At 43.3% G+C, this 103,328-nt stretch overlaps 7 protein-coding genes across 9 annotated transcripts; 3 read left to right on the forward strand and 4 right to left on the reverse strand.

Annotated features, from left to right (window-relative positions):
* Positions 1-34,520: 34,520 nt before the first annotated feature.
* LOC128301255 (CD109 antigen) lies at positions 34,521-41,858 on the forward strand. The gene is made up of 8 exons (XM_053037637.1): positions 34,521-36,287; positions 36,367-38,775; positions 38,859-39,045; positions 39,120-39,511; positions 39,588-39,781; positions 39,934-40,108; positions 40,187-40,292; positions 40,368-41,858. The coding sequence occupies exons 1-8, from the start codon at positions 34,521-34,523 to the stop codon at positions 40,580-40,582; spliced, it is 5,445 nt and encodes a 1,814-aa protein (XP_052893597.1). The 3' UTR covers positions 40,583-41,858.
* Positions 41,859-45,245: 3,387 nt separating this feature from the next.
* Positions 45,246-47,676, reverse strand: LOC128302076 (geranylgeranyl transferase type-1 subunit beta). Its single transcript, XM_053038800.1, has 3 exons — positions 47,199-47,676; positions 46,656-47,124; positions 45,246-46,588 (listed from the first exon to the last, which is right to left on the reverse strand). Exons 1-3 carry the CDS (start codon positions 47,306-47,308, stop codon positions 46,061-46,063), a joined length of 1,107 nt encoding a protein of 368 aa, XP_052894760.1. The 5' UTR covers positions 47,309-47,676; the 3' UTR covers positions 45,246-46,060.
* A 1,159-nt stretch (positions 47,677-48,835) lies between these two features.
* On the forward strand, positions 48,836-55,562 carry LOC128303686 (DNA topoisomerase 2). Of its 2 annotated transcripts, none has more exons than XM_053040728.1 (5): positions 48,836-49,080; positions 49,758-53,798; positions 53,880-54,008; positions 54,156-54,479; positions 54,559-55,562. In XM_053040728.1, exons 1-5 carry the CDS (start codon positions 49,066-49,068, stop codon positions 54,634-54,636), a joined length of 4,587 nt encoding a protein of 1,528 aa, XP_052896688.1. In that variant the 5' UTR covers positions 48,836-49,065; the 3' UTR covers positions 54,637-55,562. The 2 variants fall into 2 exon arrangements, with proteins under 2 accessions (XP_052896688.1, XP_052896689.1); XM_053040729.1 differs by having other exon boundaries at positions 54,159-54,479.
* Positions 55,563-58,764: 3,202 nt separating this feature from the next.
* LOC128305795 (60S ribosomal protein L7) lies at positions 58,765-60,033 on the reverse strand. Its single transcript, XM_053043405.1, has 4 exons — positions 59,995-60,033; positions 59,524-59,906; positions 59,230-59,422; positions 58,765-59,130 (listed from the first exon to the last, which is right to left on the reverse strand). Exons 2-4 carry the CDS (start codon positions 59,904-59,906, stop codon positions 58,867-58,869), a joined length of 840 nt encoding a protein of 279 aa, XP_052899365.1. The 5' UTR covers positions 59,995-60,033; the 3' UTR covers positions 58,765-58,866.
* Positions 60,034-60,543: 510 nt separating this feature from the next.
* Positions 60,544-69,072, reverse strand: LOC128302659 (glutathione hydrolase 1 proenzyme). The gene is made up of 6 exons (XM_053039526.1): positions 69,068-69,072; positions 64,474-65,268; positions 63,850-64,275; positions 61,723-62,532; positions 61,226-61,654; positions 60,544-61,151 (listed from the first exon to the last, which is right to left on the reverse strand). Exons 1-6 carry the CDS (start codon positions 69,070-69,072, stop codon positions 60,632-60,634), a joined length of 2,985 nt encoding a protein of 994 aa, XP_052895486.1. The 3' UTR covers positions 60,544-60,631.
* A 1,947-nt stretch (positions 69,073-71,019) lies between these two features.
* LOC128301464 (probable basic-leucine zipper transcription factor M) lies at positions 71,020-87,308 on the forward strand. Of its 2 annotated transcripts, XM_053037964.1 has the most exons (4): positions 71,020-71,161; positions 72,344-72,646; positions 72,721-72,822; positions 84,991-87,308. In XM_053037964.1, exons 2-4 carry the CDS (start codon positions 72,493-72,495, stop codon positions 86,109-86,111), a joined length of 1,377 nt encoding a protein of 458 aa, XP_052893924.1. In that variant the 5' UTR covers positions 71,020-71,161; positions 72,344-72,492; the 3' UTR covers positions 86,112-87,308. The 2 variants fall into 2 exon arrangements, with proteins under 2 accessions (XP_052893924.1, XP_052893925.1); XM_053037965.1 differs by lacking the exons at positions 71,020-71,161; positions 72,344-72,646; positions 72,721-72,822 and adding an exon at positions 79,091-79,425.
* Positions 87,309-87,481: 173 nt separating this feature from the next.
* On the reverse strand, positions 87,482-88,447 carry LOC128301465 (uncharacterized). Its single transcript, XM_053037966.1, has one exon. The coding sequence runs from the start codon at positions 88,445-88,447 to the stop codon at positions 87,701-87,703; it is 747 nt and encodes a 248-aa protein (XP_052893926.1). The 3' UTR covers positions 87,482-87,700.
* Positions 88,448-103,328: the final 14,881 nt, after the last annotated feature.

Below are 103,328 nucleotides of genomic sequence, written 5' to 3' on the forward strand. Positions count from 1 at the left end.
TGGGGGTTTCTTCACGCGCGAACAACAAAAAAAAACACAGGAGAAGGCGAAAAACTTCCCGAAACTACAACTAATAATAAGTCTAGCTCTGTAAGACGATCGAGCTGATCGGAAAATCATAAAAATAATGATTTGTTGACCAGTATATAGAGGGGGGGGTTAAGTGTTGAAAGAGATTGAAAGTGACACAACCGATTGAGCTGGTTGAGGAAGAAGCACAGTGGCATACTGGAAAATGTGTGCTCTATCGTGTTATGGCTGCATCTAACAGCATCTACAGCTTAACAACAACAAAGAAACAACACAAATCACACGTACTTACTTTTCAAACACTCTCAATTCACAACAAAACAACTCTGCGGATAGATACCGGTACTTTTGAGAATAGAGTAAAATTAATTCCGTTGCGATGGAACGGAAAGTGGCAAAACAAAATGGAAAAAAAATCACACACTGACGCTGCTATATAGAAACGAATTAAACGTTAGAAAACAGAAGGAAGGAAGAAAGCACACATCACAATCAGGTGAGGTGAACCAAAAAAAAAACAAACAAACAAAACAAGGCAACACAAAATAAAAATAAATCGATGCTAATGCAAATGAACGGCAGCAAATCGAAACAGTCCGCAGGAGGGGACACGATTCGAACTAGACATTTAATTACGATGCGTAGTGTTTGTAGTGTATAATTTACAATGAGAGTCTTTAAACCCACGGCTAGCGCCATCAACAACCACTGGTTCCTGCGCGCATATCCGGCAGGAATTTCGGAGGACAATCGCGATGATTGCACCGCTACCGTACAGCGTTGCTGTCCTCCAACACCAAACACTCTTCACGCATCCGAATGGGATGTTTGACCATGCTGCCAAGCGTATGTGAGTTGCGATGATCCGATGAATGTAATGGATTTCGAAGCTAGTACATTTGATGAACAATTGAAATTTATATTGAATCCCACCACAGAGAGAGAGAGCGAGACATGGAGTTGTAGCGTTACTTATCCTTACCACATCCCAAACCTGGAAACAAACATGCAAACCTATTAACAACTGACAGGAAATAAAGAGAACCATAAGGCTTATTGTGTAATTTACTGTAAACAGGTTGAATGGAAATAAAAAACACGATCAACACGATCAACACGAATGCGAATAATGTTTAACGAACGAACCACACGAAGGTTTACGCATTATGTTTGTTGCCTGATGCAAATTTCCCTTTTACTTGCGGGGAGCAATCGTTTTGCACCTCGAGAGTATAAAATGCAAATAATACATAGAACCCCGAACAAGCTGAACTGTGCTTTACAAACGAGGATGAAAATTGTTCACATGTAGGCTCTAGAACAGTAGATTTATACAGGGTTTAATAAGCAGCTTAGAACGGAATGTCAATATATCGCTGTGGAAGGTTTAAAATTCAATGCTACTTTTAAATGTGTCATTCTAACGTTTCATCAGCATCATCATGTACATTAACCGTAAGACCCGCATGTGCTACCCGATGAAAAGGTTACAAGCAAACTCTGTCGGAAGTGATCGAAAGTGATCTGAGTATGCACTTTAAAATTAGGAGTGAATCTTACCCTCCCTATCTTACGAATCTTTTGTTAGGTGATATATTGACAAGCAATTCTAGCGTATTAAAAACCGGTAAATGCCACCACTTTCTACACCTGAACAAACCGATAGTTAGCGAGCCACGAAATTGCCCGCTGCTACTAAAAACGTTAGCGGTATTGTTCGAACGATTATGGAACACCGTTTTACAACAAGAAAGCGTTTACCAAAAAAGAAAAAAAACGATTCACACACGTCATTATCACTTACATTTTCCCATTCTCGATCGGTGTATGTGTAACTGGAATGCTCCACACATCGCAAGCATTTTTTCGCGCACCTTAGTCAAGTTAAACATCCAAACCCGATAGAAAAATGGAACGAAAAGCTGAAAGGAAGTGTCTCGAGAATTCGTGGCGAAGACCCCTAAGGAGGCCTAGATATGGTTCCCACACGGATCATTGTTTTCCTCCCCACCCTCTCTGTACCTATTGGCCAATCCTTCTACGTCTACTTTCCCGCTCCCGTTTAAAACTTTCCTACTTCCTGGTCGAAACAAGAAAAAAAACCGATGAAATCGATAGCTTTACATCACTTGTCCTTCATAGCAGTGGCGCCAATGGAGCTACTGCTGCTGCTGCTATCAATATTCTACAAAAAAAACACACAAACTACTACTCTAACTACTATTACTACTATTTCAACTATATTTAGATAACTGAAGTGATTGAAAAGATAAGAATAATGAAAGGTCATGCTTTAAACACAACTAGTAATGAGAGAAGACTACGCTTTTTTCCATCCGTCGGTGAACAGGGAAATGAATTTCATTCCGTTTTCTTCTGTTTTTGATTTGTTTCTCATTTTTTGAATTCATTAAATTGTTCGTGTTGACGCGTGTTTAAATTTTAAGTATTGTTGGTTTTGTGAAACAATATTAAATCACTTTCGATAATTGTTATTATCTAAACATCATGACGTTATCACTGTCTATTCTACTTATAAAATTATTTTTCTCAAACCTTCATCTCCCCTTCCCCATTTGTAATATAGTTATACAATACAAAAACAAAGCAAAATCACGTAGAACGATTGCTGTAGTGAAAAGCATTTTAAAAAGAATATATTAAATAACAAAAATCGAGTATGCGCGCGCGATCACACCAAGGCTCCAGTATTTCCCGTACAAACGGAACACATGCAACTAACGCTACGATTGAACAAAATAAAAACAGTAAACGAATAAAAGGATAACAAGAGCAATCTTTCCTTGCGTGATGGAGAAAACTAGCAAGTCAAAATACAAAACACGCAAACATAAATCAATCGGTAATGCAAATATTTTGTACTTATTGTTTCTGTTTATGCGAATACGTCAAAAGGAATAAGTGAAGAAAAGCATGGCGCAAGGCAAAGCTGCAAAAGGATCGTTCAAGTCACAAACAATACGTGTAACCATTTGACACGATAATCTCGATACAGCAAACACAGTCCCCTTGTCATGGACGGGGACAAATGTTATAGCGAATTAAGGTTATTAGTTGACTTCGGTATTTAGCAACAACAAAACAAAAAAAGGTCAACCAGCAGCGGTACGTCTACATGCTTTTGCACTGTTGTACATATTGTAAAAATAAAATCAGCAAATAAGTGGAAGTAAGAAGGGGGAAGGAGATAGAATAAAAGCGCAGAATAATTTAGACAATTATTATTAACGATACAAATAGAGAAAGCAGCAGAAGGGCGCGAGAAAATGAAACAACTATTGGAATAAAAGCTACAGCCGAAGAAGACTCAGTAGAGATATAGTAGAGATAATTGGAACACGCGATACGGCACGGGAAAATGGAAATCTTACCCAAATGGGCAAGCGCTGGTGAGATTAAATGTGTGAAGAAGTCATAAGCATAAGGAATACATTCAAGACACACGTGTGCGAGCTAGTAGAAAGCGCAAATTGCAAAATGTACTAACTCTCCGCCAATGGTTCAAACGGCTGGGTCGTGTATTGGGTGTGTGTGTGCTCCTAAAGGTATGCAATACATTTTTTAAACCAACCACCATTCTACGAGGCTCCACGCGGGGACTCATAACGGGCCAGTATCATCGACTAGACACAGGCCAAATAGTGTTCAAACCGTCACTTGTAAAAACATGATTGCATACTTCCGGGCGGAACGAACCCAAAACATAGCCTACTGACGGTTGTTTCTGCGAGGAGTGTCACGTTTGCCGAAAATGCATACAATAATTTAATTCTTAGCATTGTGTGGTGGTTCGTTTTCGTTCAAACTCTTGTTTACCCTCTCAGTGTCGTTTATCGGTTCGCTATCGTATAAAAGAGGGGGTTTTTGAATCATTCTTCGTCGTAGCTGGGAAGAAAGCGGGTAGGCAAACCGGGTTATAGAACGTAGTTTAGTGCAAAACTGGTAGAACCTACTAAGGATATAAAGTGCAAATATGCATCAGCATGAACCTAACAAGTGAATTACATGCCTGGGAAACTAAAATCACATCTTTGCTCGAAGTAACACGGACAGTTCAACCAACCATATTCAGCAGCTTAATTGTAAACTTCGAAGCACATTTGTATGAGCGCAGTAGTAATAGTAGTAGTGAGGTAGGAAAGAGGAATTCAACTACTACTTGGAAGTGGATTTATTTTTCTAAACAAATCTAAATACTCGAAATTTTAGGCAAAGCAAGCTAAACACACACAGAAATACTAAAACAATCTAGTTATGAATAACCGTGCGTACACTAATTATGCAAACTAATATCATTCGGAAACTAGTGGTTGAGTTGAAGAGTTTGAAGTCCTACGATTGGTTTGGCGTTCCATTTTGTTGTTGTGTTGTAGTAAAGCCCTGATGGTTTGTTTTGTGTTAGTTGCTTTTTAATTCAACTGATGTGAAAATTGTGCAACCAAAAAAATAATTCGAAACGGCAATCCACAAGTTCTACCAAACCTCCTGCCCCGTTTTCCTCCACCCTCCCTCGAACAAAGTGCGGTGCGTGGGGGTGGGGTAAAAAACAGCAAGAATTTGTTTACTAGTCGCCTTATCAAAATGAGTATAAGATACGAATGAAAATAAACTTGTAATGTACACAACGTAAATGCTAAGACAAGAGATATCTTCTAGATTTAAATTACATTTCGAAAAATGCATCGCCAATCGCTGCATTCGCTGCTGTAAGTAGAAAAAAGAGCAAACAAAAACATGAGCGGAGAATACATTGCAAAAACAAACAAACAAAAAAAACACAAAACCAAACAAAAAAAAAGAAAGATATATAAACATAAGAGCGCAAGCCCACATTTCTTTTTACTTGATAGGATGATCGAATGGAGATGAAAGATAAATTAGAAAACAACAAAGACACTAAAACGGAAAGTTATTAACACGGCAGCAGGCGGCGTAATCCATTAGCGAAGATCGATAATGGAACAGTGCAACGGAACAGCAGTGCGTACGACTAATGGCGGATGTCCGTTACGGTTTAGCGCAATTATCAAAAGAAGCGAATGAAGACTTCGTGTTCATAGCCTTTCGTATTGCAATAATAGTAGTTGAAGAGATAAGCAAAGGATGTATTCAAACTTTTACTCGTCGAGATATCTGTGCGTTTCGTGGTGCGGTGTAAGGGCACTTTAGGTCCACTGGTTGTTTTGTTTTGTTACCACTGTCCGAGTATAGTGTGCTGTTCTACCAGAAAGGGTATTCATTTTGTTTTCCGGCGGCCATAGTTGTGCGCCAGTGAAGAAGCGAACGTTGTGTGCGTTAGTTCCTTAGAATGCGTGAACGATGAATTAATTTGCTGCACCTTCCTTGCGTTTACCTCTATGTTTGAGCAGGCGAGAATGAGAGCAGAAAAAAAAACAAAAAACAAAATATCACCAAATTGTGTGAGATATGCAACGTACGATCACAGAACTGTAGATATCTTAAGTAAAATATTTGCAAAAATACGCATTATTATGCATTAAAAAGATGGCGCATCGGCCAGAAGGAATACGGTTATTGTACTTAATAAAGCAGCCCGCGCGAAAGGAGCATGAAATAAACCTACAGACGAACAAACACACATAACTACATACGCAACGTTCACGAACAAACATTTACATAATTAAAAAAAAAAGATCAGGATTACCCGATAGTTAAACTAGCACATACACGTTTTAAAAGCAAACAAAGCTCTCATACGAAATTTAACAACGTCAACCAAATTCCAGATACCAAACACCATACATTCAGTTCAGCTCTCTTTCGTCCATCGTCCCACAACGCGAACGTTCGATGTGTAAGTGTGTTCAATGAAAAAGCAAATAGCAGTACTTTTAATTCGTTAATGATGTTGTTGCGTTCGATTTTCTTTAGCATTGCACACACCACCCTTTACAATCATCGATCTTCATACGATCGATACTCTTCAAACCAAATCAACTTTATCACATTTCACGCACCGTTTACTGCAAATTTAATGCAACCAAAAAAAAACACACACACTCACACACATTTTCATCACATTTTGCACAATCGTGAAGTAAAAAAGGAAATTTTTCACTCTCTTTCTCACACACACACACACACATTTTCACACGGCATACGTAAGACACCAAGCAGACGAAGGTGCGCCTGTCCTTTTTAAGAAGAACAAAATGGCACCGGTTTGTAATGAATGAGTGAACGAAACGGTGAAGCCCAAGTAAAAGAATAATATAAAATGAAGTATGTGTGTATAAAATTCTAATTCATACAGCCGGAGTACAGCAACCACCAAGAAAAAAAAATATAGATGAACTAAAATCGAACGTCTCCCCAAAGCTCCAAATTTCCTTTTGAAAGACAGAAATGCACGATTAAAGAAAATTGAGGCCGGAGAAGCTGTTTTGCAGTGCGATGTTATGCATCAGTGCAAGTGGGCAGATGAACCAAAACATACTAAAAATGTTCCTCTTTGAATGATGGCTAGGAAAGTTTAAAAACCAAAACGCCGTACAGGAGAAATTGCAGTAAAGTAAGGTATTGATTATTGCAATACTAGCGATCGGCTCCTCGCGTAAACTGATAATTCAAACAAACGAAAGGAACAGATGTAAATTTGACATTACACGCTCATAGCCCACTGAGACTGAGGGTTGGGTTCGCCCCCGTTTCGCATATTCGCATTCTGGTGGGTTGATGGGCAAAGATTTTTTTTTCTCAATCTTACAATCATTCGTCTACGGTGGTTCTCGCTCTCGTACATGTTCAACACACTGCACGACACACATTCAAGTTCAGCTGCACCCATTTAACTTCTTTAACGTATCATGGTAGGCTAAACCGACAAGATATCGCAAACAATGAAAGGGGAAATGTTTCCGAAGCACTGGAGCTCCTTCATTACTAGTTATCCTGCAACACTCCTGTAATTTGTATAAAGGACAAGCTAGTTTCACCAAAAGCCAGCCAATAATAATGTCCCTCTCCAATGGTGGGCCAATCACCTGAGGTCAGCATTAATCGACTCACACCCCTCACGGTAGTGTGTGTGTGTGTGTGCATATGCCGCGCTATGATTTGGAATAGTTCACGATAGGAATAAAAAGGAAAATAGCTCTGTAGTTATGTTAAACGGGAAAAAAAACACATAATGATCCTGCTGCTAGCGCTGCTTGGTAAGCCTCTTTGTAAAGTGTTTACCGATACTGAATTACGCTAAACATAAGGGACGAAATCATCCAGCCAGTTTTGTTGTGTTGTGCCGGATAAACAAAACAAAACAACAAATGAATCCGTTCGTTACCACAAGAGATATTCGTTTCGCGTAGTATGTTGAATTATTGAAGTATGTTTCATTGTTACACTGAATCGACTTTGTGTCGTTTCGGTTTATTGCCAATCTAAGCGTTATTAATGGCTATACTTTACCCCCTTGATAACGGTTCACAATACGACGATTCATTGCACTGTTTATTTATATCACTAACCCATTGTTGATTATCACTTAAGCTATTACATTAAAACCGGTTATGTAGAACGATGAGATGTAAGAATAGCGATTAAACAGCAGCGCTCTGCGGAGTTTTTATGCATGTATTGATTGCGTTGCGTATGATGCCATAGACACTCGGTCATTTAAAAACCATTCTCAAAACGGACGAAGTTGTGTTTTAATTTGCACACAGGCGAGCCATAAGACGAAAGGTAAAGGTTGATTTGATTTGCCAACCAAAAAAAACACACACACAACATAAGCGCCATTTTGCAATGAGCAAGCGATACAAACAATAACATCTCTATCCGATTCTATCAGGCAAATTTAAAACATACAATTTGTAAATCACAAATCTCACTCATAAAAGGAAATCCTCCTATGTAACACTACCCATCCCACCCATCCCCCCAAAACCTCACACAAAACTGCTCTCTTCAGCACATAGGCACACACCAACATTAGTCATTAAAAGTAAAAAGAAAAAAAACATTATACAGCAAGCAAACCGATACAAAGAAAAGTAAAAAAAGCAAGGTAAAATCATCCCCCGTAGAGTGGAACACGATTTAACGATGCAATATGGATGCATACAGAAGCGAAGAAGAACAAAGAAAACCAAAACGAAGAAAATAGTGTTTGCAAGCGTGCGTGTGTGTGTGCGTGGAAGTGTGTAAATGTGAAACAGAAATGCAAAACAAAACAACAAACATACAAAAGAAACAGAACAAGGAATAAAACTAAAATTATAGAAAACAACACACGCGCACACACACACACAGTCGCTCACCGGTAAAGCACGATTTGCTGCACGTACCCCCCGCAGGAGAACGGTACGAATAGCTAAAGAATAAAATTTAAAGAAAATACACACAGGAGATTAACACAAAAATAAAAACAAAACAAAACTGTAGGAAAACATTAACAATTAACAAAATGGAATACAAGCATCAAAACACGCAAAACATAACACAAACACACTGACACAAACAAATGGAAGAAAAAATGAAATAATAAATTTAAAGATAAAAAGAAAGTGAAACAAACAAACAAACAAACAAACAAGAAAGAACAACAAGAGATGCAAAATAGAGAACCGTGAGAGCGTGTGTGGAATATTTGGATGTATTGTGGGTGAATCCGCTAAGAAGGATCGGAAAGAAAGCAGCGAAAGGGTGAAACCCAACGGGAAGAAGGGAAGCAGAGGCAGACAATGAAGAGGAAGAAGAAACTACCAGATATTGTTATTATGTATAATGTTTGACCAATAAAACAAAAACCAGTTGATTTAAAATAAATTGCGTGCAGCTGTGTGTTGACTGTACTGATGTTGGTATGCGTGTGTGTATGTATGTATGTATGTATGTATGTATGTATGTATGTATGTGTGGTTGTGTTTGTCTGAGTGAAACTAATGTTAGCTGCTTTGAATGTTGTCAACTCAAGTTTGCTGATTTTAAAATGTTTTTTGTTTTCTTCTCATGTTCTACGATTTCACTGTCTCCTTTGGTTTTATTGTCTTTCTTTTTGTTTTGTTTCTTTTTTGCATTTACCCACTCGGTTGGTGTTTTATGTTTTACACTTATTTTAATTATGTTTTTAATACAAAACGTTTTGTTTTCTTTTTTTCCTTTTTCTGTTCCTTTTCGTATCTTTGTTCTTCGCAGGGAAAAACTTAAGAAGTGATACCCATTGCCTGCACCACCAACAAACTGTACATAAGCTGAAACCACCCAAGTAAAAAAGAAGCAAAATTTCATACGCATGTCACGCGTGACCTGCAACGACCAACTTCAACCTTCCTTCGCTTATTCGGATTTCCTGCAAAGGAAAAAATGACGACAGCATATCGGTTATTTGTTCGTTTGGGGAAAAAGTACTTAATTTTTAAATATTTTTTTCAATTAACGATTACCGCTAACTGTCATTTCTATCGGAGAATTTGTTTTGTATTTCGTGTATATTTTTGAGACTTTCATATTCATTACAAATTGCTGGTGTGAACTCTCTAATTTTTATTGAAAAATAGTGTGCTATAATAATGATAAAACGTTTTAAAAGGCAATAGCTGAAACAAACATGCTATACTGTTGGAACAATAAAAGCATTGTAGCGTTGTTTAGTAGACTGCTGATAGTTGATCGAACAAAATTTATAGAACGGAATACACATCTCTTTTTGTTTCGAGTGGGTCATCTCTACTCCACCTTTAACTTCAACTGCATTCGTTTTCTAGCAAATTATCTACATAAAGACCTCGATTTCTTAATAAGTAGATAGTGTAGCAAAGCAAATAAAAGAAAAGAAAACCCAGACGATAGCGTAACCAACCAGTGAGACAATTTAATTCACACAAGAAGTTCATGTTGAACACTTCCATCCGGATGGTTTGAGCTTTTGTTATTAGTTTAAAATTAAATTTTTCATATCTGTTTCTAAAGGTTTCGATAACACCGTGCCAGAAGGATTATTTTATTGTTTTGAGTTTGGTTCAATTAGTGCTTACCATTTACTTACAAACATTATCGTTAATGCCGCGGCACAACAGAAAGTAAATAGGTATTAAACTCATACACCTCAACCGGGAACACATATTTTTCGCGTGTGTGTAATTTTTTTAAACGTGAAAACCTTGGAATTCATTCGAAATTAATTCACAGTTTTGTGGCTATTCAGTGAAAAAGCAGAACTTAGTAAGCAAATAACCGGATTAGAGATTAAAACAATGTTTCTTAAATCTTTCATAAAGGATCTTTATTAAAACTGCAATGTGACACACACCGCACGCCCTTTTCTGGGGCATCCTTTTTGAATAACATCGTAAACACGGTAATGTTAAACTATTTCTAAGCAAAAGTACTAAAATTAGCGAACAAATAAATCAAACGATGCGTTTGTTTCCTTAGTTTTTTCCCTTTAAAAATAAATGAACAGTGTGATGTAACAAACATAATTAAGAAACATGATGACATTAATATAAAAAACTAAGCTAATGGAAAAGCTCAACCATATCTTAGTTTTTTTCTCGATTATATATCTTGAAGTGATTGCTAATAATGCCACAAGTTTCTATCGTTTGTTAATAGATCTTCGAACAATTATTAGTTTTAGGTGTATTCCTTGCGTGCCTAAGTTTTAGTATTAAGACAAAATATCACTGTTTACATATCTTCAGGTCAGCTCTGAAATGAATCATGCGTCGGAAACGGAAAAAAATTACAATCCATGTTGCTTCATGCTTAGCTCGTTTACGTACTCCTATCCGCTCTCAGAACTCCTAATGAGCAGTAGAATCGCAGCTGACCAAACGGTCTTATGTATTTACGCTGCTTATATGTTCTTAATCTTGTTCATGTAGATAAAAGCAATCATTATATATTGCAAATCAACAATCAGTTTAGCAATTAGTTTGCATTTCTTTGTGTTTTACAATAATAAAGTACGATAACAACAGTAGTGTAAATTAACCTTAACCCCAACCGTCGCGCCCGAGAGAGAATTTAAATTTTTCGTTCAGTTAGTTGCAACTTAACGAAACACTCTGCATCAAAAGGCCTCGTGTATCAGGGGTGAGTAACCAAAAGGCTTTCCTAAGAAGTAATTATGAAATGTTTATTTGTTTCATTATCTTACAGAAAACTTGCTTCACAGGCATTACATTGTATGAAGCTGCCTTTAGTAATTACATTTCTTGGAATATTCAAAGCTTTTTGACTTCTTTCTTTGATAAAAACCATCTAGCTTTAGTTGGGTTGTCCACCCCTGACCAAATTGTTTCTCTCTTTTTTCCATCGATACGAACTCTCTCCGAACAATCCAAGCTGTGTCATTCGTGATCCACCCCTTGAGCAGTGTGGATGTGCGTCAGTTGCTGTCGTGATTAGTGTGCGCTACCGTGAAGCCAGAACGTGTGATAATCCTTGCTCCTGAGTCCTATTTCATATCGAACCTGTTTTTGCTGTCGTGTGACCGTGTTCTTCCTTTACACTGCCAGTTCCGCAATGTTAAAGATGCCTCGGTATCCAACGTCATGACGGAACGTGAGTGAGCAGTGTGTACGTATGTGTAGGGGATGGTAAAGTGGTTGCACCTACGAATGCCTTATGCGAATGTCAGAGGTATTATCATTCGCACCTGTTGTGTTTGGCTGTGAAGAATCCTTGCTTTTCACGTGGAATCGAGCCCTTCTCAAAGGCGGGTGCCCAATGTTGTGTATGGTAGTGTAAGTGTGTCCGCCAGTGTACGCGACGACGCCCCAAAAGCAGAAACGAGTGACCATCCATGACGCGTTCCGTGATCTTTTGACCGTTTGGATAATTGTATTAAGAGGCAACATTCGTGTGTTGTGTTCTTCCGTCCACCAGGGTAGTTAATTGTGTGTGCCCGCCTCCCTTTGGAATAAGCTCTAGTGTTCCGTGTCGTCCACAAAGTGTGTTTGTTCCATTTTATCTAATCCAAGTTGTTGTGCGATAGCCCCCCACACGATATGAAGCGTTTTTGCACGATCTTTACGTGAAATCACGCCGCTTCTATCCGTTATCCCGTCGTAGTGAGACGAAAGTTACCCAATTGTCGGAACAAAAATTGGGTGTTGCCGCTTGTGTGTGCCTCCATCTCACGGTCTCGTGGCGATCGCGTCGCGTGTTTCGGTGTGTTGGTGTAAGTTCGCGGAACGGTGTACCTTTTGCAGCCTGCACAGGGCGGACGCGAACGCTGAGAGCCACATCGAGAAACAGGTAAGAGAAGAATGCAATAGTGTATATAAGTGTGTGTGTGTACAGTGGCATGTTTGATGTTGATCGGGATGCTTAAAAATGATCAATAGAGAAAATTAAGCATAGGTAATAAATGTAATTACAGGTACTAAAAATCATCAGACAATAAGATTTATGTTTCAATTGTTTCTACATAACGAAATAGAGTTATGTTGATGGTTTACACGAACCTCTCCCAACCAACACAAGCACAACCCGCTACACCAACCCTTGTCCGGCGTTGTGCAAAAGAAGAGGTGGCTTATCGAAGAACTACACCTGTAATTTCTGGCGAGAAGCAACGAACCCCTTGTCGTTAAGTTTCGTCGTTAACATTTTAAAATTTTTAAGTCGCACAAACTTGCGACTAAATGGTTCTTCGCTTTATTGTTCATCCTGTCATCTTTCTCCGTAACGCATATTCCTTCTACGCACCAATACACCTGTTGCTGATGGACGACAGATCATCACCAAAGCAAGCTTTGAAAAAATCAGGCCGCGCGCCGTTGAAACCACCAAAAGGGCGTGGATCGCCGCTTGCTTTGATGCGCTGGTGTGCGTTACACTTGCCAAGCAGCGATGTTTTTGATCGTTGTCTCTATTGTTGGTTGTGTCATTTTAGAAGAGATCGTTTAAAAATTGTAAGAATTTTGGTTTATCTTGCTTCATTTATTTGTTGATCGTTTGTATGATGTTAAACAATCGTAAAGAACACAGAACCCGATTATGATTCATCGCTTTCACATCAAGGGTTTAGTATGATCGCGATCTTCTCCTCCACATCACGCATACACGCAAGCGCGAAAGGTGTTCGCAATGCGATGCGTTTAACCGTGTTTTACGCATACAGCCACACACGCTCACTTGCTGTGCGTAAAAACAAGTACACCTCGCGTGCAAACAAGGTGTGCGTATAGACCGGGTTTTTATGCTAACCGTCAATGAGTGTTGGTATCACATTCTGTCATTTCAAACAATAATAATCCGACGCACCCCGTTTTTGATTTTATTCCACGTTGTATGGAATTGTGTTATGTTTCTTCTTCTAATGCTATCGTCAATTGTCTTTGGAATGGAATCAATAGATTTTGTACACTGGCATGGTCAATTTGTTTAAAGAATAATTTTAATCGTTTTATTTCCAATTTTGTATCAATGTTATCGACCCCGACATTCTTCATTATATTAAAATATTCAAACCAACTCCAACCTCCCCCCTATCTGCTGATAGAAAGTGACTGCTGCACATGATATGGCAGGTAACAGCACTGGGGAAATGTTTGTTTTTCCCCTCGATTAGGAATTTAATTGTACCGTAGCGAAACTGTTTACAATCCACAACCACAACCACCCCCCAAACATCACCATTCTCATACCGTGAAGTTTCAATTACGAAGGAAAATGTTACAAAAGTAAAGACAAATATTTTTTAAATTAAATATCTTCCAAACTGTTTCTGACAATTCATTTTTTTTCTTTTGGGGTGCGAAACACCAGCAAGAGAAGCTTTTTATTCACAGTTTAAGAAATTCCCCTAGAATAAAATTGCTTTCCTCAATGCGGATGTTTAAACTGGTGTGCAATACTGGTTGTGTACATCGTTAAACATTTCTCGTACTGACAAAAACAAGAGACACATAACCTGAAATAGTTTGTCAAGAACTCTAAAACAGCAACCACCACGTGTGCAATATGAGGTCCCATTTCTTCTTTCCATAATCGTTTGCGGTATGTTGCTGCTTTGCCGGTTCACTTGTTTACAGTCACACCGATGCCATGGTAACCGGCGTTTTTGACAGCTTTGTCTTCGATTTTTAGGGTGTCTTTAGTTTTCGGTAAAATTGTTAGCTTTGAAGGAAAAATGAACATGATGAATGTTAATTTTAGTTCAACAATGTATTTAATAAAAATATGTTTTATCCTGGGCACGCAACTCTTAAAGCACATGTCTGACGTGCCAACAGCAGGTGCTTCCTTGTTTATACACTAGGATGACATTAAAGGGGTTTAGACATAATTAATAAAATAATAGTAATGTAAGGCACTAAAATGAATGATTGATTTACAAATCATTGCAATTCATCGCCTAATATTCGTTATTAAATTCCTGTTTTTCAACTTAAAGTTGAAGTTGTATGACTTTTCCATCTTTCGGGTGCTATTAATTGTGGTCCCAATAAAAACTGAGCCATGAAAATAGAATCATGAATACAAATTAGCACCTTCCGAGGGGACACGCACGCTTTCATTTCGGTTTGTTACGTAAAGGTAAAATCGATTCTTTTTGTGTGCCAGTGAGTATTATTCGATTCGATTTATGTATGCAATATAATTTGGTGGACGTAAGACTTTGGAAAAAAAAACCCCGTAAGCATGATTGTGTAGTTATAAATCAACGTAATTTAATAAATTATTTTCAAAATACACAAGAAACGAATTTTTTCCTATATTTCTCCTAATAATGCCTAACACAAAATCAATTAGTCTAGTCAAAAGGTATGATGATGATGCATCCGTTATGGATATCTCTTTTACCAACGAACCAAACATCGATTCTACCCTCGTGTCCAGTACCCTTGACCACGATTGTCTGCCCAACGTTTAGAACCCTTACCCCATCCACTAACACTTAGCCAATTCGTCCTGCCAAGCATGTCTGTTGCCTTCTGATTAGATCCTTACAGCGAGGTTTCCGTTAACACACCACGTGGAGAATAAAGGAAATTTTGTAGGGAATTTTTTTTTCGTTTTGTTATCCTGGTATTCGGACAATTTATGCGTTACCAGTTCTGCCGGAAATAGGATGACAATTATGTTTTTCCTCTCGCCTTCCTGTTTTCCCCCTTTATATATGAGAAATCATTAGAGACGAATGGAATTGAAGAAAAATGCAAACGCAATGGTTTTTAATGCGGAAACAAAAGTGCCGCCACGCTTTATTTGTGCAGCGTTCTCTCCTATTCTCATAACTCACCTTCGAGAGGAGGGTCCTTTTGATGTTCGTGTGATCATCGCCGAATGTCCCTTTCTGAAGGGGGACGACGACGAGATTCGTGCATTATAATTATGATAGAACCACCACCAGTCGTCCCAAAAACGAATACTGCACCGCTTCTTCCCACCATTATCGTTGTATGCAATACGGTTTCTGGACAGGATTGTTCAGATTACATCCGATTTATGGTTGATGTGTCGTCTACCATCGATATAGACTCATTAGCATTTTAGCATTCGGATGACCGAGAAATGACCGTTAAGGCATAACACACATTAAAAGAAATCGCAATGTTGTGAACATTACAACTTCCAAAACAGGTTTCATTTTAAATGCATATTGAACGTCTTGGTTGTAAGGACCAAGACAAGAGCTATGTTTTTATTATAAATGTGTTCATGGAAAAGTTCTTTTGAAAACCAGGATATGCAGCGAAGGAAGTGGTATGATTAAGGGCCATTATTTATCGTGCACAAACACAGAATTAAAAAGCACACTTACTCCTCACCGGTCCGTCATTTTTCACTTCATAAAGCCCACGCTCGTCGCTTGTTTTTTTTTTGGAGGAGGGTGGGTATGAATTACTTATCACGGTTTGATCTCATTAGTGTTTGAATTCAGTTTTAATCAAATAAGCTGTGTATGCATAATGCTGGAGAGCAATATCATGCTGGTTCGTCGTTTTTCGTGTCGGCGGACACACACAGGATATGAATGAACCGATAAGAGTCTTGAACCACCTCATAGACTGATTTTTTTTTTGCTTCGTAGAGTTTCCTTTTTGACCGCCGAGGGTTAAGTCAAATGTGCTTCTTACACGCAAATAAATGTTTTCCCTTTTTTCCGGCGGAAGTGAAAGTTTTGGGGAATGATGTGTGTGTGGTAGTGGTTAAATTATGGATCATAGAGGGGTTTTTTTTGTACAATAATCTATTTAACCAGAAAAACCTTTTGCAGTCTACGTTAGTTGTCAATTAAGCTGTTTAAGAGTCATGTATCCCGACGTGTTTAATATCCTGAGGGGAGGAGGTCGTAGATCAAATCAAATGATGTGTGACAAATGCAATGTAATGCATCTAATTCAAAATGAGGTATTTAGTACCAACCATCGAATAACATTTCTTTTGTTCTTTAAAAATCAACAAATATTTAAAAGCAGAATAAGCAAACGCAATGTTTCCAGGAAAACGTTTAATCCCAAACAATTATACCTTACACAAATTAATCCACACGCCGCCGCCGTATATAGACACTCATTAGTCTCAAGTTTGTGTGCTTCAAGGAGGGCTTCTTCTTAGGCAGAAGGTACATTTTTTAAAAGCCCAAAAATGAAACAAAAATATCCTTTCCTTCTGCTACCTTCGTCTTTTGTTACCTTTTTGGTGTGGTGTACAATTACAACAGACTAATTACTATAACCATTAGAGACGGACGAGCTTCTTCCAATAAAGCGCCTTTGCCGTCGTCGTCGTGTCTCTAACGCGTTCAAGTGTGCTCTATTCGAAGAAAGATGAATCCCTTTACAGGTTAGAGAAATACGATGCAACCGGAACCAGAAAGCTGCAGTTGCTCTTCCGCTTCATTGCCATTTTGGGGATTGGAGTGTGCGCGTGAGTGTTTGTCGAATATCCTTTGAGATAAGTATAATGGAAACCAGAAAAGAGGTGGTGGTTCCATTAGAAGGTTTAAAGGTGTCAAATTATTCCCAACATTTTTTTGTGATCAAGCTTGTTTCCCCTTCTGCATTTTACTTGGGATAAAGGTTGCAGATATGCATTAGGTTTTTTTTTCATTTTGGGGCAATGGAAACTGGAGCGTATCGTATCCAATAAAACAAAAGCTCTATTGCTCTATTGCACTCCTACGGAACGGGGTCTGATGAAACGCAGTGGTTCCCTTTTATATGAGCATTATTGTTGCTAAAAGGGGTGGATTTCTGTGTTTTTTTTTAAACCACATGGCGAGAATCATATTCAATTGACTGTAAAGTGGGTGATCTATCATGCGTGTTATTGATCTCATCGATTCTCTTTTCTGCTCGCAGGAACGCATTTTCTAACGCATTGTTTTAGCCGGTGTGTGTGCAATGCCACTGCATAACGGTGGAAGAATGTACCGGCGGCAACTAACAAAAATGGATTAGTCTCACAACGGCCCCCGGTTGTAGTTAATCCCACCGTTTCCACTGTCTGAGACAGCAGCTCAACGTTCCCCGACATAGGAGGGAGGTCAGCGGGTTCACGGATTGAGACATTCACGAGGAGACGATGACGACATGGCTCATACTTTGGCTAAGGAAGGTTGGGTAATTGGCCGATTGTGAGAGTGAAGGGAGAGGTTATAACTTCCGGAACCGATCGGGAAAAGACGGCTACTCGTCGTCATACAGCAGTTGTCGTCGCCCACCGCCACCCGGGAGAACGATAGTCCGAAGCCAAAGAATTATAAGGGGATTAGCCTGCAAGGCATGGCATAGCGCACCACCAAAACGTACAGTAAAAAATCGATTGGCAATGGCCAACGGCCTCGTCGACCATCAAGGGAAAGGGATGAGTGGAAAGCACTGTTTCAAATGTCTGAAGACTAGTCTAGGTCTAGCCCGTAGTCGATTACGGAATGCAAACATAAATGATCGTTCCCAGCTGCGGTAAACCTGCCAGACAAGTGGATTTAAGGAAGTATATTGGGAATGATTTTTAGGCTAATAATGATATATTTTTTCCGCCAACACCACTTACAGTTTCTGTCGATTTTATTGTGCAGCGACAGTAGCCTGCACACAAGAGTGACCTGTCATTCATTTCCAGATAGCGAAAGGTAAAGGACCTGCAGTTGACGGTTATCTTTCCGCTGTTTTTCTTCGTCTGGTGCGCGCTCCCCAGGACCCCAGGGTTTTTTTTTTCGTCAAAGGGTGACGTACATTCAACCTCCCCCTTAATTCCCTTAGAATATTGCCGTTGTTTCCTCTTTTAGTTTGCATGCGCGCGATGTAAGAGAGAGAGGTGGTTGGATTTTAGTTTAATGACGAAGCGAAAACTATACCAAAAAAACTATGCGAAGCGTTATAAAAAGACACCAGGGAAAAGTGTATTATTTGTACCAAATTGGCCAGCTAAAATATGCAGAAAACTCACAATGCATATGTGTGTGAAAGACCACCACTAATTATTCCTTTCATACGTTGCGAATTGTTGTGCAAAGGGCGCGTGAACTTTGGGGCTTTTCAACTATATGTTCTTCTCGTGCTTCTCCATTCGCTGTTGTGTTCTCATTGAAGCAACGGAATCAACTGTTAACATCGTTAAACCATCATTTTTATTGGTTGGGAAATGTTCAAATACATAATTATATCATTTATCGTACAAAACGCCTGAAGCTATGCAAATGGCTTGGCAAAGTTTCCTTAATAAAGCGTGTAGTTTCCCTTTCTTGATAAGAAAAACTACATACTGCTGCTGTCTTACCTGCTGAACCGTGTGACACGAACTCTCCTCTTACCCACAACACTCGGGGGTGACACAACCACTCTTGTTTTTCGCCGTGTTCGTGTTTTCCTAAAGGGTGAATTGGTGAATTTCTATGTGAAACTGCCCAAAACTCTACACCGGTGGTCATTCGATATTTAAATTATTATTTACCTTTTAGTCTGGTCTGGTGTCTGGTGTCTGGTAAGAAGCAGCCACGGAAAATGCCTTACTCATTCCCTCTCTTGGGTCAACAACAGTAGAGGTGATAATGTAACTTTTATTGCTCCACAACCTATTGAAGAAGGGGAATTTTGTAATTGAATCGACTACGGCACAATTGTTTTTTTCCGTGTCCAGGATCAAAGCAGTATGTTGGGTACGATGAGGGATTAGTCATAAAACACTATCATTAGCAAACCGATTGCATGAAAAGCCTTTTAGTTTAAAAGAGTTTATTATTGTTACACACACACACTGCGTCGTTAATTAAATTTTTGGGGGTTGTAGCATTTATGAGCGTCTTATTGTTGCACTTTGAAGCGCGATCGTACGATCATGATCATGTAAAGAAGGAAATACACACATGCAACGTTTCCACTTCAAAAGGATTCAATTACCATATATTACCAAACCTCCCTACCGTACGCTGTTTACCTTGCTCTGTTTAGCACTCGCGGGAAATTATTCTGTTTGCTTATACCTTTTTCGCGTTCGTGTTTGAGTTACGAGGGCACTTTTGTTTACCTTCAGTTTCGGTTGTACTTTCCGTGTGTTGGTTTGCTTTTGACTGTTTTACTATGATTGCACTTAGCCACTTCAAAGCGAAAAAGGATTGAATTTTTTCCGTATATTTATGTGGTTCCTTTAAAATTTAGCTATGTAAAATTATTTAATTTGTCGATATTGTCTATGCTCTACTGTGTGTGCAGTAAAACCTTCAACGGTCAAAACGAATATCTGATGTGGTACTTTTGACATCTATCAAAACATTTTGTCTGTATGAATGAAAAGTCATCATTTTTGATGAAAAATTGTTTCGTAAGCTAGAAATCTGTCAAGCACACACCACAGCAGTTAGTCGGATTTGATTGTTGGATGCATCTCGACAATGTGTGCTACCATTAATCACTTAGACAAATAAATAAATAAATGCACTCTAATACTATATAAATCTGGCAATAAAGAGAATCACGTACACATTCACCCGTGCGCTTATGTTGACACAATTCTGCATCCCATCGCGATCAAAACATACGAACCAGAGAACGTTCGGGAATAACAAAAAAACAAATCTAAAGAATGCATGACGCACACAACACTGGTGCTGCTACAACTTCTGCATGCCTGATTGCACAGAACGGAGATTATCGGAATCGCATTATGGTGCATTTTAATGACCGGTCCTACCTAGGGGAAACCAAAGCAGGAAGCAGCGATTATTGGGCACAACACAACACACAGTCATCGTCGTAGAAGAGGATATGACGGTTTATCGATGGTTGACTTTTTCTTCCGTTAATCCCTCGGTAAAGAAGTGCCCCGGAAACAAACGGGCGACGGCGGGAGTATTTGGGTCAGAAAGGCCCATAACGATCCTCTCTCTTAGTATAGTGCTTTTCTGTAGGTGCTTCTTCTACACTGATTTCGGAAATCAGAAATCAGAACACGTGTGTGCAAGAGAATGATTTTTGCGCCTTTAGGAGAAGCTGCACGCGTGGCAAACTGAAACAAATTCCAGAATTCCTAGGAGGGGAGGGAGCGTGAGCTTGGTTTAGCCCCGAAAGCAGCTGATACGAATGATTATTCATTCCACTTTTATTATCATCATTGTCCTCATGATGATGAGAATAAAGCTAATGTGTGCAGGAGGATTTGATTTTCACACAAGCACCACCACCACCACCAGAACACAAAATCGCACGTGTCCGGCACATGCCTCTGAATTCCCTGTGCCTGGGGGTGGAAAGAAGAAAAAAAGAATAAATATTCGCTTGCCTCTCGCTGTTGATCCGCTTGACGATGTTTTTTTTTCTTCCTGTACAGCAGCACCACTAGGATCCTGGTTGGCGCAGATGTGTCGGACCGGGTTCGTTCCAGATGGCTTGGCTTTGGCTTTTCTTTAAATTTTATGTATTCTATCTCATCCTTCCCCATTCCTCATTCTCTGGTGTAAGTTGATGCGTATCCCGCTTGATGTGTTTGATTGATAACTGAATTATAACGACCTGAAGTGAAATTGGATATGTTGCCGGCTGGCCGTACACAACACGTGCCCAATGAAATGAGGTGTCACCGGAAAGAACATATGTATTTTTTCTACTCATAAAACCAAGTACATCAAACGAGTCCTCTCACCAAATAAAGCAATAGGTTAATAATTTAAGTAATTTTTTTTTAGTTTTGAATAGCTCACAATACACGATATCGCAATGATCCCACCAAATTTAAAAGAATGATAAAAAAAATATGTATTTTGGTCAGTTTCATCCCAATGTGTACGACAAGTATCCTAATTATCCGTTTTCAGCGTCAAAATGTCAAGATGTGTGTTAAGTAGTGTGTAACTCTCTCATATTTGTTTTCTTTCACCTAATTACTTTATTCGCATTGCCGTGTTGTTTCGTTCTTCTTTGTGTTTATTTTGCAAAAATAATACTTTTCGCCATACTGTCCTGTCGCGTTCCCAGCGTTCGTCCTTTCTGTCGTTGCAACCGACATTTTTTCCTCTGCTGGAAGTGCAGCTGGTGTGATGTATGCTGTTCTCTCCCTCCCCTTTGGGCAATGTCATGTTTCACCTTTATCAATTCCCTTCCGATCTCTGACTGCACCAACTGCAGCAACGGCACCACCCTATTCCGGGGACTGCATTTACAACTACTTATCCCTTTAGCTGCTTCTATTTGAAAATTTGTGTGAAGGACATATGCGTGTGTGTCTGTATTTGTACAAAGTCTAGTTTGTTTTTCACTCTTTGTTCCAGTGGGTCGTATTCTGTGCATTTTCCATTTTTTTTCCTCCACAGTTAGATCGGATCCGGTACACTGATCACCGCCACCCCGAGTTTGTAGCAGTTTTTATTTCCCCCTAAATGAAGGAATCATTTGCGGAAAGAGACACACACACGCACACTGGCCAAGGTGCGTGCACATACACTGCTAAGGTGAGGGTTCTTTGCACATGGCGCGCGCCCGGGCACCACAGCACAGAACGGAACCGATCGCAAAGCGCAAAGCGAGTTTAAACTCAAGTTCTATTTCCGATAAATCAGTATCCTCCCCGGGTGTGTGGTGAAGTGCATGGAAAAAATCTCCCGGAGGGTGTGATCCTTATGTGGGTTCGATTTCTGCTCCGTACCCGGTTTGGCAACCTCTCTTCCTCTGACTGCCTAATCGTAAAATCCTTCCGGCATTCTTCCATTTTCATCTCATCACATGTGTCTCACACACCGGCGGGGCGATGGACTCGGTCGGATGGAATGGAATGTTGTGTGTGGGGTGCTGGAAAACGATTGAAATGTATGTTTTTATCCAATTGTTTTCAAGTGATTTATGGTAGCGTGGAATAACAGGAATGTGCTGTGTGCATGTCCCCGTTAATAGAAAAAATGGTTTAACCGTTGCTCTTCACCCTATCTATCTTGCTCTACCCAACACAATGAGTGCTCTCAGAATTGGTGCATTTATGTTGTCCTCGTCAGTGTAACAGGAATTGAATTTGTACCTTTAAACACTCACTCCTAAGAAGCACTCATTTTTATAACTCTTCCTTTTGTATTAGTGGGTCAGTTTTTAAACATCTGCATCCTTTTCGTAACAAGTGATTGACATTTAACGGTTTTTAGTGATGATTTTTATCTTTTATTTTTTTAAATCTTTTCTATCTGGAAAATGGAAAAAATAGCTAATCCAAACTAAAACAAAATATATTTTATTTACAAAAATATGTTGCACCAAGTACAAGACTCTACTAATAAAACGCCCTTAGTTATGCAATTTGTAATACAATGAGTTCTATTAGTGATTTGTTGTGTTTTTTTTTTGTTTTAATAAGGTGTAATGTTAAGATTGTTTAGTTTTTGGCTTACTTTATCTCCTCTACCAGTGATCAACGTTTGATGACCGACATATCCTCCCTAACCAATACGCTTTACGGCTTTACACAACTCAAATCCCTCAAGTGTGTCAACGAGCACAGCGAAGCAAGCGGAGCTATAAAACGGCACTTTATTTGCTTTATCCATTTGCTAGCCGATTTTAACGGAAGGACACACACGTGCGACACACAGGAGCAACCACTGACGATCATACAAACATACAAGCTGAGTAGAGAGGAGCCACGCCGCATCTCGTGTGATGGTTGAATCTGGTACTCCTTCTGTGTTTGCATTTCGGATTGATCCTGCCGCGGCACCAGAAGAGCGGCGATGTCCCTGTGACAAAGTGTGCGACAGCGAAACGGAGAGAACGCGCCAGCACAACAAAACGTGTCCGTCCCCGGAAATGATTGGTAAAGAAAAAGGGGTTAAAGGGATGCCTTTTTTTATCGTTCCCTGGTTTTTTTTTCTCTCATTCACCGGGAAAGGGAAGCATAAACCGGTTGAGCTGTTTGTGATTGGCAAACACAGACACAACTACCCGTGGGGAGGGATGTGGCTGTGCCGAATTGCGATAAGAGATGAATTTTCCGTAGCAGGAAGGATGAGGGAAAAAACGGTTAGTGGTGGTGTGTGATGCTCCTATTTCATTTTCGGTTGTTTGTTCTATGCTAGCGACAAGGAAGAAACTGTCAAGAGCAAATAGGAACACGAGTTTACCTTACCGATCGAACGAAGCTTCTTTCTTCGGTGGTACGCCGGAAGTAATTGGGACAGGTAATGAATACAATTTATTAGCCGCGCCGGGACAAATATGACGCAATCGAATTGCCTTGCTCTGATGATCGTTATGGTGTTGGGATTGTCTTCGAAGAGAGGGCAGCTATCATAACGCACAAGTACCAATCGATGGCACGTGCTCAATGGTGACCCCTCTTCTAAGTTACTAGCAGCAGACACAGGAGGAACTCTTGGAAAAACGATTGATCTCAAGTGTTGTTTGTTTGGAGACTTTTAAAACATTCAATTAAGGCAACTGTCATTTGTACTCTCCATTTCCATTTCTTGGATTAGCTTTATTATCGTTCCTGTGAAGTCATATTTCCCATTAGGGAACAAAACAGTATGCTCGAATGTGTTGGAAGCTGCCGCCGTCACAAAGTGTGTTGTTGTAGCACCATTTTGACAAATTACCTAACAAATTTGAATTTAATGACCGAAGCTTCAGCGGGGTAGACGGACGACGTTTCCAAAAACCCTCGTACGCTACCTCTCGCTGTGTGGACATTTGATTTTATGCTCATTACTTCTGAGAACCCCACAGATCTGTCAACCGCGCGCGGGTTTGCGTTTTTGTTTCTCCATCGCGATCGCCATCCAAGTCGAACCACTTACTATTCGATTTATATTCGAATTTCGTTTCGTTTACCGATATTCCGTTCGACACAGATCGTACATCTTTCTGCGCTGGGTTTGAAAGCCCCCTACTACCGCCCAACAAAAGGTGCGTGTTTTGGGTGTCTTAAACAGAGAGAGAGGCGGCGGCGGCACAAGCAGACGACCACAAGGGAAAGACCATTGTATATGTTCTCCCGGCGGTCACAAAGTAAACCTCTTTCTTTGACCTTACTAAAGATGCATTTTTCCTAATGGTAATTTAATATGTTCTTCTGGCGGTGGTAGCGTCGTGTGGGGCCTATCTGTTGACGAGTGGTAGAAGTGTGTGCTGTCGACATGTGTATGTACCCTGGAATAATCCCGGGGCAGTTCACGATGGCGGTAGGGCAACGTCTGTACATGTTGTCAACAAATTCCTTCGCGATCGGAAACCCCGGGAATAGGGGCCACGTGCACGGAGAGAGAGAGAGAGAGGCAGAGATGGTCCATTTTTGAAGGAGAAGAAAACGTTTCCCCGATGTACATTGTCATCGTCGTGTTGCAGCTTTGGTGCATTGAATGCATTTGTGCAGCCAGCTCCCCGAGATAGGACATGGGTAAAGTAATTTTAGGAACACCGAAAAAACGTCAAAACAAACAAACCGCACCACCATCACCACCCGGGACAGTATTGTGGTTGGAAGCTGATGAATGGATAGAAGATGTGTCTTCCGGGTGGCGGAGGTATTGTCGTGCTGCACTGAGAGTAGCTTGTGCGTATATATTTATCTCAATGAGGAAAACACTAATGAACACGACGACAAACGAATGGATGAGGTGGAAAATAGAGAGACACAAAAAAGCGTATTGGAAAAGAACGCGTGCGGCAAATCGTTCGGTCTCTTTGTGTACTCTAAATTTATTTCGTATTGGATCTCCAATTTTTCTACGCACTATTACTACACTTCTATAACTTTTCTTTATACACTTATTGTATTTATGTTTTAGTTTGATTATTTTTATTAATATTTAACACAAATTTTCTAATTTCATTTTTCGTTTCCTTTTCTTTCGTTTTAGGTAAATTGACTTAAGTGAAATGAAGACTTCAAACGTCAAAGAGACCTGCATCCAGTAGAAGCGTTCTCCCGTTGCGGAGTAATAAAAGAGGGTTTTCGATGTGTCTTGTAATTAAATTTTGACCCGCGGTTTCCAAGGGATATGTTCGAAAGCGGCACTCTTTTGCGTTTTTTTTGTGCGTTTCCACTATTGGTGTTACATGATCACCCGTTGCAAGCCCAACTGTTTCATCTAATGTAAAGGAACAATACGGAACAGTTGGTGTGTGTGTGGTGCACCCCGAGAAAGGAAAACGATTCGATCGTAAAATATTTTATTTCCTCTTCGGGTGCAACAAAACATGTGGTTTTTCGAGAGGATCACTTTTCACATGGAAAGAAGCATGTATCGGATTCATCACTGTGTAATAAGCGTGTTTTTGATAGTGCGATAGGGTCTGTTCTCAATTCTTAACTTTCCCACTGTCCAGGAGTACTTACTTGTTCGGGTCGCAATGAACAGGTTTTTCGTAGTCTCTAACTAGGGTGTGCGTATAAAATTAACGATCATATTTTTCCAACGGTCCAATAAAACAATAACCCGCCACATGTTTTTGGGCTATAGAAAGCGATATGAGTTATGGTACGTCGTGTGTGTGTTGTGTTGTGGTGGATGAGAGGAAGAGTCGCACGCCGCCACCCGTAAGGCGGGCACGGCACGGTTCATTTAGCATCCATTATTTAAACACATCACGATCGTTGCGTATCGGGTATTTAATGATAAGGGAAAAGAGGAGGATCTCTCTAATAATTATCATGTCTATTCCCTCTCTCTTTCTGGACCTCTCTGTAGACTCTGTGTCTGACTGATGTGTACCCATTGTGTGAGGAATACACTTTCCAACATGTGAACGCGCGATATTGTCGCATTACTGGCACATATTACAAGCAATTTAAAAGATGGGAGCGGTATTGCACATGTTTGGTTCTATCGAACGCTAGAATAATTACGAAAATTGTGCTAGTACCGCCCAGTATACGTGGGTCGGTTTGTTGGTTTTGTGTTCATGGATGGATGCATCAGATTGCGTTTAGAAATAGACGAACGCACAGTGCATGAAGAATGTGTTAAAAAAAAACATTGATGATCGAACATAATTTGAGATTTTTGACATCAATCATGTGTAAATTTATAATGTTTCATTTCCTTGCATTCTTCTTCTAAACAGGAAATTTACTGTTTTTTTTGTGTGGTTTTGTGTAAGAACATGTGTATTTCTCTACATTTACACAAGCCATTCACTGTCCGGGGAAAACACCTAGTCCCACTGTAGATTGTGTCAGAAGGTTGATGTGTTCTGCTTGTGCAACTGAACAACTTCAAGTACTCCTCACGATTCCGTCCTGGCGTGTGTTTTCTACATGGCTTTAGGGCACAATTTTCTCCTATAATCGGAAAGTGTGTCAAAAACCATCCAGCTCTGTGGTGTGTGGCAATCGCCTTTTTCCCGTTGAAGTGAGAACGATCGGAACCGCAATTTTGCAGGCCACACACAACGATGAAACATCTTCCCTAAGGGAAAACACTTCCAGCGAACCCTGAACTGCAGGGGGAGAGGCCTCCTCATCACCCTCTGTTTTTGCCAAAATTTCCCTTCGACGCATTCTGGGCTTATAATCTAATTTCCACGATTTGTGTGAGTGATGATTAGATTTGTTGCAAAGCAAGCTAAGCGAGGGAAGGGCGTGATATAGAGGGAGGGAGTCGTTCTACACACTACTACTGCTACTGTTACTGTAACAACTTTCGGGCGAGGTGTCCACCCTCTGTACTAAAGGTGGAATTGTGTGATGAAAATTCCTTACGTCAGAAAATGCCGGTCAAATAAAAAGGGATGCGTCTCCTGCTATTTAATCACAGGAAGACACACGCTTCGCAGCTCTGTAGTATTAGGGTGGAGAAAAGTCAGTCAAAACGCATGCGATCTTCAAGCTCTCTCTCACTCTAAACGCCGGTGGTACACCCAAAAGCCGGGCCCCGGTGAATGTAAAGCGTAGATTTAGCGGAGAAAGTTTCCCTCCCTTAATTTTAATTTGTTGCTGGAAAAATGGTAATTCACATTTTCTCTCTCGTTTTAGGCCGATTTAAAGCACCCAATCCTCCACCCTTGCGATGGCTCGCGCTATATGCCTTCAAGGAGATCTGTCGCCCAATGTGGCCTTTGAATTTGAAAATAGGGAGAGAAGATTGCTCATACTTCCACACAACACATACTGCAGGGGTGTGTGGTAGGTGGTAGAATAAATTCGCAACAGCAGGCCGCCATTAATTATGGAGGCGAAAGGCCCGAAAGGCGTCAAGGAAATATTACTAACTAGTAATGACGGTCGATCCAGAGTGTTTTTCCATCGTACGCACATTTTGCCGGTCGGTCGATATTTTGATGATTTTTAGAGGCTGTGTGTTGAAGTAGCTTCTTCTAAAATTGGCGGAAAATTGACTCGAGGCGTTCAAGAGTCTCAAGTTCTCAACATTTTTTTTTGTTTAGTTCGCATCGCGACTGCCGGCTTTTTTGCGGACCAATCATTTTAAAATGCCGGCTCGATGATGGGGATGTAAAATATTTCTCACTTAACTTCATAATCCCTTAGGAAAATTCTGGAAAATGATGAGTTTTTACTCGTTGTTGTTACACATTTTATCGCATCGTTACTTCGCATCGTGAGGAAATTGTCTCGATTGATTAAACTCACCACTCACATAGGTCCGTGTCTTAAAGAGTGTCCGGTGTGTTGCTTTATTTATTAAACAAGAATTACATTAAAATCTCCCCTTAACATGCTCGGTCCCATATTGCTACACTAGTGATTATTCGGTATGGAAATCTGGGCCACAAAAGCCACAAAACTAATTGAGTGTGTCTCTTTCTCCAATCGATTTTTACGACACCGACGTCAAACAGAAGCTTAACTGCTTCTTTCCGGTTAGAGTTGTCCATTCTCAGTCCCTGTAGGGTTTTAATTAAATTTTACGGTAGCATTACTAACTGCGAAGCAGCAGGGCAGAAGCGCAGAATTGTGAATGAAAACAAGCGGAGGAAATTTTCATTTAAACACCACCGGTTTTATGTGCTAAGGAAAAACAATCCACTATCTGTGTTTTTCTCTTCATCTACACAAGACCGGCCGTTTCCATCTTCGAAAAGAAGTCACGTTCCTCACGGTGATAAAGATAACAGAAACTTCAAACAAGGAGTGTTGTTGAGGGTGGTTTTCACCGGCAGAAGAAAGGAGTTAGTGAAGGAAAACGATTTTCATTGCCTTTTTTTTTTGTTTATTAAGGAATTTTTCCCAACCCCCAGTACCAAAAGGACATTGAACTAACTTCGCTCTCTTCGCTCTTTTCGCTTCTTCACGCTTTCTGTGGAGGAGAAAAACTAGGAAAGATTTATTTGAGCGTACTGAGCAACCGACCAAGAAACAATCCAAGCAATCGTTAAAAATCCCAAGATGACTTTTCTTCACGTACTTCTCCTAGACGCGACCACGCATTCTACCCCAATTTGGTGAGCCTCTGTTCTCGATATTGGTAGAGGGGGATCGAAGGGAAAACTCTGTTCGTTTTCATATGCAGGTCACAGGCAGCAGTAGTTCAAGTGTTCTCCTGCGCTTGCCTTTTCTTTGAGGCACTTTGTGGGTCATGAACGATATTTTTATGGAACGAAAAGTATTTGTTTTTTTTTGGTGGTGGTATGATTTATTATTGTCGCTCAGGAAAACAAGTAGTTCAGCCGGCCAAGAGTAGGCCAACAATAGAAGCTGTGGATGGATGTGATTTTATAGGAAAGTGGAAAACGTTCTTGATAACAAGGAGTTTTGTTTGTGGAAAATTAGGAAAATTAGTTTAAAATTAATTTAAAATTAATTAAATTAAAATCATTGACACAGTGTCCTATTCAACGTGATTTGGTGACATAAACATGTCTTTAATCGATCATATACCTTACTTAATGGACGATCAATTTCCCAATCGGATTACTTTAATAAGCTGCTTTTAAAGGCTGAATAGTGTTTCGTATTCCCAAATGGCAGATATTTTTCACACCTAAAGCAGCAGTGTATGAATATCTCTTTCCTTTCGGCTTTGAAGAACCAAAAGAAGGATAAAAAACATCATCTCCAGTTGATAAATATCGATCCAAATCATGTCAAAAGATGTAAGCAATGAAAACTGTTAAAGAAAAGCCTGTAGTAGCTTGATGTGGAAAAGTGCATCGTTGATGGACATGGACAGAGAAACGAAGGAAACACAACCGATCGTGTGAGTGTATAAAGAAGAAAAGTGTGATCTTCACCCTGAAGCGAGCAGGAGGAGGAGTGTGTAGAGTAGGAAATAAGAGTGGAACTAAAAAGGGTTCAGCAGAGATCAATCTTGCTTGCTTGGAAGGAGGCTGTTCTACCGAGTTTTAGTTCGTTTTTGGTGGGTCCGGTTGTGTTTATGTTATCGTTGTAAATTATTTTCCTTTAAAACCACTCCCGCGGTTGCACCCGGCCCAACGGTGGTTGGATGGAAATGACGCGGGATTGACTGCTCGGTCTTCCTCCAGGCGGGTTGAGGTGGTGGTATATGCAGTTCTTATTTTTAGAAGAACATTAGAGCTATCTTTTCCGCTTGCTTTTGCGTTCCAGTGCGATACCACCGCTTGTCGGTCTCTTCAAACTGCTTGTGGTCATCGGCACGTGCCTTTCTGCCCGTCTGGGTGATAAATTTGTCTTGTTCATTTTTCACTCGAAATCATCAGACGAGGAGGATATATGTGGATAAGTGCAAGATTGTTGCCACCGTTTTTTTTTTTCTCATGGATGATGCTGGTGGTGCAGCTGTTGGCATGCCGGTAGGTCCTACTGACGATTGTGAACGATCATGTTCCTCGCTTTGGAATGTATACAACAGATACAGTGGGCATTCGTTCGTACCCCTAAACTACAACGTACAATATGCTCCTGATGTTGCAAGGAGTTATGCACGCAGAAAGGAAAGCCAATATTTATTGCAACAGTATGACCCCAGCGAGCGACCGTGTGTGTGTGTGAGGTGGGTATCGACATCATCAACCAATCCATCTCTCCCAGATGCACGTTGTGTGGCGCGCGAAGTACATATTTTCTTGTCCAGATTCCTTCGCGCGATCGCCTTATGTTGTTTTGCCTAATTTCATACCACCCTTGAGAAGCGACTGATGAGAAGGGTATTGGGTTCAAAAAATGGCTTAATACAAACACATCTGGTCGGAAACATTACTTAATTCCTTCTTTGTTGCAACCGGGAAGAAGTGTTTACATAGATGCGATGAGTTTCCCTGTATGTTGCACTATTCTTAATGGAGTATGAAGTATTCAAAAATTAATAAATACACACTTCTACATACATAATGCAAACTGTTATAACATATTATTCTAGTTGGTTGCGAATAATTATCGTTTTGAAACAAGAGCTCTCTTCAAACTCTGATTTTCAAAACACTACCGATCTTCGTTCAAAATAAGCAAAACGAGCACGTGTTGTTGTATGTTTACTCCTTCCCATCAAAGTGTTGAATGTGGAACAAAGTTGAGGGCAGTAGCGTCGTCGTGAGAGGAGGTTCTGGACATCGTCAAGATATTGTAGGCTTGAATGCCAAGTGTTTCTACCACTTTCATTTCAAACCGCACCGAGAAGATTCAATAGAGAAATGAGAAACCGAAAATTCATTCCTTCTGTGTCTGTGAACGATCGACGGAAAGAAAGATGCTGCTTTGGTTGGAACTCTTCGTGCATTGGCGATCGGTTTCTCAAGTAGAAGTAGTTTTCCAATTACGATCCTCACATTTTTCTTACAATCTATCTTCTTCGTTCTTCGTTTTTTCGCTCTTCACTTTTTTTTCTGCTTCGAACTCCGCTGCGGGCCAAAATAAAAGGGAAAATCAAACATTTCTTTGACACACGCGCACCGAAGTACTTGAGTTCTTCCTGACAGGCAGATTATGTTACACAACCAGAACCGCAATAATACCGATGGTCATATTGCAATTGGATAAGAAGAGTGAAAACCATCGGGAAGAGACCACCCCGTGAACGATCCGGCGGCGTGTGATGGATAATATTTCGTGGTGCTGTGTGGTTATTGTACACTCCCGGAAGAAATAGTTTGTAAGTAGAAATAGCGCACCATATCAATGATCGCGCGAGACACGACGTGCGTGTGTGATGTGGAAATTGGAGCACCAAACCCTTCAATGTCAAGAGCTTGTTTTCCATACAGAACACGCGAGCTCTTCTCCATTCAATCATTGATACTCATTTCCTATCCTTTTTCTGTGGTTCTACTACTGCCGCGATTAGCTTTTGCGGTCATACATCCCATCGCACTCACCCTCCGAAATGTATGATAGAAATGAATGGCAGCGTGCTCTGCTGCTACTGGTGATCGCCGAGTGGGACCGCTACGGCGGCTGCTCCATTTAATTGTTTGTGAACCCGCCGATTCAAACGCTGACTGACGTGTGGGGTCGAGCATGAGCGAAACATGCAGAAAGGAGGACAACATTGACATGTGATCACGAAAAACTGTGGTCTATATGATTCATTGTACGGCACGCTCAAAGTGCATGTAGTTCACGGTCATGGACTTTTTGGTATTGTTGCCGAACAAAAGCTATTCTGAATGAGGGAAAAGTGTCTTAAAAAAAGGGAAGTTTCAACATGACGACACACAGCTGCTAACCATTTTATGAAACCCCTTTTCGGTCATGTTTAGTGAGTTATTAATTTGATATTAAAAAGAAAATTAGTTACTAAGCACTGCAAGCTTTCAAAGGGACTTTATTCTAAATCACTCGAGTGATTCTCTCGGCTAAAATTCTCGAAGGATAAGGTCGAATAAGGTTTGTTTTATTATTTTTCAAGAAGTCATTGATATTCAATCATTCGCACAGAATAATCAAAGTAGACCACTTTCAAAGTTTAATCATGAACCCTGCTAGAATCACCATATGTATGTGACATTACTCTTCCAAAGATCCGACAAGTGTCATAGGGAAAGGAAGCTAATATAAGTTAGGCTTCACATCCCTTAAGCTTACCCTTTTATTCCCCTAACAAATTGAGACTCAGCGTGAAATAATGTGTCAAACGTGCAACAAGCAGCGCGAGAGCTCCAATCACTTTTCCCCGGCAGAATCGACCCACCATCATCTGTCACCGCTGGCACGAAACCATCTCAACCTTTATAATCCCCTTATAACCTATTCGTTTCAATCTGCGTGTGTGACCTTCAATGATGCCATTGTATAAGAAATGGTATCGATTCTTTCGCCCGGCTGCTGCCAGTTAACTTTGGGCCCCAGGCTTTCATTTTTAATGGAGCAAATTCACATAACGTGTTGTGGAGATGGCGATCAAGGCGAGGATGAAAGAGAAATTCTATTAGATTAACAATTAGATCGTTCTTTTCGATACGATTAAAATCACTTCAAATGGTTGGTGCCCTCTCGCACGCGCTCTGGAATGTGTGCCGGCTAAATTGTGGACATTCTTTGGCAATTCTCGACCCATGGATGATATGGGGTATGCCACCACCGACTAATGGTCGATTTAAATCACTTCACTTGCGTTCACTTGTGCTGTTTCTGTGCGGTGTTTGAAAGCAAGAAAAAGAGTGAATTTCGGATACGCTTTTCCTTTCACACAATATATGCACAGTTTTACGCTTTAATCCTATCTTTAAAGGGCACCGGAGAAACTAGCGGTCGTTTATGTTTGGCGCCATGATAAACGATCTATATCAATGTTGCTTCCGAGATGAAGATGATATTATTATGCGATGTTGCTGCCTGTTTCGCGATGGATCATCATCTTTTTTTTTCTCATCCCAATTTGTGCGCGCCTCATTCTCGGACGCGCCCAAAGATTAATGATCCGCACCAAGAGCGTGTGTAACAGCGGCCGCCAAGATAAGCACAAAATCGAATGACTTTTAACGGAGAGAAAGGGTTCATTTGTTTTTTTTTTTCTGTTGAACATTAAAAAGAATTTATTTAGAATATTGCTGTGAGTGATTGAGTCATGTCATTAAAGTGAATGTTATAATTTTTATAACCTCATGTCATGTCCACTATCGATGCTCATCATTGCCTTTGTTAGTGTACGTTTTCGTTGGAGTTTATTGGGAGTTTTTAGAAGTAAATACTTCTTGATGTCTAAAATGTGGAACACAAGCATGGGGACGTCTCAGACAAGACATGATTAATTAATTGTTGTTGGTGTGTCGTTCACGATGAAAACACATAAGGAGTTTATTAAAAATGACAAATGATGTTACTTTTACAGTAATACCCTTGCTGATCCCATATATTGAATCTCATCTATGTTCTACTACTCAACAATCTTGATCTTGCTCTTTGAATTCTTCTGTTAGGCAACTAATCAATACGATAAAAGCGCTCCAGCCATTCCAGCAATGTTTTCTCAAGGATTGTTTAATTTTCAAAGAGCTACACCTCAAGAGCTAAAACATGCCACATGATTGCAAAACTGCCTTGTCTGACCTCCTCAATGAGTTGCGTGAGTTTACTTGTCACACGGCTACTACCCTATTTATAATTTGCTGCAACCCACTGCGTCTTGACCCAAGCGGCATTTAGAACACACTGGACAGTGCGCAGTGAATCACCCCTTGTTTCGCTTGGTCATTTATTTGCTGTCTGTTCGAAATGGTTGCTCAAACAGTTAGGCGAGAATGCAACATGTGTGACTGTCATTATCGATCTTAAATGATATTAATTTTATGGCATAATCTCTTTGCGCGCCTCCCAACAGTCGCACCTTCCGCTATGGTTGGTTCAAACAGGGGCACTTTACTCTCTCTCTAGGACACATCGTCCGGTGGTGGATCTCTGCGGTGCTTTGATGTGTGCGCTATGGTTTCCGCAGGGGAGAAAGAAGGCTAGTCTACTACAGGAGGCATTGTGACAATGTTTCGATTCATCACATTATAGTAGGCTTTGAAACAAATGTCTATCGTCTACCGTGGATGGCTTTAAAGACCGTTTTAATGGACAATTGTGCATCTGTTACACATTATCGGACCACACACACACTACCCTCCAATTGTGTCAATCTTTTTTAACGCTTTTGTGTCATTTTTTCATTTCCTTTCAGGATACAAAACGATCCTTTCAACATATAACGCGCCATGATGGCTAGTAAGCATCCGGCCGGCTACTGGTCGGATGCAAGGACACTCTTCCACTGTCTGTTGCTCGTCCAAGCCATATTTCTCACCCGAGCGCAACAACCACAGCCACAATCGAACGATGTCAATCGCTACAGTCCATCGGATCCGTTCGGCCGACAGCAGTACAATCCACAGTATCCAAACTCCCAGTACGATCCGAATTCGCGCACCAACCAGGGCCTACCAGCGCCCACGTCCGGTACGAATTATCAGCGAGACTACTACGGCAACAGCAACAACAACGCGAACAATCAAGACTCGAACAGTATCGACAACAATCGGTTCGGTCAGGACAATCGGAACGTGATCTTCCAGTCCACGACGCCGCGCGATTACTTTAATCGTCAAACGACTCCTCCGTCGTCCCGTTCCAGCTTCAATCGGAACCCGTTCGCAAACGATTATGCGGCGGGTAATTCCTTCTCGCAAGGTATTACCTATTTCATCGTTGCGTCCAAAATGGTACGACCCGGACAGGTGTACAAGGTGGCGGTATCGGTGTTGGAATCCCGCCTGCCGCTCAATGTCCGGTGCAGTATTTCGCGCGATGGTGTGGAGATGAGCAGCGAGACCAAACCGATTACGGTGGGCGTACCGGAGTCGATGCTGATGCGGGTCCCACCGACGAGCGTGATGGGCGAATACAAGCTGCGTGTGGAGGGTTCGTACGACAGGAACTTTGGCGGGTACGTGTTCGCGAACGAGACGAAGCTGATCTTCTCCCAGCGTTCGATGACGATTTTCGTGCAGACGGACAAACCGGTGTACATGCAGGGTGAAACGGTACGCTTCCGGGCGATCCCGATTACGACCGAGCTGAAAGGGTTCGATCAGGAGATGAACGTGTACATGCTGGATCCGGCGGGACATATTATGCGCCGTTGGTTGTCGCGACAGTCGAACCTGGGTTCGGTAAGCTTGCAGTACCAGCTGTCCGACCAACCGGTGTTTGGCGAGTGGAAAATCCGCATCGAAGCACAGGGCCAGATTGAGGAGGCACGGTTCAACGTGGAGGAGTACTATCAAACCCGGTTCGAGGTGAACGTGACGATGCCGGCGTTTTTCTTCAACACGGATCGCTACGTCTATGGGCGCATCATGGCCAACTTCACGAACGGTACACCGGTGAAGGGTAATCTAACGCTAAAGGCAACGATCCGACCGATCGGTTTCTTCAACCCGGAAGCGATCAATCAGATGAATCGTGTTGGTAACTTGGGACGATTGACCAACACGAACCAGAACGTACCGTACTATTTGCAAAAATCGAACCCAGAGTTGCTGTACAACAATCCACAAAACAGCTTTACCAGTCAGATCGGTCGCGATCAGAGCGGTTACGACGGTGCGGGACAGACCTACGATGGGCGTTACTCGTCCTCGTCCAATAACTTCCAGGATTCGTACGTGATCGAGCGGCACCTCAACTTCGACGAGGAGTGGCCATTCTGGATCAAGAAACCGGTAGAGACCGACGCACAGTGGGACTCGTGGTCAAACACGTACCGGGAAAGCTTACCCTTTTTACGGTTCTTCAATGGCACGTATGATTTCCGGTTCCCGATGAGCGAACTGGCACAGCTGATACCGAATCTGTCCGGTATGGAGATCCTGTTTACGGCACGCGTTGGCGAACGGTTCTACAATGAGATCGTGGAGGGTTACTCCTTGACACGCGTTTACAACTCGTCTATTCGCATCGCTTTCCTGGGAGATTCACCTCAGGTAAGTTGCGTGAATACGCTACAATAGTGGATCCTCTACCAAACAGGACCAGTAGTAACGATTTGTTCTTCGTTTTTAGGTATTTAAACCATCGATGCCGTTTACCGTGTACTTGATCGCGGAGTACCATGATGGATCGCCATTGCCACTGGATGAATTTAACGCCGGTCGCATGGAGGTGTCCGGTACGATCGATAGCCGCGCCTCAGGTGGTCGTAACACCTTCGATACCCGTGTGCTTCACATGTCGCAGAAGGCAGGCGTGTGGGAGCTAAAGCTGGACATCCGTCACGATCTGAATCTGGAAAACACGAAGCAAACGACCGAATTCCTCAACGAAATTCAATCGATGCGACTGACGGCCAATTACATCGATCCGTTTGGTGAGCGGGCGTCAACGGAGCTGCTACTGTTAGCACACTTCTCGCCGAACAACCACAACATTAAGGTGTACACTAGCACAGCCGATGCGAAGGTGGGCGAATACATCACGCTGCACGTGCAGAGCAACTTCTACATCAAGGACTTTGACTACCTGGTCATGTCGAAGGGCATCATTCTGGTTACCGGGCACGAGAACATGAAGGGCGGCGTTAAGACGATGGCGATTACGCTCAGCGCGGAGATGGCACCGGCGGCTACGATCGTCGTGTGGCACATCGGACGGTACGGAAAGCTGCTGGCGGACAGTCTTACCTTCCCGGTGAATGGAATCTCGCGCAACAACTTCACCGTATTCATTAACAACCGTAAGGCACGTACCGGGGAGAAGGTGGAGGTGGCCATTTACGGAGAGCCCGGCTCGTACGTTGGTCTGTCCGGTATCGACAATGCGTTCTACACGATGCAGGCCGGCAATGAGCTCACGTACGCGAATGTGATCACGAAGATGCTCTCGTTCGATGAGCACACGAATGGAACGCACAAGAAGACGTGGATGTCGCACGACGGTGATCCGGATGAGCTCGTTTACTATCCCGCGTCCTCGTTCGGTATCGATGCGAACCGGACATTCGATTACGCTGGGTTGGTTGTGTTCACGGACGGTGTTATACCGATGCGACCCTCCATCTGTGATCAGGCACTCAACTATAGCGAATGCTTGAATGGACGTTGCTACCGTACGGACAAACGGTGCGATGGTTACATGGACTGTGAGGATGGTACCGACGAGGCTGGCTGTAGCATACGGAACGAAACCTTGCTGGCCGAGTTCCGCAAGTTCCGCTTCAACCGTATCCTGCGCCATTATCAGAATGTGTGGCTGTGGAAGGACGTGAACATTGGACCGCACGGTCGATACATCTTCAATCTGGAAGTGCCCCAAGTGCCGGCACTATGGACCGTTTCGGCGTTCGGTATAAGCGGGGTACGTGGGTACGGAATGGTGCGCAAGCCCATCGAATATGTTGGCATACAACCGTTCTTCATTAACGTGGAAATGCCAACCGCGTGTCATCAGGGCGAACAAGTGGGTATCCGTGTGGCGGTGTTTAACTACCAGACGGTGGATATTGAGGCGACAGTCGTGCTGCATAGCTCACCGGATTATCAGTTCGTGCACGTGGAAGAGGACGGTATCGTACGATCGTACAATCCGCGTACCTCCTACGGAGAGCATCAGTTCTACATCTATCTAAACGCGCAGGACTCAACGAACGTGTACCTTCCGATTGTACCGACTCGCCTCGGTGAAATCCAAGTAACGATCCATGCTTCAACACTGCTCGGCGCTCATCAGATCAGTCGCAAGATAAAGGTGGAAGCAGATGGTTTGCCACAGTACCGGCATCAGTCCATCCTGTTGGATCTGCGGAACCGCGCTTACCTGGTACAGTTCATGCACGTCAATGTCACCGAAACTCCGATCATTCCATACGAAATCGATCGTTACTATGTGTTCGGTTCGAACCGGGCCCGCATCTCCGTGGTGGGCGATGTGGTCGGTGCCATTTTTCCCACGATGCCCATCAACACCACCTCCCTGCTGGAGCTGCCGATGGATGCGGCCGAACAGAACATGTTCAGCTTCGCAGCCAACTTCTACACCATCAAATACATGCGTGCCAGTACACTGCGTGACAAAAAGACCGAACGGCAAGCGTTCCACTTTATGAACACGCTGTACCAACGGCAGCTGAGCTACCTGATGGAGGATGGCGGTTTCTCGTTGTTCCGTGCCGATTGGAACCAATCTGCACCGTCCGTTTGGTTGACGGCATACTGTGCGCAGGTGTTTGGCGAGATGGCCGGTCTGTACGAGTACGAAAATTTCATCTTCGTCGATCCGTACATGATACAGAAGAACATGCATTGGCTGTTGCGCCACCAAAAGGAGGACGGTTCGTTCTGGGAGGAGACGTGGCTGCCCGACCGTAAGGCGAACCATTCTGGCTTCTTTTCGCGCAACGATGTCGTACGCGAGAAGAACATTACGCTAACGGCGCACGTGCTCATTACGCTAACGACGGTTAATTTACCTGCTGGTGTAAGTGTCCATAAAAGAGCTTTTTTTGTGTTGGAGAGAGGTAATTTCATTTTAAAAAAAATGTATCTTATTATCTTCTGCAGAGATTGGCGGCACGGGTTGCTTTAGCACAGCAAAGAGCGTTACAATACCTACAGCGCAATTTGGCCACTATAAAAGATTCCGGATCGACGTATGAAGTGGCAATCGTGGCGTATGCGCTTATGGTAGCAAAGGCACCGAAAGCGGAGGCCGCATTCACGATGCTCTCTACCAAGATGCGATCAATCGGTAAGTATCAATCGGTCAATCTTTTTTCGCTCGTGCGCAATCTTATGCTATTGATTTCTATCTATTTCAAACAGGCGAATTTAATTATTGGGGTAATGAGGAGGTACCGCTACCACCTACCAAATTGGAAAACCAGCGTTACTTCTCTTTGCCACGTTTGCCGTACAAGTACGACTCGCTTAACATCCAGACGACCGCCTATGCTTTGCTGACGTACGTATCGCGCCAAGAGCTGCATGTCGATCCAATCGTGGCTTGGCTTAACGCGCAGCGTTTGACGGACGGTGGATGGGCTTCGAGCCAAGACACTGGGCTCGCCATGAAAGCCTTGACGGAGTACAGTACACGTAACCGTGTATCGAACGTAACGCAACTAGCGATCAAGGTGGAAGCAACATCGCTGCCTGGTGAAACGAAGCAACTCTACATCACACGGAAGAGTTTGGCTCAGCAACAGTTTTTGGATGTAAGTTCCGGTTCGAACTGTAGTGGGGGAGATCCATTACTTGATCCTTACAACTGAGATAACTTGTTCTTTCTAGGTACCAAACGCTTGGGGTACGGTACGGGTGGAAGCAACCGGTGTCGGTTATGCCATCCTACAGATGCACGTCCAGTACTCGGTGGATACGTACAAGTTCCAAACGCAACCACCCGTCCCGGCATTCGATCTGACCACACGTACGATCTTCCACGGCAGGAATCAGTCCCACATTAGCTACGTTATCTGTCAACGGTAGGTGATACGCTGAATCTTATTATTTGTAAAGAAATTTTTTAAAAATCTGACACCACCCAGGTTCATTCGGTTCAATAAAAAAAAACTTTGGCTGCTTTGATAGCAGATATTTATAAGCGGAGTTTAATTATGCTTTCATTCCTCAACAGATGGACCTACACGGAAGAATCGATCCGTTCGGGTATGGCGGTACTGGATGTGGCCGTCCCGACCGGATACATGATTCAGCAGCAGAAGCTTGATTCGTACATTCTTAGTCAGCGTGTTCGTAATCTACAGCGCGCTCGCTTCCAGGAACGCAAGGTGCTCTTCTATTTCGACTATGTAAGTGTGTTCCTCCTGTGCAACATTTTCGAAAGTTGAAATTCAGAAATTAATATGCATGTGTGTTACCCTTTCCAGCTGGACAACGATTACGTTTGTGTGAACTTTACGCTGGAAAGATGGATGCCGGTAGCTAACATGTCGCGCTACTTACCGATCCGAATTTACGACTACTACGCTCCAGGTATGTTTTAACTCCGGTTTAAAATGTGTGTATGTTTGAATTAATATGTGTCCCCATTCATTCTAACCTTTCCAGAACGGTTCAATGAGACAATCTTTGATTCGCTGCAAACATATCTGCTCAACATATGCGAGGTCTGTGGTAGTTCCCAATGTCCGTACTGTTCGATCTACAATCTTGCCGTCCGTTTTCCGGGTTCGATCATTCTGATGCTACTGACCGGAATGGTGCTCGTTGCTCGCCACTACCGAATAGTGAATCCAAACGGGTGGATTTTTCTAAACGATTAATCCACTTGCACATCCAATCCATTATTTCCTTCTTTTTTGTCTTAGTGTAGCGGTATTTGATTACCCAACCGGAACAACTACTTTTATAAAGCAAAAAGGCGCACCACATTCGAATCGTTTTCACCCGTTTTTCTTTCTTAAAAGAGGGGAGGCAATATAATTTATAAGAAGCGGAAGAAATGGAGTTGAAATGGTATGTTCTAAATCATACAGAAAAAGAATAGACGCCATCGAATAGGTGCGAAAATGAGTGTAAATATAAAAAAAGGAACTTGCTTCAGCGTTTTAAAGTATTCCATCAGAAGAAGATTCACCAATAACAGTAGTAATAATGAAAGGGAACTGCGCAAAAGGGAGAGGTTTAGAACAACTTCTCTTGCATCCGTTTTCATCCTTATATCAACATTGTTGCGTCCGTTTTTTTTTATAGTTGTAGCAATCTTTTCTAAGATATCGATAAGGCTTAACTCTTAAATCACCACCATCACATGTGCGCCATCCAACAAATGTGAAGCTGATGAGTGAGAAAACTCTAGAAGACGAAGGAGGTTTTTATCGGCTGCCTCCATGAAGGACAACGTTTTAAAGAATGAAGTGTGTAGAATGCAGTTTTTTGTTTTCTTTTCTTTATATCCCTTCTGGAATGCTAAACAAAACAAGCAATTTGCAACAAAGACTAGAATGTAAGCGTCATGTGTGTAAAGAAGTAAAATCGAAGAAGCTAAGGAAAGGAATATAAAAACACATACAATTGAAGCTTCCTTTTTACGCTATAGAACCATTCTTATTTGCCTTTGAATCTCGTTTCGTTTTACATAAATTTAAGAACACAACTTAAGAAACACGGGGACACAGGATATCCGTCCTCCGTCCGTTTCTTCAAAGCAAGGCCGTCCATTTTGAATCTGGTCAATTTTTATATCATTTCGCGGTGTTCTCTTTTTTTAATTTACTTATTTTAGTATTTTTTTTCTTCGTATGAGCTTTTATATTTACATGAAATGCGTTTAATATAGCGAGAAACATAGGAAAGTGAGAGAGAAATGGTTTGTTCGTGCTATAGTAAAAGAATTTTGTTACTAAAAGAATGAATTTTGTATTATGTATGGCTTGATGCAGGAGGGAACTGAGAAGAGGTAAAATAGTGCAAGGTTTTCTTTTCGAAGGTGAACTAAATGATGATACAAATTGTTAAGGTGCCTTAGCTAGCGTCGCGTCGTATTTACTTACACAACCAACGGACCTCCTCTCGGTAGTAATACAATACAAACAGAATACACCTGTTGGCGATTATCAACAGTTGTACAACAGCAGTAATTACAGAGTGTGATACAATAGAATGTGAGCCATTTTCTTACCCCAGCCAGCCGATGGAGTGAATAGGTGAATTGATCTACGGAGGATCTTTTTTTTGTCAAGAATTTTGATGGAAAAGCCACTAAACCGACGGAAATGTAATGTATTACGACTCCCGAACTACTAAGCTAGAGAGAATGAGAGCAAAGAAATCTTGGTGAATCTAGACGAAAAACATGTTGAGTCCGCCATCGATGGCAAACGATGAGCAATGAAGCAGATAATAACAAAAAAAATGATAACTTGAAGAACTTAGATGCAAACGAATTTCTCTTTAAACAGAGTAAGATCCGAAATCTCTTCCAGAATGTTGATAAACCGTGTCTATTATAAGCGTGAGTGGTTATAGGATCCTTGCAGGAAGTCAAAACTCAACGTCCTGAATGGGGTCATATAATCCTTCAAGGATTTTGGGTTGGAACACAAAAATAAATGACTGTCGTCAGGAGTTTCTTGTAGATTAGTCATGTCTAGTGAAGAATACCAAGCTGCCGATTAGCTCGTAAAATATTAGCGAGAAAGGTGATAACGCTTTTTCAGAAACTGCAACAAACCAAGACCGGTTCAAAATCCACCGTAAAGCTCTAATTACAGCAGGTTCAGTCTGTTGATCAACATGTTTTACGGCACAAAATGCTTTTAACCTGTACGTGACTTATAAATGTGGCACATTTTACGCCCGTATGGTATGCCTTATCTACGTCATATAATGGAGAGCCACTGTTAAGTAGTGAGGTCATATTCATTTTACTGGCGTGTTAACAGACCCAACGATCATCGTACTGTACTGCGGTACAGATTCGGTTTCTACCGGAAGGGATAATTAAACGCTTACGTGAGCTTTCGCTGCTGCTGCTCACACATTGTGATTGTTTATTCAAGCAGTGGAAAAAACATGGCGTGTACGTGTTTATTGCAGTTCTGTCCTATCGATTCAAACAGCGGCGGATCAAACGGTAGGCGGTCGCCTAGGGTCTCACCGTGTTGGGGGCCCCAAAAAATGTGTGTAGTAGTTGTATTCATAGGCCCAGTCTCCTATGGTAGAGGGGGCCCCGAAGGGTACCACAAGAGGCCCCTGGCGAATTTTGAAGTTGGGACAAAATGCCTCGGAATCGGCCAATTTTGTAACTTGTGATACCAAGCGGATTGATAAAGCGGATAGTTTTGTCATATATAGCCAACATTTTCGACCCTCACGGCTTGCTGGGTCCAACGATAATCGTCGCTAAACTATTCATGCAGCAACTATGGTCGCTTAAGAAGGATGGAAAGGCATGGGACTGGGATAGCGAACTCGGCTACAAATCTGCAGATACACATTTTCGCAGATGCATCACAAGTGGCGCATGGTGCTTGCTGCTACATTCGGGCTGAAAGCATGAAAGGAGCAAGCGCGAGCCAAGCACTGCAATGGTCGATCAGTATCCCTAAAAGAAAACCAACTGGTGATCGTCAAACAAGGCAACATGCATCCTACCTTGTGGGCAATAGGGCGTATTATTTCGGTTATTCCTGGCAAGGACGGAACAGTTCGCGTAGTGACGCTGAGCACAGCATCCGGTAAACATATCGTACCGGTTTGGCAATGTTACCCAATCCCCAAATGTGCTCAGCAATTTGGATAGGAAGATTGGCACTGGCACTGAATAGCATGCCGCAACAAACCATGTTTTCGTTTATTTACTTTAATAGTTGTCAGTGATAACAAGGCAAGGCACATACCCATATATACCCATACATTAAATTTCTTTGGTGGCCGGAATGTGAGAATTAAGGTTTATGAAAGAACATTCCTCTCACATTCCTATCAAACGCATTAGAGTGAAGGGGGAAAAGGCAAAACGGATCCTGCATCTCTTTCGTATTTTGCGCCGTTCCGTCCGTCGAAAATGCTTCAGAAACGATGGAATTTTTGGTTTCTGACACCAAGAGAGCATGATAAGCGAAGAGGTAGCACAAGTTTCCGTACCACGTGGTAGCATTTCATTTTGCTGTACCCTTCCCTCTAGTGATCATAGCGCTTGATCCGTCGACTGATCTTTCCTCTCTTTCCGTTCGTCTAAACAGCACAGCGCGTACCATAACTATATATAAGTTTATTTTTATGGAAATAACAATGTGGAATATTGATGGAAAATATTTATGTATGGCATCCTTCTAAACCCCCGGACTTTCCATGACCACAAGAGATATGAATATTGCAAAATAACAATACATAATGTCTTCGGAAACAGTGGCACTCCATGTTTCCTACTGCTAATAATTAAAAAACTTACCTGTTGTACAGTTATGACACGCACTGTAAGAACTGGATGGATGAAAAGAGACGGAGGATTCTCCCCACAGTAGCTGAGCTATTTACTCTATAGATCGCTCTCCCGAGAGGGCCCTTGTTTGATAGTATGTGTAGCTAATAGCCAATAGGAGAAGATCTATAATTGATCAATAGCATCACAGTGACTGAATACGTGAGTAAACATGGCGGATCCTTGTGCGAATCAGATTGATGTTATCTCCTTTCGTGGATGCTCTCTTGGTGTCAGAAATCACAAAACTGCTCGCTTTCTGGTGGCTCCGATCGCATATGCGCGGAGACTTCGACGAAAGGAAAAGCGCTTACAAATAATATGCAATGGCGACTGAGATCACACATGGTGAACACTAATGATGATTAATTCTTTCCATTTTGCTCTCTGTTGTCCCCCAACAAAGATTGTCATCAAAAAGAAGAATAACCATGTGGGAATGTGGGAGGCAAACAGTACCGCGAGTCAATCTGCTGAGATATGTGATATGTGATATTAACATCTATTTTACTGCTCGTTATCCGTATCTTCGTATGCTGAGCGGTGTCCACATACTCAGTACATAACCGCATGCAATTATGAGGCGCGATCAGCATCTGCTGATGGCGACGCTTTCATCTAAACGCTTTCACGTACGTACGTGTTTATATAAAGAATCGTGTGGACAGTGTTTTTGTGTGTTTATTAAAAGTTTATTTAATAGATCGATCTTCGGATTCGTGGTTGAGTTGAGAAAAGGGATCAACGGCGGATCAAACGGTAGACGGAGTAGATGGTCGCCTAGGGCCTCGCCTTGTTGGAGGCCTCAAAAAATGTTTGTAATGCCCCTTCTTACTGCGCCTTTAGCTTTGCCGCATTTCAAGGGACTCAATGCCCCCCAAATTCATCATTTTTTAAATTAGAGGCCACATTTATAATTCCGCCCTGGGCCTCCAAGCAGATTGATCCTCCACTGCATTCAAAAGTCTCCAACACCCAGAAGGTACGGTTTTTGTCACTAAAATATTTTTGCTTTATTTTCCCACCTGGTCGAGTCTCGCTAATTTACACTTCTCTTAAGCGCTACGATTTGATTCGATTTACCGTTTCTAATGCTACTACACACATTCGACACATTTCGAATGCTCGGACGAATATTTAACCTAGTTGTGCCGTTTGTTGTTTTACCCTTGGCGCCTCCCAAGGCACAAGGACCCTCCCGAACAATTATGTACAGAAAAATGGATCAAACCACCGGTCCCTTTTCATCCTCGCTAACGACGATACCGAGTTTGCATTCCAAACACATCATGCCGCACCGTACTTTATCGTCGTCGTTGTACGCCCTTTTACAACGCGAGATAACGAAAGTGCATGATAAGCAAACGACTAAGGAAGCTATCATGATGCCATCACGCGAGATATATTTGTAATCAGCTTGTACGGGAAAGGGGTTTGCATAAGCGTTTTGGCGCGTTTAACATGGAGTAAAGAGCAGCGACAAATTGTACTGCAAGGAATTTTGAAATGGTGTGCTGTAAACGGCCTAACTAAAGCGATATAAAAGCAAATCCCGCGCGCGGCTTTTAACACGTGGCAATCTCTAAAAGCAGTAAAAATTTTAATTAAATAGCGTGGATTCCATCTGATAACGAAAATAAATATTTCTTCCCATGGTTTCCCACCTTTATAAAAATGCATCTAAATAAACATTCTAATCAAGAACTCATCCTCCCACTTCTTAAGTGGGCAGTGGTGGAGGTGTGTGTGCGCACGCTAAGTTTTCTTTTTTAGTGGGTAGGTGTCCATGTTTCCCACCCGAGGAAGCCTTCCATTTCTACTCTATATGTACGGTCACCTCCCCATTGCCGGACGCAAACCCTTCCTCTAGCAGACTCCAGTCACGCTGCAGTCCCTGCAACCGTCGGTAGGCACGCATCGATATGTTGAGGCTGGGCATCACCTCCTGAAGACCGGGTTCGTTCAGAAAGCTAAGCCCACACAAACCGAAGTAGGAATGGAACGGATCCGTATATGCTTGGGGCCACTTGGAAAATCCACCCACCGTCGCGTCCTGCGTCGAGAGTACGTATTCGCGATTATCCTTGAAGCTGGTCAGCTCAAACGCGTTCAGTATCTTGAGCGTGGCCGCGATCCAGAACGAATAACACGTATCGACCGGTTTGTTTGGACGGCCCTGGAAACCATCCTGCTGACGGAAGATAAGCCAACGGACGATCTTTTCCCGTGTGTCCTGTGAGAGCAGGTTTAGCTGTCCGCTAAGTTCGAGGGCCGCAATCGCACAGAACGTCGTGCCACCATGCGATTCCATCTCATAGTGCTGACTAATACCGTAATCGTACCGCTGGAAATGATTACAATGTGACATTAAGCTCTCTGACCCACCATTATCGCTTCCATCATCAACTTACGATACTCTTAAGGATATAGTCAGCCATCTTCTTACGATCCACACGACCCCAATCGTTCAGCATGGCGCAGATTGCGGCCGCACAGTACACAAACCGCATATCCTGCTCGCTTCCCTCGATCGTGGCACTGAAGCTGCCATCGTCCCGCTGTACCGCTGCCACACCCTCGATAATGGCTCTCCGGTTTAACCGGGACAGATCATCCCCGAGCGCGACCAGCACGGCAATTCCCGTGTACGTGATCGCCAGATGACCCCATCGGTACAGCTGCAGGCCACAGTTTTCCGGCGTGTCGATCACATCGAACGTGCTGGACCCCTGTATGCCGCCGTACGCACGTTCGCCCGGTTTCGGCACGACCTGCAGCTTGTAGATCCAGTTGATAATGTCCTGCTGGAAGGTGTCGGTTAGCATGTCCAGCGAATTTAACACATCCAACCCGCTGACGGCGAAAAAAGCGATGGTGACTCTGTGAACGGAATGCGGGTCGTTTGAAGTATAAGCATTCTGCATGGCCGTGGGATGCTCGAGCCCGATACGTACCTGGTAGAATCGTGCGAAGCTAGACGCTCGGGCAGTGTGTGCAGAAATCGTATAAAATACTTGGCATGCTTGCGAAACTCCACATCATCTCCTTCAAGGTTACTGTCCATGCCGAGGCTAAGATATGCACCCAGCTTCACGCTGTGCTGGTTTTTAAAATGTGGAAATATTTCCAAAGCTCCCTTCCAGACAGTAGAAAGGGATACTCCGGATGGGTGTTGAGGGGGATATTAAACTCAGTACACTTGGAATTCCGACACTCGGAGGATGGATGGTGAGGAGGAAGTTTCTTAAGCGGAGGAATGAAAACAATAACCCGAACTCACTCGCACTCTCTTCTCTTCTGGATCAGCACACACCCGTTCGCTTCATGTCGTCAGAGGCCGCTCCGGTGAAAGGGTCGAAATGTGCTAGGTCCGGACGCTGGAACGGATTAAATAAAAATAACGAAAGAATGCTGATCGCCCTGAACAATCATCTCACTTTGCGTATGTTTTGTTGTTTTTTTTCTGTTCGTAATGTTTGACAGTTTTGGTCTCCCTTTAGGAACGTCTATATTAAAATTTAAGTCCTGGCCGTTCTCGCGGAAATAAAAAGTCACCGTTCTCACTTGAAAAAAATATTTTGCGTCGTTGCGTACGTCGAAAGCCTGTATCGTATGCGATAACCGTATCGGAAAAGATCATAAAAATTCCATCTTTACCATCTACAATGCATAAAGCGTGTTGAAGCATTGCAATTGCTATTGCCGAGCTTTTGCTGACACTCGAATATTTTTTACAACTTTTTGTAATCAACCCACTTGAGCGAACTATAAATCTTTCATTGTTTTTATCTAAGAACTTTGGGTAGATATTTTGATTATTGGGATTAGAGTGATTAAAAGAAAAATCTTGTTAAGTCGAGTGATTTTTTTAAATTTGATCGATTCAACGATTTCGCGAAAAGCCTTTTGCAACCAAAGTCACATTTGACATCAGTTTGCCGTTGTTTGGGTTATCGCATTTTGACTTTTCTACATTCAAATTAATTTCAATGCAACGCCTCTTTTGAGACCGGTTTCCATTCGCCAAACTCGAGAGCTCATTAGCTTTGTGTAAAAATCCCTCAGCGTAGTACCGAAGAGCTAACATAAAACAAGAATTTGCTAAATGTAGGACAAAATCCGGTTTTATTAAGATTCAAAATAAACAAAAACGGCACAAATTGATGATCACCGGAGCTTTGACAGCTCGAAACAAAGTGTGTGCTTCGCGCGCGCTCTTTCGCACCGTCGGCGTCATCGCAAACGAAAGTGCAGCTGTTGTGTTTGTCCATTCTGCCCAGCAAATTTTTCTCATTCGCACACTAGATCTCGCAGGTAGGTGAACGCGCAAGTGTCTAGCATAGGAAAAGTTTCTCGGTAGAGGGTGTAAAAGCCGGAAAAGGTTACATTTCAGTGCTGGTTCAATCTGCCGGATGACGCTTCAATAAGAGGGATAATTGTGTGCAGCTGTTCCTTGCTGAAAGTAAAGATTCGGAACACTTCATACCATTTTGCACTGTGGCTAGGCCACAATACTGTGTTCAAGTGACTTCGGCATCATACTAATTGCAGTGTTTTTTTTTGTTGCGCTCCAGGTACGTGTGTGGTATTTGTACGGGTGGAATTTGTCAGCGACTAGAAGCAAGGGAGATTCCTGTTTGTTTCGTATATAGTTCGGATCTGATTGAGACATTCCCGGAAACGCATCATCATATCGGAACAACAAAGTGAAGCCGTTTCATACGCTTCGAGGCACCGAGGCATACTGTGTAGACAACAATATTCTTCCTGGTAACGCGAAGAAAATTATCTGATTTGCTGCTTGGAAGACGCGCAAAAACCATGGCCGATATACGGGTATGTAATAAATTTGATTAAAATTCACCTATGAATGTGGCTTTTTAACAATAAGCAGCGTAGGGAATCATGGATTAACCGGCAAATTTCCGGTGGTATAGTGTAGCTGCAACTTGTAGGAGCTTACTTAATTCGCTGTAATTTAGCCTTCACTTGAGGTTCATATTTTTTCAAGTTTGTAAATTTTATGGTGGGTATTTTTGTAATACGCATTTAGTCGCAAGCTGTATACACCGGAAAGCATAACAAAAGAATCTAGAACGATAGTGTGCATCCGGGGAATCGGTTCAGATCTGCGGTGGAATTTGCTTAGCCGCCATTTTTGTGTTTGACGCGGTCTATCGTTGCTGAGCGTGTTGCTATCTTGCTTCAGCACCACACAAAACGAACGCCAGTGAGAGCGAGATAGCACATTCTGCCGGTGCAAAATAAAAAAATACACACACACACACACTTACACATACATACATACATAATAGCAACGGATGATTTGGGACGGTTTCTTGGATTGCTGTATGTCGTTCAGTCGACGCTAACATGTTTTTATTTGTTTTTTAAATAAATGTTTTTCGTTTTATGTCGCTCTTTCAATATTGATTTATTTTATTACCAACCTTTCATTTACATTTAATATTGATTCGCATTATTTTAATTTACATTTATGTTTTTAATTTTAGGCAGCATTTGCCAAACAGCAAAATGGAGCACCGGCTACCGGGAGTCCCAAAATCGGCGGTAAATCTATCGAAAAGATTTACCAGAAAAAATCCCAATTAGAACATATCCTGCTCCGACCGGACACGTACATCGGTTCGGTCGAGGAGGTGAAGGAGCCGATGTGGATATTCGACAAAGAGGCCAAGAAGATGATCCAACGCGAGATTACGTACGTGCCGGGATTGTACAAGATCTTCGACGAGATCCTGGTGAACGCTGCGGATAATAAACAGCGTGATCCGAAGATGAGCACCATCAAGGTGGAGATCAATCAAGAAACGAACACGATCTCGGTCTGGAACGATGGCCACGGCATCCCGGTGGTGATGCATAAGGAAGAGAAGATGTTCGTACCGACGATGATCTTCGGCCATCTGCTAACGTCCTCGAATTACAACGATGAGGAAGAGAAGGTTACCGGTGGTCGTAACGGATACGGTGCGAAGCTGTGCAACATTTTCAGCACCAAGTTTACGGTCGAGACGGCTTCGAAGCAGTACAAGAAGTGCTTCAAACAGAGCTGGGGCGATAACATGTCGAAAGCGACCGAGCCGAAAATTAAGGAAGACTTCTTCGGTGATGACTACACGAAGATTACCTTCTCGCCCGATCTGACCAAGTTCAAGATGGAAAAGCTAGACGACGATATCGTCGGCTTGTTGTCGCGCCGTGCCTACGATGTGGCTGCGTCGACACGAGGCGTGACTGTTTTTCTGAACGGTCAGCGTGTTCCCGTTAAGTCGTTTAAGGACTACGTCGATCTGTTTCTGAAGGAAGCGACGGACGAAGTGGGCGCGCAGGTGAAGGCTTGCTACGAAACCGTTAACGAACGCTGGGAGGTAGCGGTTGCGATTTCGGAACGAGGCTTTCAGCAGGTATCGTTCGTTAATTCGATTGCCACAACAAAGGGCGGCCGTCACGTGGACTACGTGGCGGACATGATCGTGAAGCAGCTGACGGAGGTGCTGAAGAAGAAGAACAAGGGTGGCGTAACGATCAAACCATTCCAGGTGAAGAATCACATGTGGGTCTTTATCAACTGCTTGATCGTTAATCCCACGTTCGACTCGCAGACCAAAGAAAACATGACACTGCAGGCGAAGAGCTTCGGATCGAAGTGTGCCCTGTCGGAGAAGTTTATTACCGCGGTGTCGAGGAGTGGAATCGTAGAGTCTGTGCTTCAATGGGCCAAGTTTAAGGCCCAGACCGATCTTGCCAAAACATCCGGTTCGAAAAAGTCGAAGATCAAGGGTATTCCGAAGCTGGAAGACGCTAACGATGCTGGTACGCGCAATTCGCTCAACTGTACGCTCATTCTCACCGAGGGAGATTCCGCTAAAACTTTGGCCGTGTCCGGTTTGGGGGTGGTAGGTCGCGATACTTACGGCGTGTTTCCGCTGCGCGGTAAGCTGTTGAATGTGCGAGAAGCCACGCACAAGCAGATTTTGGAGAATGCTGAAATTAATAATCTGATCAAGATTCTGGGTCTGCAGTACAAAAAGAAATATCTTTCGATTGACGATCTGAAGACGCTACGGTACGGCAAGGTGATGATTATGACAGATCAGGACCAGGACGGATCTCACATTAAAGGTTTGTTGATCAATTTCATTCATACCAACTGGCCTGAACTGTTGCGTTTACCGTTCCTCGAGGAATTCATTACGCCGATCGTGAAGGCAACGAAGAAGAATGGCGAAGAGCTCTCCTTCTTCTCGCTGCCCGAGTTCGAAGAGTGGAAAGCTGAGACGGCCAACGCGCACACGTACAATATCAAGTACTACAAGGGTTTGGGTACGTCTACCTCGAAGGAAGCGAAGGAATATTTCCAAAATATGGAGCGGCATCGAGTTTTGTTCCGCTACGAAGACACCGGAGATGATGATGCGATCCTGTTAGCCTTCTCCAAAAAGGCGATCGAGCAGCGTAAAGATTGGCTGACGGCCCACATGGAGGAGTGCCGCCATCGGAAACAGGTCGGTTTGCAGGAGCGTTATTTGTACACTAAAACGACGAAACATGTCAGCTACAAGGACTTTGTCAATCTCGAGCTGGTGCTGTTCTCCAACTCGGACAACGTTCGTTCGATTCCGTGCATGCTGGACGGTTTGAAGCCGGGCCAACGGAAGGTACTGTTTACCTGCTTCAAGCGTGACGACAAACGCGAGGTAAAGGTGGCTCAGCTGGCTGGTTCGGTTGCGGAGAAGTCCGCCTACCATCATGGTGAGCAGTCGCTTTGTTCCACAATCGTCAATTTGGCGCAGAACTACGTGGGAAGTAATAACATTAATCTGCTCTACCCCGGCGGTCAGTTTGGTACGCGTTTGACGGGAGGAAAGGATAGCGCTAGCCCCAGGTATATTTTCACAATGCTTTCCGAGCTGACGCGTTCCATTTTCCATCCTCTGGACGATCCGTTGCTGGAGTACCAGATGGACGATAATTTGCGCATCGAACCTGTATGGTATCTGCCAATTATTCCGATGTTGCTGATCAACGGTGCAGATGGTATCGGTACCGGATGGGCGACGAAAATTCCCAACCATAATCCGCGGGACGTCATTGCTAACATTCGTCGAATATTGAACGGACAGGAGCCTAAAGTGCTGACTCCTTGGTATAAAAATTTCCGAGGTGTTGTCGAATCGGTCGGTCCTCAGAAGTACATCACGGCCGGCAATGTTGGACTGTTGGATAATCAGAGGATTGAAATTTCCGAACTGCCCATTGGTACATGGACGCAGACGTACAAGGAGAACGTGCTGGAACCGCTGCTGCACGGTAACGACAAGCAGAAGGCAGTCATTTCCGATTACAAAGAGTACAACACGGACACTACGGTGCGGTTCGTAATCTCTTTCTTGTCCGGAGAGTACGCGAAACTGTACGCAGAGGAAGGAGGGTTCCATAGGGTGTTCAAGCTGACCAGCTCTATCTCAACGGCAACGATGAACGCGTTCGATGATAAAAACTATCTCAAACGGTACGCTCACGCGAATGACATCTTCATGGAGTTCTATACGATTCGTCTGGAATACTATGGCAAGCGCCGAACGTATCTGATCGGTATGCTTCAGGCCGAGGCCGACAGTCTCTCGGATAAGGCACGGTTCATCATGGAGAAGTGTAGCGGAACGATGGTGGTGGAGAACAAAAAACGCAAAGCGTTGATCGATGAACTGATCAAGCGTGGCTACCGGCCGGATCCGATCCAGGAGTGGAAGCGTCGCGTACAGACGAGCGATGAAGACCAGGAAGGGGAAGGCGAAGGGGACGAGGAGGAAGAGGTTGAAGACGTGAAGCCGGGCAAATCGTCTGCCAAGGGCGCGAAGGGTCCGGTTGATCCGGAGAAAGCGTTCCAGAAGCTTACCGATGTGAAGAAATTCAATTACCTGCTCGGCATGTCCATGTGGATGCTGACGGAGGAACGGAAGAATGAAATTCTCAAGCAGCGCGACCAGAAACTGGCCGAACTGAAGGCGCTCCAAACGAAAACACCCGAGGTACTGTGGATTGACGATCTGGATGTGCTTTCCCGCAAGATGGATGAGTTCGAGGAGAAGGAACGTCTCGAAGCTCTCAGCACGGAGAAGAAATTGAAGAATACAGCAAGCAGGGGCGGCCCGTCTGCGGGACGTGCAAAGACCGGTGGCCGGAAAACTGCCTTCGACGATACGAAACCGTGCATTGAGGCGGAATTGGTGAAGTTCCGCGTATCGGAGGAAATGATCAAAAAGTTAGAGAAGGCGGCCGCCGTGAAGGTGAAGAAGGAGAAAAAGGAACCGGGCGAGAACGGAGATGAAGGCGATGGTGAGATCGATGAGTTTGATGCACTGGTAGAAGGTGGTGGCGCCGGTGGGGAGAAGCCAAAGCCAAAGCCGCGCGTCAAGAAGGAACCGAAGGAACCGAAAGAACCGAAAGCACCTAAAGCGCCGAAAGCGCCCCGGGTAAAGAAGGAGAAGGTTTCTCCGGGAACGAAGAGCCCGGCAAAGCGCGGACGGGTAAGATGAAAATATTATTAATGTAAAGATGCTTAACGTTAAAAAAATATATATTTGTTTCGGTTGATTTATTTTTTACAGAAAAAGGTTACATCGTCGGATGAAGATGATGGTGCATTCAATTCGGATATGAGTGACGATGACTTCGCTTCATCAGTAAAAGCTCCGCCGACGCGCGAAAAGCCCGGACGTCGTGCAGCAGCAGCTAAGGTAATCTATTCATGCCTCAATAGAATGAATATGGATTATTTTCTTACATTTAAAATGGGGAAAAGACCAACTGTGTGTGTGAATTATGTTGGATCGTTGCCTTTTTTAACATCATCATCTTTTCGTTTACTATTTCCAACAATACAGAAGGTCAACTACTCTATAATGAATGACGGTGAGGAAGTGGAAGATGATGATTTCAACCGTTCGGATGACGAAATGTTCGACAATAATCAGGGAGGTCAGTCAAACCCCGCTGCCGGCGACGACAGTGATGTGGAGGTGCAGGATTCAGTTGGCTCCCGGGTGATTAATCTCGAGGATAGCGATTCGTCCCCGAAAAAGAAACCTGGACCAGTGAAAAAGCGTGTTCTAGGCCCGAAAGTGGCCGACACAGCAAAGTCCGGAGCGGGTGCTAAGCGTGCACGGAAGGTCGGTGACAGCAGCAGCGAGACGGAAAAGAATGTGAAGGTAAGGATAATTACGGCTAACCGAAAATAAGTGTCTCAAATATTCGTCTTATTGACTAATTTTTGTTTTTCCTGTTTAGAAACCGAAAAAGAGGATCAACAGCTCGGAGGATGAAGATTCTCCTCCGTCGGATGACGGCGATGATTCGGACTTCTAAGCGGTAAACAAGAAGGATTCTTCGGGGGGAAAGCATTGGAGTTCATACAATAGTTTTTTATACATCAACTGTGTGTTGAAAAGATTACATGTTAATTTAAAATTTTAACGAGCCTGATTCACTACTTGCAAGAATTGAGAGGAGGATAAGGAGAGATGGGGAGCAATGGAATGTAGCACCAGTTACACAGCTCCAGATGAAAAGGAAGTTAATGTAATTTAACGTTGTCTTAAAAGAAGGTACACGCGATAGAAGTATTAAAGCGAAAAGAAGCTTGAAGGATCGAATTTGAGAGGTGTGGGAGTTGCGTCTGTATATCGTATACAATGTATCTCTAAAATGGCACAGACTTTGTAGGAAAGCGGAACTGAGCAGCAAAACACTAAAGAGGATCGCGATACCTAAATTCAATCTATCTATGTAATGCATACGCACAATCGCTGTTCCCTCTTGAGCTATTTCGCGCAACACAGTCTGTTACTATCTGTTACAGTAAATTGGATTGTAACAGTAAAACGACAGCAACTCTCTCAAGTGAACACGAAAATACACCCTAACAAGAAGATGAAATGTAACATGGAATGGCAAAATATATGACACTACTATAGATGATAAGGAGAACCAGATATATGTTTTGCTTCGTGGATATCGACGGGAAGGGCGCGTACAGAAGGGTGTTTGCAGAATGTGTAGTATTTTACCTTCTTCTAGACTTATAAAACATACATTACCGTAAGTGCATAAGTACAATGTAGCACCAGGGTCTCACATATGACCCACTTCCCCCCGTACTAACATTTTCTTATTCGTGAATTAACCATTTGGTGTGTCACCTTTAGAATGCTGTTCCGCAAAATGATATCAAAATGGATCCGCACTTTTCGTTTCAATTCAATAATACAAAATAAATACTGTAGATACTTTGTACATATTAACGCGTCTCGTTTAGTTGTCCTTATGAATGAACGATGGATGGAGGAAGTTTGTTGAATTGAAAGAAAAACATTTCAAATGTGATGTCGACATGGTCGGGTCTTTTTTTCGGAACAAAACTTTTTCGTCTCTTTTATCTGTCGCGTTCTTCATCATTGATCAAAAAATCCCAGTACAACAATTATTTCTAATCAAATTTGATCTGATTTGTACCAAGAGAGCATCCTCCTAAAAGATTCCCTTGCGTCGTACTGATACATACAAGTCTTGTATAAAGAACTTTAAAGAAAATTACGATTACTGATAAAAGTTTGATGATCATTACGACAGCAGAACAGATATATGATGTACTGCATCGATGACATCGTGGTATGCGTCGCTCTAGGGGTGCGCCACGTGGGCAAACCCGCCACTGCAGCAACGGACTCAGCGGCGGATCAAGCGGTAGGCGGTCGTCTAGGGCCCGCTTTGTTGGGGGCCCCAAAAATTTTGTGTAGTAGTTAAAGGTGTATGCATAGGCCCCGCTCTCCTTATGCTAGAGAAGGCCCCGAAGGGTACCACAAGAGGCCCCTGGCAAAATTTGATCACGTCTGTCTGGCGGTGTCACATTCCTATCAAACGCGTTTTCTGTCGTTTGCCGAAAACGCTTCGGAAATGATGGAATTTTTGGTTTCTGACACCAAGAGAGCATCCAAACGAAGCGGTAGCACAAATTTCCGTACCAGCAGGCAGCATTTCATTTAGCTGTACCCTTCCCTCTACTGATCATAGCGCTTGATCCGTCGACTGATCTTTCCTCTCTTTCCGTTCGTCCAAACAGCACAGAGCGTACCATAACTATATATAAGTTTATTTTTATGGAAATAACAATGTGGAATATTGATGGAAAATATTTATGTATGGCATCCTTCTAAACCCCCGGACTTTCCATGACCACAAGAGATATGAATATTGCAAAATAACAATACATAATGTCTTCGGAAACAGTGGCACTCCATGTTTCCTACTGCTAATAATTAAAAAACTTACCTGTTGTACAGTTATGACACGCACTGTAAGAACTGGATGGATGAAAAGAGACGGAGGATTCTCCCCACAGTAGCTGAGCTATTTACTCTATAGATCGCTCTCCCGAGAGGGCCCTTGTTTGATAGTATGTGTAGCTAATAGCCAATAGGAGAAGATCTATAATTGATCAATAGCATCACAGTGACTGAATACGTGAGTAAACATGGCGGATCCTTGTGCGAATAAGATTGATGTTATCTCCTTTCGTGGATGCTCTCTTGGTGTCAGAAATCACAAAACCGGTCACTTTCTGGCGGGTCCGATCGCATATGCGCGGTGACTTCGACGAAAGGAAAAGCGCTTACAAATAATATGCAATGACGACTGAGATGACCGTGTGCTCCTCTAGCTCTTGTAAGCTGGACACTAAACACTAACGGTGATGAATTCTTTCCATTTTGCCCTCTGTTGTCCCCCAAAAAAGATTGTCGTCAAGAAGCAGAATAACCATGTGGGAATGTTGGAATGTGGGAGGCAAACAGTACCGCGAGTCAATCTGCTGATATATGTGATATGTGATATTAACAACTATTGTACTGCTCTTTATCCGTATCGTCGTATGCTGAGCGGTGTCCACATACTCAGTACATAACCGCATGCAATTATGAGGCGCGATCAGCATCTGCTGGTGGCGACGCTTTTCCTCTAAACGCTTTTACGTACGTACGCGTTTATACGAAGTATTTTGTGGACAGTGTTTTTGTGTGCTTATTAAAAGTTTATTCAATAGATTGATCTTCGGATTCGTGGTTGAGTTGAGAAAAGGGTTCAACGGCGGATCAAACGGTAGACGGAGTAGGTGGACGCCTAGGGCCACGCCGTGTTGGAGGCCCCAAAAATTGTGTGTAGTAGTTGTATACATAGGCCCAGTTTCCTTATGCTAGAGGGGGCCCCGAAAGATACCACAAGAGGCCCCCGGCGAAATTTGACCGCGAACTACCCGTGGGATGATTCAAAAAGAGTTCAGGAGCCCCTTCTTACTGCGCCTTTAGCTTTGCCTTATTTCAGGGCCTCAATGCCCCCCAATTCATCGTTTTTAAAATTAGAGGCCCCATTTATAATTCCGTTCTGGGCCTCCAAGCGGATTGATCCTCCACTGCTGCGGATCCAAACTGCTCATGAGAAACAGAGACCAAGTTGGTAAAACGGTGAAGAAAGTCAAAATATTCGTCTTCGGAGATTCGAATCCCACGGGCATTCCACTTTCCAACTCTTTTTGGCAGTACTGAAATATCATTTATTATGAGATGCCTCAGTTTGACCAGACGCTGAAACAATTGGAATTTGAAGCTGGCTATTGACAGCAAAGTCACCAGAGGAAGTATGGTGTCTCACTAGGACCTGGCCACAGAGATGTGCCTGTAGTTTTTACTCAAAAACTCATACAGCTTATTAGGGATGCTTCATCCATAATTCGATATTCGATTCCCAGTAAAGATTACATCCAACTTATACAATTTAAGAAAGTGTGCTTTAGTATTCGTGATTTACAAGGTACCCGTTAACCACAGGTGAGAATGAATGGCAAAAGAAGCGATTAGTAAAGGGTAACTTAACAAATTATCTAAACGAGTGCTTTGAAAGGAATACCATGCAATCCTTTTACATAGTGCATGATAATTATGTTGTATGTTGTACAAACATGTTAAACCCGATTGAAACAACGAATAAGCGTGATTGGAAAGGTTGACCAACTTTCGCCACTTTCTTCGATAGTAATTCAACATAGAACAACTTTACTTATAAAAAAGATCTAGTCGATATGGCCTAGCCGTTCTAAATAAAAAAAAAAACAACACAACTATTACCATAGTCAATTTTCACAATACGGTCAACAGCATACAACATAAGCATATCTTGGGAAGGAGTTGGTAAAAACACCAAAATGTTAATCCCTCATCCAATCACTCACAAAACCAAAACAATGCAACGTCACACGTCACAGTGGAACGACAGGCACACAAATACACCGCATTCATTGGGCTCAATTGTCATAGCAACCGTACGTACGCTGCTGTATGCACCACTTTCTGCCTACGTAAGTTTCCTCTGCACTGATCTCAGCAAACCAACAGTAAAACACATTTCTTGTGAACAACACGCAACTTAGATTTTTCACCTTCGGGGTTCAGGCTTTTTTCTTCACGTTTATTCCACTTATCTGCACATACTCACAAAAAAAAACTTGCCAGGCAGCGGCTGTTCTCCACCGGACAGAAGACGCGGACCTTAAACCATTCGCTGGATCAATTCGTTGATCTTGTCCTCGCGGTTACCAAAGTCACCACCCTCCACGTAGTGGTTGTTCTTCTTGCGCCAGCCACCAGTCGGTGTGTTCAGCTTGAACGGCCACAGGAAGTTGCTCACCTTCTTGAAGGAAGCGCCGCCGGTGAAGATGTGGTAAACCATATCCTCCACACACTGCAGATGGTGTCCACGGAGCTTACGCTCGATCACGAAGTTGTCGGTGATCGGAATGCGACTATGTCGGTGCTATGGAAACGAAGAAAGGTAAGACAATGTGGTTGGTTGGTCATTGTTGGTTGGTTGAATAACCGTGGCATGATTGCGCCGTGACACTACAAAACACACCTTAACGAAGCCACGCTTGTAGATCAGATGACGAACGGACTTCAGTGTCGGATAGCCGTAGGTAATGTAGGGCTCGGCAATGCGCAACATGTTCTTGGTGGCCTTGTTCAGCTTGATGAAAGTGCCATTGTTGATCTGGCGCAGACGGAACAGCTGCAGCACCTTACGCACCTTCGGGGCAACCTTGTTGATACTGCCAGGGAAAAGAAAAAAAACGCGTAAATTACACTAGTTCCACATCCAACTGCAACGGTTGATAAGGTACTCATAGTACACATCTTTCCCGCTACTTACCCACGGATACGAATGACAAACGCCACCTTCGGCTCTGCCGGGATGTAGATGTTGCCCTTCTCCTTGGCAATGCGCGCCTGCTGCACGACGGCACGCTCCGTCTTCAAGTACGTCTTCTCGTAGTTCAGCGCACGGAGCAGATTCTGCTTGCGACGCAACAACCGCACGGCACGGATCTTGCGACGATGCAGCAACAGATTCGGCCGCTGTCCCTTCTTACCCTTGCCGATTTTCAGCCACGATTCCGGCACCGCTGGCAAACGCCGCTTCGACACCTTCTTAGGTTCGCCGGCAGCCTTGGGTTTTACTACCTTCTTCACAGCGGGTTTTGCATCTGCCGGCTTTTTCACGGCCTTGGGGGCACTCTTAGCCTTATCAGCCATCTGTCGGGATGAAAATGCACGGTCAGCACGCGATTTACACGATTGTTTTTGGGCAATTTCCTGGAGGAAAACAATACACCGTTCCTACCTTCAGCACGTTGTACGTCGAAAAGACCGAAAAAGTAGGAAGTTGTCATGAGTTGGCAGCAGTGAAATTTGACAGCGGCGAATTTATTGACAAGGGCGAATAGGTGAATTTCCTGCTGCACGGGCATATTGCCAAGATTGATTGAAACATATATTTACCTTGGTATATTTAAAAATTTAAAATAAATAATTCGTTACACACTTTGTAGTTTTGTGCATAGAGCTACTATACGCGATTTCGAGCTCATTTTGCTCATAAAAACAAAAATTTCAATTATTTTTTACATAACCTTTGATTGTGATTAACCCTAGCAGTAGAAACCCCTTTGTTGAACGAATGGAAAAATGTAGTTAAATAGTAGTTAAATTAAGTTTATTATTGAAACAATTTGAAATTAATTTTCAATTATACATCAACGCTATGTTGGAATTCTAAAACCATATGACTATAAAAATATATCAAAGATTTAGCATTTAAATCCCAAAAAACTAGAACGTTTTGAGTCATTTCAAACAAAAATAAACAAACAAGGAAAAAGTACAATAACGTGTCATTTTTATTGTCAATCAATAATTCATACACAGAAATTAACTTTAATGTAATGATTAGCATTTCCACATGCATAGAGTGACGTGTACTACAGCTTCACCATCTCCATACTGCCACCACGACGTGGATCGAAAGCCGCCTGGACCACGTGTTCCCTTGCGTCCTGCACTATTCCAGTCGCAGCGGCGAATCCGGCATCCGGTGTTTTCTTCTTCACCCGATGGCCTTTGGCCACAAGTCCATCCAGTATGGACTGTGGAAATCCGGCTTCGTAGTCAACCCACATCGGTGCCAGCTGATGATGTAGCCGTTTTTCGTTCATAATTGTATCGAGATCATCCCCAAAAACTAGATGCCGATAAATCATGACGGCCGTTGCGCTGGTAATGCGCGAACCTCCAGCACCACCAAGAACCATCCGCACCGAACCATTGCGATCGATGACGATCGAGGGCGTCATGGAGGAGAGTGGGATTTTTCCCGGAGCGATGAAGTTAGCAGGTGATGCCGGCAATCCGTACGTATTCACTGTGCCCGGTACGGAGAAGTCGTCCATTTCGTCGTTCAGAACAATACCCGTCGATTGTGATCGTATTTTGGCTCCAAGTCTACAGTGAAGAACGAAAAGGATTGATTAGAATGAGATCGTTTTCATACTGAAGAAACGGGTAAGGGTACGTACAGATAATTTATGGTACTCGTTGCCGATACTGCATCACCATTCGGTGCCAACACACAGATATGTGCCGTTCCCTTGTCCTCAACGTCGGCAAACTCGGCCCCATAGTGCGCAAAATCGCTGTACGTTCGTTCGTCACTAATCAGTTCGTTCCGGATATGGTCGGCGAACTGTGGATCCGTTAAGTTGCGAATAACCTCAACCGCTTCCGGTGTAAAAACGGGATCGCCGATGCGGGTGCGCAAACCGTACGCAAACTTCATGCTCTCCACAATGCGGTGCCACGTAAGGATATCCTTCGAGTTCATGTCCCGGTAGCCATCGAGAACGCGGAGCATAAAGTTCTGCACTGTTCCACTTCCCGGCACCGTGATGGAGTGGACTTGTTCTCCTGTTTTTAGTGTCACCGAATCGGGAGATTCCCAACGTGGCCTGCAATACAGCGATGGGAAAATGTTTAAAGCGAAAGTAAAGGTTACTAGTGTCCATTTTTGCGTTACCTGTAGTTCAAAAAGTCATCCTCGTCTATAATACTGCCAAACGATTGGAGATCTTCCATCAACATCTTCAAGAGCGTTCCGTTCCTGCTGTACATGCTGTTGACGCCCTCCTGCGCCACGATGCGCAAAGTCTCCGCCAGCTTTAACCTTTTAATCGTGTCTCCCTCCTGCCACGTCCGGTTTGTGGCTGGATTAATGAACACCTCTCGCATCGATGGTTCCGCGTAGAGTTGTGCTTGCACACGCTGCAAAATCCTACTCAGGTAGGGCGTCACTAGATGTCCCCGCTCGCACAGTTCGATCGTTGGCTGCACGAGTGTGGCCCACTTAAGCCGACCGTACCGCTGATGCAGCTCCCAGTAACCCTTCAATTCGCCCGGCACTGCCACGGTTAGTCCTCTCGTGTCCTGGCCGCGCTGCTTCGCCACCCGAAGCATACTCTGTTCGGAAGCGGCTGGGGCAGTTTCCCGAGCGTTCAGCGTTTCAACCGTACCGTTCTGTCGGTCGTAGATCGTCAGTAGGAAACCTCCACCGAGGCCCATACTTTGCGGACATGTGACACCTTCACAGAAAAGCGTTGCGATGGCGGCATCGGCAGCGGTACCATTGAGCCGAAGGATTTGGGCACCGATCGCGGCACATTCTGCACCATTCGCAACGACGGCACCGGTGCGCTGATGTGGGGCGTTATCGCCCACCCGCTGCTCCGTTGAGATATTGCCCTGGGTAGCGAGTACAAACACGACCGTGAGGATCGTCAGAATGATCGCCGCGATCAGCAGCGTAAGAATGGTTCTGCGTTTCATGATGCTGGTGGTCTTTCAATGGAGAATCTCAGCAATATCTTTTAAGTAACGAAATGCAATATGTCGCACGGTGGTTGAGTAATTGGAAAATGCAACTCGCAAGCTGTGCGCAAAAATTCTTTCACAAGAGTTAGAACGTAAACAGGGAGAGTTGTTAGTTTGTACCTACTCCGTACCACATTGGAAACCACACTAAGCTATTTGATTTAATTTCTATTTGTTCCTCCACCATTCTGGAGGTTCGTGCTACAGTGTGTTAGTAGGTGTTACGCTGGTCAATTTCATGCTGTTGATAAGAACACGTACATAACTCCCAATGACCCTGCGTTTCGCCCGTTCTTACATGGAAACGTTGAAATACACAAAAAAGATTTTGTTGTTCGTTAGTAAGCGATGATTAGTTAGAATTTTACGTAACATGCCATAGGTTCGTTCGATAGATGAAGCGTGAAGTTTAACTATTAACCCGTGTCTTCGCTGTGTCTGTAAATTTATATGCTTAGTCTGCTGTTTGCTCTTTAAATATCATTTTATTGTACAAAATTGGTAACTAGACATACATGACACAGCTATCATTAATACAAGGCAAGCTATCGATGTTTTACCTCTGTGATCTCGAATGGATCCACTCAGTCTCCTACGATGGTTTCTACTTCCTAGTCACGCACTTGGCGCGTATAATAATGGCCTACTACGTTGCCGTATCAATCGAACCCGAAGCTAGTCCTTCATAATGGAGATACTTCCAGACCGCCGTGGATCGTAGGTGGCTTCGATGAGATTGTCCGCATGGCGTACGATTGCTGTCAGGGCGGCAAACCCACCGTCCGATGCGGCCTCATTGCACACGTGACCGCGCGCTTGCAGACCGGCGATCACGTTCGGATCGAACCCTTTCTCATACTCAATCGACATCGGTGCAAGCTGATGATGCATCCGGGGCGTATTAATGATCGTGTCGAGCGTTTCGCCAAACATAAGGTGACGCACGATCAGCTGCAGCGTGGCGGTAGTGATACGCGATCCACCCGCGCTGCCAGCCACAATCCGCACGTCACCCGTCGCGTCCGTAATGATCGTCGGTGTCATCGAGGAGAGTGGCCGCTTGCCGGGCACGATAAAGTTGGCGGGCGATGCTGGCAAACCGTACGAATTAATCAGCCCGGGTGTGGCGAAATCGTCCATCTCGTCATTCAGCACGATCCCGGTCGAGGTGGAACGTACCATGGCGCCCAAGCTGTAGAAACGATAACGATGGCGGTGTGTCAGTGGAAGGTAGAACGATAGCCGATTGGTCACACACCAGTCGGGCTTAACTTACATATTGTTGATGGTGCTCGTGATCGACACGGCATCACCGTTCGAGGCAAGCACGGACACGTGCGCCGTGCCGAGATCTCGCTCGTTGGAAAAATCGGCCCCGTAGTGTGCGTAATCGGAGTGCGTGCTGTCATCTTTGATCGTTTCGAAGATGTATCGGGCGTACGTTTTGCTGGATAGCTTGTCCAGCACATCCTCGATGCCGGGAACGTACGCCGGATCACCGACCCGTGTGCGCAGTCCGTAGCCATGCTTGAAACTCTCCACTATCCGATGCCACGACAGTGGATCGCCTTGCCGCAGGTCATCGTAATTGTCTAGGATGTTTAGCATGTAGTTCAGTATGGGCCCACTGCCCGGCAGTGGTATCGTATAGACTTGACTAGATTTTCTAATACTGGTTTGTACCGGAGCTACCCACCGTGGTCTGCAAAGGCATTGGCCGAGGCACGCAAGAGAAATAGTGATTAAACCGGTGGCTTTACGTACAGAACTCCCCAGCATGAACCCCGCTACAGTGCAAGCAGTCGTTTTAAAATTACATTTCGTGTTGGGATGTACACGGCAACGACGCTACTGGAATGGAGTTCATTACGGGGCATTCATGACGCGGAGAAACACATACTCGTAGTTGTAAAAATCGTCCTCGGTGATGATGCTTCCGAACAGCTTGAGATCGCGCATCAGCTTCGGCAGGAGCGTTCCATTGCGACTGTACAGCGCGTCTGCACCTTCTGCTGCGATCACCTCCAGCGTATCAGCCAACGTGGGACGCTTCAGTCTGTCCCCCTCTTGCCAGGTTTGCTGTGTGGCCGGATTGATAAACACATCCCGCAGCGTCGGTTCATTTCGAATGCGCTCCTCGCGGCCTTTCAGTATGCGCTCCAGATACCCCGTAACCAGATGACCTTCACGGCACAGCTGGATCGTTGGCTGAATGAGCTCTTTCCACGCGAGTCGACCATATTTCTGGTGCAGTGCCCAGTAGCCTTTCACTTCGCCGGGAACGGCAACAGCCAGACCGCCCGTCACCGACGACTGGTTCACGTACATGTCCTCTGTGGCTGCCGCCGGTGCAACTTCGCGGGCGACCAGCGTTTGGGCGGTTTTAGTCTCCCGGAAGTAGATCGTGGCAAGGAAGCCACCGCCAAGGCCCATACTCTGCGGACAGGTAACACCCTCGCAGAACATCGTGGCGATAGCGGCATCCACTGCGGTACCGTTGCGACGCAGTATGTCTTCACCGATGCCGGCACACTCGATGCCGTTCGATGTGACCGCTGCTCCGGTAAGGCGCGCATGGGATTTATTGCCATCGTCCCGCGATCTTAGACCAACGGTTAGGCCGACCACGAGTGCAACGATCACCAGTGCCGCTGGGATCGAGAGCAGCAAAAGCCTTTTCTTATTGACATTCAATCTGCAATGTGACACCAGATCAAAGGCTTGTCGTTGAGAGTAGTAAACGTTTCGTCGAACAGGGGTTTGGTTTGGAAAAGCGATTAGATCGATTGAACAATGGAAACTTTGACTGAAGATGTGAAGAGACCTGATCGAGGTGTACAAAACCTAATCCTATAAACCCAATACTTTAGCAATTGAAGTCCAATGTGGAAGTCCCGAGTAATTAATGTTGGAATTAAGGATTGTACTTGTACTTGCAGCTGAGTGTCCTCCCAGAAGTCTTGCACATCCACTTGTGTAACTGTGGAAGTGATGTGACGTACAAAATAGTTGGCAATCTCAGAAATTCTTAAGAAAGATTTTCGCCATTTCGAGTAGCTTCACACAATTCGGGGCAATTCAGTTGCTGAAAAAACCCTCTCAAGAAGGGAGAACACGAAAAGTTCGCACTTGTATTGGGGGACCTCCTGGAGCTAGAGCAGACACGCGGTATCTTTACATCCAACAGCACAGCAATAAAAGTGATCATAACTGATAACTCTTTACCTTATGGCAACGAGAGTACGATAGCGTTGATAGCCGCGGCTCAGCAGAACAATTACGCGGCTAGAGAATTTGCGATGTCATGTGGGCCTAGAAGAATGCCTCTAGAAGGTGCAGTTTCTACACACTGCGAGATCTAGCAATCTAGCCTAGAAGTGACACAATAAATAGCAACTGGTATAAAGACCGGCAGAAGCGTCACTTTCGGGGCGCACTTCAGAAGCTAGCGAACAACACTTCAACATACTTGACAACGTTTTGTTTTAAAGAGTGGCTTAAACGCTGGATTTAAAGGCGCCAAAACAGCTGCTAATGCCCCAACGAGGATGGAGTGATGTGTGTTAAGCAGTGCAGTGTCAAAGTGACCCCCACGTGCCTCAGACATTCCCGACCGGTTTTACCGTATCTGGTACGTGAGGTAATTGTATAACAAACAAAACAAAACTGCTAATTGTTGGTCCAACATTTGCCCTCCTGTTTTACATCGGGCAATTAGTAGCTCTGTCCGCAATTATGGAACATACTGGGGCAAATTTGCCCACCATTTGCATTGTACGAAGCGGTCTGTTTTTTTTTGTTTTCGATGAAGGTGATACCCTAATTTGGAGTCCAGGTACTTATGCTCAAAAATCGATCTGGTGCGGTAATTGCAACGGGAGACAGAAACTTATCATCAAGTAGTGGGTCAGACAACATCCCTCGAAGGGTTGAAGATAAATGACCTTGAAAGTTCGTGCAAATGGAGCAAGTGAGGTACTACTCTTTATCGTTAAATATCGAGATCGTGTAGCTCATATGAACAGTAGATAGGAACACAACATGGCTCGCTTTTAATTGACCAGTTGTTCAGTGGAGCTACCGTAATTGATAACCCGAGCAACAACCAGTCAACAAGACTTTGTGTCTCTTCTCGTTTCGTGGCTCTGCCCGAGGCTAGGATGAATTGTCCTATTTCTCGAGGGGGAAAAAAAATTCGCCAACCACCAATATGTAGGTCAATTGCACAAATTTGTGCGCCGATTGATGAAACTAGTTCTAGCTTCGTTTCGCATTGATCTCGACTGCCATTTTCGGTTTTTGCGACTAATCAAACTCAAACTACTCGACGCACCATCATAAAGACGATAGGGCGTGATTGATTGTGACACGATGGCCACAATAATGTTTTGATGTGTGGACCCAATAGAGAGCAAATATTGATATTGGCTGCATATATAGTTTTATTAATTTGCAAACGATTAGAACATCCGCATCGATTTGTTTGGCGAGGCAATATGATTACGGTCCATGCCAATTTGAATGAATTGTTTGCTATTTTCGGCCAGCCAGGCTTTTGTTGTCACTACACACTGCCCAGCTTTGGTTTGAATGGGACATTTTACCTTTATATAGCGTCTTTTTTCAATTATCTCCTATTTTGTCAATTCGCTATTTAAACGGAGAAAGGATCCCCCCCGCCGCTAGCAATCATTAATGTGATATATCCCGATCGCACACGGTGGAGGTTTGCGCGGGATACTTGTTGCAATCAGCCCAGAGTTTTGAGCAACACACAGATGATAATGCAAGAAAAATGAAGCAAATAGATTGCATAAGTACTCAGTGCTTGGTTGAGCTTTCTCCACACTGGCCCGAACGAATGCTCTAGCATAGATTGTACCTCTGCTGCCCTGCATCTGAATTGCTTTGAGATTAACCCATTGTGTGGAGAGTGATTCGCCACGATCTACGGCCGGGGGACGGTACCCCATCGCCCCAGCAGACATTCAAGGTCGATTGCAATCGGTTTTACAACATACACATCCATGTACGATACAAACAATAATTGTGTGTGTATTTTTTTTTACAACAATTCTATTATTCTCATTTCAGTGACCGGCTCCACCAGGCGGATGAGCTGGTGCCCATCATAGTGGCCATCATTACCTATAATGTATTCATCACTAGTACGGTAAGGTTCTATGGGAGGCTACAACTCCATGCCTCCCTGACCGATCGTGTTTTATCGCGTAAAAGAACGTGCTGAATCGAATAGATAATTTCCCATTTAATGTTCTAATGTAAAATCACTTAAACTGACAAAATAATGTAATTTTCGCGATGTTTACAAAGGCATTTTACAAAGTTTTGGATCTTTAAATTTAAAACTGATTAAGAAGACAAATTAGTAACATAGAGCTCATAGAGAGAGATCACATAGCAGCAGTAAAATATTTTGTGACATAAGTATAACATGTCTAGTATTTCTTTTTATAAGCTTTGACAACCTAGACAGGGAGAGTGATCCTAATTAATAAAAATAGTTGACAACCTCTATTTTACACGGCTAGCCCCGAAACACTAATCAGACTCTTCAGAGTCAATATAAACATACTGACGTCACGTGTGAAACGGTTCCGGCTGCAAACAATCAAAAACAGCGAATCATTCTCCACAAATTCGTCTCACTAACAATCGGGATTAGTAATCGTCATCGGGAACGTCATAATTGCTTCTTTGTTGAAAAAAAACTAAACAATACAATAGACATCGCGTACCTACGCGTACCTTATCTACGTTTAAAGTACTCCAAAACTTATGCCTCATTGCCGGTTGTTCTTCCACGTTGGGCGGTTATCGGTGAGTTGTAAAATGTCACAGCCCCCTCAGATAATGTCAAATACTTGATCGGTATAACATGACGGAATGCTTAGTCGCGATGTTGTCGAACAACTTGCAAACTTCATTTGCACTGAAGGGCTTTGATGGAGTGCTACTCAATGGGTTCGTCGGTTCTTTTTTTTTCTGTCGATCGCACGACACATGTGCGCTGCTCGATGCGGATGGATTCCATTTAGACTTACAACTCTAATGAGGTGATGATGGGCTAATCTGATATTAGACTGTGTCTCCTACGAAGACGATTACAAGCATGCTACGCAGATAATTAAGAATGACCTGCATTGTGCGATCGGACACAATTATATTATAATATAGAGTATTGAGAACTTCTCTGTGTGGAAAAGTGCTGGGATAGTGCCTTGATAAATGTGTTGTGTCAGGGAACAGGGTAGTGAATTCAACCAGAAGAATCTTCGCCTTTGAAATGATGCTGTCTGAGTGAGACTAATGTAAGGGATGAAAGCACACAATCGCATAGCTGTTAATCGTTCCACGATCGATCTTCCACAGTCCGGGGAAAGCCACATTCTTTGCTCAGGTGCTTCACATAGCCGTTACCAGTAGTGTGCATTGTTCTTTGCGTGAGTTAGTTTACGTGTACAGAAACTTACATCATTTTCCACCCAAAAGGAACGCGCCCTAAACGGAAGTAAGTTAGGATGACCAGTTAATATGTAAAAAAAACGCAAAATCACAACGTATTTCTCTTCTTGCCAAACAACAATAAAGTCCACTGTTAAATCACAACTCGAATCGTATCACTGGCTGTTCGTTGTCACACAAATTCATACGAATCTCCAAATCCGCAAACCACAAGGGCCAACGTGTTGGGAAAGTCTCTGTATCACAAGAAACGCGTTGCAAAATCGATCACTCCGTAGTAAAGCCACATCTCTAGCGCACCACTGCCGAACGTCTACTGAACAGACTGATAGCAACAGCCTAGCGATATGAACCTCCCAATATACTGGGGCCCGTGTACGGCCGCGGGCTATGGCGTAGTAATGACACCCAAACAGAGCGATACCAACACACCCAGCGGACTGGCCAACGCGGTCGGTCTCGTGCGGAGGATCGCAGGTGTGTCGTGTAGCTCGAAGAAGTGTACTAGCAAAACGCTGTGCTCACCGACAGGAGGGAGAAAAACGGCATTCGATAAGCGTACGATCTAGCGACACAATCAGAGATAATTGTTTGGGATACAGCATATTAATTATCTCATTGACTGATGCGCTTGTTTGATTCGCGATAGAGCTTTCATTCACGGGGTCAAATGTAGAATAGGAATGTTTTGATGCGGTTTTTAATTTCTTGATAGAAAGATATCAACATGCAAACCTTTATCACATTAGCACCTATTAGTAAGAGCATTTTAATACAAGACGAACGTGACGATACAAGGCAATTCATTTATCGTAAATGATATCATCCAAGTTTCTTCTACAGGTTCAGATTTGAGACCAACCGAAACAGTTGATTATGTAAGTTTGAATTTCAATCGAGCCTTAGTTAAGATGTAAAATAACTACTACTAAAACTACTCTAAATAAAACTAATCATGAACTTGGAATGGAATGTGTACCATTCGTGTGTGAATTTCTTTAAATCACGTGCTTCTACATAGATCAGATGTTCCTTCACCAACAGTGCAACAATTCGATTTACCGAGTTAGCATTCTTACATTATGTATCACGTGGAAGGGAAACATAACGTTTATAGTTTTAGTTACATTGAATTTGGTTTTTCCTGTTGATCTCCATTGGTAATCTCCAATAGTGAGCCAACACAATTAATGATTTCATACACTTACCGGACGTAGATCCTCAACCACAAACGAGTCGCCTAAAATGAACAAGGATACACTTTTGAGATGTTTGAATGTTAAACATGAGCTATCGATGTTGTTGTTCCACTTATTGTAATGATGTTCACTCATAGGATTCAATTTTTAAATGTTTTAAATATTTATAAGCAACCACTTTTCACATTTGCTTGTTTACATTTTTCTCAATGCCGTCAGACAAGATCATCGATCTTCGATCAGCTGTAAATTAACATGTCAATAACACATTGGGCACATGACGTACCTACACGGTCAACATTCTTTTTGAAAGCGAATTTGAATTTTACTTTCATAACATAATTATGAATTTGAAGACCTTTTTCTGTTTGATCTATAATTTGGCTCGATGGGTACAAATGTAATAATGCGAGTGCTCAATTTGTAAGCATTATATCGTGAATAGAACGTGCAATTTTAGAATAAACCGTATAGGAAACTTAAGAAAAGCAAAATCAATGCAAAATTGTGTAGCTTTTGTTTTAAATAATTTGATAATATTATAGTATAATTGACAAATAATTCAGTAGTATAATTACTACTGTTTTTTCACAAAGACGGAATTCGTATGGGAAGGTGAATCTAGATATTCACCACAATCATCAATTCGTAAAACCAACATGGCACCCAGTGGAATGTCATGAGCTAACCTTCGCTACGCAGCGTGCTTGCGTCATCTGTAGCGCGCTGTAGTTTACACAGCCCGATCGGATTCAGTTTCCCAAATGCAGCCACAAAGAACGAACGTATTGAAATTTTGTGTTGTGCTTATTAAAAGGTGAAAAATGGATTAATTGACGAGCTGCAAAGCAAGCGCACTCCGGTGCCCAAAGTACACCCAATCATTATGAAATTAAACGAGTTGTAAGTATTGTCACGGTGAATTTTCAACGAAATATTGCGTACCAGAGCTGCAACGTTGGTGCGTTTGTGTTGGCAAAGGGCATGACGCAGGGTGGTGAAAAAATTGGCTACGCGACATACATTCGCACTTCGCAGCATTGAGCATGGAAAACAGGGGTTGGGATGGGGGTGTGTCAATTGCATCCGAATAATGCAAGAATTTGTACGCCTAGCGGGGTTGAAACACCCCTAATCGGGTGTCAAATGAAAGGAAAACAATGCATTTATTGGACAGTGCCGGAAATTCGGGAAAAGCGAGGGAAATTTATTTTGGTATAAAATGATGTAATGCCCTTTGCGCACGCGTGCAATTCAAGTTTGGCTTGGGGTGTTTAGAAGGTAGAGCTTGAACAGATGTAGCGGTAAAAAGGGCCCCAGTGAATCAGCAGATAAAACTGGTTTATGGCCAATAGCTCGCCACACACTTGTGATTGAAAAAAAAAAAACGGTGGATTTCCACTTGTACAACTACTGCAGTTTGCTTTCTATGTTCCCCACTCACGCTTTGCAGTTTATGTTGACCTACTTTTACCTCTTTTCACACTCAAAGCATGCATGTCAGTATCTTCTAGGAGCGAAACAATCTTCATCCTATGTTGAGCTTTATTTCACAACTTTTTCGCAATAGTGGTTCACCGGCTTCCGTGTATGAAGTGGGTGACGTGATGCTGCTATTAGCGTCACTAATGCTATGCGAATGACGAAGCACTTTTTCAACATGATGCTCCACCTCCCCAATCCCTAACAAACACATACGCATTTAGCATGCATGCGTACAGCAAGTCGTCGTCGCATATTTTCATGATCTCTAGCTTGCGTGACTCATCCTCATCATGGTAGTGTGGGAACGTTACTTGGGAACCTGAAGCAATTTTCTTAACATCGAACTCTTGAAAATGACGAACGAATGGTTGGGGTGAAGGCTTATCGAAACCGAACACGGTTGTTTACTGTCGAGTGCGATGATGCGAGTGATAAGAGATATGCCAGATGTTTTAGTATTTGTTTTTACATTCCGATTTTCGATCGGACAGCTTGATAGCGCAATAATTAGTTAGGGGATTTTTGTTGCGTCGTTCACGTATGGCGTATGTCTGCGTTTCGAACTGTACTAACATTTTTGTTTTATTTCTTTCATTTTAGAGCCACCATGGCACCCCAAACAAGCAAAATGAAGTCCCCTGCGACGGATGCCACCGATTTCGTACAAGAACAATCTTTAACATCATTTACCATTGCCCAAGAGCAATTTAGAGGATCATCATCACCATCTTCGCTATCAATCCTTACCAATGGAATCCGCATCATTAATGGAGATGTTGACGACGCCCACAACCTTTCCGACGAACGTCGACTGGGAGGGCAAGATGGAGCCGTCGTCTCCATCGGATTCCCAGCATGGTATTGCTGAGGACATTTTCGACGATACTTACGATTACTGCAATGGTGTGTACTTGCATTTGGAGTCCCTGTAGACGGCACACTAAATTAACTGGTATGGAATTTTGTGTTTATTTTAGAACCCCTTTACAACAATGAAATCTGCGATTTAGAAGATGATTTGAAACCCGACCCATCCATACTGGCAATACTGCAATTTCCCATTGAAGAGCTGAATGAAGGTAGGACAACGTTTCAACTTTGTTATAGTATCAAGCAGCCCCAATGAGTACATCGCCTTGAAATTGTTACAGATGACTTATTGTTAATAGCAAATATGTTAGCTTTAATCTTTCTTACTTCCTTATCCGGAGCTACTACTTTAACGTAGTCTTGACCTGCTGCTGAAGTTCTTGCCCTCACGGTTCATCGCAGTTGTAGGCCAACCCTGTATTCCAGCCTTTCTGTGGGACACCATAATACCCTCTCTGGCATTGGAGTACTTATAAAGAATAATCTGGCTAGGCAGTCCGGTGCCATTCGAATGGCATGACTAGCCCACCAAAGCTTGTCGAGTCGAATTCTTTGCCTGATAGTGAAATCATCGAATAATAGACAGCTTTTGTTAATCTGTTAATTAGTTGAGACCACTTTATGCGTCAAAGTTGCAATGTGGGTTCCTAATCGCATTGTCTATAAATTTCATCACTCAAATTATCATATTAAAATTTTGCCAATGGTTATGTTAAGTCCTTTACAAGCCTAATTAAATATTTCATGGATTAATAAGTAAATAAGCTACTAGACTCGGCTACGAATGACTACTATGCATTGAATAAAATTACTCAAATAAGAGCAAGCTCTTTGTTGAGGTAGCGCAAATGATAGAAAAGATCGGGCAAAACGCTTTGATCAAGAAAAAAAAACTTGAAAAAACCTGCTCCTTCATGCTTTTTTATAGAGTGTGCTTCAGGGTGCGGTTCAATGTTGTTTCAATACACCATTCTCCACGCTGTTGATTGTGTCTTGCAGGTTCAGAGCCGTGTTAGTGACTTCGTTGGAGCCGGTTTCTTTCAAATTTACTTTTTTTAAGCAGAGCGAACTCACCTATGCTGCAAATCGGTTTTGCTATCACCGCACGCACATTATCAAGCGTGCCAATTAAATATTTACGTTTGTTTGTGTTGGTTCGTGTTGGCTTTTACTGCTCCTTCAAGCGATCACGTGACTGCTACATGATCACGTAAAGAAAGGAAGTAAACATACTCCCCTCTCTAAGGAGGGGTAGTTTGAGTTTGCGGGTTGGACGTTATTTAATGTGTTTATGTTTGATGTTTCATTCTCCGTAGAAGGAACACGTTGAAAAGTAAGCACATTTCCCGCCTGTATACAGCAAAACTAATGTAAATCATAATAATAATAAAATAATAAATAATGCAAAAAGTCAACGTTCTACAACAAACCCAATGGGTTTTGTTTGAAGTGTGTTGGTTATCTCTTACTCGACGAAGGACAGGATCAAATTGAGGAAGCGTTTTACGTAAAGTTTTCCAACTTGAAAGTCCAACTTGAAGCAATAGTACATCTTCTCAAATATGTCAAACGATGCATTGCGATGTTGCCATTACACAACAGAAACATTTCAGGTGTTGTCTCGTTATGTCCATATGTCGGTAAGATCGATCAAGAAGAAACGAAGCGATCCAGCAGTTGATGGATATTTTTGCGCTTTCGTAATGGAAGGTGCAATATGTTAATACATTAGCACTTAATCAATCATGATTACACGGCTAGAATGCACGGCTCGTTTGCAACCGGTTCTTTCTATGATTGGTCACGAATTAGACAAAGTGATAGAACGTTTATCATACAAGCGTAGCAATCTGATGGTTGATCTGGTTAGTCGAATAACTCGTTTGGAACAATTATGGTAATAAGTGGCGGAAGTACACTTTTACAACTACTTAATGATGATATAATACTAAAGTAACAAAAAAAAACGAATGTATCTTAAGGGAAAAAGCTCGGTAAACTCTTAGGTCAAGTCCTTCATGGTTGTGCTATAATGAAAATCTTCTAAACATTTCATTAGATACGGTTTGGTCTGAAAATTTGAAGCGCGATGTTAATAGTCAAGCTTGGGAGAATATAGCCTTGGCAAGTTAGCTTCCTGTACTGCGAGCATACCGCGCAATCGAGATTACTTTAAAGCGTTTAGCTTTTGCTAGAAAAGCACGCATTGTGGATGCTGATAGTGGCAAACGATGTCCCTCCCCCCAGCACGCCTGGTGTGACAAGACAAACCTTACTACGTTTCTCATGCCTTTGGAAGGGAGGACCGAGTTGTTGTTTTGAATGTGACAAGAAAATAAAACAATTCCGTCCAAAACCGGTCCGGACAAAACTCACCTTTGCCCGTCGGCTGTGTGAGGGTTCGGGAAACCCTTTACGTAAAATTGTTGCCCTTTCCAATCGCCCGGAAATCCCTTTGAAGGATTTGAAATGGTCCACCAACGGAGGAGACCAAGAGGGAAATCACGGGTGGTAATGAGGGGAGCGTTTTTTTTTATTCTGCTGTTATGCTGCTTGGACGTCAATCAGACACAATCCGTCCGCAATCTAGCACGTTTGATTGCGTGTCGTCGTCCACACTCTCACACTTGCAATCACATTCTGTCCCCATGCCAGTGCTGCTGTTTGAAGTGATTTGTCTCAATATCACTGGGGGCCAATAATATAACATGCTGTCTCAATTTGCATACATCCCCGGGCGGGGTGGCAAACAACATCCGAGCACGGTTGTCGATGTGCGTTACATTGGTAAATGATAAATAATTTAAACGATTTAATTGAACGCCAGTGATTGGGGATTTGCGTCGCTGTCGCAGGGATGTCTGAGCGACACAACCCCCTTCCCAGCTGGGGAGCAGTGTGACAACTGGACGATTGGGGAAAAAGTTTCCACGATGGGCGCGTAGTGGATGTAAATGATTTGTTTTCCAGTGAAGGTGCTATTTGTTGCGCACCGTCACAACAATTGTTGCTCTTTTACGAAGTGAACAACTCGGCTTGATCTTCTTGTAATTTTCCATTTGCCGGAAAAAGGAACGGAAGGCTCCGTGCAATGTGTGTGCGCCACCTCGCTCCGGGTTTGATAAGCTAGCGATAGAGTCAACTAAATGTGTGCTGGACTCGAGATGACCTCCTGTGAGGGATGTTTTCGTCTTGTGGAAAGTAGAATACAACATGATCTCACCCGACCACGCAGCATGATGATCACAACGAGAATTTGCACAACCGAGAGCCGAGAGACGCTGGATGGGTAAAAGGCAGTTAAGGTCCGGCTTTCGCTATCGCGTTCGACCTATTGCCGCGATTGTTTGCCATCACGAACGATTTGTGGGCTCTTTTGTTGCACTCCTGATAGCGGGCGAATTGCGTTGCTGCTGCACTGTTGCGATGTACATTGGAGGGTAATATTCACAAAGACTGGAAGAAATTTAACCTATAGGTTTTCATTTTACTATTTTGAAGGTATGTCCCTGCTGACATCGTTATAAATGATTATGGATTGGTTGTGAGCATCAACACAACGAAGTGCGTTGCATAAGAAAATCTCCAAATCTTCCTCGCGCGCCAGAGCTCTCGAGTATCTCAGTATCTCCTCTTCTTTGTTTTTGTGGATCCGCACGTCTAAAAGCATTAATTCGGTAGCCTCGAATAATATTACCAGTTCCAGTAAGGCCCACGGCAAACAGGTGATCCTCATCCCCTTCTCGCTTCACGCGTGGACTTTCACTGGGGAGTATTGCACCGGTTAAGTTATTCCAAGCCCCCAGGTCTGCATGCAGTTATCCTCCGGCCTTGCCATGAGCGATATGGTGATTCGCTTCGGTTTCTTTCTTTTCACTGCTGTGCGCTGAAAACTGGTAACCAGCTTATCGCAGGTCGGACAAGAGACCTTAACGCCTCGTGTTGCTGTTGAGAGGAGGTACCTGTACCAATGCTGATGACCATCTCTTGCAAAACGTAGCAGCAGCACCATTAGCCTTCACGGTGGAAGAAGCCAATGAAAAGGAACCCCCGGTAAAGGGTGTTTGAGGCTCACCGGGAAGCGGTGGAACAGGTTCAGGTTTTTATGTGTGTGCCGGTGTTGTGGTCATTGTTCGAAAGAGGGCGAACAGGGACACAGTTTCGAAGACCCTTCCAAATTGAGGATTGGGTTAAGGGTTTATGTAAAATCAGACAACACGTTGACATGTACTTCAGTATTTACAGCCAAACAGCTCAACGGTTTGTGTGGAGATATTGGGAAGCGATGTCGCTTATCGGAATACTCAACAAGGCGCAACCTACCCGCACAATACACGGCGATCCGGTGTGGGCTTTCGATTATGAGACAACGGTCAGACAGCTCAGCTTTCAACTCAACTCTCACCCCCATTGGTGTGTGCGTATGGGTCCACCGAACATGCGTGCTGGAGGTGGTGGTGTTGGTAGAATTAAGGGTTGACGGACCGTTGTCATTGGTGTCGGTGCCGAGGTGGTTGCCGATTAAATGCTGATAGTATTCTTCGGCGCGTTTCTTTCGCTCTCAGTGCGATGATTCGCTCTCGCCTGCAGGCGAGCCTGCGGTTGGTACACTAGCACACTGAACGCTTGCTTTTGCACCCCCCCCCCCCCCGAGCGGCGGGTAGCGAGTGGCCATTTTGATGGTGGTCGAACAGTGTTCCCAGTGTGATGACGCACACACCGTGCCACACTCCTGCCGATGTGTGGTGGTGATTGTTGTGTTTGTTTCGGCTCGTGTAGCCTCGAAACCAACCCCCCGACGCGTTTAGGGGATGAGAAATCGAATCGGAGGAGTGATTGTCGATTCACCTTTAGAACTACCCCACCAACACACACCAATACCGTGTGTATGGTTGCTGCTCTCGCGACGCGATCACGAATCAGCGTTGCGCTCAGTCTGTCGTTTGAGTCCCGTCCGCGTGGTTGCTTGCGCCTGCGTTAAGCGATCTTTCCGCTGTTCTTGGCAGTTGTGTTCTTCTTACTTGAGTCTCGTTGAGTGTGTGCTGCGGTGAAGGAGTTTCTTCCGGCGCCTTAACGACGGGGTGTTCTATTGACGGAGCAGTGCTACGGTTAACGTTTTCGTGCTTCTTATAAGTGCGCACAGCGCTGAAAAAGGAAAAGTGAAACGATTGCGTATCCCCCCCCAGGTGGTGTTCGTCCACAAACGATCGCTGCAAGTGTATGAGGAAGATAGCCGTACGCTGTCTAGTGATATCCGGAGCAGCCATACCAGGCGACCCGGAAGTTTAATGTAAACGTTTGCGTACCGTTTCCGTTCGTACCGTCCGGTTTAACGGAGCTGGCAAAATTCGGCCCACACTGCTACCGTTACCACCCGTGAGCATGAGCGTCGTGGCCGTCGTTGCGGTGGCCTATCGATACACTTGGAATCGCGAGATCGTGTTCAACTCCCAGAAGCTGGTGAAGAGACGACTGGTGGTGTGCCGCTGCCCCGAGCTTGCCGCTGCTGCTGCCGTCTGAATCCTTTGCGCGTTAGAAACAGGGGGCAATTGCGAATATTGAGGTTTCCAGACACAAACACACAACAACACACACTGTTAATTAGATAACACGCGTGAAACGTTAGAACTATAACCGAGAAAGTTTCTCGTATCAGCTGCATTAAAGCACTCACAATTAAAGCTCTCTTTGCGGTTGTTCTAGGGCATTTGTTTTTAAATTAGGGCGCGATCGTCACACGTAAGCCACGGAGCCTGATCTATCTCTCCCCTATATCAGGCACAAGAGGCACAGGTAGAAAACGTAGAAAAGAAGGATACGGAAAGCTTGCGAAAGAAGCTCTTGCGCCGAAAAGGACCTGCCAAATCGTTTGCCAAATTTTACACATATACTCAACAACAAAAAAAAAAGCCGCAAGGTGCAAGGCGGTGCAATACGCCGGGTTTTTCGGTTTCTCATTTGGTACGCAAACAATATCTGTGATCGAAAATTGCTGTGTGTATTTTTGTTTTGTTTTATAAATAATTCCTTGTTGTTCTCTTGTTTAGCGTGCGATAGCGGTCGAATTAAATTTAGTGTCATTGTTGGCGAGTTGCAGCAACGTAAAACAATCTCTCGGTATTTAATCAATCGGGTTATTAAACCCACCCCCTGCCAGTGGGGGTTTTCTGCGCCCCGGAAACGGTCCTAAGTGAGCCTTTTGACGTTTCGTTATCCTTATTTTTGTACGCATTACAGGACACTGGCGGAGCAGGAAACAATTTCCCGCTCGCTAGCAGTGTCTTCTTTCCGGGGAAAACGTTCGTTTTCCTGTAGTCCATTGTGAAATTCTGTTGTGCCCATATTTTCGAATCCCAGGTGGATATGTTTTAGTTAGCGATTTATAAAGTCGAAGTTACAGTTACATTTAACCCGTGTAGGATATAGTGGTACGAGATTAAATCTAGACATTAGTAGCGTTACGCATAAACTGAATGGCCGATTGCCATTGTTCTGGAGAGTGGACAGGAAACAATCAAGCAAGCAATTAAAGCTCGAACGAACTCACATTTTCAAGGAGCCACTCGAGTCCGTGTCTAGACATCGCGGGCAGACGATCAACAGCCCCAAACGGTGGCAAAATCACCTTCACTCGTATCAGGTGAAAGGGAACTTTAGTCATAGTAGAACTTGCCATTAGAAAACAAAAATCCCAACATAAAGCGTCCACTCTTGTTAGGTATAGTTAGGTCAGCGGCAGCAGCAAAGCGTCAACAATCATCAACCACCCACGAAATCCATACCAGCATTCGCCCTAAGGATGAATGTCTATGGTTAGTATGATTTGCAGAAGGTCCTTCGACGTGATAAATGATCAATATGTATAACATGACCTACGTCTCCACCGGGGACGGAAAGATTCGTTTTTCAACCACTTTAAACCTGTCCATATGAGATGGCTCTTTGCAAATGCAAATTAAGCAAAGGCGCAACATTATCAGTTGCGTTCGGTTATCAGTTTTGCAGCACCGCTTGTTCTTCCAGCGTTGGTTTTCATGTTGTTCTACCAAAGCATTGGCATAGCGCGTATAGGTGCTATGGATTTTTCGACGCCTTGTTATTGAAGAAGTACACCCCAGGCCAGCAACGCTTCGGTGGTTAATGTAGCAAAAGAAATAAGCAAGAATATGGTAAACGGGCTTCTACGATGATGGCCTTTGTTGTGAGTTGGGCCTGTCCGAACCTTGCGACTGATAAGTGGCAAAACATTCCATCGTGTGCGTTTTTTTTTGTGGTCAGTACAAGAACGATCGAGTTGATGCTGCCCATCCTACGCAAAACCATCTGTCGGTCGATCGGTGCCGCATGCTCGCATGCCCTTATTTTATTGATTGACATTACCATGACTAAGTGGGTAAACGCAATGACCAGAACTGCGCAAATGATTAGGAGTGGGGAAAGATTAGATTTCACCCAAAATTAGGTTACCGATAGAGGGCGCTCTCTCGGTGGACGTTGATCGAGTAGTGATGTCAGGCATCGTAGGCTTTCCATCGGTTTAGGGTTCTTTTATTGGTTTAGAATTCTGACGAGGCTCTGGAAATTCTGGATCTATTTATATACATTCTGGAACTCAGAATATCAAAACACAAAAAGTGGAAGGGCCTAGATGAGTTTTTTTAAAATAAAAGTCCCACTGAGTATTTCTCAGTAGGTAATTACATTATCGGGACGCTTGAAATTTAAACTCCGAGATTCAAGCTTAGCCATAAAGAGTCAGATGTGAGCTTAGTTTCCGATAAATAATTTGAGTATTGACTTTAAAATTGTGTTGCGTAAACCCTGCGTCACTAATGCGTTACTACTTCCCTAGCACACCTGTTCGAAACACAGGAGGAACCTGAACGTTCACGAACATTGCGCATGAATGGAAAGCGTGCTTTACTACGTGCAAACCACACGCGCGCTCTGCCGTGTTTTACTATTATTGAATAGTGCTGATTTTCCCATCAAAAAAAGTTCATCATGAGGCATGCATTGCATCGCATGCCAGTAGCTCGCCGAGGCGTGTACCCTTGATCGGTTTATAAACGAGAAGGGAATCTACAAGGAGGGGGTGGATTTCCCCAAGTACCGCCGGCAAGGAAGTGAACTCACTGCGAACGCCATTAGCGAAACAGCATTATCAATGCAAATTTTGAATCCAGCTAGCTTCATCGGTGTTGTTGATGTAGGTGGTGGCTTGTTTTAACCGCCGGTCAGTCGTGGTAAATGCCGTGGAAGGTGTCCACGCCACGAAGGGAATGGCTATGGCGGGTAAACGGCGGTCCATACTTTACAAAACCTCCGACGCGACACATCGATTGAAATGTGTTCCGTTCTGGCTCTGCTTCGGTTAAACCGGCTCCTGACATTTTTTCAACCCCAACTGGCGCTGGTCAGAATGGGTTGTGACGGTTGTGCTCTAAATATGTGCAAGAAACTGCATTGAACCGGTTCGGAACCCTCTTATCCCGGTCACTCGCTGGTGTCCCGGCATATATCTATATGCGTAAGAAAGCAAATAGCTATCGCTGGAATCTGAATCCATAAAAGCCAATCGCGGCTGCATTACACCTGTGTAATAAGCATTGTTTGACGGTTGTGGTAGTAGTCGCTTCATGTTTGCTACAAGGTATTGTTTGTTTGCCCAAGAACAGGTTTTTTTTTGTTTCGTACGTACTACTAGCGCGTGTTGAGTTCTACCAAGGGGTTGAAGTTTGCCAGTTGGCTCTCTAGAGCCAGTTGGTGGCCCGTAACACGGTGAGGGGTGCATCGCAGGGGCAAGTAGAACAAGTTGAAGTTCGTTTCGCTGACGATGAATATTTATGTATCGATAATCTACGTCAAGTCAAGTACGCAGTTGGGTAGCCGTGTTACACTGCCTCTCCCGTGCTTATTCGCGAGATGGAAATGGTACATACCTCCAATCCGTACGTTGGAGAATCAAATACAGCAGAAGAATTTCATTCATTTTCATTTTATTTTCCTTCTTCAAATTCAATTCTCTCTACAACAGTTCCAACTGCACTCACCGGGTTGGAAGTCTTCCTAAGGTATTAGGAGGCGTGAGTGTGAGACACATTACCCGGGGAACATTCGGACAGCGCGTAAAACATCGCATAAGCCAATAACCCTTAGTCACGCAACGCTTTGTTGTAGCTCAAGTTCCCCAAATGACGGGGTGTGTATGTGCGTTATGCATGGTGTATTAGTGCAAGTTATCAAGGAACTGACCTGCTGGCCTTGCCTTTCTATTTCTTCAATGTTTTGATTCTGAGCGAATTGAGGGCTTCGGTGTCTTAAAAGTAGGTCAGTACGTTTAAAATACGTAATGAATTTTAAATGGGTTCAAGAGAAAATAGAAAGAGAGAGAGAGAGAGAGAGAGAGAGAGAGAGAGAGAGAGAGAGAAGAGGAAAAATTGATACTATTTTTACTAAAAGAATCTTTTGAAAAAAAGCTACAGGCAGTCCTCAGAAGTGATAGGCGAAAAGTACATAATAACTAAGTATTGACAGTTACATGAGTCCCACGGTGGGTAGTACGTGCCAAATACATGAAGATTAGCCGTAGTTCTGTCATATAGAAGCTACTACACTTGCATGACACTTGTCGATACCAACTGCCATCACACTGATCTAATATGAGTGATCGATCGATCGAGAAGATCGACGATCAGCACTACCTATTTGTTGTATTGTGGTAACCCTCCACAAAAACCTGGACGGCACTCGAATGGCCGATTTAAAAAAGTAAAAGCATAAAGATGTCTTCACGTGTTCTACGCGTGATAGAGGATGTCGGGAACAACGTTCCCGCTTGCAGAATATGCCGACTTATGACCCAAAAAGACCTTGCACAGAATCCCGGTCCAGTGGTGCAGAAATTCGTATTGCGCCGTTACAAGCTTCCTTGAATGGGTCATCGACTTAATCAAGCTCCTCATCCCTGGGGACGAAAAGACGATTCGCGAACGCGGGACGGTGCTTTGTTCTTCCGTTTTTAGGTTCCGTCTCGATTAGGTTTAGAAACATGAAGCGCGCAACTAGTGCAATGAAGCGAAAGGTCCCTGATTATGTGGCTGGATTAAAAAGATGATGTATGGCGAAAGGCTACACAAACGGACTTTGTTGCGTGACGACCCCGCTAACCATGAACCTACGAGCGAAAGGATGTCGATGCCACCGCGTACTCCACTGGAAAGGAAGACCATTGTCCCCGAAATTGATGCATCCTCCTGATAGTGGGTCCCAATACAAGCACAACAGTTGGCGTGAGATGTTTTTTTTTGCATTTCGTTTTAGCGCGCATCTTCGAAGAAGAGGGGTCGAGATGATCGACTTTGCTGCAGTATATGAGAGCATTCTACTATGGGGACTTTATACAACAACAAAAAAGCACACTAAACGTCCCATCATCTGTATGGGTGTGTGTGTCATTGGCAAATCTCTTATTTATTGTCTAACCCCTGGCAGAGGATGGTTCAAGATCGTGCACTACCGCGGCACCGTCGCCGCCCTCCCTTATCATCGCTGGGGTTCAAACCACCGATAAGCGCCGATGGGATGCTGGGATGGTGGGATGCGTTTCACACTGAACCTCTGCACTGAGGAACAATCGAGGGATCGTGTGTCCGATTCGGTTTTGCAAGGAGCCGTTAGTTCACAGCCGACCGCTAGTGTGCGCTGTTGCAGTGTGTGCGCGAGTGAAAGATTTCGATGGGCGAAAGGAAGCAACACTCATCCGCCGAAATAACGTATCGCATTGAGCGTTGTAACATGATTGTGAAGCTTGGCCGGAACTGAGCTACGCTGGAAATTTTGGACTATTGCTGTTGCGGTGTCGCGGTGGAGTTTGTTTTCGTTTGGTTGGGTAGCAACCCCCAAGTATTGAAGATACGTGGTGTGATCATCGCCGTATAAAGCAAGGATATAAGCGTGAAGCGCGCGTTGGTCTGTTGCATCGCGCCCAAATCCCCAGCTACCGTTGAGAAGCGCAGACAACAGACACCCGCTTGTGTCAATGAAGATAAACGCTTACGAATCGCTGCACGGTTGTTTGGCAGGTGTTGGAACGCCGTTCTCATCCACGTCGTCGTCGTCGTCGTTGTCATCATCATCATTCCGTCCGGTCTGTGACGGGTTGGTACACTGCTGCACGGTGTCCCGGGATTGTCGCTGTTGCTGCTGTTGCTACTGTGCAGGCGGTGCCCCGGGCGGTCTGCATCAGATCCCTCGTGCCGAATCGCGCGAGCAACGCAAAAGCCTTACGCTGCACATAACGAGCGGAAATGTTTAACTATCACTTTCCCCGCGAAGGTAGGCCAACGCAAAGGGATGAAACGATGCGATTTCCGTCGGTCGTACGATGCGGTGTTTTTGAATTCCGTTCAGCGATGACGGTGGTTGAAAGTTGTTCGAGATGTGGACAGTGGGAGAAAGTAGTGCTATGAAAAATGGATCGATTTATGGGGTCGGTTTTTGGAGGATTAATTCCAAAATAATTATTCCCCGACACAGCCATTGCATGAAGAAGGTTATAGCTTTGTATCCGATTGCATAAAGTTGCGACTAGGCGGCGTAGCCTATGGGCAGACAGCATATGCAACATAAACGTTCATGTATGGATTGTTGCCAAGAGGGATATTTTGTTTCGCACCCAATGCTAATCGGTCACTGTATCATATCGCAAAAATCAAACTGTCCAACTGGATAGTATCTTATCGGTGTTATCTCAGTGTTTGAGGTAAATGATTATCGTAGTGTTCGTGTGATGCTTTCAAGTCTAAAGCCTACAATATTATGTTGATTGCATTCCAGCGATTGTGCGTGACTCATAAAAGCACATAAATACATGCCCAACAGAAGGGGTGCTATTGTACCACGTTCTGTCTAATTTGTGGCGATAGATAATTAAGCAAATGGTGAAAAGTTTCCCGAAATGAATTCAATTTATGGTTATATGTCTCGCAAAATCTAGCACGGATCATCGATGGCCACTTCTGCTATTGCAAGTATTGACGTCTAGAGATAAAAGCGAATAGGCGAGGGTTGTTGTAAACGGTCAAAGGTGATGTTGATAGAAGTCATAGCCGGTTTGATGAATGGTCCAAATTGTGACCATCCGGTTTGAACTGCAACGAACCTTATCTCTTGTCTTGTTTCTACCTTACCGTATCTGCAAACTCACGACGTGTTTCTGTTATTTATTACACATAGGATTTGTTCATTCCAGTAATGGAAACTTTTTGATTATTCATCACTCTGTATAATCGATACCGTTTAGAGTTCTTTGGCTTGTGTTTTAAATTCTGGATAAACATTTAATTAATTAACATTATCTTTACTCCTCCTTTTAGATCTATGCTACGATGATAAGCTGAAGCTATCGACGAACCAGTCCGTGCAGCTTGTTAACTACGGTCCACCGTCAACAATTGGGGAAGATGAATTTTACGACTTCCCGCAACAACCGGAGTCGAAGACCGGGTGCTCGGCTGGAACCGAAGTGTTGATGGAGCTCGAATATGTGCCCGGTAATATGGAGCTGATGAACCACCTGACGCCACCGCAAACGCCGCCCCAATCGTCGTCATTTGGCGGTGTCGTTGGTTGCGTCCTTCCACTTCAGATGCCGTTAAACACTGTCACGATATCGCAGCAGCAGCAACAGCAACAGTCACCGGAACAGTTCCAACAGCTGTATGCGCCACAACAAGGATTGCTGCAGCAAGAGCAACAGGTATCGTTCCAGGGTTCCAACGACACCAACCACAACGGTTACTACATCATGGGCGAGCTCTCCAGCGTGTCGAACCAGATCGTGAATGAAAGTATCCAGCAGCAAGCGGTACCGATGGAACAACTGCAGGAAGTTCCCAGCGACATTGAGACCACTCTGTTTAACTTTGGCGAAAACTACACGCCCCAGCAGATGAGCGAGATGGAAAAAATCTTGCTCAGCCTGCAGCGTGAAACGTACCACGACGGAGATGATGACGAGTCGTGCGATTCTTCCGAGATCGGATCCATCGAAAATGGTGGCTCCATGTCGCCTGCATCGTTGACATCGTCCCTGGTTGCCCAATCGCCGGTCTACAGCGATTCGGCTGAATCGTCCGCTTACTACGGTAGTAGCCGCAACGATGGTGACGATGAGGACTGGTGCCCACTGAAGGCGAAAAAGCTGAACGGCCGTAACGGTGGCGCTGTGACGAAAAAGCGTACCGGACCGAATGGCAGCACCAGCAGCTCCCGTGGCCGTGGCATTGAGGAGAAAAAGTCGCGTAAAAAGGAGCAGAACAAGAACGCTGCTACACGGTATCGCCAGAAGAAAAAGGCGGAAATAGAGGAGATTCTTAATGTGGAGGAAATTCTGCGCGAAAGGAATGACAAGCTGAAGAGTGAGTCGAAAGAACTCGGGCGCGACATACGATGCATTAAGAATTTGTTGCGCGAACTTCTGAAATCTAAGATTTAAAAATCGACTCTACCGCAAAACAACATTTACATTTGCATCTCTCTTACCGGTAATTTTATCATTAACAGTAGCAAAGCAATATAAAATCGGAATGAAACATTCAGTAGAGATGGTTCGCGTAACAAACGTAACACTGAAAATACTTATTACATTCACGTACCTTCTAGTAGAGACAGTTTAGTAATCGTCGTTAAATCGTATGTCCTGTCGATCCAGATCATCCCGACTATTGTGTTCTGCTGTTGAATCTTTTCACGAAAGGTTTGACACACGCGATGGGAGGGCACGATCATGAGGAACACTAGATTTTAAAAACAAACAGCATATCTTCATTCCTTTCTCGACGGCAACAAAAGACACATCCACAGACAAAGAATGCCTCTCCGTGCTGGAATAGAACCGTGAGACTCAGTGTTTAAAGGAACTGTCGTGAGAAGTCGAAGAATCTTAGTCAGTAGGAGACGAACAGTGTGGTAGCATTTGCATTAGCCCGGCAAGTGATGGGCGGTTGTTTTGTCTCCGGTATGCCCAACACTTGCCGCGGCGCGCAATGCAACTGTTTTGCTGTGCGGGTTTGTTCTATCGATCGATCATTACCATTGCAGTTAATCGTAGGGAAGTCGTAACATGGTTCGGAATCGCATACCGTCGCTAGTGGACATTGTTTTAGCCGTTAACAACACACATACACACACGTTTGCGGGCATCATTTGTCTTTTTGTTTTTAAAAACAAATTTTAACCGTATTGTTTTGCCGCCTGCAGACACAGCGAGAACTTTCCAGTGCATATCTGTGTATGGCGTGCAGTGTGATGCTGTGCCGAAGCTCTGCAGAACGCTACTGGTGGCTCTTCGTGGTGTCTGCATGCTCTCTGGCAAGGATCGTATTGAACTTTGGTTTACATTTGTGAGTGAAAATGAAATGTGCTGGCAATTTCAAAAACAAAACCCGTATTATTTCGGAAGGAAATGAAACAAAAAGGCAAAAAGATAAATTGTAAAGCATTACCTTACACACCCATTTTACATATATAGATTGTATTTTATGTTTTTTTCTGTTTTAACTATAAGGCACAAATTTGGCAGACTAAATTCAATACGATGTGTAAACACAGAAAGGAAAAATGAAGATCACAGAAAATAAAACCCCGTATATGCTTTTTTTTAATTAAAAACCCTTACCTACGGGGAAAGAAAAATCGTTTCGTGTCATTGAGTTTTTTGTTACATTGGGCTTCGATCGTCGTGATGAGATATCGAAACAGGTGAGTAAAATCCGTTTCGCACCGTGTTCGATCGCGTCTTTTCTTCAAATTGTATGACTACTTCGATGTGATGAGATCATCACCAATAGTAGGGAGTGACGGTTGTTCTAATGATTCTAGTTTCAGTACTTGATCTATCAGCAACAATTGTTTAATTTGACACAACGATTGTGTCAGGCACTTTTGAACTAATATGTAAGAAATGTTTCAAAATTATCTTACTCAACATTAACTTCAACAATTACTACAGCCACAATAACTAGGGTTTCTGTAGCTTTGGAATGAATTGTTTGCTGTCTCAAAGACTGCTTCTTAGCCTTAGCTTTAGCCTGCTTTGTAGTATTCCAACACCGGTAGGTTGGTTCCCATCGTTATCGATCGGTCATCCTTCCCAAAGATATCCTTGTTGCGCTGCAACCATAGGCTTCCGGTAACATCGACCGCCCGTAAACGCTTGGCATGGTGCGTCAAGAACTCATCCATCTCTTGCACATTCAACGAAAAGCAATAGCTTAAATCGAGCTGCTGCAAATCATACGCCGTGGTCCAATCTTTGAAAAATGCACCCAACAAATTAGTGTTCCCCGGTATGGCCAATGTCTGCAGTTTCAGTGGTCGCGATCGCAGGAACTCTCCCAAGCTTTTGTCGGTTAGATCACAGCGACCAAGATCAAGATGCACGAGCGTATCCAACAGGACGGCCAGCGATCGCAGCTGCTGCTCGTTAAGGATCGTATAGTTGATGGTTAGGTGGCGTAAGTTCGAACAGTGTTCGGCCACACCGTCCACAATGAGCTGTTTTAATGTTTCGTCCATGATGTATCCACCGGAAAAGCGGAACGCTTCCAGCGTTGGTCCAAGGCTGGTAAACACGTTGCGAAGATACTCCGGATAATTTTCGCGTCCCGCCACACTTCGGTAGTCGAGCTCGAAGTGACGTATTTTCCGCAGATGCCGCTGGCACAGGTGCAGAAAACGTTTGCAGACGGAAGACAGCACTAGTAGTTCGTTGAAGCAGAAGTAGGAAAATATTTCCATCAGCGAATCCTCATCCAATGCGAGCAGCTCCATTTCATGCCGCGGAACACAACACTGCACAGACAAACGAACAAACTACGAAGGGCAGATAATTTGGACGGAGTCAACTAGTGTTTTGTTTACGTTGACAATCATATGATCGGGGCATTGTTTGGCTTTTACTTGACATCAAATGTGCAGGGTTCGTCTGCCGGAAATCCCCTTCAAATTATCAACAGAATAGAAATTGTGCTTGATAATCAAAATCATTAAAATTTAAATTGCCAAAAGGAAGGTTTGATTGTAATTGTTCCGCATATTGATTGGCTATATATGTAATAAGAGGATCGCCATACAATCAATCGGATTATCAGCATATCGTTTCAAACACTGAAAGAACTTTAAAATCCTCATAATCTTCAACACTTTGCAGCTTCAAATGCTCGATGGGATTCAATGTCCTGTGCTTTGATAGTTGGACATAAATGAAGCGTGTTCTTCGCCAATCGTTATGGCTACATATGGTTATTCTGTTCTATGCATCTGCTAGATCTACCCTTAACCTGCCGAGGAAGCAACCGCTTCCAAAAAAGAATAGCCAAAGGCAGTGGAGGATCAATCCCCTTGGAGGCCCAGGGTGGAATTATAGTTGGGGCCTCTAATTTTAAAAAACAACGCATTTAATAGCAAACCACGCAATTTTTAAATAATAATAATAATTTGTGTTATGCACAGCATTTGTGCATAGCATTTGAAAAGCAAGCATTTGTGTTGAAAGACTTCCTCCATGATTAAACAAACACCAGCAAAGTCTCGGAAAGAAAGAAGTCTTGCGTACAGCTCAGAGTTCTGTTGCGTAGCCCTGTAACCGGGCCGTTAAGCTAGTCTAAATATAATCGTTTGTATTTGTAATCGTTTGTTAAGGAGAACCATAACGCCACTACTTGAATCTTGACAGAGCTTGACTGGTCGTTTTTGGCGAGTTTTCTGCCTCGAAAAACACGGAAAAAGCATCCTCCTGCGTTGGATGCTCTCCTGGTATCAGAGCTTGAAAAACTGGTCATTTTTGGCGAGTTTTCTGCCTCAATCAACACGGAAAAAGCATCCTTCGGCGTTGGATGCTCTCCTGGTATCAGAGCTTGACAAACTGGTCATTTTTGGCGGAAAAAGCATCCTCCTGCGTTGGATGCTCTCCTGGTATCAGAGCTTGACAAACTAGTCATTTTTGGCGGAAAAAGCATCCTCCTGCGTTGGATGCTCTCCTGGTATCAGAGCTTGACAAACTGGTCATTTTTGGCGAGTTTTCTGCCTCGAAAAACACGGAAAAAGCATCCTCCTGCGTTGGATGCTCTCCTGGTATCAGAGCTTGAAAAACTGGTCATTTTTGGCGAGTTTTCTGCCTCGATCGACACAGAAAAAGCATCCTCCTGCGTTGGATGCTCTCCTGGTATCAGAGCTTGACAAACTGGTCATTTTTAGCGAGTTTTTTGCCTCAATCGACACGGAAAAAGCATCCTCCTGCGTTGGATGCTCTCCTGGTATCAGAGCTTGACAAACTGGTCATTTTTGGCGAGTTTTCTGCCTCGAAAAACACGGAAAAAGCATCCTCCTGCGTTGGATGCTCTCCTGGTAACAGAGCTTGAAATACTGGTCATTTTGGCGAGTTTTCTGCCTCGAAAAACAAGGAAAAAGCATCCTCCTGCGTTGGATGCTCTCCTGGTATCAGAGCTTGACAAACTGGTCATTTTTAGCGAGTTTTTTGCCTCAATCGACACGGAAAAAGCATCCTCCTGCGTTGGATGCTCTCCTGGTATCAGAGCTTGACAAACTGGTCATTTTTGGCGAGTTTTCTGCCTCGAAAAACACGGAAAAAGCATCCTCCTGCGTTGGATGCTCTCCTGGTAACAGAGCTTGAAATACTGGTCATTTTGGCGAGTTTTCTGCCTCGAAAAACAAGGAAAAAGCATCCTCCTGCGTTGGATGCTCTCCTGGTATCAGAGCTTGACAAACTGGTCATTTTTGGCGAGTTTTCTGCCTCGATCGACACGGAAAAAGCATCCTCCTGCGTTGGATGCTCTCCTGGTATCAGAGCTTGACAAACTGGTCATTTTTGGCGAGTTTTCTGCCTCGAAAAACACGGAAAAAGCATCCTCCTGCGTTGGATGCTCTCCTGGTAACAGAGCTTGAAATACTGGTCATTTTGGCGAGTTTTCTGCCTCGAAAAACAAGGAAAAAGCATCCTCCTGCGTTGGATGCTCTCCTGGTATCAGAGCTTGACAAACTGGTCATTTTTGGCGAGTTTTCTGCCTCGATCGACACGGAAAAAGCATCCTCCTGCGTTGGATGCTCTCCTGGTATCAGAGTTTGAAAAACTGGTCATTTTTGGCGAGTTTTCTGCCTCGAAAAACACGGAAAAAGCATCCTCCTGCGTTGGATGCTCTCCTGGTATCAGAGCTTGACAAACTGGTCATTTTTGGCGAGTTTTCTGCCTCGAAAAACGCGGAAAAAGCATCCTCCGGGGTTGGATGTTCACCTGGTATCAGAGCTTGACAAACTGGTAAATTTTGGCGAGTTTTCTGCCTCGAAAAACACGGAAAAAGCATCCTCCTGCGTTGGATGCTCTCCTGGTATCAGAGCTTGAAAAACTGGTCATTTTTGGCGAGTTTTCTGTCTCGATTGACACGGAAAAGGCATCCTCCTGCGTTGGATGCTCTCCTGGTATCAGGAGCTTGACAAACTGGTCATTTTTGGCGAGTTTTCTGTCTCGATAAAGATGCTCTCCTATCTACATCGAGTTCTACTATTTTATCTTTATCGAACAAGTGATTTCTAGGTGACTTTCATCGTGGGACTTAAACGGCTCGTTTAAATATGTTTAGCGGGAGATCAAAAAGCAGAAACGAACTTTCGCAAAAACATGTGTTCATTCGAGCACGATCTGAACACGTGCTGCATACTCGTCAAATGAAACCACCGGACATACTTCAAACAACATCATTCCTGTCTCCGGCTAAGGAATATACTGGGGTTGTTTGCTCAGTTGCATTGTTCAGAGTTTCATGTTGCAGTTGCTGCGAACATTTATTATCATCTCAATTTTTTTCATACTTTAGATGAAGAGCTTGTGTTCTCTTTTCATGTCTTCTTTAAATAAATAAATGAATGAACAAAAAATCACATTTAAAGGATACCTGGTATGCAAAATAATTATCCTAGCTAAACATTTAATTGTTGGCCATGTAATAAGAGGATTGCCATACAACCAACCGGGTTATCAGCATGTCAGAAGCGAGTAAACCAAATATGAATTGAATGACGTCACACTGATAGCGTTAGCGGTCATTAGGTTTCTCTTTAAGATTTTAAGACACATTTTTCTTTAAGCAGCTTTAAACACATTTGAGTCAAAATCTTGCAATCAAACATTTTTATGCGTACATTCTAAATCAATCATGCCAGCTGTATGCTAAAGTAAAACATCTTCACGGTAGTAAATGCAACAAGAAGGGAAAAATGGAATTCCGATTGCTGTTGGCACTTCAAAAGCTGTTTTGACAGAAATCCCATTCCAAACATTGCGAACGAGTCGGGAAAAGAATGCAACTGCGTCATAAAACACATTTGCAAATCTGCATCATCCCCGTCGGCGATACAACCATCGGTTGGACCAGGTTCTTGCCCTCCTTACGACACCGAGTTTCGTCAGCTTTCGAAACCCTATTCACCAGCAACGGTTCTGCGATGCATCTTCATCACTCAACAAAAACGCGTTCATTGTGGTGTTGTTACGCTGGTGCGTTCCGGTTGCATTCGATGCAGCATCAGGTGCTGGATGTACAATTCAATATTGTATCCAACGGGCCGGTTGATTTGTTGGGTGGAAATTGAAAAACTAACGCAATTAAAAGATGAAACCGGTGCGAAGTTCCGTACCGTAACAGGGTTTAACCATTACCCGGCTTGAAAGTGGGAAAGCGCGGCACGGTTTTGGGTCGACCGGTCATAAATGGGTGAGTGTTAAATTGCCAAACCTACAACAGCGCAAACGAAAGCATTCGGTAGCAAGTGCTAATGAGTTTATTATTCTGCATCGAAAACGACAAAGGGCGGGTTTCATTTTATACCATAAGCCAATGTGGTTATGAGACCAATCGACATCGATTTCCCATTTGTGTTTCCAAATGGAGGAAAAAAAGGGTGACGATAACAATATCGTTTATCGGTTTAGTGCAGTCGTTGGATTGCCGATAAAATGAGCATCTTTAGCAGTTGAAGACGAAAGCTTGAGGCCAAGAGATTTCGTGTGCGAGAAATTGCAACAAGTTAATTAACTGTAAATATACTTCCACATATATATTCATTACATCGCCTTAGTGTATAATACAAAGGGAAACCTACTAAAATATACTAAACATCCATCTTAATAGTTAGATTAATGCCTTCAGTGCACACTACGCATACTACTCGATACTTACGGAAGCCGTAAAGAGCAATTGATTCTTGTTTTGCTCTTTCAATAGTTCGTTTGTTGTTATTTAAATCCCCAAAAACTAATTATTTCACACGAAACGTATCCTTTTTTGGTGTGTGATATACAAGAGACACTTCACTTCAGTCACTCATCACGCTCAATGGTACTGCTAAGGTTTCATGTTGTAAACAGAATCTGTATAATGGTAATGTTCGATGTCAAAAGTGAATTGAAAATATGAAGAAACTTACAATACAGTATAGGGTAATGTTTATTTAAGTAAAATGTGTTTCCACTATAAAAAAATGTGTGAAATAAAAATAATGAAAATAAACAAAACCTAAAAAAATTAAATGACTTGAGCCTGTCGAGTGTATGAGCCTAAAGGTATGCAATACGTAATTCATCTTGAATATCATCCCTTACAATTTTGACAACATTCAAAGCTACTCTTCAATAACTAGTGCTTATCGCTTGTTAAATTACAAAAAGTGTTATAAAGTTATAAACAGTTGACTGACTAATTCTTCCAGAGAGATAGAGCAGTACATGCACACAATTATCTTACCACCAGCATCGCTATTCAATGATCGATCATCAAATGAAATTGACGAATCCTTACATTCAAACGCAAACCGTTGTTTGTGTAACGTATTCAATTCCTCCCAAAAATTCCACCAAACCCAGACGCCAAAGGACACTAACAACAGTGCGGGTTGTTTTGCTACCAAACTTCCAACACGCAGTACGACAAGTTCAGAAAGGGTGAACCGTGTCGGAATGCTCTGCCGGGCCACCTCAAAAGGAAGCCCTCTGTCTTCAGTGGCGGACCGTGTGGCAAAGAAATTGAATCCCTGCTAAGTCGATTATTGTGAAATTGAAACTTCATTGTTCGATGCTAATTAGCGATCCAGTGTCCGTTTTTGGTGCGCTTTGCCGTGGCGCCACTGCTAATTGATTGTGGTGCTGGTGAGTCGTGAACGTGAATGTCCACCCGAATGGCACCGGGTGGTGAAGCGCTAGAGGAAGCTCGCGGCAGGATGCATGATTGATGACAATCGTACGAAAATTATCCACCCAGTGTATTTGATGATTACACCCTTCGTGTTAAACAACAGCACGAGCAGTGGTTTGACTCGCTAACTATTTGATGTCCTCTCACCCCAAGGAAATGCTCGGGAAGGAAACCATCGTCTTGGGAATCGCCTTTTGGTAGTGAATAATAGCCCACCCATTCCGTTTGGTGGAATTGTTTTGTCAATGTAAACAGATTCGAATGAAGTGGGGTTAATCGATTGCTTTTGATTCTGTTAGGATTCTTTTATAAGACTGCTTCGTTAAGGATTTAATTCCATTTTCTAAGGTACATCATATGCTAATGATTGCTAATACTACCATTATAATTAATTATATTACATATAAAATACCCTCTAAGTCCATATATTCACCCTGCTTTATACATTCATAAAATAATTTGATTCAAAATTAGTTGTAAATCTACGAGCTATCGAACGAGCTATCACGAACCATCGAAGGGAAAAGCTTGATATATTTTGTTCTGAAATCTAACACTTGTGGGAATTTTCGATCCCAAATCACAAACACTTTCCACACTCGCGTCAACCAATAATTGCGTGTCGAAGGTTTATAACTTAATACATTCGATCAAATATCGCAAACCGCAAAGATCGTCAAACCATTCCCTCATTGCCGTTCAGCATTTCACTCACGCAAACTAATCTCGTAATAACGTCAGTCCTTTTGCAACTTCTTACGCCACAAACACCATGCGCCTCCCGAGCGCACGAAAACGCTGCATCGACTGCAACAGAGCAGCGTACGAACTCCCTTTGCGCCACCCGGTTGAGCAAGTTTTCCCAACCTAAGTAGTCTCACTTTTCATGTGCAGATTTATGAAGTTTCTAATTTCTTTCCACCACCGACGCGAACTGTTAGTTATTTTTTATGTTTCTTCAATTTTATTACCTACCATCCGGGGCCAAACACGACTAAGCTGCCAGTACCAACCTCGTGAAAATGGGGCGTCCGGCTGGAAATTGGAGCTGAAGTGCAGGGTTCGTTGCGTTGGTTCGTTTTACTTGCGCGAAAGGATATTCCCCCGTCGCAGGACAATAATAACGCATTGACGAGAAAATCTCTTCGGTAGAAGAAGAAAAAAAAAGCGCTATGAATAGAAAACAGAAAACTTGATCCGTATTTGCCACGCTTCCTGTGGGAGGTGGTTTCGTGTGTTCGCTTTAATCATTCGCGCCTCGTCTAAGGAGACGAGAGAAAATATTCATCGATTGGAATGGCTTTGATACAAGCGCAAACTACTGTCCACAAAAAAGGTTGTAAAATAGAATAATATAAGGTGGGAACAAACAAGAAACAGAATCACCAAACAGCAAGCTGTTGCTATTGAGGCGATGCAAAATTGTATTGAAAAGTTCATAATGAGATTTCATACGTCGGCTGTAAGTGCATGCTTATATGGTTACAGCAGTGGCACACATACGCACAGGGGACGATAAATAGCGAAGCACAAGCTACACCATAAAAGGTTTGAGCAAAAGTGATGACAATATTTCGTTTTCACCCCATCGAAGGAGCCTAAGGCATACTTTGAAAAAAAAAAAGCGAAAGAAAAGGATACATTGCACGAAGGGATCCGCGCAAGATGATGACGATGTGTGTGTGTGTGTGTAGAAACATATTTATATGTATGGTGGCATGTGCTTGTAACACCCAGCCTCCCTATGCTGTGCGCCCCAAAATGCAGACGAAATGCTTTGTCGTTTGTTGTTTGTGTAGGCCTGCTTAAACCATGAAAGTTATCGCCATTACGATGTAAGTAGCGTGACGCGTGTGGGTGGTGTCTTTCGAGTTGAGATTTCGAATGACGTCAAACAATAGACGATTTACTGTTTATTTTTTTGGAGGCAACGATACACAGGTACGGGGTTGTGTTGGGTCGTAGAAAAAATTACTCATTGCTGTGGATGACGGCAGGTAAGGGATGGAAGTGTACCTTTATTTAGGTGTCTTGTGGTTTTTATAATTTGCTTTAATGTTTTGTTAGTAAAAGCAATTAAATTATGTAATCTTGAGTATGTATTTTGATGTTTGTCAAACAATGATGACTGTTACTAGAAATTTGATTGTTGTTTGTTACTTTATTCTATCAAGTCGCAAGAGTCACAAAAACACGCGAAAAAAAAAACTTATTCTAGTCTAAAGATTTAGAATGCAATAGCAATACTTTCTTTTTCACCCAGATTTTTTGGCAGCAATAAAAATCAATTTCCACACGGTGGGCAACCTGTTGCATGTCTGGTGCAAACTGATAAAACGTTTCGAGCTTAGGCAATTTCGTTGGGGTTTCGTTCAGTTGTGTTAGGGGTTTTTAGATTAACTGAGGGCATTAGTGTGCTTTCGTATGTTTGTCAATTTCAACAGACAAACGAATTGGACAGCCGAATCTTAAGTCATTTTCAATTCCAAAGGGACAGCAAACCGAAACTAGATGGTAGAAACATATTAGCTTAGGATGATTAAGTCATTAATTGAAACATTTGACCTTTTTTTTCGGAGGAGGGGCTTCGTTAACTATTGATCGTTTAACACTTGGTGAGATCCTGCAGGCATACGCGCGCTAGGCAATGCAAACGAATTTACGAATGCTGAGCACTGTGGGTCACATTTCACGCTTGTTCACCGAATAAAATTAACTCCCTAGGCAGTAATCCCGTGTCGCTGGTGCATGCGATGGCTGGATGAGGAAGATTTAAGTACATCCGGGGCGATTTAGTTCGTCTTACAAATCCAACGATTGGGTTTTGGATTGCTTGTTTGTTTGGTAGAAAGTTTTTCAAATACGCAGTAGAAAAACAGAATAATATCCCAGCACAAACTGAACCATCCAATATCTATTTTCTTGAGCTTTCACTCGCAAAGTCCGCGTACTTCTGTAGTTAATTAATTGTCTTCGATTTAATTACATCTGTAAAATGACTTACGGCACAGTCGGCACTTCCGCTGCCGGGTTACGTTTGTTAACCTGTGATTACCGCTCAACAGCGGCGTGATCAAATGTCAATTGATGAAATGAAATTGAAAATAAAGCAGACAATCGAGAAAATGGAATTAAGTTTCTAACTAGCCTTTCAACGACGAACAATCAATGGCTTAATCAATTGGCTGATCACAAGCGCTACAGCCAGCAGCTGGAATATTGTTGTTGCGGATCGTATCGTTACAATGTAGGGAAGTGAGAAAATGGCACTAAATTACATAATAACGGCTTCCACTCGCCAGTAACGACCGTGTATCACGAGGTGTTTGGATATGAAGCAATGCATTTTTATTTTATTGTTTTCAACAAGAAGGAACTGGTTGGCAGCATCATTAGTTGTATCTAGCTGGCCTTATTGGAATAGCTGTCTGATCACACTTTGTAAATAGGAGAAGTGTATGCAAATTAAACGCTCAATCCCGACTTGCTTTATGGGTCAGATTTTGTGTGAATAATTTTCATCACAAATTATGAATCTGTTCATTAAAAAAGCAAACGAATTTATACAATCGAGATCAGTTAATAAATCACTCTTCAACAAACTATAGGAGCGGAGGAAAGTCGAACAATACTAAAGGGTGACACCCGGAAGAACAGTCTCAATCAACACCTACGTTACAACGAGAAGGTGCTACAGAAACACGGACCGCTCACACCCTTCTACTTGAAACCGGTTTATTAGTGTAAAAGGGGACGTTTGAGTCTCCAGTTTGGCGGCAACAGTCGAACCGTATTTGCAACCCGCAACAACAACAAGCAGCACACGGTCCCACTCATGCAGGATGTCATCATGATCTCGGAAGGATTTTCTAGGTTTTCTCCCAGTTCTTTTTTGTACGTATCCACCCGAAGCCCCTGCGAAACTAACTGCTTCTCTGTTCTTTCCGGTACGACGCTGCGAAACGGACAAACGGCACACTTTCACTAGGTGCATTCATGCGAGTCGCATCCACACCGCACGGCACCGCACCTACATCGGAAAAAGGGCCTCAGACGGGTACGGTTCTGGACGTGTGTGCTGTGCGTGTCCTGGAAAACCCGAGAGTGGAAAGAGTGTCACCCCGGGATGGGTGACAACATAAAGAGCGCGGGGGGAATGGGAGGAGGTGTGGTGTAATAGTGAGAAAGCGAAAGGCAACACTTTCCACAGCTATTTTTATAGGCGAGGAAAATGGTTACAAATTATAATTCAGCATCATCGGAGATAATGAATCGCCAGCCAGGCGCCAACCAGGATGGGGACACACACACACACACGCACACTCTCCACTGACATGGATATCGACAATTGCGGGTGTAAAGTGCTCTGGTTCACGCTTCCGGAAGGCATCTTCACGCTAGTGTGGAGTGATTTTTCACCATTTGTGTGTGTTTGCTTCTAAAACAGCAAACAGCGCACCGTGCACCGCGTGGTGGAGTGAAACGTTGACGGACCGGTTCGGTTCGTTAAATTTGGGAAATTATTTCATTTTAGCATTTTGATGTGCGGACGGTCGGACGGTATCAGTTGTTGCCTCGTTGCTCGTTCGGGGGCGAATTCGTTTCGGACTCATTACACCGACGACAGAATGCAATAGGTTTCGGGGTGCTTAAGGGTTTTTAGTATCATTTGCAAGTGAAACGTTTTTAATAATCGTGAGATGATTGCATAACGAATTCTTTACAGCACAGTGGGAGACATCATGAAGATGAATCGTAAAAATATGATGCTTTTGGTAGAAGCGGGATAATTTTTAGCAACTTACCGAGGATATCTGTGTGTGTGGGATAGAAAATATTCAAGAGTCGACAAGAGACATCATAACATATTGGAACTTAAATAATACGAGTCTGGTTACATACAGGGATGATCGGATGTGGATGAGTTTAATTGATGTTGTTTAAAATTGTAATTTTAAATACCTTTAACAAAGTCCAACGTAAGTATTCAAGTGTTGATATTTGTTGTGGCCAGGAGTGTAGAAACAGCTTCAGTTACGAGCTGGGGAAAAAATGGCAGCTATCATTTTGTAATGTCCAGGCGTTGCACCAGTGTGCCATAGAGAATAGGATAAAAAGGATTGCGCGAGGAAAAGGGGGGCCTTTTTCCAAATCGAGTAGGCTAGGGACGAATCGGACCAAATTTTGAACAAAATACAAATCAAATCAAATCAAAATACAAATCAAAATACAAATCAAATCAAATCAAAATTCAAAAGTCAAAAGATAAAGAGTTACAAAATTTTCCGTAGATTAGCGGAGCAACAATATTATGATATTATAAGAAAAATGTTTCCCGATGGAGACGCCTGGTACCTGTGGAGCTTGTAAACGTGGCTTAATGCATTTCAACCATCATCCTTGCCACCTTTGTCGTGGCATTTTATAATGGCTACCAAGTAAGTACAAACAGCTTGATCCGATCATATCATAACCATATAACCGAACTGTTTTCATTGAGTTACACAATTTTATCAATTTTCCACGAGCAAACAAGCGGGAACTGTGCGCCAATCGAGGCACACTGCACATCCGATCAGCTAGAATTCGCGAGTTTAATTTTCCACCAAACCCCACGCTGGGGCACACGATTTCGTTCTGGTTGCGGTTGTCCTCCACGACAACAGAACGGAAGTGCACTCGCCTGCGACAAATTGGCGTTGAACTTGTGGTGCTTCCGCTTGGTGAGTAGCCTAGCTGCCGCCTCGCACGCAACAGAATTGTGTGCAGCATCATCTTCAGGACTCGGTTGCCCGGTGGGAGTTGAAACTTTGCAGGCTTCCTTAATCGAACGAAAGGGAGGGACCGCTCGACGCGATTGCTGCAGGGAATATTGCTGCAACATCCCAAAGTCAACAGACGAGCGAACTTTAGCAGATCGAACTATTGTGCAGTGGGGTATGTAGATAAAGAGAAAAAAAGAGACAGAGAGGGCGAGGGAGAGAGAGCGAAGGAGGGTGGTGAAAAACAACAAGATTCACTTCCTTTTGCACTGCAACTGCCAGACCTCACGCGAGCAGAATATACGTGGGAAGATGTTCTTGGCCTGGCCGCTGTGCCAACTGTCGAGCAGGCGTGGAGGTGGATTTGCGGATACGAGGCACCTGCAGGGCAGAACAATATTTGCACAAGCTTATGGAAGAAAATATCGTTTTCAGTGTAGTGGTTAAGCGGTTTCCAATCGATCAAGCTCGGCAAAGCGGAGAAGAATAAAGATATTGAACCGGGTCGGTGTTAAGGGTGTCATTGTTTTTCCTTTTCGGTGTAGCGATTGGTTAAATATTAGATTGAGAAACAGATAATTCATAGTGGAGCAAAACTTTTGCATTTTTCTCACAAAAATTCTTGAAGTAAAACGAGGAATAAGTTGGGGAAGGGTCTTATTAAAAAAAGGATTCTTCAAAGATGCTTACAGCTTTCATCCAATGCGTGAATGTCTCATAAATGGTAGGTCTCGAGAGGTTTTTGAGCTGACATCTAAAAATGTATTTAAAACTGTACATTAGTCCATAAATTTAGTTTACTTAAAAAATAAATCTAGCAAATGTTTGTAACCCGATAAAACGCAACCATGCGAAGCTGATGGAACATGTTCGCAGTTTTATCACGCAACATACTATTTTCCATCCTGAATTTTCCAGTTACATCCAAATAAAGCGCAATGATTAAGGTCTGCTGTAAATAAAGCATCAGTTTTACCACTCCCAATCGCACCATCCAGCAGTTAATCCGTGCGCATTAAAGAGCAAGATTTGCTCCCAAAACACTTGAATGCCCTTGATTTTCGGCCAGGGAAAACACCTTCACAGCAACCGAAAGTAACTTCAAATCTCACAGCGTCCATCCTGGCCTGTTTTGCTAGAGTGCTCTGGGAGGTGAAAGAAAAAAGCGAGCTTTTGGAGCACACACACAGGACGCATCTTTACGCCACCGAAAACCGAAGGATTACAAGCCATCAACCTTCCCCAAGGCTCATAAATCGTGCTACGAGCATTTCCGTTTATTACCCTCCGGGACTTTATGTGCTCGCACTAAGCGTTTGCGCCTGGCTTAATTGGATTAATTTTTTTGGCCGTTGTGATGTCGGTGTCGATCCGGGTTGTCCCAATTTTAGCCATAATTATTTGCCCCGAACCCGCCGGGTGCCGACGGAGCTGTGTGCCAGTTTTTTTTTCGGGACGGAGAGAACGCTCGGCTCGGCCTGATGAGTTGACATTGGTTCAACATTCTGAATGCCATTAGTATAAATCAATTAAACCGAAATGACTTTGTTAATGATTAGGGCGGACCCGATCGAATCGGTTCCAATGAGCAGGAAGGTAAGTGTCAAAGGTAACAACACTTAGAAGCTTACCTGGGCTGTCTGTAGCAGCTTTTGTGGCAGGTTCTTGTAGTACCGTGTTTTGTCGCAAAGATCGCACTCCGTTACCGTCTGCGTTTGATAGTTTCCGTTTCCGTATTTGTTTAACGTAATTTCTTCGTCTGCTTTCTGTTTTTTTTTGCAACGCACAATCCCTTGTCGATTAAAGCTGTTAAACATCAACATTGTTTTTGTTCCTGTTTTGTTGGTGGTACATTCTCGTTCGCAAAGTTGCTCTTTGTTTTGAGCTTGTTTCATAAGTTCCTTTCCTGGAACAATCTTTGATTATTTTCATTTATTTGCCTTCAACAACATTCTCACCACCACACCAGAGCAGAGAGTTTTTCTTTTTTCCCTTCTTTTTTTAGCGTTTTCCACTTCCACTGCGCTAGACGCATCTGGTTGGAAACAATAATACTTTATAACGACAATAATGAAAACGTCAATAGCACTCTCAGTTCATTTAATACCTCAATTGTATAATAATGTCAGCACATTGCTACGGTAAGATGTCTTACCCCTTTTTTGCCTTGCCATTATTACGTCTGCTAGATTCCCTATCCGTGTGTTGCCACCGAACGGCATCTTCCCATTTCGCTGTGAATGGAAACGAAAGCCGCCAGCACATTTGACGCACTTTCGAGTGCTGTACAAGCATTCGGATGCGGGCATTAAGCCTTCAAGATGGTTTGCTGATGTTCGACAAGCCGGGCCGTACATTGTACGGCAGCGTCTTGCAATACGGTATCAATTGTGAAGACGCTGTACCATGCTGTGCGCTGCTGTAATGAAACGGGGTGGACATGGGGGGGAAAAAAGGAACTTTTGTACACACCTGCTAGGAAACCAAACTGAGACGTACGATTTTGGTTTTTGCATTGTCAGAAACACTAGCGTCGAAGTCAGAAACAATCGCTGTATATTAATGTGATGTGATATAAGCCACAGGGTGGGTGTTTCTATTTATGGATATGACTACGGTGAATCCTAAAATTTTGAAGTCTCAAATACTTTTCAAAACGTTGGCACAGGAGGCCGCACTTAAGACGACTCTAATTAATTGTATTTCCATCGTTTTTGTTTTATTTTAAAATATGAACAATAATAATGTTCCAATTTTTTGATCGAAATTTTGACTGAAACATAATTCCTTGAATGCACCATCATAAATAACAACTTTAGCCTTAAACATAGTTCTTCCTGCTGTAACTATCGCTTGCCATCCTTATTTGACTATTCATTAGTTTCGCAACCTTCAAACATATTGAAATTAATGAATAAAATCGAAAGCACCGTCCGACATGTCCAATATCGCTCCGTACTCGTTTTTTGTTTGCTCTCAATTTGACACGAAAGATTGACGGGAAAAGGTTCACAGGACAATTCGATTTGCATTTCAATCACGCTCCCTTGTACACACGCACGTATCCCACGCACGCACATTATCAATTTTCATTCTCATTTAATCGAGTAAGGCAAGTGAATCGTATAAAATGTGTGCATGCGTGATTTGACTCGGATAGGAATATTTATCTTTACCATATTTGTCACCGCGTTGTTACAGAATCGATCGTACGGAATTTTCGTTTCCCAACCCAACCGACCGGCACTGGATCTTCCCAGCGATCGGTGTAGCGTAGTACGCGTCGTAAGCGTCTTGGTAGATTGTTATGTTTGAAAACCTTTCCACCTCCGATCGAACGGCAATATTAGCGAAATGCTGTCTTGTGCAAAACGTGACCGGAATGGCGGAAAGGAACGCATCGGAACAGCAGAACGGTAAACAAGTAATATACCGTAACGTGAATGAAAGAAGAAAAAATACGCCCAACGCTTCGGATGATGGGCTGTAACTTGTTGCATATTGATTGTTTACTTCTCGGCGTTTTGAGGCTGAAAAACATCATAAAGTCTTAGCAAGCTGGGGTTTTTTTTCTCACTAATAGAGCGTTACTCTTTAAAGAAAAATTGTGTGTTCGTAACCTATCTTTTGCTTAATAAACTTGAGCGAGAATTTGCTATTGGTAGTTGGGACGGAACACACTCGCCT

This window comes from Anopheles moucheti, chromosome 3, assembly GCF_943734755.1.
Source record: "Anopheles moucheti chromosome 3, idAnoMoucSN_F20_07, whole genome shotgun sequence".
NCBI lineage: Eukaryota > Metazoa > Arthropoda > Insecta > Diptera > Culicidae > Anopheles > Anopheles moucheti.

Bases quoted from the DNA above. Each gene is read 5' to 3' on its own strand.
- LOC128301255 (XM_053037637.1), top strand. From the start codon at position 34,521: ATGATGGCTAGTAAGCATCCGGCCGGCTACTGGTCGGATGCAAGGACA. The intron at 39,782-39,933 runs GTAGGTGATACG...ATTCCTCAACAG, and splicing joins AGCTACGTTATCTGTCAACG to ATGGACCTACACGGAAGAAT. The intron at 40,293-40,367 runs GTATGTTTTAAC...TAACCTTTCCAG, and splicing joins TTACGACTACTACGCTCCAG to AACGGTTCAATGAGACAATC.
- LOC128302076 (XM_053038800.1), bottom strand. From the start codon at position 47,308: ATGGACAGTAACCTTGAAGGAGATGATGTGGAGTTTCGCAAGCATGCC. The intron at 47,125-47,198 runs GTACGTATCGGG...TTCCGTTCACAG, and splicing joins GCTTCGCACGATTCTACCAG to AGTCACCATCGCTTTTTTCG. The intron at 46,589-46,655 runs GTAAGTTGATGA...AATCATTTCCAG, and splicing joins ACTATATCCTTAAGAGTATC to CGGTACGATTACGGTATTAG.
- LOC128303686 (XM_053040728.1), top strand. The intron at 54,009-54,155 runs GTAATCTATTCA...CCAACAATACAG, and splicing joins GTCGTGCAGCAGCAGCTAAG to AAGGTCAACTACTCTATAAT. The intron at 54,480-54,558 runs GTAAGGATAATT...TTTCCTGTTTAG, and splicing joins AGACGGAAAAGAATGTGAAG to AAACCGAAAAAGAGGATCAA.
- LOC128305795 (XM_053043405.1), bottom strand. From the start codon at position 59,906: ATGGCTGATAAGGCTAAGAGTGCCCCCAAGGCCGTGAAAAAGCCGGCA. The intron at 59,423-59,523 runs GTAAGTAGCGGG...TTTCCCTGGCAG, and splicing joins TTTGTCATTCGTATCCGTGG to TATCAACAAGGTTGCCCCGA. The intron at 59,131-59,229 runs GTGTGTTTTGTA...TCGTTTCCATAG, and splicing joins ACAAGCGTGGCTTCGTTAAG to CACCGACATAGTCGCATTCC.
- LOC128302659 (XM_053039526.1), bottom strand. The intron at 64,276-64,473 runs GTATGTGTTTCT...ATGCCTTTGCAG, and splicing joins GACGATTTTTACAACTACGA to ACCACGGTGGGTAGCTCCGG. The intron at 62,533-63,849 runs GTAAGTTAAGCC...AAAGACCACCAG, and splicing joins ACGAGCACCATCAACAATAT to CATCATGAAACGCAGAACCA.
- LOC128301464 (XM_053037964.1), top strand. From the start codon at position 72,493: ATGGAATCCGCATCATTAATGGAGATGTTGACGACGCCCACAACCTTT. The intron at 72,647-72,720 runs GTGTGTACTTGC...TGTTTATTTTAG, and splicing joins TACTTACGATTACTGCAATG to AACCCCTTTACAACAATGAA. The intron at 72,823-84,990 runs GTAGGACAACGT...TCCTCCTTTTAG, and splicing joins CATTGAAGAGCTGAATGAAG to ATCTATGCTACGATGATAAG.
- LOC128301465 (XM_053037966.1), bottom strand. From the start codon at position 88,447: ATGGAGCTGCTCGCATTGGATGAGGATTCGCTGATGGAAATATTTTCC.